The sequence below is a fragment of the Phasianus colchicus genome, chromosome 34, assembly GCF_987193195.1.
Source record: "Phasianus colchicus chromosome 34, bPhaCol1.hap1.1, whole genome shotgun sequence".
Classification (NCBI taxonomy): Eukaryota; Metazoa; Chordata; class Aves; order Galliformes; family Phasianidae; genus Phasianus; species Phasianus colchicus.
The window spans coordinates 172,948-304,226 of record NC_143469.1 but is presented as its reverse complement, the minus strand read 5'-3'; the positions used below and the strand labels follow the sequence as shown (position 1 = coordinate 304,226).

The 131,279-nt window shown below is 47.2% G+C and overlaps 5 protein-coding genes, 1 long non-coding RNA gene and 2 pseudogenes across 27 annotated transcripts in view; 5 read left to right on the top strand and 3 right to left on the bottom strand.

The window, feature by feature from the left end:
- The first annotated feature begins 20,263 nt into the window (after nt 1-20,263).
- Nucleotides 20,264-21,848, top strand: LOC149913802 (uncharacterized). The gene has a single exon (XM_090128820.1). It carries the CDS (start codon nt 20,772-20,774, stop codon nt 21,846-21,848), a length of 1,077 nt encoding a protein of 358 aa, XP_089984946.1. The 5' UTR covers nt 20,264-20,771.
- Nucleotides 21,849-42,864: 21,016 nt separating this feature from the next.
- On the bottom strand, nt 42,865-43,695 carry LOC149913801 (uncharacterized; annotated as a pseudogene).
- A 756-nt stretch (nt 43,696-44,451) lies between these two features.
- LOC149913800 (uncharacterized) lies at nt 44,452-49,996 on the top strand. Its single transcript, XR_016460942.1, has 5 exons — nt 44,452-44,833; nt 47,631-48,172; nt 48,655-48,855; nt 48,982-49,087; nt 49,728-49,996. It is a non-coding gene; the product is annotated as an uncharacterized LOC149913800 (long non-coding RNA).
- A 1,782-nt stretch (nt 49,997-51,778) lies between these two features.
- LOC149913799 (uncharacterized) lies at nt 51,779-54,239 on the bottom strand (annotated as a pseudogene).
- Nucleotides 54,240-54,984: 745 nt separating this feature from the next.
- LOC149913798 (ATPase family AAA domain-containing protein 2-like) lies at nt 54,985-67,215 on the bottom strand. Of its 2 annotated transcripts, none has more exons than XM_090128938.1 (6): nt 66,860-67,215; nt 64,695-64,832; nt 64,366-64,556; nt 63,933-64,069; nt 63,732-63,825; nt 54,985-63,452 (listed from the first exon to the last, which is right to left on the bottom strand). In XM_090128938.1, the coding sequence occupies exons 1-3, from the start codon at nt 66,986-66,988 to the stop codon at nt 64,407-64,409; spliced, it is 417 nt and encodes a 138-aa protein (XP_089985064.1). In that variant the 5' UTR covers nt 66,989-67,215; the 3' UTR covers nt 54,985-63,452; nt 63,732-63,825; nt 63,933-64,069; nt 64,366-64,406. The 2 variants fall into 2 exon arrangements, with proteins under 2 accessions (XP_089985064.1, XP_089985063.1); XM_090128937.1 differs by having other exon boundaries at nt 63,933-64,056; nt 66,860-67,213.
- A 957-nt stretch (nt 67,216-68,172) lies between these two features.
- LOC149913797 (uncharacterized) lies at nt 68,173-86,237 on the top strand. Of its 10 annotated transcripts, none has more exons than XR_016460969.1 (15): nt 69,545-69,633; nt 71,575-71,642; nt 72,089-72,190; nt 73,128-73,281; nt 74,022-74,485; nt 75,449-75,621; nt 76,094-76,153; nt 76,379-76,477; nt 77,194-77,253; nt 77,466-77,564; nt 77,911-77,988; nt 78,068-78,178; nt 78,931-79,093; nt 79,425-79,541; nt 83,262-86,237. XR_016460969.1 is itself a non-coding variant. In XM_090128934.1 (14 exons), exons 6-14 carry the CDS (start codon nt 75,493-75,495, stop codon nt 79,475-79,477), a joined length of 852 nt encoding a protein of 283 aa, XP_089985060.1. In that variant the 5' UTR covers nt 69,545-69,633; nt 71,575-71,642; nt 72,089-72,190; nt 73,128-73,281; nt 74,022-74,485; nt 75,449-75,492; the 3' UTR covers nt 79,478-80,437. The 10 variants fall into 10 exon arrangements, 8 of the variants coding, with proteins under 8 accessions (XP_089985056.1, XP_089985055.1, XP_089985060.1 ...); XR_016460970.1 differs by lacking the exon at nt 83,262-86,237 and adding an exon at nt 80,449-82,376; XM_090128934.1 differs by lacking the exon at nt 83,262-86,237 and having other exon boundaries at nt 79,425-80,437.
- A 6,782-nt stretch (nt 86,238-93,019) lies between these two features.
- LOC149913796 (E3 SUMO-protein ligase RanBP2-like) lies at nt 93,020-109,929 on the top strand. 4 transcript variants are annotated; one of them, XM_090128927.1, is made up of 21 exons: nt 93,020-93,129; nt 94,201-94,268; nt 94,753-94,851; nt 95,616-95,768; nt 96,420-96,650; nt 97,465-97,657; nt 98,245-98,335; nt 99,811-99,989; nt 100,079-100,254; nt 100,559-100,601; nt 100,936-101,094; nt 101,802-101,939; nt 102,027-102,164; nt 102,373-102,552; nt 102,639-102,776; nt 103,213-103,351; nt 103,525-103,622; nt 104,141-105,377; nt 107,839-107,973; nt 108,892-109,069; nt 109,317-109,929. In XM_090128927.1, exons 6-20 carry the CDS (start codon nt 97,538-97,540, stop codon nt 109,047-109,049), a joined length of 3,129 nt encoding a protein of 1,042 aa, XP_089985053.1. In that variant the 5' UTR covers nt 93,020-93,129; nt 94,201-94,268; nt 94,753-94,851; nt 95,616-95,768; nt 96,420-96,650; nt 97,465-97,537; the 3' UTR covers nt 109,050-109,069; nt 109,317-109,929. The 4 variants fall into 4 exon arrangements, 1 of the variants encoding a protein (XP_089985053.1); XR_016460968.1 differs by lacking the exons at nt 93,020-93,129; nt 94,201-94,268; nt 94,753-94,851; ... (5 more) ...; nt 100,079-100,254; nt 100,559-100,601 and adding an exon at nt 106,718-107,123 and having other exon boundaries at nt 107,839-108,033; XR_016460966.1 differs by lacking the exons at nt 93,020-93,129; nt 94,201-94,268; nt 94,753-94,851; ... (5 more) ...; nt 100,079-100,254; nt 100,559-100,601 and adding an exon at nt 106,715-107,123 and having other exon boundaries at nt 107,839-108,033.
- Nucleotides 109,930-128,327: 18,398 nt separating this feature from the next.
- Nucleotides 128,328-131,279, top strand: part of LOC149913795 (coiled-coil domain-containing protein 81-like) — a 12,213-nt gene continuing 9,261 nt past the window's right edge. For 5 of the 9 annotated variants that reach the window (XM_090128661.1, XM_090128657.1, XM_090128662.1 and 2 more), the window contains exon 1: nt 128,628-130,814. The gene's annotated coding sequence lies outside the window, so the exon portion shown is untranslated. Of the gene's footprint in view, nt 128,582-128,627; nt 130,815-131,279 lie in introns of those variants that run through there. The other 4 variants (XM_090128659.1, XM_090128658.1, XM_090128655.1 and 1 more) reach the window with 4 other exon arrangements.

The window sequence follows — 131,279 nt, the reverse complement described above, 5'->3', positions numbered from 1 at the left end:
CGTTTACTCCCAGAAATACCAGCTTTCTCACATACATGTGATCTTTTCCCCCCAAAACAAGACATTTTCTCCCAGAAATACCACTACGCTTAGAAATACCTCACGTTTCATCCCAAGAATACTACTTGACGCTCCTCAGGATCACACTTACTCCCAGAAAAATGGCAGTTTCTTCCAGATAAACCAGTTTTCTCCCAAATACATGACATTTTCTCCAAGATAGACCACTTTTCTCCCAAAGACGGGACATATTCCCCCAGAAATACCAGCTTCGTCTTAAAAATACGGCCTTTTTTCCCAAAATACCAGCTTTCTCACAAACACCTGTCATTTTCCAACCAAGGATGCTACTATCTCCCAGAAACAGCAGTTTTCTGAGAAATACCTGACATTTTCTCTCAAAAGTACTACTTGACACTCCTCAAGAGGACATTTTCTCCCATATTTACCGTATTTTCTCCCCAAAGGACCAGTCGTCACACCAAAAATACCACAGTTGCTCTCGAATAGAAGACATTCTCTCCCACCATTTCCGAGTTCTCTCCCTCAAGTATGTCATTTTCTCCCAGAAATACCACATTTCAGTGGTAAATTTCACCTTCTCTTCCAAAAAGAGGATATTTTCTCCCAGAAATACCCCTTCTCTTAGAACTACCACACGTTTTCTCCCAAAAATACTGGATGACAAAACCAAATGGGACACTTGCAACCAAGAAGAGGACTGGCACAACTGCAGAGCGGTGCCATCCTCATTGAAGAGGTGACGAGGAGTGTACAGGGAGGGGGGCTGGGGACAGTCGGGGAACATGTGGGGTCTGCTGTGGGTATGACATGGGGTCGGTGGTGTCACCATTGTTGGTGCTTCCCTTCACTGGATGCCACTGGGAGTCGTTGAGTGTCACTGTCTTCAGGTGACGCCGTGACACAGGGTGACCTCGATGTGGAACAGCCGTGACGCAGTGTCCCCATCCCTGGCTGTCACTGTTGTTACTGTCATCTGGTGTCACCATCACTTGTGTGCCACCATCTATCGGGTGACACCATTCCCTGTACTCTGACCACCGCATGGGGCCAGGCACAGGCAGCTCTGCGTTGTCACCATGCTGTTACTGAGCCTCTCACTGTTTGTCACCCCTCCAGGCCCGCCTAGAGCTGGACCTGGTGACACCTCCCAGCAACCACCCAGCACCAAACCCAGCTCACCTGCTCGGCCTGCTCAGCCTGAGCTGTGCCCAGCTCACGCACACGCCGCAGCGGTGCTTCCGACGGGCTCTCGCAGGGTGATCTCTCAAGGAAAGCTCACAGCTCAGTCTCTGCGTGCAGCACACTCACCAGAGCACCAGCTCTGCTCACCGGCTGTGCCACAAACGCTCCCACCTCGGCGATGACTGTGACCTCAGCGAGTGCCCGCATCACTTCTGTGCTTCCATCATAAGCAAAGGGCGTGCTCACCTCCCAGATCCAAATTTTAGGAAACCAACACCACGGTCTCCCAACGGGTTTATTTAAGTAAAAGAACAGAGAAATTAAGATGACCCTCATGCAGCCAGTTCTTGCTCAGGTGCTGCACAATCGGACCAAGGAGATGTTACCCCCAGGCTGCCTCCAGCTTGGAGGATTTGAGCTCCCAAGCAACCAGCAAGCATTTGGACGTGCCCTCCCCCTGCTTTTTACAAGGACAGATGAGTCCTTCTTGGGATGCCAGCTATTCTGCAAAGGCGGAATAGCTCTGTTCTTGGGCCGCAGCTCCTTGGCCACGCGCTTCTCAAATACTGGGGCTGCATTACCTCCTGGGCATCCACACGTGCTCCGACTCTCCCGCAGAGTTTCTGGCTTCCTGCTGGGGAGCTTCTCATCTTCTGCAATATCATTCCTGCCTCCTCTGGTACCATCCTGGGAGATGCTGCAGAGCTCATGAGCCTGAACTACCTTCCTCCCATCAGCAGCTGCTCTTGCTTTAAAGAAGTGCCAGCACCTACAAATCAGCTTGGAGAAAGTAATTCTGGGGACCCAGAGACACTGCAAGTTTCAATGCAGCTCCCACAAGAACGCTGCTGTTAAATCCATAGAATCATAGAATGGATCAGGTTGGAAAAGACCCGAAAGATCATCGAGTCCAACCACAACCTGACCATACTCCCCTAACTCTAACAACCCACCACTCAATCATGTCCCTGAGCACCACATCCAGAGCTCTTTAAACACGTTCAGGGACAGCCAGGACACATCCCCAATTAGCCAGGACTGCTGAAGGATGATGGAGAGCGGCTTGGCAGCCACGTCTGCCAACCCCCTCAGCACCCCAAGGTTCAATCCATCCGGCCCCATGGCTTTCAAAGCAGGTTTTGTTTCTTTAATTATTGTCTCCCATTCTATCTTTTCTTTTAGAAAGGAATCTAAAAGATGAAAAGTAAGAAAGTACTAAACAAAATGAATCAAAAGAAATGAAAAAAGGAAAGAAAGGGGAAGAGATGAAAAGAGACGGAAAGAAAAGGGGAGAGGGAAAGAAAAGGGGAGAGGGAAAGAAAAGGGGAGAGGGAAAGAAAAGGGGAGAGGGAAAGAAAAGGGGAGAGGGAAAGAAAAGGGGAGAGGGAAAGAAAAGGGGAGAGGGAAAGAAAAGGGGAGAGGGAAAGAAAAGGGGAGAGGGAAAGAAAAGGGGAGAGGGAAAGAAAAGATGGAAAACAGAAAACAAAATGAAAAAAGGAAAAAAAGGAAAGGAAGGGAAGAAAAGAAGAAAAAGGAAAGGAGAAAAAACCATCCTTCCATCACCATTGCTACCACAAGCACTAAACCATATCCTGTAACTCCTAATCCAGATGCCTCTTGAACACTGCCAGGGACGGCGACTCCACCACCTCCCTGGGCAGCCATTCCAGTGCCTGGCTGCTCTCTGAGAGAACAAGTTCTTCCTTATGTCTAACCTAAACCTCCTCTGGTACAACTTATGGCCATTTCCTCGGGTCCTGTTTGTTGCCTGGGAGACGAGGCCAAACCCCTCCTCATCACAGCCTCCATTCAGGAAGTTGTAGATTGCAATGAGGTCTCCTCTGAGCCTCCTCTTCTCCAGACTGAACAACCCCAACTCCTTCAGCCGCTCCTCGTAAGGCCTGTGCTCCAGACCCCATACCAGCTTTGTTGCCCTTCTCTGGACACGTTCCAGGGCCTCAATGTCTTTTTTTGTAGTGAGCGGCCCAAAACTGAACACAGTGCTCAATGTGTGGCCTCACCAGGGCTGAGTACAGGGGGATGATTCCCTCCCTGCTCCTGCTGGCCACGCTATTTCTAATGCAAGATGCTGTTGGCCCTCTTGGCCACCTGGGCACACCTCTGTCCCTGGAAAGGTGATGGAACAGCTTGTGCTGGATGCCATCTCCAGACAACTGGAAGAAAAGGAGGTTATCAGGAGTAATCAGCAAGGGTTCACCAGGGGGAGGGCATGCTTGACCAACCTGGTAGCCTTCTACGATGTTGTCACTGGCTGGGTGGATGTAGTGCATGTAGTCTACCTTGCTTTCAGCAAGGCGTTTGATACCGTCTCCCACAACATCCTTATGACAAAGCTGAGGAAGTGTGGACAGATGAGTGGACAGTGAGGTGGGTTGAGAACTGGCTGACTGGCAGAGCGCAGAGGGTCGTCGTTGGCGGTGCAGAGTCCGGTTGGAGACCTGTAACCAGCGGTGTTCCTCAGGGGTCGGTGCTGGGTCCGGTCTTGTTCAACATCTTCATCAATGTCCTCAATGAGGGAATAGTGCTCACCCTCAGCAAGGGTGATCTGTGAGGCCCCGTGTACTGAAAGGCAGCCACACGGTCTCCCATGAGCCTTCTGTTCTCCGGGCTCAACAAGCCCAAACCTCTCAGTCTCTCTCCAAAGGAGACATTCCCGATGCTTTGAAGCCTTTGAAGTCACGTTCCTGATGTCCAAGTTACGTGCCCATCATGTGTTAATGCTGTTGTGCCAATCGGTGGGCTCAACAGCTGCAACAAAGACACCAACGTCTTTGGGATAGGCTTATTTTACTGCCTATGACAAAATAAAACCAACAGTAATATTGGCAGCGTCTATAGCCAAAAGAGAAGCTTAGCAGTAAAGGGAATAAGCAAGGCAGTGGGCCTACTCATTGCCACGTGAGCACAGTGGTGAAGAAAGATCCACGACCAATTGCCCCAGCACTTTACCATCAGCCAGATCTGCAGTCACTGGGGAGCCCCGTTTGCAGGGAGGATCTGAAGAACCTCTCCCAGCCATGGGGAAGTTGCACAGCAATGCATCCATCCCACGAGTGAGGCGTCCAGAGCCGCTGCAAGCAGCTCCAGCCTTTCTAGCACACAGTAAACCAATGTACGGAGCAGTCCGAGGGAACAGCCGCTGCCCTCTTTCTCCTCTTGGTTTTCGCCCCGAAGCCTGGCCAGGGCTCAAGGGGAACAAAAGGCGTCGTGCCTTTAAGTTATTTTTGATCCTAAATCTGCAAAACTCTACTGTTTGAGGAGTACCATGGAGCAAATGAGGAAAATCACCAATTATTATGATCTTCAAGATAAGAAGTCCCCTCTATGTAAAAACAAATAAGAAAAAAAAAAGAAAAAAAAAAAACATGCTAGAGAGTACAGTAGAAAATAATTAAGCTTTCAAACAGAGCATGTTTTCAAAGAGATCTTCAAATGCTTTCACAGTTCATTTCCCTCACTCTCCATTGTTTTAATACAAGTACTGAGACATGGACCTGTAATATCAGAAAAAGTAAATACCAAGCTATGCTTGCAGATGTTGAACTGTGACTATGCTGGCTGAAGATCAATTACATAGAAATTGTAGAAATATCCAGAATAAAAATATCTAAAGAGAAACAGAGAAAAAGAGGGTTGGATGCTTCGGATAACTCTTAAGTGTTCTATTCACTGTCACAAACAAAGCTACTAAGTTTACAGTGACTGCTGATAATTTTCTCACATCTGTGATTCTTTTTTTCTCCAAAATGAAAAACAATTTTAATTACAATGATTTAATACAGTTGCTACAAATATGAGAACATGATTAGACAAAACATATGCTTCAAAATGTTTCTTCCTATCTATCATTTAATATTTTTATGCAGTTCCATCACTTCTATGGTCATAGAAGTCCATCTTTTCATTAAGACAGTTTAGTGAACATTATTATTATGAGTAATAAAATATTATGAGAGGTTGGCAAAGAACCATTTACATGGATTATGAGACCACATAAGTATCTTCACAATTTAGGTGGAAAAAAAAAGTGTAAAAGAATAAATATGTATTCATATGTTTACATACATATGGACATATAGTTCATTCAGCATAGGGAGTTCCAGTGGCCATCAAGACACTTCATCAGTTTTTTGATCGTGAAGGTTTGTTTGTTTGTGAGCATAGGCTGATGAAACAAAATGTCCAGTATATCTATCTAGTGGCACTGGACAAAAGAAAATTGGTTAGGTTCCACACAAGTTAAATAGTGGCTTTCTTATCTACTTTAAATATTCCCTGTGATATTTTGATGTAATATATAGTTTTGGAGAGAATGGAGTTTCTGTGAAGTACATATGGCAACCATAGGAGAGAGTGATGGAGATATGAATAGTTGGTAGCAATAGCATGACAATGGCAAAGGAAATTACAAGTATCACAGAAATTTTTCTAATGATGAATACAGCTGATGAATGTGGAATTAATAGTGAAGAGGAACAATGGTTTCACTTAAAGTCACTACAGGCAAATAGGATTAACTTGTCAAAATCTGTTCAAGCTCTAATTTTTAGCACTTCAATATTTTCAAAACAGTTATTGTAAATATTCCTTTCAAATACTTATGGCTTAAGCCTTAACAGCATCTCCAAGTCTAATTTTTTTTTCTCTTGTAAATATTCACATGACCAAGATTTTGTTCACTGTACTATCTAAGGAGTAAATAATCTCCATAAAAAAATGTTCATTTCTTCATAAAATGATAAGGTCTGACTTGTTTATTTTTCTTCTTTTCTCTCCTTCCTTAAAAAGAAATCAGTCATACATCAGAATACTCTAACAGTAACATTTGACATAGCAAGATAGAACTAGTCCATGAGCAAAGGTATCAGTGACTCCATTCCACTCATGCCATAAGATTTCAGCACCCAGAAGTCCTCAGAAGATTATCTTAAAAAGTGCTGTCGAAGACTGTTCAATAGGAATGCTACTGTTTTTTTTTTTGTTGTTTGTTTGTTTGTTTGTTTGTTTGTTTTGTATGCATTAATCTGCTGCAGTATTGTGATTGAAGGAACTATTCGTATGGCAATGATTCTGCAGGAGCTTATTATGAACTTCAAAAATCAGTGATAAAATACAATATATATTGTAGTTGTCATAGGCTCCAGATGCCTTGAATTTGCTGATTGTCTAAAAAATTCATAAATGGGAACATGACGAGAGACATCTATCTATCATGTCTCTTTACTCTCTGTCTCAAAAAGAGCTTGAATATAAATATTCCATCAGCTTTGCATTAATGAATTCAGTGGATACTTTGCCTTCTGTAACATTACTTTCTTTCCTATGACTTGCTTTTTGATAAATTTTTCCTATGGCTTGCTTTCTGATAAATTATGTCACTGCAAATGTAAAGATCCTTTCTCCTCTTTTGAGTGTATTAAATATATTATATGTACCTGAAACTCTACAAAGGGGATGGGGGGCAAAATGCCTCCTATACTGTCAGAAAAGAGCAAGTCTGACACTGCCTTATGACACTAAATATGGACAAGTCTCTGGAGCTGGACAACATGTATCTCAGAGTCCTGAACTAACTGACTGATGTGGTTGCCAAGCTACTCTAAATCATTTCTGAATATTCATGGCTGTCAGGTGAAGGTCCTGGCAAGTGGAAAAAGGAATCATCACTCCCATTTTTAATAAAGGGAGAAAGGAAAATCTGGGAGACTATCGACCAGTGAGCCTTACCTGTGCCAGGGAAGATCACAGAGCAGAACCTCCATGAATCTACTCTAAGGCATGTGCAAGAAAGGGGAGGGGGGTGATTCAAGAATGCCAACACAGCTTCATCAAGGATAGGCTATGCCTGACCATAGAAGTGCTCAGGTTGGAAAAGACCTCAGAGACCATCAAGTCCAACCACAACCTAACCAAACTTACCCTAATTCTAACAACCCTCTGCTAAATAATGTCTCTGAGCACAGTAAACAAATGGTTTTTAAACACATTCAGGAAAGGTGACTCAACCCTGCCTCTGGGGAGCCTATTCCAGTGCTTAACAACCCTTTCTGTAAAGAAGCTTTTCCTGATATCCAGCTTAAACTTACTCTGGCACAACTTGAGATCATTTTCCGTCATCCTGTCACCAGTGAGAAGAAACCAACCCTGCACTTGCTGAAAGCACCTGTCAGGTACTGGAAGAGAGTAATAAGGTCTCTCTTCAGACTCCTTTTCCCCAGACTAAACAGCCCAATTCCTTCAGTCGCTCCTCATACGGCATATTTTCCAAGCCCTTCACAAGCCTTGCAGCCCTTCTTTGGACCTGCTCGCACCCCATGTCCTTTCTGTATTGAGGTGCCCAAAACTGAACACAGTACTCGAGGTGAGGCCTCACCAGTGCTGAGTACAGGGGCCAAATTACTTCCCTAGTCCTGCTCACCACACCATTCCTGATCCAAGCCAGGATGCCACTGGCCTTCTTGGCCACCTGGGCACACTGCTGGCTCGTATTCAGCTGACTGTCCATCAATATACCAGGGTCCCTTTCTGACAGGCAACTTTTCAGCCACTCCTTCCCAAGCCTATAGGGTTGCCTGGGGTTGTTGTGACCAAAATGCAGGACCTGACACTTGACGCTATTGAATCTCACACGGTTCACCTTGGCCCATCAATCCAGTCTATCCAGGACCTTCTGTAGCACCTTTCTCCCCTCTGGCAGATCAACACTCCCTCTCAATTTGGTGTCGACTGCAAACTTACTGAGGGTGCACTCAATCCCCTCATCAAGATTGTTAATAAAGATGTTAAATAGAAGTGGCCCCTGTACTGAACCCTGGGGGACACTGCTCATGACCAGCCGCCAACTACATTCAACTCCATTGATCACAATTCTTTGGGCTTGGCCATCCAGCCAGTGTTTCACCCAGCAGAGCATACATCTATTCAAGCTATGGGCAGCCACCTTCTCCATGAGAATGTTGTGAGGGACAGTGTCAAAGTCTTTACTGAAGTCCGGGTAGATCACATCGACAGCCTTACCTTCATCCACTAAATGGCTCACCTTGTCATAGAATGAAATCAGGTTTGCCAAACATGATCTACCATTTGTAAACCCATACTTACTAGGCCTGATCCCTTGGTTGACTTTTAATTGGTCCATTATGTCTCCTGAGATTATCTGTTCCATAATCTTCCCTGGTACTGAGGCGAGACTGATAGACCTGGAGCTACCAGGATCATCTTTCCGTCCTTTTTGAAGATGGGTGTCACATTTGCCAGTCTCCAGTCCACTGTGACATCCCCGGTTAGCCAGGACTGCTGAAGGATGATGAAGAGTGGCTTGGAAACCACATCCACTAACTCCTTCAGCACTCTAGATGCAATCCATCTGACTCCATGGACTTTTGAGCATTCAGCTTCTGGAGCAAGTCCAAAACCATCTCATCATGGATTATGCAGGGCCTATTCTGTTCCCCATCCCTATCTACCAGTGCAGGAGGCTGTGTTCCCAGGGAGTAACAAGTCTTACTATTAAAGACTGAGGCAAAGAAAGCACTTAATACCTCAGCTTTATCCTGATCCTTGGTCACCATGTTGCCCTTGGTGTCCAACAAGTCATGGAGGTTCTCTCTAGCCCTCCTCTTGCTGTTGATATATTTATAGAAATATTTATTGTTGTCTTTTATCTTAATGACCAAGCTCAGTTCTAACTGGGCTTTGGTTTTTCTAATTTTTTCTCTGCACAGCTTCACTACATATCTGTAATCGCCTGGAACAGCTTGAATAGCGGGCTCATGTAAAATCAAATGAGATTCATCAAACCAAAATGTAAGGTATTGCCACTTGGGTTGGAGCAATCTCAGATATGTGAACAGACTGGGAGAAGTACTCAATGAGAGCAGCTCTGTCAAGTAGAACTTGGGGGTCCTAGTGGATAAAGAGCTGGATGTGAGCCAGCATTGTGCACTTGCAATTTGGAAGGCCAACAGTATACTGGACTGCCTCAAAAGAAGGGCAGCCAACTGGGTAACAGGAAGAAGTTGTCCCCCTCAGTTCTGTTTTTGTGAAGTCACACCTGAAATACTGTGCCCAGGTCTTAGGCCCTGAAGACAATGAAGATGTGGAGCTGTTGGAATCAGTCCAGAGGGCAGCCACAAAGATGATCAGAGGGCTGGAGCACCTCTCCCGTGAGGTTCAGGAAGTTGGGCTTGTTTATACTGGAGAGGAGGATTGTTTTTCTGGGGAGACCTCATTGTGACCTTCCAATACTTCAGAGGAGTTTATGAACTGGCAGAAAACCAACTTTTTTCATGGTCTATTAATGAGAACAGGCAAGAATGGTTTTAAATTAAAAGAAAGGAGATTTAGGTTAGATGATAGGAGGAAATTTTTTATTCACTGTGGTAAAGGACTGGAAAAGGTTGCCCAGCGAAGATGCAGATGCTTTTTCCCTAGAGGCATTCAGTGCCAGTCTGGATCAGGCCCTGGGCAACCTGATCTAGTGGTTGATAACTATGTTCATGTGAGGGCATTGGAACCACATGATATTTAAAATCCCTTCCAACATAAGTCATTCTATGATTTTAAAATGAAAGCTACAACTCCCGTTGACTACAGTATATATTTTTTTAATGTTAAATATTTTGTTTGCTTCTCTTCCCACACAGTTAAAATCTTTTCTAAATTTGACATCAGCACTTATTCACAGAGAGAAATGTAAAGAACATTTTCAATCTTACTGTAGAGGGAGCCTTTAATTTATTTATTTATTTATTTATTTATTTTTGTGACTTCCAAGAGATCTATTAGAAAGTAACGTCACAGATCTCATCTGCAGTTTCAAACATAGAAAAATCTCAAAGCAAGAAGGCAAGCAAATAATTAAATGAATAAGAGCACCTTGAAAGGAAATATTTTGTAATTTTACAAACTTCTCTAGGGAATAGATGTCATCTCTAATTCTCTTTTAAAGTTGAACCTTTTTTTTAATTCACATTGCTGTGCAAGGAAGAATGTGGTTTCCATTTCTGACACACAAAAAATAATGTGTATTTTATCAGCATACTCAAGAAAAATAAGAACAAATCAATATGGCAATTAATGACCACGTATTTCAATATGTGGTTTAATGAGAGTTCTTAATACTCTGAGACTAATAACCAGATTGCTGTATTGTGCAATGAAATATTTTTTTAAGCACTAAGTTTATGACTTTCCAATTAAACCTTTACTATGAGAAAATGTGCAAGTTCTACATCTGAAATATGTTCTCAAATATTCTCTAAATAAAAGACTGCATTCAATATAAACCTACAAACTTGAAGAAAAATATATGATTGTAAGGTATTAAGCAACCTTTTGCTTTAGGTACTGTTTCAAAAAGTTTCACAAATTGGATTAGATGCCCATGTTTTAATCAGGCTTAAAAAATTGCTACTTATCTATACAGTCAGTTTCTTCACTGACAGCAGGATTAATCTGCAAATCTCACTGGTTAATGACAATGCTTCAGTATACAATACTAATTATAGGGCTAAAAACTTTGCTCCTGCTGAATTCTGTATCTATGGAACAATGTAACTTTACATAAGTTGCTCCAAATAATGCATTTGAAAACAAGTTTGGAACTCTCAAACATTATTCTGTTTTTCCAAGAAGTCATAAGACAGTGAACTTTTCTTCTCAACTGCGCTGCTGCTGTCTACTGGTTTCAGCATACTGACTCAAGGACAGCCTGATTCCTGCTTCTAAAATCTACACAGTATTTTAGGAGAGGTTTTTTTTGTTTCTTTGTTTTGTTTGTTTTGTTTGTTTGGGAGGAGAAAGAAAAAAAAATTTCCTATAGACATATAAATGTAAAACATTATTATTAATGTCATTAACAAAATACTGAAATAACTTATAATACTAGCAGTTCAATGCTTCTCTTCGAGGAAAACAAAAGGTTAGGTTTCTTACTTCAGTTGTCTGTGAAGACAAATTTTATCAGTATTTTTTTAGTTGATTCATTATTTCCTTGATAGATGTGTTTTATTTTTCTCCAGAAATATGCAGTCTTTCAAGCAGACAACTTTTCATCCAGTGACAGAAATAATTTTGTTAGCCAACTATGCTTTTCCTCACATTTAGTTTCAGACTCCAAATTCATCTTGTAACGTGCTTACAGTGCATAAGATATCAATTTAATTAAAAAAAAAAAAAAAAAGGAAACAAAACAAAAACCTAAAACCTTTTGCTTGTAAATATTTTTGGCTAAAAAAAAAAAACAAAAAAACAAACAAAAAAACCTACAACTTAAAAATATTTTCTTTTTTTTGTTGTTGTTTAAAAAAGTGTTGGATTAAAAAAAAAAAAAAAGTTGGTTTCTGTCTCCATATACTTGTATTTGTATAGTAGATATACTTAAATGTAAAAAAATGTAATCATGATGTGAAATCAACCATGTTATAGTGTTGGCTACACTTAAAACAGCATATAAAATATTTTAGTAGAGTGATGGCAAATTTGGTTCATTAAGAGCCTTGTACACAGTGCTACCTAATACTTCAGATGATCACTACCTTTTTGAACAAGAACCAACTTGTTGTAGGATAACCTACAGTTCCTCAGATAACAAATACAATGTGTTTTCTTACAAACGTATCCAACACCCATGAATTCCCCCAGCACAGCCCTACCAACACCGCAGCAAGTTTGATTTGATTTTTCAGCTAAGTTATTTCAGCTGTTAAAAAATTATCTAAGTTTAATCTAAATTTTAAAATGAGGCTTTAATTCTTTGCATGGAAATAGGAAAAATAATACCAGAATGTGATTCTCAATAGTGTTTAATGAAAGCACATAGCCAAGTCAAAGCAACAGAAATCACAAGATATTTTTGCTAGTTAATTAACATAATTGCTAGTTACCATGACAAAGTGTTTCAATAGGCCTTAAATCACTTGATGTCAATGGAAGAGTCTTCAAGATAGGTGCTTCTTAACTTGTTCTAACATTTTTTTTTTTTTTAAGATAAATCTCAAGTATTTATTTCCCCTAAAACACCTACAAGAATACTGTACTAAATTTGCATAGAAATAGAACATCAGACATTTACAGTTTGCAGGCATGTGGACTTCACGTAAGCACCCACAGGATCAAATTCAAGGAATGGTATTTAGAAACTACACTTGCTTTTCTTAAAACTTGGTCTGTTGTGCTCTTAACCACTTGCACCATTGCTCATCTCGTTTTTTTTTTTTAGAAGAGATTCTAAAGTTATACTCAAATATTAAAGGAAAAATCTCCGAAAAACATGTCATATTTAGACAAGGTGAGCTTCTTCAATTGAATTTTTACTTGTTTTATTTTTATCTTTGTCATCAGGCAATGAATTATGTCTTGTTTCCCTCTCAAGACCCAGCATGAAATGTATCTGAATGCTATCTTTTCCTCAACTGGTCTATTCAAGTCTTCTGCAAAAACAATTTTGAAGATCAAAAGTAGTGATTTCAAAGCACTCTTAGTAATTCTAATGCTGTATTTCCTATAGAAGAGCTAACTAGAAACTCAGAATAAAGGATACAGTAAATATTAAATTAAGCTCCAGTTATTACAATTAGTAATCCTGGAATATCTTCATGCATTTTAGCAAAAAGCACTTGAGATTCAGATTTAATCTGAAATTCAAAGACAGTTTCTATTTAGATTTTTTTTTTTTTTTTAAGGAATATAATGGAAAAACTTACAGTAGGAGCAGCCGTAGACCTCAATTCTTAACCCAATTTGGCCTTCTCCATTCCAATCTAAAGGAACTATACGTACATAGCGAGCAATGACTGGGTGTTGCAAATCATGTCGGACCACACTATCAGAGTTTGTGTTTCCAGGAAATGCCTAAGGGAAAGAATAAGAAAATTATTTTATTATTTCTATCTCATACACTGTAAAGATTCTGTTATGAAGGAAAATTTTAGGTAGTGAAGACCTCCGAGTGACTAGTTAGCACTTAAGTTTGGTTAAAATGTTTTCTTTGATACTGAGCAAATGAACAGTGGTTTTAAAAAGTTTTGTAGTGCTCACAACACAAACACTGTAGCACTGGAACCTCGTGCTTTCTCCACAATAGATACAGTAAATTCAGATAAGAGCTGCTGCTAGATAAGAAAGTATTTTGCATCACTGATCCATTGCTCAGTTACTAAAACATTTATAAAGATGTCCAAAAGGGTTGTTCTGTGACAAGATACCCATCCTCTAACAGATTACAAACAGCAGTCACTGTCTTGTAAACAGAAACACTGATATATCCTATTTCCTACAGCAGACCCTCCAATTTCTCAAATTTCCAGGAATACAAAGATCTTTCTTTATTTTTTATGTACTACCTTCTGGAAAATGAGCACACAGTTTCTCTCCTAACCATAGTTACCTCCCACAGCAAAATCAGCTCTTTTTTGACTTTGGAAGTCAAAAAAGTACAAAACACAGTACTCTGTCATGGTTTTATAATTTTGTTATCGGTATTCCACACCAAACATCATGTAAAGCACGGGTAATTAAAGAGTTAATACTCCAGTTCCGTGGACTGACAACTTTCTGGATGCCTGGTTCTCAGAAGAAAGGAAGAACTACACATCCCAGGGGACTTCATGTTCAGAGAGGAAGATAAGCCATGGGAGGGAGTCATGGGATCTTGCTCTCTTGCTCTCTTGCTCACTGCCTAGCAGTGTGTGGGTCTGCTCCCCAACCGTGTGCCTTCAGTTCAAAGTAGGCCTTTTAGTTTCGGACACTCTCTCTCTCTTATTTGATTTATTAGCCTCAATTTCAATTATATTATATTATATTGTGTTATCTTGCATTCCGATATCATGTTTAGTAAAATTAAGTTTTCCTCCTTAGATTGTTGCTGCTGTTCTGGTTTCTGGGCCCAGCTCCCATCTCCCTTCCCTTCCCCATTTTCCGTCCTGTTTTTGGGCCAGGGGGCCTATGGGCTTGCTGCCCCCTGTCGAGGGCACACGTTGATCTAGATAACTCCGTGACAGACTCTCAAGTAAAATTTAAAAATGACTGAAGTAAATTCAGTGCTTCTTTTGTAATTTTGTACCTCTTGGTAAAAGATTTCATAGTACTCTGCTTAAAAGTAAATGATATCTATCTGTTAACATAACAGATTTTATTGTCTTTTCATCTCATGCACAAACCATTTGTTTTCTAATGGTAAATGTTAAAGATTGCCTTTTAGTTATTTTCAGCATTTTCAGAGAAACATCATAAGTCTTCATGAGTAATTTTCAATAAAACGAGTATCTTGGAGCAGTAAACAAAGAAAGGTGATCTTTGCCACACAAATAAACCCATATAGAATCCTATAATACATTCAAGTACTGGAAATAAAAAGAAATGAAGAAACAACTAGGCTGTAAATATATCTACTGCAAAATATAGTCATCAAAATTTTGTAAAGCCAAAAATTTAGGTTGACACTTTGCATATAGATACAGCACTAGATATTTCAGATGAGTATCCATCTTGTATACTGCACAGTAGATCTAGGTGTAGGTAAAGATTCACAGAACCCTTTCCTTGATGAGCTAAAAAAAATAATGCATGTAATATTTTTTATAAGGTTGGTTGTTTGTACTGCTGCAATTATTGTGCTAAATAATGATGAAGACACTCGTGGCTTCATAGTAAAACTTGTTAGGTACAAAAATTAATGCCTGTGAAGCACTTCCATATTTGAGTGCTAAGCATTTATGAGAAATACAATAGTTCTGTATTCTGAGCTGAATAGCAGACAGACAACAACAAAAAGCACAGGCCGAACAAGAACTAAACAATCTATTGAATAACTGCCTATTTTCTGAGTCCTGTTCAAGGAATCACAGGACATTATGTCATGAATAAAAAAGCTGATCCTTAAACTTGAATTTTATGAATACTATGTCAGAAAGACTTAGAACCAGGAGGTATTTGATAGTTTGAAGGTTCACATTGATCCGTGATCAAATAATATTTGCTGAATGCAGAAACGTCGTCAAGAGAGAATAGAGTACTTTGTCATCAGCTTCCTAGATAATTAAAAAGCATTCCATTTTTTCTCCAGCAGAAAAATATATTTTAAATTCAGCCTTCATTTAGATAGATTTTATAAAGTAATATATGTTCTGTGGATAATATCAGACCAAATTCTATTGTTATAAGGCTGAATAATCAATTTCCAGGAGCTTGTGAACTATGTATTATTACTGTAAAATCTCCTTTTCTGACTGAGAAAGTCAGATTCTCATTAAAAAATGAATTAACAAAATTTGCAAAGCTACATTTGTCAAGGTTAATAAAAAGTTTAACAAGATTTAAAAGATAATAATATATATATTTTTGTTTTTATTCTACACAGAGAGTGATTTCTAAATAAAACAAACAAACAACAACAAATCACAGAAACACACAGTAAGAACCTCTCTTCTTTCCTTCCTCCCTCTACCTTCTTCATGCAAAACTACTTTTCAGGAAAAGCTGGAAATATTTGTGTAAACTAAACAAGACAGCTAGCTTACTGATCTCATTAACTCTTTATTATAATTATTGCCAGAAAGGTTCTTTCTGTGGGTAATGTAGTTTTTCTTTAAGCCAAACTGAGAATAAGACCACGACAGCTCACCTGTTTGTAAAACAGGTACCACTGCCTCATCAGTTCAGTAAACTGCCTTTTTTACAGGCCGCTTCCATTTATATAGTAAGTTCTTTAAGCTGCTTTATGTTTTCATCTCATATTAGAAGAATAACTTTGGGGATGTTGTGAGTCACAATAACTTCTCTCAAATACAGTACTCCATAGGACAGTAATGTATGTAGTAAGAATGAAGGAAGGTAAGAAAATATGCCTGCAATTCCTTTCTAAATACTTGTTTTGAACACATGTTCAGTGGAGTTTTCAAAAGTACTCAGTTCGAGGTTTGTAACTCGCTTTCCAAAGAGTACAATTATGATTAGTGTCATGTATTTTTCAGAAGTTACTAGAGCAGATTTATAGAACAGATAATATGTATTTTAATGGGCCAACTAATTACACCACAAAAATAGGTAAGCTTGCAGCACAGGATCTTTCTTCAGGAAAAGCATCAGCAATTAAAGCTGAATTTAGGTCTTTGAAAGGTCTTTGAAAGTGATTTTGTTTTTACCAATATTCTTCAGCTACATTACTACACATATAAATACTTTAAATATATCCAGTAGAATTTTATTTGCGTTAAGAAAAAAAAAAGAAAGAAAAAAATGAAGTGAGAATTGAAGTTGTTTTAAATTTGGAGACAAAGTTAGGGAAACTTAATATTCAAATTCAGTTTTAAAATCTATATTTATAATATAATGAAATCAACAAAAAACAAATGCAAAACTGAATTATAAATTCAAAACTGAATTTCATTAACATTCAGCTAAAGAATATTAATTAAGTAAAGCTGACAAAAATAGCTTTGGTTTTCTGTAGAATAGATTTGCAATACCATTCTATGAATAAAACAAATAAATCATAAAACCTTATTTTGAGGCTTTGATCATCTTTTACAACAACAAAAAAATAAATAAAAAGAAATTGTCATAATTTCAAAATTATCTTTGAAATAAGAAATTTCAAAACTGAAAAGTAATGTTATTAAGTGAAGAAAAATCCTCTTCAACCAAAATTAATTTATCCAGGTGGATTAGTCTCTGTACAGATTAACAGTTTATTCATGCACAATCGTAAAAATTGTTTTGATGTATGCTTTATCTACGGTGATGTACACCTGGTGCAATGCAGGGAATAGCAGCATGACATTTATTATCCAGTTCAACAAAGAAGGACTGCTTTTTTCATTACTTATCCATTTATGTTTCTTGAATGCTACATTTTGCCAGTGACACTGTAGCAAGGGTAGACACAAGATGGCGATAATTTATGAGTCTAATCTAGGATTCTACCTTTATTTTGATACAGTAATAGTGAAAACACTACAAAGATTCTGTTCCATGGCTTTACAGCTCTATAAATGACTCTTGTTATTTCAAACAGAGCTTGCATGTAAAAACACATGTACATAAAAGTGCATTATTATGAAATATGGAAATGACCATAGACAGAAAATGTCTGTGGAAAACACAATTACATCTTCTTTGAGAATTCCAAGGTGAGTTAAACACAGAACTGACTAGGCCAGATAGAAAGAAGAAAAGTAATTTAATAAGTTAAGAAAAGCTTCTGAGACACTTCTGCTCTCATTGTATCAGCTCAAAAGCATTTAAATCCAAAATGCAAAGAATGATCACTGCATTTACATCAATTTTCTATTTCAATTTCCATCAACAAATAATTATTCTATTTTCTTTTTAAAAATGGTTTATTAGTAACAAGTCTCCTGCACAGTCTTGTGTGGAAAATATGATTGGATATCTTTGTATCTTTCTGCATGTTAGTCTTCTCAACTCTTTGGAGCTTACTGGGCCAATTTCAATTGCATTTGATGAAAAAGGAGATATAAATATTCCATGTTTTCGTAAAGTTTCAAAAAAGAAAAATTCATTATTAGGAAAAAATATGCATCTTACTACATTCTACTAACAGGTTTCTGATATGACTAAATACAGCTCCTTTCTATGCTAAAATATTTCCAAGCATTTTGAAATAGAAACTTGGGTCACATTGTTCTCTATTGATTCCCTGGGGGCTTTCTTTAGGTCCCACATCTGTTTTTGTCTACTTAAAACATACCGTAACCACGTGTACATAATTAGATCTATTTCACCTATTTCATCCACTACATTCAAAAAAATAACGATGAAAGCTGTACTTGTAGCCTTTCACCCTAAAACATTTTAAATCGAAACCATGATTCACCACTGTAACACTTTTTACTTTTAGAACATAATATGCTAACTCTTTATAATGTGTGTTACCTATGCTACACTTCAAAGGACCTTGATCTCATTTGCAGGAGATCAAGTTTTTATTACTTCAATAGTAGTCTCAATAACTTTAAGAGATAAATCTGACTTCTGTTCAAAAATGGCTCTTATATATCTCAGTTCTTCACACTGATGCACGGAAAAAAAAAATCAGTTCGAAGACAGAATTTGAAGAACTGTACAAAATGATATCCTGATATCAGGATTACATGTTCAAACAGTGTTTCAACCTTGTGTATTGATGTTTGTGGTTTTCTTAAGACGCAAAACAAAGAAAAGCAACAATACAAACATGACCACTCTTTCTAGTAAAAACTTAAATTTAACTGAATGCAAGTTGAAAAAAAGCACTTTTTTTTTTTCCTCCTCTAGGAGTATCACAGTCAATTATCTTTGTTAATATAGTTGCAGTAATGAAGCATTAAGTTAACATCCAATCTCCCTCCTTGTACATTTCAAGTCCAAGAATGAATTGCCTTTGTTATCCTTCTGCAAAATTGTTGTTCATACCATTTTATGCACAGAAAAGTTATCAATTTATTTGTACATTTGCTAGGGAAATTAACTACTTCCAGTCAGTTAATCCTTGGCTAAATTTACAAAACAACTATTTGAAGTAGGACATCTGAGAATGCACGTGTGTATAAGCTGTTAATTTGTTCCACCACAAACCTCTCTCTACCCCTAAACTTCATACTCATTAAGTGGACATAGGGATGGATATTTTAGTTTTACTCTAGAGGGTATCACAGTTTCCTAAAGATGGCAGCTCAGAAAAGGTAGCAAAGAACTCATGTTTCTCCAGATTCTGAAATTGAACATAATATTCCATAAATGTTCAAAATATCTCACAAGCAAGTATCCCACTCCTTTCTGGTGTACATACGAAATGTGAAAGATAAGAAACTTTCAATTATTCGCAAAGATAGCAGATACTTTTACAGAACTGAATAATGAATAGATTTCAACCTTTGTGCTGAATCATGCAGATTTTGTCAAGATGACACCAAATTAGGAAAAATGTCAGATTTTTAAAACATAAAATATACACCAAGTATATTAAAATAACATTAGATTGTGAAGTCAACACTGAAAGGTTAGAAATAATGTTTCCTGCAGTCTTTATGAATTCCTAGATAACATTATGGCACTGATTTACTTCCATAAACACACACTGTTTATTCCCTAGAAAGTCATACTATAGCGAAATGATAATTATTTGTCTTAGTATCCTAAACAACTGAGGCTGCAGTACCTTGAGATGCTTTTTGTTTGTTTCTTTGCTTTCCATTTTGAAACACATTCAATAATAAAAATGAATGAGATTGATTTGAAAGCATTTGTTGATGAGAAACTATCCTTGTCTTTTGTAATTTTTTTTAGGATTAAAGAACCAGTATTCACACTAGCACTGAGTTTGTGAAAATACAACCTTTCAGCCTTTGCAGACCTTGAATAAAGTTACTTCTTTGCTGCCATGATAAAACAATAGCATAATTAGTAACATTTTTATTAACATATTTGGGAGTAGTCATTAATGTGCTCTTTAACTAAGCAAATTTTAACTCAGACAATTCAGGTCAGAGGGCAGACCCAGAGATAACTTCGAGCTTCAAAATGAGTAAGACTGATAACATTAAAATAGTTCCTTTATTTGCATGACAATCTGAAACATGCATATTACCCAACCCTGCATGCTGCCAAATGGTAACATATAGGATATGCCATACAGTACAACTACTGAATTCTCTTTGCAACTGCTTCACATCTCCCATTTGATGCTCAACAAATAAGCTGCAAATACATATTTATTGGCATTTAATTTCCTATATCCTATATCTTTGGTACTGTTAGACAGTTTTGACTCAATCTTTCAGTGCCCCAGTTAAACATATGAAATAGGGACTAAGAATCTATTATAGGATTTTATAGGGTTGCAAAAATAAAATTAATTTAAAAAAAAACTTTTTAAGCACTTACTCATGTATTCACATCGGTCAATTAGAAATCTATGCTTTTATAGTCAGTGAAGCAAAGTGGGAGACACTAACTAAACTAAAACACTTTACTTCTTATGCAGCAAAACATCATTTTTTTTTCCAGATTGCAATGTAACTGGGAATTAAAAAAGGGAGAATAAGCTGAGGAGACCAGCTTCAGAGCAGGTAAGACTGCGCTGGGGAAGGGATCTATAGCAAAGAAGCCGACGAAAAAGCTCTTTTTAGGGCTGGTTTTGAAGGCAGCAAAAAGCACGTGGTCGGCGCCGGGAGCTGGCAGCTTGTGGGCGGGCTGCTGAGGTAGCAGGGGTGGAGCTGGCCCAAATCGCGGTATAATTTAAACAGCTGGCCCTTATCTCTTGTACCTGACCTTGACTGCTCATTGGGAATTTAAAAGCAGCTCTTGGGAGGGCAGGAGCCGGCTCCTGCCCACATATCGCTCCAGGTGAGAACGAGGTGTTACCCGCCTTTGACACCGGAGAGGGTGGTCAGAGTGTGAACGCAGCCCACACTGCTCATACATTACTGCAGTAGCTGGTGTGGGAGTTGTGACTTGTGGCAGGACACATCAGTGCTTTGTCCTTGTCTTTGTTCAGGTGATCAGCTCTCCTACTGACAGACCTCGAGACCGCAGGTTCAAACATGGTCTCTACCAGGCGGCGGGCTTCCCCCAAGAGGACTGTGGCGACCCAGACAGAGGGCCTGCCAAGAAATGTAGCAGTTCAGGTCTCTGGCTGTAGGGAGTGCCTGAGCCTGCTGCTGCCAGGGGAGAATGGGAAGGATGCCACTTGTGCAAGGTGCGAGCAGGTGGACGAGCTTCTCAGCCTGGTGGTGGAGCTTAGGGAGGAGGTAGGGAGATTAAGAGCCATCAGAGAGTGCGAGCGGGAGATAGACTGGTGGTGTGACTCTCTGCGTGAAAGACAGAGAGATTGCACCCCCCAAACAGCAGTGGACCCTCTCCCTTGCCACGATCGAAATGAGAGAGCTAATTTGAGGGCAGAGGAGGAATGGCATCAGGTCCCAGCTCGGCGATGCGGGCGACCCCCATCCCGACCTACCTCGGTTCCCCAGGTGCCTCTATGTAATAGGTTTGAAGCCCTGAAACTGGAGGGTGCGGTGGTTGAGGGTGAAGTGGGAGAACTGCCTCCAAGTGTTCCCAAGAAGAGGCATCCAGCTCCACGCTTAATGACTGCCTCCTCCAGAAAAGAAAGGAGGGTAATAGTCATAGGAGACTCCCTTCTAGAAGGAACAGAAGGCCCAATATGTCGGCCTGCCCCCACCCGCAGGGAAGTGTGCTGCCTCCCTGGGGCCCGAGTCAGGGATATTTCCAGGAAACTTCCTAGTTTGATTCGCAACTCCGATTATTATCCCTTATTGATAGTCCAGGCTGGCAGTGATGAGGTCACTGACGGAAGCCTGAGAACTATGAAAAATGACTTCAGGAGACTGGGGAGGTTAGTTGAAGGAACAGGCATACAGGTAGTATTTGCCTGTATTCCTACAGTGGCAGGGAAGGACGCTGAGACGACCAGAAGAACACACCTTATAAACACATGGCTGAAAGGATGGTGCAAAAGTAAGAATTTTGGGTTCTTTGATCATGGGGCGGTCTACTCGGCTCCTGGCCTGGGGTCTGCTGATGGGTCTCACCTGTCTCGAAGGGGGAAACGGATCCTTGCCCAAGAGCTGGCAGGACTTGTAGAGAGGGCTTTAAACTAGATATGAAGGGGGTAGGGGATAAAACCAGGCCTGCTAGAGATGAGCCTGGGGGAGCGGCAATGGGATTAGGGATGAGGCGAGGGGCTCGGCTGAAGTGCATCTACACCAATGCACGCAGCATGGGCAACAAACAAGAAGAGTTGGAAGCCATGGTGCGGCAGGCAAACTATGACCTAGTCGCCATTACGGAAACATGGTGGGACTGCTCCCATGACTGGAGTGCTGCAATGGATGGCTACAAGCTCTTCAGGAAGGATAGGCAAGAAAGAAGGGGTGGTGGTGTGGCTCTGTATGTTAGGGAGTGTTTTGATGTTACTGAGCTTGTGGCTGGGGATGATAAGGTTGAATCCCTATGGGTAAAGATCAGGGGAAGGGCTGACAAGGCAGATGTATTGGTGGGTGTCTGCTATAGACCGCCGAACCAGGATGAGGAGACAGATGAGGTGTTCTATGAGCAGCTGGCAGAAGCTGCGAGGTCACCAGCCCTTGTCCTCATGGGGGACTTCAACTTCCCTGACATATGCTGGGAATTCAACGCAGCGCAGAAGAAGCAGTCTAGGAGGTTTCTGGAGTGTATAGAGGATAACTTTCTGATGCAGCTGGTGAGAGAGCCTACGAGAGGAGCTGCCCCGCTAGACCTGCTGTTCACAAACAGAGAAGGTCTGGTGGAAGATGTGGAGGTTGGGGGCTGTCTTGGACAGAGTGACCATGAGATGGTAGAGTTCTCGATTCTTGGTGGAGCCAGGAGGAAGAACAGCAAAACTGTTACCTTGGACTTCCGGAGGGCGGACTTTGAACTGTTTAGAAGACTAGTAGGGGGAGTCCCCTGGGATTCAGTCTTAGAGGGTAAAGGGGTCCAAGACAACTGGTTGCTCTTCAAGAAGGTAGTCTTACAGGCGCAGGAGCGGGCTGTCCCCCTGAGCTGCAAAATGAGCCGGCGGGGAAGGAGACCGGCGTGGATGAATAAGCAACTATTCTTGAAGCTCCGGGAGAAAAAGAGAATCTACCTCCTGTGGAAGAAGGGACGGGCAACTCAGAAAGAATACAGAGAAGTTGTTAAGATATGCAGGGAGAAAATCAGAAAGGCGAAAGCCCAGCTCGAGCTCGACCTGGCCACTGGAATAAAAAGAAACAAGAAATCCTTTTACAAATATATCAACAGTAAGAGGAGGACTAAGGAGAATCTCCATTCTTTACTGGATGAAGCCGGGAATGTGACTACTGAGGATAAAGAAAAGGCAGAGGTCCTGAATGCCTTCTTTACGTCTGTCTTTAAAGGTCAGACCAGTTATCCTCAGGATATTCCACTTTTCGACCAGGTGGTCTCGGCTGGAGACCAGACTAAACCACCCATGATTCAGAAGGAAACGGTCAGAGACCTTCTACTCCAACTGGACTGTCACAAGTCCATGGGGCCGGATGAGATTCACCCGAGAGTGCTGAGGGAACTGGCGGAGGTGATAGCCGAGCCGCTTTCCATCATCTATCAGCGCTCCTTGTTGACTGGTGAGGTACCAGAAGACTGGAGGCTTGCCAATGTGACTCCCATCTACAAGAAGGGCTGTAAGGAGGACCCGGGGAACTACAGGCCTGTTAGCCTGACCTCGGTGCCAGGGAAGGTTATGGAGCAGATTGTCTTGAGGGAGATCATGCGGCAAGTGCGGGACAACTGGAGCATCAGGTCTAGCCAGCATGGGTTCACGAAGGGTAGGTCCTGCTTGACCAACCTGATCTCCTTCTATGATCTAGTGACCCGCCTGGTGGATGAGGGAAAGGCTGTTGATGTAGTCTACCTAGACTTCAGCAAGGCCTTTGACACTGTCTCCCACAGTATTCTCCTGCAGAAGCTGGCAGCCCGTGGCTTGGACAGGTACACTCTTGGCTGGGTAAGGAACTGGCTGGAGGGTCGAGCCCAGAGAGTGGTGGTCAATGGAGCTAAATCCAGCTGGCGACCGGTCACGAGTGGTGTTCCCCAGGGGTCGGTGCTGGGGCCTGTCCTTTTCAATATTTTTATTGATGACCTGGATGAGGGCATTGAGTGCACCCTCAGTAAGTTTGCAGATGACACCAAGTTGGCTGGAAGTGTCGATCTGCCTGGGGGTAGCAAGGCCCTACAGAGAGATCTGGACAGGCTGGAGAGCTGGGCTGAAGCCAATGGGATGAGGTTTAATAAGACCAAATGCCGGGTCCTACACTTTGGCCACAGCAACCCCAAGCAACGCTACAGGCTTGGGGTGGAATGGCTTGAAGACTGTGTAGAGGAAATGGACCTGGGGGTGTTGGTTGACGCTCGGCTAAACATGAGCCAGCAGTGTGCCCGGGTGGCCAAGAAGGCCAATGGCATTCTGGCTTGTATCAGAAGCAGTGTGACCAGCAGGAGTAGGGAAGTAATTGTTCCCCTGTACTCAGCTCTGGTGAGGCCGCACCTTGAGTACTGTGTCCAGTTCTGGGCCCCTCACTGCAAGAAAGACATTGAGGCCCTGGAGCGTGTTCAAAGAAGGGCAACAAAGCTGGTGAGGGGTCTGGAGCACAGGCCTTATGAGGAGCGGCTGAGGGAGCTGGGATTGTTCAGTCTGGAGAAGAGGAGGCTCAGGGGAGACCTTATTGCTCTCTATAACTACCTGAAGGGAGGTTGTAGCGAGCTGGGGGTCGGCCTCTTCTCTCGTGTAACTGGTGATAGGACTAGAGGGAATGGTTTCAAGCTTCGCCAGGGAAGATTCAGGCTGGATATTAGGAAATACTACTTCTCTGAAAGGGTGGTCAGGCACTGGAATGGGCTGCCCAGGGAGGTGGTGGAGTCACCGACCCTGGAGGTATTCAAAGAACGTTTGGATGTTGTGTTGAGGGATATGGTTTAATGAGAACCATTGGTGACAGGTGGATGGTTGGACTGGATGATCTTATAGGTCTTTTCCAACCTTAGTGATTCTGTGATTCTGTGATTCTGTGATTCTGTGAAAATCACCTTAGTTCTGAGAGTTACCAAATGACTCATCCACATTAAATTAAATAAGAATAAAGAAAGTCTGAAATGGTTACAAGAGAATAAAAACTGTTTGTCTCCCAAGGAGTTGTGCGATTTTATTCGTTAATACACCAAAAATGCTAGATCTCAAATGAAAGAGATGGGAAGAAAACTAGCAATAGCTGAAATCATCACATCAGAAGCTCTCCTCTCACTGCTGCTGGGCTACAGAGCTCAACAGTATCAGGAACTCTAGCCTTGTGAAGGGTAAGCACAGTAAGAGCCATGGTTTCCTTTCCTCTCTGGAACTGATATACTTAGCTATTTTCACTCACTTGCATACTTTTTAAATAACCATTAAAATTTTTTCAGAACAGCATGTATTCTTTGTACACCAGTCTGGTCTCAAAGTCTAGTGTCTTCCAGCTGACTCCACTACTCTATTGGTTTACTCTCATGAAACCCAAGAATTTGATTATGTTACTAGCAAGCACACTAGTGAGAGTTAAATGGAAACTGAGCACTGCCATTCCACATCTCTTCAATTTAGTTTATCTAATTCTCTGATTCTGAGATTATGCAATGGTCAGTAGGGACATAGGAAGTAAAAAAGTGCACACATTTGATATTTTATTTAGGTATATATTAATGTAAAGAATTTTATTTGTCCTTGATAGAAAATCTTCAATTTATAACTATGAATCAAAATTGCAATCCTTGCTCTTTTCATATTCTTTCCTTTCTGATGGGAAAATACTGACGGTAAGCTTTTTAGGATCAATTATCCTCAGTTACGACTGGTTTTCATTTGTATGTGAAATTTCCAAGGACTACAAAAAAACAAAAGGAAATCAAGGCCACACTAGGACAGTTAGAAGGGAAAGGTTTAATAAACCACAGATGTAGAGGAACAAAGAGTGTATTATTCAAGATAAAGTGTAGTTTAGAGAATACATGAGTAGAGAGGATATCTTGTCTTTTGGAAAGATGAAGGAAAAGAGATTGCAAGAACACATGGTTCTGCTGGAGAGAATACAGTGAGCTCTTGAACTCTGAAAGAATACAGAAATTGCTGAAAGGGAGTGTCATGAGAGAGAATGTGTACAAATAATGTATGAGCAAGAAGAATGCTTGCAAAGAGAAAGGGAACAATTAGAAATAGAAAGGTAAAATCTAGAGGGAAAGGATGGAATGAGAGCATTTTGAAAGAGAGCAAGTTCTTATTGAACAGGAACATCAAAAAGAAGCAGAGTGAATTGCTTATGAAAGGAAGGCACTTCATGGACAACAACTTCATTATGAACAGGGAAAGAGGAATGCTTTGAAACATCCACAAAATACATATCAAAGAAGAGATTATCTTTACTGGAATGAACGTAGCTCATTCTGATTCTAGTTCCAGAACATCTAACAGTCTTTAGAAATCTCTCACTTCGCTTCAATGATATAACAGTAAATGATTAAATCATTTTCTTTGTAAGGAAAAGATGTATTTAAATCACTCTATCAAAATCTTGTCATTCTTCTCTATTGCTCTTTTCTTTTTCTGGTTATTAAATGATATTTACATCTTAATCTATTCTGCTAAGATACAGAAGTCCTCCTATTTCAGATGCTAAGATCTATTCAGGGGCATTTGACCTAAAAGACTTTCTGAATTTTGGAGTACTTTGTTTCATATAAACATGAATAGAACTAGAGGGAAATCACAGAGGAATAGTATCTCTTCCAAAGGAACAAAAACCTCCTGAAATAATAAAGCTTCAAAAGAAACAGAAGCATGAAATCAGATTATTTACTTTAAAACAAACAAACAAATAAACCTACCTTCCATTATCTTATGTTCATTATATTGTTTTCTTTCTTTTTCTTAAGCTACTTAAGACCAGGTGTTTAGAACTGTCTTCATTTTCCTAGGAAGGAGAACAGCTTTCATATTCAAGTGGAAGGACATATAAGCATGTTTGAAGACAGTCACAGATTGTAATTCTGCCTCTGAGGATCAATCAGTAGTACTTTTTTGATGCGTATGAAAGGAATATTTGAAATAAATATATTCAAGGCACTCTTTCTGATATGAATTTTCCATCTGCTTGTGGGTTTTAATATAACTTTTTGCATTCAGAGCTCTTTTAATCTCTGAGTTCTAGAAAGGATCCACATGCATTTCATTGATGTTTCCCATTGCTATACTACGTTTAGATCCTTTTGCTCATATCCTGAACCCTACAGTAGAAGATTCCTAACCCATGATCTTCTATTGAGAAGTTCTTAAGGAAGTTATTTTTGGAGCATGGACTTTTCCTAGTACAACTAGGAGTAATGAAAGGCAAATTGACTAGAGGTTTCCTACGTCAAAACCATCATTGGTAACTTCATCAACCTTATGAACTCTTGACTTCAGTGACTCTAAAATAGTTTGGAATAGTTATATTTGTTCTCTTCCCTTGTGACATGTTCAGAGAGTACTGCAGCTACAGCTAGAAAGTTAGGCATTTATTAATATTAAATAGCAACAGTAGTAATTTTCCTTCTTTTTTGCTAAGCTTTACCTGCTAATTCCTGACTTGTTTAATTATATATATTTTTTTCCTTCTCTAAATATCACTACTCAGCACCATAAAAAATAAGTAAATAAAATAAAATAAAATAAAATAAAATAAAATAAAATAAAATAAAATAAAATAAAGAAGAAAAGCAATAGTCAGAAATTTTATATAGATTTTTAGAAACCTTTCCAGAAACATTTCCAAATCTTTCCCAGTCATCAGGGCATTCAGTTGACTGTCATGGCTTTTCTAATATGTTTGATGCTTGGCAACTACATCAGCCAATTCCGTCAGGACTCTGGGATGCATCTCATCAGGACTCATAGTCTTGTGGATGTTCAGATTCCTCAGGTGATCCTGAACCTGATCTTTGTTTACAGTGGGAAGGATGTTTCTTCTCCAATCCCCTCACTGTGAACCAGTATTTTGAGGGCTGTGTGCTGTGCTGTGCACTCATCAGAACAGGCTGAGGTAAAAATTTTTTGAGTACCTCAGCCTTCTCCTTATCTGCTGTTACCATCTTGCCTGTGTCACTCTTTCGGGGGGGTACACCCTCTTGGACTCACCTTTTCTGGTTGAGATACCCGTAGAAGATTCATTTCAAATACATATTTTTATTTTTATTTTATTTTTATTTTTTGTGATTTATTTATTAAATTTATTGCTCCATGGCATTTATTCAGATTTAGCAAGGCCATCCAATGATTTCATGTAAAGCCAAACATTCTGAGAATTGTGCTTTCTTTTCAAATGAAGAAAAACCACTTAGATGTACATGTAAAATTTGAGAGAACTAATCAGCAATACCACTTGTAGGTGAGGAAACAGTCTGATTAAAGCAGGGGAGCACACTGAAGAGATGTGAGACTAGGCACTTTAAAAATTTAGAATACAAATTTTTGCCAAATATTTAGTTAATAAAAAACCTCAGCACTGGGCGTGGAGTCTGGACATCCTCACTTCTAAACTTGTCTTAGCCACAGAACCTCTCTCTTTTGCCACTTCAAGCTTTACATTTTCTTGCTTTGCATTTCAAATGTTAAAATAATCAATATTTAAAATATAGTTTATATGATGGATCTGATCCCTAAAAATTGATTTCAAATAATCAATAAAAGCCAAATAGAACTTTGTCTCAGGCTTTGGAAATACATACAATGATAACATGGCTATCTAGATGCACAGAAACAGAACTGAGGGAAAAAAAGATATTACAAAACAACATTCTCTTTTTTAAAATGTTTTAACTAAAACTAAAATGTTTTAAGTAAACTATTCACTTAATTTGCAGAATTTTTAGACTGGCTTATTTAAAGCACTGCAGGTTATGTGGGGAATATATTCTGTCATAACACTGTAGCTCATAGTTTCCTAAATTTGCAAATTAAGTGAAAACCTGATGGCATAGAGATTACTTACAGATTGTGATCGTGGTCAAAACGGATTTAGCTTGGGGAAAAGTAATTTGTTTCCAAACAAATAACATGAGATGGAGAGAAACAAACACAGAGAGCATAGAGCCTATGTTACTGCCTGCTTTTCAGGCCTATGCCACCCCTCCATTTCTGACCCTTCTAACTGTCTCAGAGCTGATCGTCTCTGCTGACCTTTCCTCCTCACACCTTTCCCTGCTTCAGCACAGGCTCTCCAGAACAGCACAATGAACTCTGCTGGATGCACCTCCTCCCCGAGCTACTTGCAGGGTTGTTTCTCACTCTTTTCCTCTTAATGCCAGGCAGCATTTTGGATTTCCAAGCTTTCTTCATCCCAAGGCACTTGCCCATGGTTGAGGGGCCTGACTGCACCCTGTGGTGGGGTCAATGGAGCCAGCTGAACCAGCTGTGTCTGGCACAAAGCAGCTACACCTCACTTCTCACAGCACTGTGGCAATCTGTGCTTGCTGCTTCCTCAGCACCTGAATTTGGTACACTCACTCAAAAGTATACTTGCTTTTCTAGGGCGTACATTATTCCCTCACCTAAAATCTAAGAAATGACTGTACTATGTTGTTATGTTGTTGCTAGCTTCTCCCCCACTCCAGCTCTCTCTCTCTCTTTTTTAAAAAAAACAAAAACTAATAGATGGAAAACAATTCCTAAAAGATTCAAGTTTATTTATTTGCAACAGAATTTTCCTAAACTTAATTTTACACTGTATTACAAATCTTAAAATATTTAACATTTAGTCAATTGGTAACTAGTTATTTACAAGTCATTTGTTAATTTATGCAGCATGAGGTATCTGATTTATCTGATTCTGGTATGTCTTTCTTCTTATTATTAATTTCGGCAGTCAGGATTTTTTAAAAAAGGAAGTGGTGATATTTTGAGTCTAGCTTTGCTTTGTATCAGGCTGCTAGTTGTATCAATGAGTTGAGATGATAGCCTTTATGGACTGAATAAAGGAAAATTTAGATACCAACAGAGTGCATCTCTGCTATTAATGGTTTCATGTTTTCTTACTGGTGTAGAAGCAGGCAACGGAAATTTTAATATACAAAGTTAAAGGCCCAATGTTTGTTTTACATCACCTACTTGCTAGTTAAAAGGATCTATAACAGCACAGAGGAGTGTGGTTTTCTTGCTATTCAAAGACCCAAATTCCCCAGGAAAGGATTGGTAAAAAATGGTGAATCTTGTGTATATTTTTCCATATATATAAAATGAATATTTCCCTTTTCCAGTAAGAACAGCTATTCTTATTATAACTAGCTTAATATTATAACTAGCTTAGTAATATGATCTTCACTATTAATACATAGCTATTCTTCAGTGAAGTTTATCCATTCTGTTAGAATTAGTGTAAGAAAAACTAAAATAGAGCTTGAGAGTACTTTGAAACCATGTTTACAAATGTTCAGAATACCTGCAGGAAACATCTTTACAGCGGTTTGATAAAACTTTGCAAATACATGTAATGCAATGGTACAAGCACCGGAGCCAGGAATGGTGGTTGGAAGTTTTCATTTTGTTGCTCGCATACTGTTTGAATTTAGACCTAACAACTCAATGTCTATGAAACTCATTCTGTCTGTAAAAAGGAGATAATATCCATTATACCCTCAGAAGTCTGTTCTCAGTACAAATTTTTGTACTGATCCTTTAAAAATAAAAACAATAGATGCACTGTTTTTACATCTCTCTTAAAATATAAAATATAAATAATTACTATTTATTTATTTATTAAAAGAGAGACTCACTGTCCAAATGAGAGCATTATGATAATCTAGTAAGAAGTTTAGTAGACACAGGACAGACTCCTATGAAACAGTTCAGTTAATGAGTTCTCAGTCAGGGTCATAGTGAAACATTTAGAAGGTTATTCACTCTTAATTTCAAAACTTATAGTAATGGAAGACAGAATTGACAAACACCCTACGGAAGATCATCCAATAGTTAATAATGTTTACTCTTTAAAATAGGCTTTATTTTCACCTAGGCTATATCTGTTTTGATCCTCTAGGAATTGGATCTCATTGTGCCTTTTGCTTTGTATTAAGGAATAGTTCAATGTTATGCATGTCATCTCCTTTGCAAGTTCCTGGCAAATTATGATGAAACGGATACACTTGCAGAACATCAAAGTAATCACGTAATTAAGCCAAACTGGTGGTTTGTCTGGAACAGCTTGCAAAATGACAATGTGATCTAATTTGCAATATCTGTATAGGTTTGGTTTTAAACGTGCTGGCATATTTTTTAATTAGATCTTCTTCCTCTGTCACTGGTGTAAAAAATCAGACTTAAATAACAGCGTGGGTTTCTATTCTGTTTTTGTTTCCAATTATCAGTCTCATTACTTATTATTATCTAGCTGGGATTGTATATTGTACAATAACAGAAAACTTCCTCACAGTCTTTGTACTTCATATAAAATCAGCTGTAACTTAATTCACAATGACATAAACAATGTGATAACACCATAGCTTATGCTTCCATTTAAAATTTATCATTTCTGTTTTTGTAAAATAACATCAGTTCGTATAATCTGTGTACAATTCAGTCTGATTGCTTAGAATAACTTGTTACAAATGTTAAATAGCTGTCATGCTAATACATCATAAGACATGATGAATATGTAGTTTTTAGGAAGAGTGCCACAAGAGCTCAATCCATCTTTGAAGAGACACATTTTTTATAAGGAACCTATTTCATACTCATACATAAAGCACAGTTGTTTAGCTTTGTTTATCTTTGCAGAAGCTTGCTTATGAATAGAAATAACACATTTTATAGAAGAGAGAAAGAAAGGTAGAAAGAAAGTAGCAGTAGCACATCCTTCTTTTCATAAATTCTCTTAGAAAGTTAACTGAGTTTCACTGAAGGGAATGAATCAATGGTCCTTTATAAAGAAAAAATCAATTAGAAAGTCATTACATAAACGTTAGCATTCAAAAAATAAAATTATATATTAAAGCCAATTAGACTGTATGTCAGAACTACGGTGAATTGCACTTGCACTGATGTATGCAAAATCATTAGCAACCTCCATGTCCAAGAAATGTAGAGAGTGAAAAAGAACATGTTTATAGACAACTGAATTTTCTTTTGCAAGCTATCTCAAGCAGCAGATGACTTCTCTGGGCTTTTTAAGAGGTTTACTTTGTCTATCTCAAGTGTTACTGTTGTTACTGAAATTAGAACACTTGAGGCAACACATAAGACAACAGCCACTCCTGTGGCATCCAGGAGGGCTATAGGAAGAACAGGAATCCCAGTAGAGTCTTTCTCCCAATAGCTTGCTGTAGTCCTGGTGTGATTTGTGTTTAATGCCACACTGGAGAGGCAGATGGTGTTAAACATTGAGAAGGAGCACTACTGAGCATCTCACAGAAGAGCTGAAGTCCCCTCCTGTGGATGCAATGGGACAGTCAATCTTATTTATTTCCTTAATGACAGCAAATAGGCTAGCTAACTTTTCGTGTTTGGGTCTGCATCACAGAAGATTAATGTATCTCTCCCTGATGGGTTTGTTCTGAGCAATCAGAAGCAGAAGAAATCTCTCCCTGTAAGTCAGATGCTGTAGCTTGCAAAATTAAACATTCCGATACAGGTTGTCACATCATACAACCACTGCAAGGGATGGGGCATTTCAACTGTATCACAGTTTCAGGATTTTTGTAATTGGTATTTCACATCTTAACATCAAGTAGTGCACTGGGAGTTAAAGAGTTAATGCTCCAGTTCTGTGGATTGTTGATATTTCTAGGTATAGCTGTCTCAGAAGACAACTATATAGCCCAGAGGACTTTACGTTTTTATTTTCTGTTTGGATGGGAAAACAAAACTGTTTGCAAATCATGAGACATCTCCTTTTTCCTTTCCGCTCATCTCTACAGCGTGTGTGCTCCCTAGCCATCTCACCTTCAGCGTTAGAGTAAGGCCTTTGTTTTTTGGACACTTTCATTTTATTTGATTTCTTAGCTTCCATTTCGATTATATTATATTATATTGTGTTATCTTGCATTTCAATATCTCAGTTAGTAAATCAACTTTTCTCCTCAGATCATTGTTGTTTCATTTTTAGGCCCATCTCTCTACCCTTTACCCTCTCTACCCCTTTTCCCCTTCCCCCTTTCCCAAGGTGTGGGTCTGTGGGTCCCCCTGACCCATTAGTCATGGAACCAGGCTGAACTGGCCTGTAAACCATTGACATACTGCATCTACCATTAGAGGTTCAATCCTAAACACAGTAGATAGAGAGAAAAGGAGACACAGAAGTCTGAATTCATTACATATGTTTCTGAACACATATTCAACATAATACACATTTTAGTTAGATATAACTGAAATGCAAATGGCATGCATTTCATTTCAGAAATGAGATGCATTTCTGAGCTGAGGTAAAAACTATGTTTAGTTAGAAAAGCTGAATTAGGGTACTTAGTGCCAGAGATGCTTAAGTAACAAAGACATCCCTATAGCTCTGTAGATGTGAAGGAGGTATGAGATGAGACAACAACTGCTGGACAGACAAAATGCCTGAGTGTGCCTCAGCTGGTGAAAGATACCTGAATTCAGAAACATAATTTGTCCTAGGTTCCTAAAACACTTCAGTATGAGATGTATACTGTCCTAACGCTATCCATTTATCTTCTAGCAATATGTACTTAGATTAGACAAGTTTGTATAAAAGTCTAATCAAATGTTCTGATAATGGTTATTTTTATATTTGAATTCAGGTATAATGGACCATAGGGTCATAAAGAGTAGATGGTGCATATACAAATTCATATCCACTCATAATTTATAACAATTAGTAATTTTGATGACAGAATACTAGTTCTTGGGAACAAACATACCAAAAACTACACCCATTTGGTCTAGAATAGCAAACAATCACCAAAGTCAAATAACACAACTCAAAACACTTAGTACTCCACTAATAATTTCAAAATCTAGCACAAAGGACTTTATTTTAAAGACTTAATCTGGATATATGAACAATAAACAGAAAAATAGAAGAAAAAAAAAAACATGAAAAAAAAATGAAAGCAAATAATAAAGAAAGATTGTTAAAGAAAAAATGGTTATGACTGCTACTGGAGTACTGTGTTCAGGGAATCCAGAACAACCACATATTATATTCTTATTGTCCCTCATTTAATCGTTGCTAGCAAAACCTATGCTTTAAATAAAATGCTTTTATACTAACTTTTCATACATTAAATTTGATTTCTAAATCAAAATATACCCAAGTCAGGTTTCAGTGTAAGATATTTATAAAGTAGCCAGTATTAAATAAATTGTTTGAATATTTATTTTACAACTTGAAAGTCTATTTTGCAACTGTAGCTCATTTTCTTTGGCTCTACTTCAAAAAAAAAAAAAATAAAATCCTTTTGTGTCTCACATGTCTTAAATCATCTTAAGACATCTTAAGTCACTGCATGTGTTTAGGAGCTGGTTGATCACATCTGAGAAGTGCTTGTAAAAGGAAGCAACGTTGTAGTATCTTTTATTCCAACAAGTTAATCAGTAAATCCGCTCTGCTTTCATTGCGCATCATCTGTAAACTGAAAAGCTGAAGGCTGACTTGCATATTTGCTAATGCACTAATGCAGTAAATGATAAGAATATGTAAGTGGTTGATTCTAATCACAGCCTTGTGAAGCTATATTGCAGAAAGCAGAATTAAATCCATAGGGCTACCCTGGACATCTGTTGTGTGGAGCTCTGACTTTGCAATTCCTATTGACAGCTACATCAAACATCCGAGTGCTTGAAATATTTGAGTGAGTGACCAGAACTCTTTAGGCTCAAATGAGATGCTGCATTACTGCATTAATAATCAGAGGAATGTTCATCAGTTCAGACATCTACAAGTTAGACACTATATTTCTATCTAAACTCTGAATTTTAAATAGACATGTTTTCTTAGAATGTAAGAATATTTTACCATTGTGTGCATTGACACAGCTAATCATAGCAGCTAATCATAAATGAGCAGATTTGTAGAAAGATTCAAGCATTAAGCGTTATCTGGAGTATTATGTTCAGGTCTGGGGCCCCCAATACAAGAAGGAAAGGGAGTTGTTAAGGTCCAGAGGAGAGCCACAGAGATGATAGAGGGATGGAGCACCTCCCCTACAAAGACAGGCTAAGGGACATGGACTTGTTCAGCCTGGTTAAAAGAAGGCTACGGGTGACCTCTTGGCAGCATGTGACATGGAGTATGGAGAGATCAACTTTTCACAGTCTCAGCAAAGATATATTATGCTTCAAATTATGATAGATTCAAAGAAAAACAGAGATTATGCATGGAAAAGGGATGACAATCTGTTAAGCTTATTACTAAAATGCTATCAATACTGAAGGCTTTTGTGGGGTTAAGAATGTAAACTGGGAAATAATATGTAAGAGCCATTTAAAGTTCAATAAATATGCAGTAGAACCACATGACTCAGGAAGTTTTTGAGCCAAAACTAATTCAAAAGTAGAAGAACACTGTCTGGAAGCAACATACCTATTTTTATTTTTTTTTATATATATACACTTCTTACCAGATCCCAAAGAGATGGCCTTTTCTTACATTTATATATGTATAGAAAAAATAAAAATATGGCCTTTTCCCTCTCAAGCATCTGTTTTCTCACCAATACCTGGCATTTTCTCCCAGAAATACCAGCTTTCTCACGGATACATGACCTTCTCCCCCCCACATCAGACATTTTCTCCCAGAAATATGTCATTTGAGCACAGAGATCAAGTCTCCCCGAAAAAGCACTTTTCTGAGAAATACCTGACATTTTCTCTGCAAAATACTACTTGACACTCCTCCAGTGGACATTTTCTCCCGTGTTTACCATATTTTCTCCCCGAGACCACTTGGCACACCAAAAATACCGCAGTTGCTCTCCTCTACAAGACAGTCTTTCCCACCGTTTCCCACTTTTCTCCCTCATTTATCTCATTTGCTCCCTGAAGTTCCAGCTTTCTCCTCCTTCGATGACATTTTCTCCCAGAAATTCCCGTTTTTCACCCAGAGGATGGCATCTTCTTCCAAAAAGAACACCTTAGCTCCCAGAAATACCAGCTTTCTCCAATCCAATGAGATTAGCTCCCAGAAATACTGCTTTTTGCCCAAACACATGATCTATTCCACCACAACTATCATGTTTTAATCCTCAAGAATACATTCTCTACCAGACCTATGCCATTTCCCCCCACAAATACCACCCTTCTCCCAAATACGTGGCATTTCCTCCCACAAGTACTACTCGGCCATCCAAAAGAGGACATTTCCTCCCCAAAGAAGGAGACTTGCTCCCTGAAAAAACAGCCTTCTCCCCAAACAGATGAAGTTTTCTACCAGAAAAACAGCTTTTCTTAGATATGCTTCACGCTTCATCCACAAAATACTATATGACAATGCCAAAGGTGACTTTTTCCAACAAAAATACGATCTTGTCTCCCACAAATATCACCATTCTCCCAAACAGATGACATTTTCTACCACAAGTACTACTTCACACTCCACAGGATGAGACTTACCATCATACTTTTCTAGACTTCATATCACAGTTTCCTCCCAAATTAGATTTCCTTCCAGACATACCAGCATTCCCCGAAACAGAGGACATTTTCCCCCGGAAATACCATCATACCATCTTTTCTCCCAGAAATACCAGCTTTCTTACAAATACTTCACATTTCCTCCCATTTACACTACTTCACACTCCTAACAATCCTACGGCCGTTTCATCTCCCAAATGTGTTTCTGCCAGAAATACCAGTTGTCTCTTAAATATATGAAGCTTTCTTCTTATACAATCCTCAAGATGACATTTTCTCCAAACAGAGGACATTTTCTCTCAGAAATACCAGGACTCGTATGAATATTTCAATTTCCTCCCGAATATACAACATTACACTCCTCAAGAGGACAGTTTCTTCCAGAAATGTGGCATTTTATCACACCTAGACCATTTTTATCCCCAATAGAACTCATTTTCCCCCACAAATACCACTACTCCAAGAAATAGCTCCCATTCTCTACCAAAAATGCTGCTTTACTCTCCTCAAGATCACACTTACCCCCATCAAGATGGCAGTGTCACGGAAATACCAGCTTCTGCCCCCCAAAATAGGACATTTTCTCCCCAAAACCAAAAAGAATATACCACTTCTCTTAGAAATACCTCCCATTTCATCCCAGGAATACTACTTGACACTCCTCAAGATCACACTTACTCCCATCACAATGGCCTTTTCTCCCACATACACCAGGTTTCTCCAAAATACACCACATTTACTCCTACATAGACCAGGTTTCTCCCAAAGATGGCATACATTCACCCAGAAATTCCTGCCTATTCTTCAAAATACGGCCTTTTCCCAAAAAAAAACAGCTTTCTGACAAACACATGTCATTTTCCAACCAAGTCTGCTACTATCTCCCAGAAACAGCCGGTTTCCGAGAAATACCTGACGTTTGCTCTCCCAAATACTACTTGACACTCCTCCAGAGGACATTGTCTCCCCTATTTACCACGTTTTCTCCTCAAGAGACCACTTGGCACACCAAAAAGACCACCGTTGCTCTCCAATACAAGATATTCTTTCCCACCGGTTCCCACTTTTCTCCCTCAACGATGTCATTTCCTCCCAGAAATGCCACTTTTCCCTTGGAAATTTCACCTTCTCTTCCAAAAAGAGGAGATTTGCTCCCAGAAATACCCCTTCTCTTACAACTGCCACACGCTTTCTCCCCAAAAAGCCTCCAGGACAATGCCAAATGGGACACTTGCAGCCAAGAAGAGGACACCTTCTCTCAGAAAGACCACTTTTCTCCCCAAGAGAGGAGATTTTCTCCCAATTGGATGACATTTGCTGTAAGAAAGACCTGTTTTCTTCCCTCAAGAGGACATTGTCTTTCCCACTCAGGACATTTTCTCCCAGAAGTACCGCTACTCTTAGAAACACCTCCATTTCCTCCCAAATCTACTCCATGACACGCCTCAGGATGACACTTACTCCCCGATTTGGGGCATTTTCTCCCAGAAATACCACTTCTCTCCCAAAGGGATGGCCTTTTCCCTCTTTAGCATCTGTTTCCTCACCAATACCTGGCATTTTCTCCAAGAAACACCAGCTTTCTCACACATACGTGACCTTCTCCCCCCCACATCAGATGTTCTCTCCCAGAAATATGGCATTTGATCACAGATATACTCTTTCCAGGGAATACCAGGTTTCATAAAAATACCTCATAATTTCTCCATGAAGTTGGTTAGCAAGATGACACTTTCACCCTAAATAGGAGATTTTCGCTCAGAAATGCATGCTTCCCCCTCACTGAACGGCATCTTCTCCCCAAATTAGGACATTATCTCCCCGAAATACCACATTTCTCCAATCCAATGACATTATCTCTACGGAGAGTTTGCAGTTGCTGCCCGTTAAATCGCTTTTCTCCCCGAATACCACTTTCAGACTTCAACAGCGATCTCGTCTTTCTCGGATGCCGAGAAAGACAGACATCAGCCGGATGCTTTTCTTGGACGAGCGGCTTCTTCTGCGCACATCGCAAAGGAGCGGTTCTGACTTCTTGTGTCCATGCATTCTGCACTACGCTTTTCTCCATCATTCTTATGTCTGTCCCTTGATTCCTAGCAACATTTCGTTTTTCTCGGTTTTTCCGATGCTACACTTCAGCATTCTGTGACGAACAGAGTAGAAGGGAAAAGCCCCTCTAATAAGGCAGCTAGAAGTTCCAGGAGAGACACACGTGGTGCTTTCAGGGAGGACGTTACAGAAAGTTGAGAGATGTGGATTCTTTCCTACGGAGAAAAAAACCCCGGTTTTCAGGAAATGCAGTATTCTGAAATCGCACGTTCTCTGCATAGCAATTTCGATATTTCGCTCTCCTGGGTCGAAAGCAGCACTGTCGCTGAACCACTACGGAGAGTTTGCAGTTGCTGGCCAAGAAATCGCGGTTCTCCCCGAATGCCGCTTTCTGTCTTCAGCAGCGGTCTCGTCTCTCTCGCATGCCGAGAAAGGGCGACTTCAGCCGGATGCTTTTCATCAAGAAGCGGCTTCTTCTGCGCACATCGCAAAGGAGCGGTTCTGACTTCTCCTTGTGTCCATGCATTCTGCACTACGCTTCTCCCTCATTCTTATGCCTTTCCTTTTATTCCCAGCGACACTTTGTTTCTGTGTATTTATCCGATGCTACACTTCAGCATGGATTGATGGCAGCTTTCAACTCCTCCTTTGGAGTGTCTGAATGTGAAGCCTCCAACGGGGGAATTTCCACTCCCCTCTCTCTCCCCGGCAGCCCGCAGTTTCCCTTCGGGGACCCAGCAGGCAACATCTGCCTCTAGCGGCCCTTCCAGCGTTCCCTTCTGTGCGCTTAGCGCCGGGCTGACGGCTCACCTGGGGTCGTGCAAACCCCTCCCGAGGCTTTTCTTCAGGCTGTCCCGGCAGCTGCAGGTGCCTTTAGCGCACACCAGCTCCGGCACTGGGCTGTGTAATAGACGCTGAAAAGCCGACAGCCTGCGGGCTGACTGGAGCACACGTTGTGAACGCGGCCGAGCAGCACGTCAGTAAAGCGCAGCCCGGGCTGCCCGGTGCAAAGGGCGCACGCTGCTGAGAACGCCCCCTGGAAGTGAGCGCAGGGTGCGTGCTGAGCTGGATGGGGAGCAGCGCCCCCTGGTGGGGGACGAGGGAAATGCAGCCGCCGAGGCATTCTTGGTGCAACGAGGGACCGGGGCTTGTTCAGCTTGGAGAAGAGAAGGCTCCGGGAGACCTCCCAGGACTTGAAGGAAACGTTTAAACTGGAGGGGGAACAGATGTTTACGAGGGTGAATAATGACAGGATAATGGGGAATGGTTTTAAATTGAGACAGGGGAGATTTAGTTTAGATATCAGGGGGACGTTTTGCATTCAGACGGTGGTGAGGCATTTTAAAAGGTAGCCCATAGAGGACGTGGATGCCCCATCCTTTGGGGCATTCGAGGCCAGGCTGGACGTGGCTCAGGGCAGCCTGGTCTGGTGGACGGTGTCCCTGCACATGGCAGGGGGTTGAAACTAGATGGTCATTGTGGTCCTTTTCAACCCAGGCTATGCTATGATTCTGTGATTACCTTTAGATCTTCGATGTAACGCATGACCTTAGAGAAGCTCATGGATTTCCAAACTAACCTTGCATCTCTTACAGAAGATCTGTGTCAGCAAGGTGTCTTGACGTCCAGCTAAGAAGGAAGCTGTGTGCCCAGTGTCATTCAGGCAGTGTGGTTTCTCCCTGGGAAGGGACACAAAGGGGAGCTGTTGAACAGGCACTGTGTCAGAACCTCTGCTTTCCCCCCCATCCCCCACACTCTGCCCCTAGACTTCCTTTACTATAGAAGCTCCCCACAACTCCCCAGTTTCCCCATTCCACCTCTCCCTCCATCACCAGATCCTCTTTACACCCCACAGCAGTCCCACTCACTCACACCTTCCCCCCCTAGATTCCACACAACCCCCCTTTCCAGCCCAAAAAAGCCACACTGACCCCTTTCTCTCCTCACCCACACCCTCCTTTATCCCCTCTTACCCCCCCCCTTGGAATCATGCAGAAGGATCTGCATGAGACATCCTAGAGAGGTTTGGGGGCTCCAGGGGGCTCTTCTGGACTCAACCAGAAGAGTCTGGAGATATCCCAGCGGGACCTTGGGGTGTCCAGGGAGTCCCCGGGTTGGTCCTGTGGCACCATGGAAGGATCTGGAAGTTCCCACTATGGGCCCAAGAGCTCTGAGGAGTCCCTGGGCTGATTGGGAAATGGCCCAGCAGGGTCTGGTAGGGTCCAGGAAGTTCTCATGTGGGTCTGAGTGGTCCTGGAGTCATCCAGAAGGGTCTGGGGATGTCCCAGAGGAGTCCTGGGGTGTCCAGTGGGTGCTCATGTGAATCTGGGGGGTCTGGCCATCCGTCTCATCATCTGCTGTAACGTGACCACAGCACTTTCATCAGTGGTTTGGACTCACAGCGACAAGATGCACTTTGTCAACTGTGTCACCAAGGAATCATAAGAATTGGAATCGTTGGGACTGGTTAATATGGACTGCTGTTTGTACTCTAAAGAACCCATCCTTGTTCAGTGTATTAATTTTAGTTTAGCTACTTTTAGGATTGTTTTTGAACCGTGCTTCTTTTTCTCTTAATAGAAAAGGGGGAGATGTGGGATAAAGAAAGTCATTATCTTGCTAATGAGTAAAGAAGCTTAGCAGTAACTTGAGCCAGATGTAAACACACACGAGGCTCCTGCTTCCTACATGTAAGTTGCTGTTGCACGGGTATAAAAGGTTGTAAGCATCTTCAGTAAAGGTCCTTCATCGTTCCTTCTGCACCAGCAAGGGAGTCTGAGCCTCTCCGCACCAGCAAGGGAGCTCGGAGCCCTCTTGCCAACAAAGAGGAGAGGAGAGAAGGAGAGGAGAGAAAAGATTGAGCAGAACAAAGGAAAAAGGGAAGAGAGGAGCTTGTAAGGGGGAAGAACAGTGATTAATGAGAGGGGAGAAGAAAGAGGGCAGAACAGAAGAGAGGATACAGGTAAGAAGAGCAGATCTAAAAAGATCCTTTTTCGGAGCAGGACACCATCACTCTGATCAGAGTGCTGTCATCTGTTCCCAAGCCTTAGAAAGGAAAGCAGCCCCGTGCAGCTAACACAGAACCTGCTGGAGAATCACCCACAGACACAAAGGTCTCAGTGCCCAGTCTTGTGCAGGAGCTGCTCTTAATTACAGCAATTTTGCATTAATGGAGCGATCTATTAGCAGCTAGTGTGGAGAAGAGGAGGCTCAGGGCAGACCTTATTGCTCTCTATAACTACCTGAAGTGAGGTTGTAGTGAGCTGGGGGTTAGCCTCTTCTCTCATGTAACTGGTGACAGAACTAGAGGGAATGGCTTCAAGCTGCACCAGGGGAGATTTATGCTGGACATTAGGAAATACTACTTCTCTCAAAGAGTGGTCAGGCAGTGGAATGGGCTGCCCACGGAGGTGGTGGAGTCACCGACCCTGGAGGTATTCAAGGAACTTTTGGATTTCGTGTTGAGGGATATGGTTTAGTGAGAACTATTGGTAATAGGTGGACGGTTGGACTGGATGATCTTACAGGTCTTCTCTAACCTTGGTGTTTCTGTGATCTTCCCAGTCCCCAGTCCTGCCCTGTGCTGGTGCTCTGCAACAAACAGCAGTCCAACACACTGTGTCCCTGCAGAATCACAGAATCGCTCACGTTGGAAAAGACCTTCAAGAGCATCGCGTCCAACCACGACCTGACCAAAGTACCCCAACTCTAACAACCCTCCTCTAAATCATGTCCTGGAGCACCACATCCAAACTTCCTCTTCCCAGCCCCGCTCAGCTCCTCGCAGGCTGCAGACGCTGCTGAGGCTCTCGCACTCCACGGCCGTCATCTTCTTCTCGTGCTGCCGGACCGCTCTCTGCAGGGCTGCACTGAGTTCCTGCCGCTGCAGCCAGAACTGCTGCTCCTGTGCTGACGGATGGAGGAGCTTCATGCCGGCACCCACAGCACGTGGTCCCCGGGCTGCTGGTGGCACGGCAGGATGCTCCCCTCCCTGCCTCCCATCGCCCCTCGGCTCTGGCATCCTCCTATAATCTGCCTAAGGATTCCAAGACCCTGCAGAGGGCTCCGGTCAGGCCGATTGACGGCTGATGCCAACGGCACGAGGTTCAACACCACCACACGCCGGGTCCCGCACGTTGGTCACAACGACCCCAGGCATCGCTGCGGGCTTGGGGCAGAGCGGCCGGAAGGCCGCGTGGAGGAAAAGGATCCGGAGCTGCGGGCCGACGCTCGGCTGAACGCGAGCCAGCAGCGCGCCTTGCGCAGGCGGCCGAGAAGCCGGCCGAACAGCAGCAGCAGCAGCAGCAGCTGATCGCCCCGCGCTCAGCCCCGCCCCGCACAGCGCCGGCCTCGGGCCGGCACCGCTTGCCCCGGGCGGGAGCGCGGCCGTCGGCGCCCAGCGAGGAGCCCGAGAAGGCGATCCGCGTGGGGCTGAACTAACCGAACTGCCGCGACCGCCGCCTGCAGCGGGACGCCAAGGTGACCCGGAGCCGCCCGTATCCAGCGGGTTCCCCACGCCATCGCCGGGCCCCGCCGCCCGCCCGGACGCCCCGCTCCCCCCCCTGCGCCCGGGCAGCCGCCAGCCCGCGCTTGCCGCTCTCCAGCAAGGCCCGCACGGAGCGGGGCAGGGCGTGGCGGCGCGGGCGCGGGCTCGCTGCGGTCCCCCACGTCCCCGCCCTCCTCCTCCCGCAACCGCAGCCGGGGCCCGGCCGCCCCGGAGCCCTGGAAGCGGAGCGGCGCCGCGGGCAGCTGAGCCGGGGCCGGGCGGGACGCGCGCGAGGATGACGCAATGACGGCGCGACGGCGCGACGGAAAGGACCCCGCGCGGAGCGCCCGCCCCATCCGGCGGACTGACCAATGGGAGAGCGAAGGAGGCGGGGCCGAGCGCTGGCTCTCCGCCAATGGCGGCCGCGGCCGCGGGGCTCCGTGCGGGGAACGTGGCGGTGCCTCCGCGCCGCCTTCCCCCGACCGCCCGCTCCACCGCCCCGGGTCCCCGCCGCCCCGGGTCCCCGCCGCCGCCTGCCCCGTGCCTCGGGGACGCCGGGCGGTCGGGGGAAGGCGGCGCGGGGCACCGCCGCCGGCCCCATCCGTCCCCCGTCGGAACCGAGCCGTCCGCCGTCGTTGCGCCGCCGGGCTGCGAGAAGCGGCGGCTGACCGCGAGCGGCGGGACCCGCCGGCGTCCGGGAGCGGCTCCTGGCTGAGCCGGGCAGCCCCGAAAGAGAGGGAGAGATCGCGCGGATCGAGGCGCGTTCGAGCCCGGCACGGAGTCAGCGAGAGCCTTCGGCTGCTGCCCCGCAGCTGCAGTCCCCAGGTGCCGTTTTCCATCTGCCCGTCTGTCTGTCCCCGCGCGCAGCTCCCGGAGCTGCGTGAAGCCGACGTGGAGCCGCTTCGAGTTGGCCCCGAGGAGGGAAGCCGCGAGGGGGGATGATTGTCAGGGTGGGAGCTGGTTGGGAACGCGGTCATTCCTCTGTTTACTGCTCTGTGTGTTCAACGATTAAATGTTTAGCGTTCGTTTTTCAGCGCTTCTGTGTGCAGTCGTATCTGCAGCTCCAAAGACCCCCCCATCCCTGTGCCCACCGCTGGGTGAGGACAGGGCAGCTCAAATGGCCGTGTCGTAGGACTGCACCCACCAGCGCCTTTCCTTCCCCCGCATCCCCTCCCCTCCTCAGCACCGCGTGGGAAATGGCTGGGGTGGGATTCTGGCAGAGCTGGGGCGGCTCAGCCTGCAGAAGAGGAGGCTCGGGGGATCCCGGGCACGGCCATCAGTCCCCGCAGGGAGGTGTGGAGAGGACGGAGCCAGGCTGTGCCCGGCGGTGCCCAGCAGCAGTGCCGGAGGCTCACGCTGCAGCACAGCAGGTTTCCCTGCGTGCCAGCTCTGAGCCCCCAGCTCTGGTCAGTGCCGTTGGACATTTTTGCCAATGATCACGATGCAGGAGATGAGCGCATCCTCGCGAAATGCACCAGGCACCGAAAATGCACCCCATCCTAAGGCACGAGGTGCTGCTGGCACTCCTGAGGTTTGTAAGGGGCAGCGGGGGCTGTGGTCGGGGTGTCTCGAAGGGACTTTGAGGTGCTGTGGGTTCAGAATTGTATTTTTTCCTCGTTTCACACAGACGGTGGCAGTTCGGCTCAGTACCTCAAGGTGGCAGCAGGACCCCCAACAACAACGGAAACGTCGGCTCCCCAAAGCCCCGTGTATGGCTGTGAGAATGATGGAGGGCATAAGAAACGTAGAACATGCACGGGGCTTATGACGTACCGTGACACGGGGATGACATACTCATGTGTCCTTTCCATATCCTTTCAGCAGTTGGGTTAAAGCCTCCTGAGATCATACGAATGGTAAATCCCGCTTGACAAACGTGATGTCATTCTCTGACAAGGTGACCCGCTTAGTGGATGAAGGTGAGGCTGTTGATTTGGTCTACCTGGACTTCAGTAAATCCTTTGACACTGTCCCCCACAACATCCTCGTGGAGAAGCTGGGTGCCCATGGTTTGGATGGGCGTACGCTCTGCTGGGTGAAACACTGTCTGGATGGCCGGGCCCAAAGAGTTGTGGTCAATGGAGCTGAACTCAGCTGGCGGCCAGTCACGAGTGGTGTCCCCCATGGCTCAGTGCTGGGACCACTTGTATTTAACGTCTTTATCAATAATCTTGATGAGGGGATTGAGTTCATCCTCAGTAAGTTTGCAGATGACACCAAGCTGGGAGGGAGTGTTGATCTGCTGGAGGGGAGAAAGGCACTGCAGAGGGACCTGGACAGATTGGTCAGTGGGCTGAGGCAAACTATGAGATTCAATAGGGCTGAGTGTCGGGTCCTGGGGGCTGGTCTCTTCTCACCAGTGACAGGACGAGGGGAATGGCCTCAAGTTGTGCCAGGTTGGGTATCAGGAAAAACGTCTATACAGAGAGGGGGTGGTTAAGCACTGCAACTTAGAGAGAGGGAAGTGGTGTGGGACCACAGCAAGGGCCTTGCACAAGTCCAGGGAGATGACATCAATTGCCCTCCTGTTGTCCATCAGTGCCGACACTGCATCACAGAAGGCACCAGGTGGATCAGGCACAATCTGCCCTTGGTGCAGCCATGCTGGCTGTCCTGGATCACTTCTTCATCTCTCAGCTGCCTTAACACATCATCTGGGAAGATCTGCTCCATGATCTCAAATACCTACGAGGTCGCTATGACTTGTGCACTGCGCAGGTGTAGTGTGGAAACTTCTTGCTCTGAAGAGAAGCCAGTGTAAATGTATTCTGGGAGAATTAAGCAGAATGTGGCACAGCCAGCAGAGTTAAGAAATAGCTCTTTTGTTCACTATTGCACGAGCAATCTGGAAAGCCTCAGCTGGCGGCAGCAGTGGTTGTCCAGGTGTGGGATGTGGTCCCCGCACCCTACGCCAGGGGGACGGCTGCCATCTGCTGGAGGATGGGAGCAGGGATGGTCACAGTGCCCAGCGGGGCTTGGGGCGACTCGATCTCTTCTGCGTGGCCAGGGGGATGTAGGCTGGGCTGGGGGGCCACAGGGGCTGCGCTGGGGACAGCGGAGCTGGGGTGCTCTCTGGTCTGAGGGGGAGGATGTGCTGGGGCTCCACAGCACCTAGGCTGGATGTCTTAACACATGTGGAGGCCGCTGGGGCCGAGCCCACCTGTTCTCTGCTTTGTCTGGGGCCGGCTCGTTGTCCAGATGCCATGAACCCTTGCGGGCAGCACACTGGGCTTTGGCAGATTCCATGAGGTGCCTGCAGAGAGAGGAACTGCTGAGGGCACGGGAGAACCTCCCACTCTCCTTCCTCCCAGCACCACACAGAGTGGTGCTGGAATAAAGAGCGTGGTGGGATGGAGGTGGTGGAGCAGCTCACTGGTGTTTCTGCCTCTGCTGCTGGATACAAATGCAGTACAGAATCCTTACAAGGAGCACAGCAACAAACAAAGCAAACAAAGCAGAGTGCCTTTGGAGGAGAACATGGAGACATCTTCCACAGGGACGCTGTGCGCTTCTGCATGTTACAGAATCACAGAATCACAGAATGACCTGGGTTGGAGGGGACCTCAAGGATCATGTAGTTCCAACCCCCCTGCCTAGCAGGGCCACCGAACATACACCTTTACTAGATCAGGTTGCCCAGAGCCTCGTCCAACCTGGTCTTGAACACCTCCAAGGACGGGGCATCCACAACATCCCTGGGCAGCCTGTTCCAGGACCTAACCACCCTCCTAGTAAAAAACTTCCCCCTAACATCCAACCTAAATCTTCCCTCTTTTAACTTAAAACCATTTCCCCGTGTCCTGCTATTATCAGCCCTTATGAAGAGTTTACTCCCCTCCTGGGAGTAAGTTCCCTTCAGATATTGAAAGGCTGCAATGAGGTCGCCCCGCAACCTTCTCTTCTCCAGGCTGAACAAACCCAACTCCCTCAGCCTGTCCTCATAGGGGAGGTGCTCCAGCCCCCTGATCATCTTCGTGGCCCTCCTCTGGACCCTTTCCAAAATCTCCATGTCTCCATGTCCATGTTCTTCATGAGCTGCGTGTTCTTCAGCACCCGCAACCTGAAGGAACAATGGTGGTCACTGCTGCGCCTTGTGCCTGACTGGCAATCTCATCAGAGCTCTGACACTGCCATGAAATGTTGTGTTTCATTTCTGTGGCCTCCTGGAACAACGCTTCCCTGGGATGCAGGGACTGTGGGAGGAAGATTGCTGCTGCTTCTTGCTGTCTGCTGAGTGTGGTTCAGGCGGCTTTGTTCCCAAAGGACAAAGTTCCTAAGTCCCTGGGAAGCCGGTGGGAGGGGAGCAACCTCTAACCGCCAGCCACAGAACTCTGTGCATGGCCTTTACCTTGAAGTGGAGCACCAGCCACTTGAACGTCCTCTGTGTCCTCATGGGAGAAGAGCAGCATGCAGCTGCTGTCCTCCTGACACACTCAGGCTCATCCACAGGCTCTCAGTTGATCTCTTTAGAAAGAAGGAAGCAGAGTGGGACTGTAAATATCTGCTCTCATCAGGAAGATGTTATCTTCAGGAGGCACTACTTCTCAGAAGACATCAGTGTTTTCCACATGTGTAGAATGTTGGTTTCCGAGCCCTCTGGTAAACAGACAGAAATATACCCACCAGGAGCTGCATTCTCCATCGTGACTGTCTGTAGAATGTGAGAAAACCTCTGAAAATATCTTTGTCTTACCAACTTCCCTCTCTGTCCCACAGGACCTGAACAGGATGAGCCAGCTACTGAACATAGCACTCTGTTTGGTGAAGTCCACCCAGACAGACTACCCACCCCTGGGATACCAGCGGGAGTCCGGCACAGGAAGCAGCTCTGCTCTGGAGGCACTTCTGCAAGCAAAGAACCATGAGAGCTTTCCATCATACACCACAGTCTGTGTCACTGCGTGATGGCACAGTGCCATCTGAGGAACAGATGGTACCAGGGATGGTGCAGGGACAGGGCACGCACGTGCAGCTCTGTGCTCTCACTCCTGCAGGTGTGGCTGGCTCACATTAGGGCTGTGAGGTGAAAGCTCGCAAAGGAAGTAAAAAGCCATGACATACCCATGCCATCTGCTAGAGCTTCCGTCCGGGGAGCCGGCTGGGATTCTGCATCCCATTCATCTCCACTCGCATCTGTAAACAAACAGGACAGAGCAGCTCGTGTCAGACACATCCATATCCATCTCCAGATGGGAACAACGAGGGATCGCTCCACGGCACCCTCCTCTCCCTTCCACACAGCAGCGTCTCACCCATAGGTGCTGGTCCTGCAGTGGCACTGTGCTGATACACAGCAATCTGTGTGTGGAACTGTCTGGGGACGGGGAGGGGAAGAGAACTGAAAGGAGACGGAGAGGGGAGGAAAAGAGAACGGTAGGGGGAGCCTGAAAGGTTCTGTCCTGGCAGTGATTTACCTCTGCGTTCCACCTCAGGAACAAAAGCTGTGTCTGACCAGAACACTGGCTTAAAAGAACCGGTGTAGTCATCTAGAATCACAAACAGATAAGAGAAGCTCCCGTTAAATGCTGTGATCTCTTTTTCCATCAGAGACGAGTTGGGTCAGGTAATGAGGTGGGAGAAAGATCGAGGTTGTCAGTTCCACAGCTACAGAGTGGGCAGGAAGACGCAGGGGCAGGTTGCAAAATACTCACCAGGCCATGTGCAGCACCATCATGGACTGCACGGACCAACATTTGGCCACTCAGGCCTTACTTACTTACTTACTTACTTACCATTGCAGATCAGTGGTGGGCACAAAGGAAGGTGACAGTAAAGCACAAGAGGAAACCATGCAGCCAGAAGTTTGCTCTCATGAAGTTGAGAGTCCTGCTCCACTTTTTGCCAGGCCTGCATTCTTCAAGATCACAAACTCCACCAAGGCATGTCAGCACAGCCCAGGCTGCCTCCAGTCTTAGCCTCTCTAACACTCTCCTCTGCATTGGTGAGCACCAGGTCTGGTAAGGCTTCACCTCGGGTTGGTCCATCTATTTCCTGGACCAGGAGGTTATCCTTGACAGACTCCAGGAATCTCCTGGATTGTCTGCCACCCGCTGTGCCGCTCTCCCAGCAGGTATCTGGGTGGCTGAAATCCCCCATCAGGACAAGAGCCTGTAAGCACAACACCTCCTGCAGCTGAAGCAAGAAAGTCTCGTCAACAGCCTCCTCCTGATCAGGTGGGCTGTAGCAGACCCCAACCACTCGGTGCCCTTTACCGGACCGATCCTTGATTTGACCCACAAGCTCTCGACCTGATCGTGGCTGTTCCTCAGACACAGCTCTTGGCATTCAGTCTGCTTCCTAGCGCAGAGGGCAATTCCCCTCCCAGCTAACACTGCGTGGGATGTTTTGACACTGGATCTGATGTCAGCCAGCCTCTTGGGCTGGGGTTTGTGGCTTCGGGACTGGGGTTGTGGCTGGTCCGAGCCTTTCCAGCTGTGGCTTTAGGCCTCGGGGACAATGCCAGCCTCTCTGCCTTTCAAGCTGTGGCTTTAAGCCCTAGGCTGGTGCTGGCCTCTCGGGCTGTAGCTTTAGGCCCTGGGCTGGTGTAAGCCTCTCAGGCTGTGACTTTAGGCCCTAGAGCTTGAGCCAGCCTATAGCGACGTGCATTTTAAAATGGCTCATGGAAGTAAATGAAAGCAAGAGAATACGGGGCTGTGCTGGGTATTTCTAGAATTGGAATAGAGACAGGAGAGCGTGCTCAGCCTTGTGTGGTTGGTTGTACCCATCAGTACCAACCACAGCTGAAATTGTCTTTACATCTTTGTTAGGCACTCTTCTGTCTGCCACTTTAAGTCTCTGTTTTTTGGAATGCAGGGATCGTCGTTGCCAGCTGAACAGCACCACCTGCGATGACCCATCAGACTGAAGATCCACACCTGACACCGGCACGTGGCTGGATCTACGAGTGCTTTGCTGTCTGTCCCTCTTTCCCCATTTTCTGCCTTTTCTCTTTGCCATCTCTTATTTGACTCTTTGTTTACCTCTACCGCTTATTCATTGCAATTAGCCCATTGGCCAGTGTTACCTCCAATTGGTTGTTGCTGGCTGTTAAGAAAGCTCTCAATAAATGGATGTGTATTATTCCTCTGAGTTTGGATGACTCCATTGCAGTAGTGACCCTTTGCTGACCAGGGGAGGCGCGACTCAGGAGGTGGACAGAGATTCACCCCCTCAAGACACACTGAGTGGGACGAGACGTGGCTAGGAGGAGAAATGGGATGAGCAGTGTCCCTCTGCGCACAGATGTCTGCTGCTGCGTCTGCACAGATCTCTTGTGCTCAGTGGAGTTTGTCCATGAAGGCTGCAGCAAAGAAAAAGTGTCTCTGCTAGGGAGTCCTGGAGAGGCATAGAGATGCAAAACAGGAGAAATGAAAACTAAAAGCAGAAGCCCAAGGCCAAATGCTGCCAAGCAGCATAACCCCAAGAACAAAAGGCTGCACCCCTTTAGCAAATGCCTGAACCCAAGGCCCGAAGATTTAACTCCTTTAACAGAAAATTGCACCCCAACACCAAATGGCGCACCCCTTTCACAAAATCCTAACCGCAGGACTGGTGGCTTTAGACCCCTGCCAACAATTTATGGGGAGAGCAGCTTCAGGGAAGGGAAGACTGCAGTGCACAAGGGATGTGAAGTGCCAAGGGTGAAAAAAAAGCTCTCAGGTTCTCTGCTCTCTGACCTGGAAGTCTCGGATGGGGAGCGGAATAATGCCCCCCACAATTCAGGAGGAAACAGAGTCCTACTGTTCCACCTGGACTGCCACAAGTCCGTGGGGCCAGATGAGATTCATCCAAGAGTGCTGGGAGAGCTGGTGGAGGTGAAAAGCCAAGCTGCTTTCCATCATCTGTCAGCCTTCCTGGTCAACTGGAGATGCACTTTGGCCACAACAACCCCAGGCACCGCCATGGGTGTGGGGCAGAGCAGCTGGAAGTCAGTGTAGAGGAAACGGACCTGGGGTTATTGGTTGACACTCTGCTGAACACGAGCCAGCAGTGTGCCCAGGTGGACAAGAAGACCAACGGCATCCTGGCCTGTATCAGAAATGGTGCTGCCAGCAGTGCAGGGAAGTGATTGTCCCTCTGCACTCAGCTCTGGTGAGGCTGCAGCTCGAGTGCTGTGCTCAGTTCTGGGCCCCTCACTGCAAGAAGGGTCTCAGGGAGACTTCACTGCCCTCCGTAACTCCTGAGGGAGGCTGTGGTGAGCTGGGGGTTGGTCTCTTCTCTCCTGTAACAGTGATAGGATGAGAGGGAATGGCCTCAAGTTGCACCATGGGAGATTCAGGCTGGATGTTAGGAAATATTACTGCTCCAACAGAGTGGTTGGGCACTGCAATGGGCTGCTCTGGCAGTGGTGGAGTCACCGACCCTGGAGGTGTTCAAGGAACATTGAGACGTTGTGTTGAGGGACATGGATTAGTGAGAGCTATTGGTGATTTCAACCTCAGTGACTGTGTGATTCTGTGATTCTGGATGGGGGATTGAGAGGGGACGTTGGGGGGGGATGAGGATCAGAAAGGCGGAATAGGAGGGGTGGGACGGGGGAAGGGAAGGAGGAAAGGGACCCTGGGGGTCAGAATGGGGATGAGGGGGGAACTGAGGGGGGCAGTGAGGTGGGGGGTGGAGGAGGACTGCAGGGATCAGAATGGGGAACTGTAGGGAGGAGGGGGCTCCAATAGTCAGATGGGAGGGGGACCACAGAGGAGGGTGTGACCCTGGGGTCACAAAGAGGGACTGGGGAGGTTGTGTCTGAACCACTGGGGGGGGACACAGCACCTCCTGCCACCAAGCAGAGGTTCTGAGCGACACAGAAGCCCCACGGGGCCAAAGCAGAGCTGCATGCGGCCCCCGGCTCCCTTAAGCCCAGTCCGCTCCTCGGTGCCCCCCCCAAACACCCACCTGTAGAAGCTGAGGCGGCGCATACTCCCCATCTGGAGTACTGCCTCCAGGTCTAGGGCCCTCAGTACAAGGAAGGCAGAGAGCTGTTGGAGAGGGTCCAGAGGAGACCCTCAAAGATCATCAGAGGGCTGGAGCACCTCCCCTACAAAGACAGGCTGAGGGAGCTGGGTTTGTTCAGTTTGGAGAAAAGAAGGCTGCGGGATGAGCTCATCGCAGCCTTTCAGGACCTAAAGGGAGCCTAGAAACAGGAGGGGAGACAGCTCTTTGAAAGGGTAGATAACAGCAGCACAAGGGGAAATGGTTTGAAGTTGAGGCAGGGAAGATTGAGGTTGGATGTCAGGGGGAAGTTGTTTGCTGTGAGAGTGGTGAGGTGCTGGAACAGCTGCCCAGAGAGGCTGTGGATGCCCTGTCCATCCCTGCAGCTGTTCAAGGCCAGGCTGGATGGGGCCCTGGGCAGCCTGAGCTGGTATTAAATGTGGAGGTGGAGGCCCTGCCTGTGGTGGGAAGGTGACAGAGATGATCCTTGAGATCCATTTCAACCTGGGTCATTCTGTGTGATTCTGTCCTGGTTCTATCAGTGCTCCATGCCATCCTGCAGGCTGTTGTGCAGAGCGCAGTGCTGTGGAGCTGTGCTTCCAAGCTCTGTGCTCTCCAGCACTCTCATGTGAGTTCCGCCTCTCCCAGGAATCTCCTGTTCCAAGGAACCTCCATTGCTCCCTTGCTCTGTGTGCGCATATGTGTGCAGAACCACACACCGACATGCAAAGACTTCCCCGTGCATTCACACACCTGCAAGCACATCCTTACACAGCCCTGTGTGCACGCTCCATCCATGTGCGTGCAAATGTGAGCAGAACCACACAGCCACGTGCAAAGACCTTGATGCACACACCCACGTTCATGTACACACATGTGCAAACCCACCCCATTGCACACCCACATGCATGAAGACACGAGCGCAGCTCCAGCCTTGCACACAGACACGTGCTGTGCACACTCTGATGTTCAACACCATCTCTGCACACCCCGTATGCACACATACCTGCACTCACAGCTCTATGACCAAATGCCGATTGCATGGCACAGCCAACATGCAGACGGTGGGAAATGTCAGAAGGAAAGATGTCCTGTTATGCTAATTCAATCTCCTCTCTTTAATGAGGGCACTGGGGCACAGCTGTAGCCTCATCTTGAGATGTGGGTTGCTACAGGATTCCTCGTTTGGACGCAGCGGGGTTAACCAGGAGCCACAGTCTGAGGGACACTCCTCATGTGCTCTGGAGATGGAAGTTATGCCAGGAGCAAAGAAAAGACTTTCACAGACAGCACAGGGGAGGAGTTCCTGGGCCAGGCAGTGACATGCAGAGCAGTGTCCACTGCCCTGGGATCTGCGTGTGTCCCGTTCCGCAGCAATGCAGAAGGGCTCAGGGTGCTGCACTGTGGCACAGCTCACTGAGGACACTGGGTTCAGCAACACCAGGTGGGCTATTGGGGTCCTGGACTTGTGATGGAAGTCCTGCCAGGGACTGTGGGGGTCTGCGAGATCCAAGGGATGACCCAAGGGGGTTAGGGAGGTCCGAAGGAGGAAATAGGGGGGATCTAGGGGAGCCCAGAGCAGGGATAAGGGGTGCTGCTGGGGACTATGGGGCTCTGTGAGGTCCCAGGCTGGCTGTGGGGGAGGTGCACCAGGTCTGAGGAGCTCCTGGAGGAGTTATGGGGCTCTGTGGTGGGGTGTGGGGGATATACGCCCATGGGATGGATATGACAACAGAGCCTGCAGGAGCACAGTGCAGTCCAGGAGAAGGCAGGATGTGCGCTGCATGTGGGACACTGGGATAGGGGGACACAGAAGGAAGGTGGGGATGTGAGGAGTGGTTTGAGGTAAAAAGGGGGTTGTGGGGCAGTGTTGGAGTGGATTTACTTCTTCCTGAGAGGGGACTGGGGGTCCCTGTGGCCCAAAGGTGGGGCCATGAGCCATTACCCCACACGAGCCATAACCCAAAATGACTACATAACCCTGTACGTGCGTGACCCCATGGCTGCACCTGACCCACGGCCCTGTGTGAACCATAGCCCCACACCACCCTGTGACTCCCTGACCCTGCCTGCCCCCATCACGCTGCGACCCGCTGCCATGTGGCCCCAGAACTCTGGGATCCCTGCCCCCACCTCACCCCCACCATCTAACTCCATGTGACCCGTAACTCCATGACACCCCATCTAACCCTACCATCCCATCTGGCCCCATCACTGTGAGCCGGAACCCCATCTGACCCAACGTCACCCCACAACTCTGTGACCCTGCAGGACCCCCACGTGACCCACTACCCCGTGTCCTCACCCCATGTGGCCATAGAACCAGCTGTGTGTGGGGAAAAGGCATCTCCGCCTCGGGGTGGCGCTGCCCCAGAGCTGCCCCAAAGAAGACATGGGCTGGGCTGCAGCCCTACGTCTCGGTTTGGAGAGCTGGGAACTGGCCGAAGGGGCCAGAAGAAGGACGTGAATGCTTCTGTAGGGAAATGCCTGTTGCAAGGTTTGGTGGGCAGGAAGCTTCTGTTTCTCTAAGTGGACGGGAACAGAACAAACCGATCCCACTGCGACTGGGGAAGGGACTGGAGCCAGGCTGATGGCAAGGAGGGATGCTTGAACCAGGAATGGAGCTGGGATGGACTGAAGCAGATCAACTCCTGAATGGGGACATGGGAGAAGAAGTCCAAGTCAGCTGCAGAATGAACACAGAATTCCTTACAAAAAGGCGTCCCAGATTGGGTCAGTTGGAGCAGTAGGGACAGTGGTAAAGAAATTTGGAACAGTTGCTGCAACGACCCCGAGAAATGGACAAAGAACTCTGACAGCAGCGCAGCACGGGGAGGAAGGATTGCATGGTGGTGCAGAAGAAGGATGGAGAACATCAGCGGTGGAATTCCCCTTTTCCGTAGCGGTCACCCGCTGCTACGGGACTCTGCAAGAAGAAGCTGCAGCCTGCCGTGGTCAGCATGGCTGTGTGTGGCAGCTGTGTGCTGCTGGAAATCATCTGACCTCTTACGGTTTCAAGAGTGGCAGAGAAAGTATTCTAACGTCTGCAGGGATAGCACAAGGTAGGATCAGAGTGACAGAGTGCTGTTGCTCAGCAGACAGATGCTGAGCAGAGCACAGCAGGGCCAGGACATTCTGACCAGGGTCAGGTGAAGACTGCACACGAGATAAGGCACAGGTGCAGGACGGAGCCTGAGACACAGCAAATGCAACAGCTGTAAGAAATCCTGCCTGCCTGTCTGCATAGAAAAGCACACAATAACCCAAAAGGAACAGGTTGGCCGTAGACCTCATCTGGAAAAACAGCAGAGCAGATGCGTGGCGTAGACTGTGAGCCTGCAGTCCCCAGCCAAGAGGGAACAGGCAAGCAGGGACTGCCACGGGAGGAGAGCTGCAGGAGCAGAAGGAACTCACGCAGCAGCTGCGCCTTTTGTCCCTCACCACGAGGAGGGAGAGTGCAGTAATGCCATAGCAATAACGGACGAGCTTTGCTGCTGCACCGAGAGCTGTGCCTGACGGAACGGCAGTGATGAGAGCGTTTCTCGCACACCCCGCAGGCACCGGGGGGATCTGCTGGGATGTGGGGAAGCCCTGCAAAGTTGTGGGACGGCTAAAGAACACCTATGGGAGGACCCCAAAGGGGCACTTTGGGGCAGCTACGGGGCAGAGCCACACCAAGGAGCTGCCTTTACCCAACACACAGCTGGTGGTGGAACTGCTGCTGGCCACGGGCTGTGGGCAGCGATGGGGCTGTTCTGGGGTGCTCTAGGATGGCTCTGGGGCTGCTACGGGGCAGCTATGGGACACACCCACAGCTCAGTGGGGCTGACGTAGCCCCACACGGAGCTGGCGGTGAATCTGCTCCAATCATGAAACCTCTCCCAGAGCCCCCCACTGCCCTTTTGAACCCCATCTTGCCCAGCAAGACGTGGGCAAGGTGAGGGTCAGGGGACGTTACAGGCAGCTGATCCACAGCAGCCCCAGAGCCACCCTATAGTACCCCCTGAACAACCCAAGAACAGACCCATCACTGTCCACAGCCTCATCTGCGGTTATGGTGCTCACAGGGTTATAGGTCATGTGGAGCCTTGGGGTCACGCCAAGTGATAAGGGGTTATGGGGGGTTATGGATCAGGGCTCCACCTTTGGGCCACAGGGAACCCCAACCCCCTCTCAGGAAGAAATCAAGAAATGCACTCCAACACCGCCCCTCATCCCCCATTCTCACCCCAAACCCCTCCCCACGTGCCCCCAGCCCCCCTACGTCCCCATGCCACCCCACGTCCCCACAGCCACAAGTCCCACCTTTACCTCACGCGTTACCTTCTCCTGCGCAGCATTCCGCTCCTGCAGCCTGTGGCCCATATTACCACACCCCCCATGTCCTCCCAAGTTCTTGTGCCTCCATATCCCCAATGCCCCCCACATCACTTTCACCTACATCTGTGCCCTACACCTGCTTCAGCTCCGCAGCAGTCACCCCAGCCCCAGCACCATATGGTTGTATGGGACCTGGAAGGAAAAGGGGGTGAGGAGTGGCCCCAGGTGGGCTACTGGGGTCCTGGACTTGTGATGGAGGTCCGGCCAGGGACTGTGGGGGTCTGTGAGATCCAAGGGATGACCCAAGGGGGTTAGGGAGGTCAGAAGAAGGAAATAGGGGGGATCTAGGGGAGCCCAGAGCAGGGATAAGGGGTGCTGCTGGGGACTATGGGGCTCTGTGAGGTCCCAGGCTGGCTGTGGGGGAGGTGCACCAGGTCTGAGGAGCTCCTGGAGCAGTTATGGGGCTCTGTGGCGGGGTGTGGGGGATATACGCCCATGGGATGGATATGACAACAGAGCCTGCAGGAGCACAGTGCTGTCCAGGAGAAGGCAGGATGTGCGCTGCAGGTGGGACACTGGGATAGGGGGACACAGAAGGAAGGTGGGGATGTGAGGAGTGGTTTGAGGTAAAAAGGGGGTTGTGGGGCAGTGTTGGAGTGGATTTACTTCTTCCTGAGAGGGGACTGGGGGTCCCTGTGGCCCAAAGGTGGGGCCATGAGCCATTACCCCACACGAGCCATAACCCAAAATGACTACATAACCCTGTACGTGCGTGACCCCATGGCTGCACCTGACCCACGGCCCTGTGTGAACCATAGCCCCACACCACCCTGTGACTCCCTGACCCTGCCTGCCCCCATCACGCTGCGACCCGCTGCCATGTGGCCCCAGAACTCTGGGATCCCTGCCCCCACCTCACCCCCACCATCTAACTCCATGTGACCCGTAACTCCATGACACCCCATCTAACCCTACCATCCCATCTGGCCCCATCACTGTGAGCCGGAACCCCATCTGACCCAACGTCACCCCACAACTCTGTGACCCTGCAGGACCCCCACGTGACCCACTACCCCGTGTCCTCACCCCATGTGGCCATAGAACCAGCTGTGTGTGGGGAAAAGGCATCTCCGCCTCGGGGTGGCGCTGCCCCAGAGCTGCCCCAAAGAAGACATGGGCTGGGCTGCAGCCCTACGTCTCGGTTTGGAGAGCTGGGAACTGGCCGAAGGGGCCAGAAGAAGGACGTGAATGCTTCTGTAGGGAAATGCCTGTTGCAAGGTTTGGTGGGCAGGAAGCTTCTGTTTCTCTAAGTGGACGGGAACAGAACAAACCGATCCCACTGCGACTGGGGAAGGGACTGGAGCCAGGCTGATGGCAAGGAGGGATGCTTGAACCAGGAATGGAGCTGGGATGGACTGAAGCAGATCAACTCCTGAATGGGGACATGGGAGAAGAAGTCCAAGTCAGCTGCAGAATGAACACAGAATTCCTTACAAAAAGGCGTCCCAGATTGGGTCAGTTGGAGCAGTAGGGACAGTGGTAAAGAAATTTGGAACAGTTGCTGCAACGACCCCGAGAAATGGACAAAGAACTCTGACAGCAGCGCAGCACGGGGAGGAAGGATTGCATGGTGGTGCAGAAGAAGGATGGAGAACATCAGCGGTGGAATTCCCCTTTTCCGTAGCGGTCACCCGCTGCTACGGGACTCTGCAAGAAGAAGCTGCAGCCTGCCGTGGTCAGCATGGCTGTGTGTGGCAGCTGTGTGCTGCTGGAAATCATCTGACCTCTTACGGTTTCAAGAGTGGCAGAGAAAGTATTCTAACGTCTGCAGGGATAGCACAAGGTAGGATCAGAGTGACAGAGTGCTGTTGCTCAGCAGACAGATGCTGAGCAGAGCACAGCAGGGCCAGGACATTCTGACCAGGGTCAGGTGAAGACTGCACACGAGATAAGGCACAGGTGCAGGACGGAGCCTGAGACACAGCAAATGCAACAGCTGTAAGAAATCCTGCCTGCCTGTCTGCATAGAAAAGCACACAATAACCCAAAAGGAACAGGTTGGCCGTAGACCTCATCTGGAAAAACAGCAGAGCAGATGCGTGGCGTAGACTGTGAGCCTGCAGTCCCCAGCCAAGAGGGAACAGGCAAGCAGGGACTGCCACGGGAGGAGAGCTGCAGGAGCAGAAGGAACTCACGCAGCAGCTGCGCCTTTTGTCCCTCACCACGAGGAGGGAGAGTGCAGTAATGCCATAGCAATAACGGACGAGCTTTGCTGCTGCACCGAGAGCTGTGCCTGACGGAACGGCAGTGATGAGAGCGTTTCTCGCACACCCCGCAGGCACCGGGGGGATCTGCTGGGATGTGGGGAAGCCCTGCAAAGTTGTGGGACGGCTAAAGAACACCTATGGGAGGACCCCAAAGGGGCACTTTGGGGCAGCTACGGGGCAGAGCCACACCAAGGAGCTGCCTTTACCCAACACACAGCTGGTGGTGGAACTGCTGCTGGCCACGGGCTGTGGGCAGCGATGGGGCTGTTCTGGGGTGCTCTAGGATGGCTCTGGGGCTGCTACGGGGCAGCTATGGGACACACCCACAGCTCAGTGGGGCTGACGTAGCCCCACACGGAGCTGGCGGTGAATCTGCTCCAATCATGAAACCTCTCCCAGAGCCCCCCACTGCCCTTTTGAACCCCATCTTGCCCAGCAAGACGTGGGCAAGGTGAGGGTCAGGGGACGTTACAGGCAGCTGATCCACAGCAGCCCCAGAGCCACCCTATAGTACCCCCTGAACAACCCAAGAACAGACCCATCACTGTCCACAGCCTCATCTGCGGTTATGGTGCTCACAGGGTTATAGGTCATGTGGAGCCTTGGGGTCACGCCAAGTGATAAGGGGTTATGGGGGGTTATGGATCAGGGCTCCACCTTTGGGCCACAGGGAACCCCAACCCCCTCTCAGGAAGAAATCAAGAAATGCACTCCAACACCGCCCCTCATCCCCCATTCTCACCCCAAACCCCTCCCCACGTGCCCCCAGCCCCCCTACGTCCCCATGCCACCCCACGTCCCCACAGCCACAAGTCCCACCTTTACCTCACGCGTTACCTTCTCCTGCGCAGCATTCCGCTCCTGCAGCCTGTGGCCCATATTACCACACCCCCCATGTCCTCCCAAGTTCTTGTGCCTCCATATCCCCAATGCCCCCCACATCACTTTCACCTACATCTGTGCCCTACACCTGCTTCAGCTCCGCAGCAGTCACCCCAGCCCCAGCACCATATGGTTGTATGGGACCTGGAAGGAAAAGGGGGTGAGGAGTGGCCCCAGGTGGGCTACTGGGGTCCTGGACTTGTGATGGAGGTCCGGCCAGGGACTGTGGGGGTCTGTGAGATCCAAGGGATGACCCAAGGGGGTTAGGGAGGTCAGAAGAAGGAAATAGGGGGGATCTAGGGGAGCCCAGAGCAGGGATAAGGGGTGCTGCTGGGGACTATGGGGCTCTGTGAGGTCCCAGGCTGGCTGTGGGGGAGGTGCACCAGGTCTGAGGAGCTCCTGGAGCAGTTATGGGGCTCTGTGGCGGGGTGTGGGGGATATACGCCCATGGGATGGATATGACAACAGAGCCTGCAGGAGCACAGTGCTGTCCAGGAGAAGGCAGGATGTGCGCTGCAGGTGGGACACTGGGATAGGGGGACACAGAAGGAAGGTGGGGATGTGAGGAGTGGTTTGAGGTAAAAAGGGGGTTGTGGGGCAGTGTTGGAGTGGATTTACTTCTTCCTGAGAGGGGACTGGGGGTCCCTGTGGCCCAAAGGTGGGGCCATGAGCCATTACCCCACACGAGCCATAACCCAAAATGACTACATAACCCTGTACGTGCGTGACCCCATGGCTGCACCTGACCCACGGCCCTGTGTGAACCATAGCCCCACACCACCCTGTGACTCCCTGACCCTGCCTGCCCCCATCACGCTGCGACCCGCTGCCATGTGGCCCCAGAACTCTGGGATCCCTGCCCCCACCTCACCCCCACCATCTAACTCCATGTGACCCGTAACTCCATGACACCCCATCTAACCCTACCATCCCATCTGGCCCCATCACTGTGAGCCGGAACCCCATCTGACCCAACGTCACCCCACAACTCTGTGACCCTGCAGGACCCCCACGTGACCCACTACCCCGTGTCCTCACCCCATGTGGCCATAGAACCAGCTGTGTGTGGGGAAAAGGCATCTCCGCCTCGGGGTGGCGCTGCCCCAGAGCTGCCCCAAAGAAGACATGGGCTGGGCTGCAGCCCTACGTCTCGGTTTGGAGAGCTGGGAACTGGCCGAAGGGGCCAGAAGAAGGACGTGAATGCTTCTGTAGGGAAATGCCTGTTGCAAGGTTTGGTGGGCAGGAAGCTTCTGTTTCTCTAAGTGGACGGGAACAGAACAAACCGATCCCACTGCGACTGGGGAAGGGACTGGAGCCAGGCTGATGGCAAGGAGGGATGCTTGAACCAGGAATGGAGCTGGGATGGACTGAAGCAGATCAACTCCTGAATGGGGACATGGGAGAAGAAGTCCAAGTCAGCTGCAGAATGAACACAGAATTCCTTACAAAAAGGCGTCCCAGATTGGGTCAGTTGGAGCAGTAGGGACAGTGGTAAAGAAATTTGGAACAGTTGCTGCAACGACCCCGAGAAATGGACAAAGAACTCTGACAGCAGCGCAGCACGGGGAGGAAGGATTGCATGGTGGTGCAGAAGAAGGATGGAGAACATCAGCGGTGGAATTCCCCTTTTCCGTAGCGGTCACCCGCTGCTACGGGACTCTGCAAGAAGAAGCTGCAGCCTGCCGTGGTCAGCATGGCTGTGTGTGGCAGCTGTGTGCTGCTGGAAATCATCTGACCTCTTACGGTTTCAAGAGTGGCAGAGAAAGTATTCTAACGTCTGCAGGGATAGCACAAGGTAGGATCAGAGTGACAGAGTGCTGTTGCTCAGCAGACAGATGCTGAGCAGAGCACAGCAGGGCCAGGACATTCTGACCAGGGTCAGGTGAAGACTGCACACGAGATAAGGCACAGGTGCAGGACGGAGCCTGAGACACAGCAAATGCAACAGCTGTAAGAAATCCTGCCTGCCTGTCTGCATAGAAAAGCACACAATAACCCAAAAGGAACAGGTTGGCCGTAGACCTCATCTGGAAAAACAGCAGAGCAGATGCGTGGCGTAGACTGTGAGCCTGCAGTCCCCAGCCAAGAGGGAACAGGCAAGCAGGGACTGCCACGGGAGGAGAGCTGCAGGAGCAGAAGGAACTCACGCAGCAGCTGCGCCTTTTGTCCCTCACCACGAGGAGGGAGAGTGCAGTAATGCCATAGCAATAACGGACGAGCTTTGCTGCTGCACCGAGAGCTGTGCCTGACGGAACGGCAGTGATGAGAGCGTTTCTCGCACACCCCGCAGGCACCGGGGGGATCTGCTGGGATGTGGGGAAGCCCTGCAAAGTTGTGGGACGGCTAAAGAACACCTATGGGAGGACCCCAAAGGGGCACTTTGGGGCAGCTACGGGGCAGAGCCACACCAAGGAGCTGCCTTTACCCAACACACAGCTGGTGGTGGAACTGCTGCTGGCCACGGGCTGTGGGCAGCGATGGGGCTGTTCTGGGGTGCTCTAGGATGGCTCTGGGGCTGCTACGGGGCAGCTATGGGACACACCCACAGCTCAGTGGGGCTGACGTAGCCCCACACGGAGCTGGCGGTGAATCTGCTCCAATCATGAAACCTCTCCCAGAGCCCCCCACTGCCCTTTTGAACCCCATCTTGCCCAGCAAGACGTGGGCAAGGTGAGGGTCAGGGGACGTTACAGGCAGCTGATCCACAGCAGCCCCAGAGCCACCCTATAGTACCCCCTGAACAACCCAAGAACAGACCCATCACTGTCCACAGCCTCATCTGCGGTTATGGTGCTCACAGGGTTATAGGTCATGTGGAGCCTTGGGGTCACGCCAAGTGATAAGGGGTTATGGGGGGTTATGGATCAGGGCTCCACCTTTGGGCCACAGGGAACCCCAACCCCCTCTCAGGAAGAAATCAAGAAATGCACTCCAACACCGCCCCTCATCCCCCATTCTCACCCCAAACCCCTCCCCACGTGCCCCCAGCCCCCCTACGTCCCCATGCCACCCCACGTCCCCACAGCCACAAGTCCCACCTTTACCTCACGCGTTACCTTCTCCTGCGCAGCATTCCGCTCCTGCAGCCTGTGGCCCATATCCCCACATCCCCTCATGTCCTCCCATGTTCCTGTGCCTCCATATCCTCAATGCCCCCCACATCACTTTCACCCACATCTGTGCCCTACACCTGCTTCAGCTCCGCAGCAGTCACCCCAGCCCCAGCACCGTATGGTTGTATGGGACCTGAAAGGAAAAGGGGGTGAGGAGCGACCCCAGGTGGGCTACTGGGGTCCTGGACTTGTGACGGAGGTCCTGCCAGGGACTGTGGGGGTCTGTGAGATCCAAGGGATGACCCGAGGGGGTTAGGGAGGTCCGAAGGAGGAAATAGGGGGGATCTAGGGGAGCCCAGAGCAGGGATAAGGGGTGCTGCTGGGGACTATGGGGCTCTGTGAGGTCCCAGGCTGGCTGTGGGGGAGGTGCACCAGGTCTGAGGAGCTCCTGGAGCAGTTATGGGGCTCTGTGGCGGGGTGTGGGGGATATACGCCCATGGGATGGATATGACAACAGAGCCTGCAGGTGCAGGGGGAGAGGAGGGGCCTGGTATTGGTGTCAAGGGTGCTGTCAGGGAGTGTGGTTTTCTGTGAGTTCGGTAAAGAGCCCTGGAGGTGTTAAGGGAGGTCTGAGGGAGGAAATAAGGGGGTTCAGTGGTAGTTCAGTGGGCGATATGGGGTGCTGCTGGGGACTATGGAGGTTTGTGAGGTTTTTGGCCAGCAATGAGGGAGGAGTACCAGGTCTGAGGAGGTCAGTAAGGGGCTCTGGGCTCTCTGGGGGGTTGTGGGGTGCCTACGGGGTCTTGCTGGGGAAATACTGAGGGAGCTATTGGGGCTCTGAGGAAATTGCGGGTGGTCTGTTATGGGAAGGTAAAGGATTAGCTTGGGGGAAGCAAGGAGCAGCCTGGGGGATGGAAGGGACACCTACGAGAATGCAAGAGGAATCCGGGCTGAGGCAAGGGGACAGGTAGGGGAAGAACAGGGGAACGTCCCAGTAACTGAGTTCTTCTGTTAAATCCACGTCTTCTGCTTCCTGACGTAGCTGCAAAGCTGCCAGAGGAGCTGCAGTCCTGCTGCCCATCTCCTGCCTGTGTCAGAAAAAGCTGCATGTTAGTGGGGTGCAACTGCCATTAAAATGCTGACTCCATAATTGCAGTCACAAAACCATCACCTTCACTATCTGTTACAGGCAGACAACCATGGCTTTGTACAGGAACCACTTGTACAGACCAAGGGAACACCTTCACTGCCTTAGGACGTGAGTTACAGAGGAAGAGCCCCAAAGCCATCCTAAGGCTATCAAGCCACTGACTTTGGAAGCTAAACACACCCTCTACTTCAAGAATTAGCTAGACAAATCAGTGCACCTTGCTGCTGGAGAGGGCTGTGCTGCATCTTCTGCTGCCATCCTTGAGCTGTCATCGCGCTGCCCATCCACAGTGCACTTTGAGGGGCAGCAACCTTGCAAGAAAGAACAGAGAGCAGAGAGTTCTGCCTTGCATTTCCTGCTGGAACACAGAGATGAGCCATACAGCCCTCGCTCTCTGAACGCACACCTCTTCTCTTACCAGCTTTCCATTCCTGCACAACACTGTTCAAACCCTTCCTCTATCTCTCCCTTCAAAACACAATGCACAGCCTCTCCCCAGCAACGAGCTCCAGGCTGTTTAATGCCTGTGCCATCATCGGGACCTGCAGAACAAACCTTGGGGTTAAAAGGTTTGATTAGACAAGCACTCTGTCTGGCAGAATTCACCATCTTAAACACTTCAAAGAAGCGACTTCTTGAAAGCCCTGAATCTGTGTGACACATCAGGAGATGCTGAACTAAATCCGCAGCCTTCTCAAAAATGGAAGGGCTCTTCAGAACCAGCTGGAGGGGGAACACAGAGGTCTGACATCTTTGAACAAAACCAGGGCCACAGACACTGAGACATACAAACACAGGGAAATCCTGCATGCACGCAGATCAAATGGCATTACAGATCAACACTGCTTTACCTCGTCCGCACCAACAGGCTCTGCAGTGCCCCAAACGTCTGTCAGTGGCAGTCTGTGAGGAACGGCCCTGCAGAACACGCAGAGTCACGCGGGGTCTCCTCCTCCTGCTCCTCCAGACGCCGCATTCCTTCCTCTGCCACACAGAGCTCAGCTGCTGCTGCTGCAGGCAGTGCTTCCCGTGTCTGCCCAGCCTAAAGCTATCAGACAGCGTTAGCGGATGCCTGGTGCTCACATACAAGCACAAGTGCTGGTGGAAAATCACCGCAAAGCACAGATGGAGTGGCTGGTACCCTGCAGTGAGCAAAGGCTGAGATGCACAATGTCCTCACCTGCTTGCTTCTTGGAAGTGGAGGATCAACAGCAGCTCCTCTTGTGATTAAGTCCTCCAAAAACCTTCTTCTTTCTTCCTGATCAGGAGACTGGATAGTGAAACCTTCTCCAAAGTCATTATTAAACAATTTCCGTACCTGAAGCCCAAGGAGAAAACATGTTTCAGATTTAAGGCCACAAAACAACCCTACTCTATTCCAATACAACTCCAATTCTGATTTAAGTTTCATGACTGGCATTTCAGCCACCCTGTTATGGATAGGTTAAAGCCAAGGGGAAGGGGGAGGGGGGCAGGGGAGCCTTCTAGCCCAACATCCCCTTATAGCCCACCCTATCACCTTATGGCCCCACACAGCCCAAGATCAGCTCTATAGCCCCTCCATAGCCTCTCACAGTCCCCTATATCCCCACCACAGCTCCCTCTGTCCCATATCCCCCTATACCCCCAACATAGCTCACATACAAGCAGAAGTGCTGATGGAAAATCACCGCAAAGCACAGACTGAATGGCTGGTACCTTGCAGTGAGCAAAGGCTGAGATGCACCTCACTGCTTGCTTGTTGGAAGTGGACGTTCAGCAGCAACTCTACTCATAATTAAGTCCTCCAAAAACCTTCTTGATCAGGAGACTGGATAGCGAAACCTTCTTCAAAGTCATTATTAAACAATATCTGTACCTGAAGCCCAAGGAGAAAACACGTTTCAGATTTAAGACCACAAAACAATCCTACTCTATTCCAATACAACTCCAATTCTGATTTAAGTTTCATGACTGGCATTTCAGCCACCCTGTTATGGATAGGTTAAAGCCAAGGGGAAGGGAGGGAGAGGGGGGGCAGGGGAGCCTTCTAGCCCAACATCCCCTTATAGCCCACCCTATAGCCCTCCATCACCCTAGGGTCCCACACAGTCACTTCTGGAACCACGTCTTCCATTCACCCCCTATAGGCCCACATCTCCCTATATTCCCCCATTGCCCCTCTCAGCCCCTCTACGTCCCCCCCACAACCCCTTATTGTATAACAACCCTCACTATAGACCCTCCCCAGACCACTATTATCCTACAGACCCTCCCACAGCCCACCACAACCCCCTATAGTTCCATTAACCCTTTAAAGGGAGGGGGGAGCCTTCTAGCCCCACAACCCTTATAGCCCACCCTATAGCCCCCTATCACCCTATGACCCCACACAGCCCCTTATAGAACCATATCCCCCATGCACCCCCTAGAGCGACATATCACCCTATAGTCCTCCTAAAGCCCATCCACTGCCCCTTATAGTCCCATATCCCACTAGAACTCTCCTACAGCCTTCCCACTACCCCTTATAGGCTCCCCACAGAACTGTATAACTTCCCCAATAGCTCCATATAGCCCCCCAACATCGGAACTATATCCCCCCTCCAGAGTCCCCCAGTCTTCTATATCCCCCCATATCCCCTTATAATCCATCTATAGTCCCCCCATTTTCCTATAGCCCCATATCTCCCTATAGCCACAATAAAGCCCCCTATACTCCCATATCCCCCTATAACACTTTTATAGCCCATCCAGAGCCCCTTATGATCTCCCCGCAGAACTGTGTAGCTCCCCAAATAGCCCTCTACAGTCCCATGTCCCCCCAGCTCCCTATAGCCTCATAGCACCCTATATCCCCCTAGAGCCCCAAAACCCTCCCTAAAGCCCCCCAGTGCCTTATAGCCCCATATCCCCTTATATCCCTCGCATAGTCCCCTCTTCTCCCGTATATCCCCTATACCTCTTCTATAGTCCCCACAGCTTTCTATAGCCCCAAATTTCCCCTGTAGCCACAATAAAGCACCCTATAGCCCCACATACCCCTATATCCACCCCCGAAGGCCCCCCAGAGCCCTATAGCCCCATACCCTCCTATAACCCACGCAGCCCTATATCCCTCTCCAGCCCCCCTAAAGCCCCCTAGAGCACCCAATAGCCCCCCCAACCCCATATTCCCCAACATTCCCCTCACAGCTACCTACACCCCACATCCCCCGATATCTCCCCACATCCCCCTACACCCCACATTACCCTATACCCCCCTCCCATACCCATATTACCCCACAGCCCCTCTGCAGCCCCCACAGCCCCTAAACTCCCACATCCCCCCGTATCTCCCCCACCGCCCCCGTACCCACAGCCCACCTCAGCCCCGGGGGGCACCGGGAGCAGCGCTGGAGGGCTCGGAGGCATTAGGGTCGTGCTGCCGGATGCGGGCAGCAGCGCTAAGGCGGTTGGGGCCCCGAGTCCTTCAGCCGTCCCAAATCCCCGCATCCCACGGCAGAGGGAAGGGCGGGGCGGCTGGGGCCGCGCGCGGTTCCTCTCCTCTCCCCGGCCCGGAGCCGTTCTCCCGCACACCTCCGGCGCCGCTTTCCTCAGCACCGCTCCCGTCGTGCCGCGGTTCCGTCTCGGTGCTGCCCGGACAGCTCCGGCGCGCTGCGGCTGCGGATGCGGCTGCGGGGCCGTCGGTGTCTGAGAGGAAAGGCGGTCGGCTCCGAGCCGGAAGCAACGGCCGCTCCCGCGCTCTGTGCCTCAGCCAATCGGAGCTGGCGGCGCTGCCGCCGACCAATCAGACAGAGATCAGAGGCGGGCCGGAACTGCCGCTGACCAATGAGAGGCCGGGCGCGGGGCGGATCGGCTGTTGGTGGGGGCTCGGGGTGGTCTCTATTGCCATCGGGGGTGGGATTGGGATCGGAATTGGGATTGGGGACGAGGGACTGCGACTGGGATGAGGGATTGAGATGGACAGGTGGGTGATGGGCTTGGGAGGAGGGACTGGAAATGAGATTTGGAATTGGGATGTGGGATATAGGATGTGGGATTGGCACGTGGGGTAGGATGTTGAATGTGGGATTGGAATGTGAGATTTGGGATTGGGATGTGGGGATATGGATATGGGATGGATATGGGATGGGATATTGGGAAATGGGATATGGATGGGATGGGCTCTGGATATGGGATGGACTTGGAATGGATATGGGATCACAGAACCATAGAATTGCTCAGGTTGGAAAGAGCTTCAAGATCATAAAATCCAACCACAGCCCAACTGTGAAATCTGTTCAGCCGTGCTTTGGTCTCTGTGACGTCTATAAAGGTTGAGGTAAAATGCCCAAAGTAAAAGGAGGGCTACAATCAGTGATTTCCGGGAACTCTGTAGAACTGAAGAACTTCTGAAACAAACTGACATTTCTGTTCAGCAGAGGGAAATTAGTCATTTCAAGATAAAACCTGCTGTCCAGAAAGTCTGCAGATGTATGGTGGAACATCCTCTCTAGGCACTAAGAGCAAGTTTTTTTTTCCCTTTCCCTTTCCCTTTCCCTTTCCCTTTCCCTTTCCCTTTCCCTTTCCCTTTCCCTTTCCCTTTCCCTTTCCCTTTCCCTTTCCCTTTCCCTTTCCCTTTCCCTTTCCCTTCCCCTTCCCCTTCCCCTTCCCCTTCCCCTTCCCCTTCCCCTTCCCCTTCCCCTTCCCCTTCCCCTTCCCTTTCCCTTTCCCTTTCCCTTTCCCTTTCCCTTTCCTTTTCCCTTTCCCCTTCCCTTTCCCTTTCCTTTTCCCTTTCCCTTTTCTTTCTCATGTTGTGCAGACTTTCTCATTGAGTGTCTGAAATGTAAGGGAGATACTCCAATGTAGTTCACCTTACCTTTTTTGTAAATAGTCAATATGGAAAATCCCAAACTGCCGTTCTGAATGGCACCACCCCAAAATACATGATATGGGTTTTTTGTTTGTTTGTTTCTTTGTTGTTTGTTTGTTTGTGGAGATATTTCGTGTTGATGACTTTTATTGGTGGATAGGAGCCTTAGAGAACTCCAGGGTAAGGACTCGAGAACTTTGATCTCATTTGCAAATTCCCTTGCATCCCTCTGGGCATGCTTTTAAGATGTTGGTCTTCCTCCAGAGAGATTTTTATTATTTTTTCCCCTCACTCCCCTTCACTCTGTTCCCTCCCTGTCCCTCTTCCCTCCCCTTCCCCTTTTCCTTAACTTCCCTTGCCCGACCTTACCTTCACTTGCGTTTTATTTTTTACCTTTTTTTTGACTACTGACTGGGTCAACAGGAAGGACGTAGACACCAAGGAAAGCATAAGCTTATTTTATTGCCTATTTCAAAGCAATACGAAAAGAAAGCAGTGCCCTGTAGTGAAAAGATAAGCTTAGCAGGAAAGGAAATAAGCAGTGCAGTGGGTCTAATCGTTACCGCGTCATAATATAACGACATGTAGCGCAGTGATAGTGATTAAGAAAGATGCATCACCAGTTGCCCTGCTCCTTTATCATCATCCAGATTCACAGTTGCTGGGGAGCCCCGGTTGCAGGAAGGATCTGGAGAACCCGTCCCAGCAGTTGGGAACTCATACGGCGATGTGTCCACCCCGGAGGTGAGGTCTGCAGAGCCACTGCAAGCACGTCCAGCCTTGATGCCCTTGAATAATCTGGGGTAGGCAGCAGTCAGGTGGAACGTCCGGTTTCCTCTTTCTCGTTCTGGTTTTCTCCCTGAAAACCCTGTCCGGGGTTCAAGGAGGAGCAGAAAGAGCTGTGCCATCTGTTTTGGTGTAGCACGGGCCTCTTTGGCAAGACTGAGTGCCCAGACCCCCGGCAACAGGCTTAGTCGGGTGACAGACATTGCAGCCGAGTTCCCTTGTGAGCAAGGCTCCCCACCTGACTGTGAGGTCACGCGGCGCAGTGCTCAGAACCCACAGAGCACTCGGCAGAGGTGTTTGGCCGAGTGCTGAGCAGGAACGTGCACGACGCGCGACTGCTGGCTTCCCGCCGCTTCCTCTTTCCCGTGGCGAGGCCAGCGCTCTACCGACGACAAGTGCTGGCCGGAGGGCCGGGTTCGGTGCCATGGCACGGCGCACGAAGCCCGAGGTGGAGCGGTACGTTGCCTTTGTGCGGTCCGCCGCCTCTTCTCCTAGAGAGGTGAGTGCCGTGGGCCCGGCCGGGACCGCCAGTGGAGCTCCTGCGGCCTCCCCCGGGTCACGATGGGGGCTGCTCCCTGCCCATCCCGCCCCCTTGCTCCTCCCGCGGGTGCCGGGCCTGAGGGGTGGCCGTGGCCTGGCCCGGTGCGTGGGAGGCCAGATGGCAGGGGGAGTGGAAGCTGAGGGAAGCGGCTGTGTGGGAGGGCACGGAGCTGACTTGCTGGGAAGATGGTTTGCCAGGGCTGTGCGCTCTTGAAACCGGTGAGCCCTCGGCAGATTTACGAGGAGCCCAGCGCTGTGAGTCCGTACGGATCCCTCCGGTTTTGTGGAACTGAAGAGCCCAAATAGGGGACAGGTGTTCCTAACTTCTGGTTTTCTTTCACGTGCTGCGTGGTTGATATTCCTGTCTGTGTGGTTGATGTTCCTGTCTGTGTGGCAGCGCTGTGGAAGGTCAGGAAAAAGAGAGGGAGAGCTGGGCCAGTAGAGTTTTGCTGCTATCCCTGGCAGCCAGATGATTCCCTGCGATCTGGAAACGGTGCACAGATCGTAGAGAGCCAACCAATGCAGTTAGTGGGAGCTATTTAATCCCCAAAGGTGCTGCCCTGCTGCTGTGAGTGGGTTTTATTGCAGAGGCAGCAGATTTGGCAGTGTGTTGCAGAGCGTGAATGCACGCGGGCTGCCGTTCTGCAGCAGGGTCTTAGTGCGAGGCAGCGTGCATCTTCATGTTGAGCTTTTCCAACAGCAACAAAGTTCTCCTGTGGCTTTGTTGAGCTGACTTGGGTGCTGTTTAGACTATGCAGTGTGGAGCGTACCGCTGCCAAATTCAGAGATGCTCTTTAACCGTTCTGAGATTCCTGTTGGGCTCAACAAAAACCATCGCCTCTCTTCTTGTTGTGCTCGAGGTCAAGTTCTGCGGTTTGGTTTCATCCTTGCAGTGATGCTTACAACTCATGTCTAGCACAGTCAGTGGTGGAAATAGTTACTGGTTTTCTTGTGTTGATTTTGGAAGGGAGAGCCTTTCAAGGCTGCCAACATGCCTGATGAAGTTTCTTTTTAACCCTGTTTACAAGGAGATGTCAAGCATGGTCATGCATCAAGCATGATATGCTCTGGCGTATGTCAGAGTGTCCTTGTTTTACTTCAGAATACAGACTGAAGCTTAGGAGACTTGCGTGAATAACTTCCCCCCCCCCCCCTCCCTATTTGGGGGTGGGAAGAGGGTTGGAGATGAAATTCAGGTGTATCTAGACTACAGAGACTTGTTTCACGTTACTTAGTTTACGTCTGACGTGAAGTTTTTGCTTGTGACTTACTAGTTCTCTAGCTCCTTCATGCAGGTAGAATCTGCTTTTTGGATGCAGTAGTCTATTTCTGATGTTTTCAGCCCCTTCACAACACACACTGCGTGAGTGAAAGGTGAAACGTAAGTCTCCAAAGGTATCTATGGAGGGGTAGAAGGAGGAAACAAAAGTGAAAGTACAAAAAGCAAAGCAGATGGCAGAGCCGGCAGGAGGGGAAGATGGCAGAAGCATGAGCAGGAGGAGCTGGGGTAACATCTTCACTCAGTTTGTAGGATTTGTTTTCTCCTGCAACACTGTTACGTTGCAACAGCAGCAATAACAAAAAGCTCAACTGTAGCGGACCCATTCTCCTAATTTCTTTGGTCAGAAGTGTTTGTGAAATGTACCAAGTATAAAGATCGGTCGCTTGCTTTGCTAGTCGCCTCAGTTTTCCTTCGGTAGCCTCTGCCCGTGATTGGAAACAAGATTCCTTTCTTAATCCCGTCTCTTTCAGAAACAGAGGCTTGAATACAAGAAGTAATGGTAATTAACTGTTAGCAGTGTTATGCGTTGCTAAGAAGAGTGCTCTCCCTGTTCGGTTACTTTAAAAGTAGTGTACGTCTGAAATGTGCCTGTCATGTTTGTTTTCTTTTTCCATTCAGAAATCATTGAAAGGATTCATCTGTGCTAAGCTGTATTTTGAAATAAAAGAATATGAACTTGCTAAAAGGTAATACGTGTTGATGTATGTGGTTGATCTGTTCTCGAAAGTGTAATAGAAAAGCTAGTTGAAGTAGAGAAATCAAGATCACGATCATGCCATTTCTTAAGGTAGCAGTAAATGGAAGGATTGGGTGCCACCGAAATCCTTCTAAAAGAGCAACTGCATTAGTTATGTGGCACCAAAGAATTCATGGCTTTTATTTCATCATATGATGCATCTCGTTCTGTGAGCTGCTGCTTTTTTAATGAACGTCAGTACTTGCTGGCAAATAAGTAGCACTGGTACGTGTAAAAATAATGTTTCTCACATTAGGGTCTAGGTCAAGTATCTAGAAAGAAATGTAGCCCTGCTCTCCATTTGACAGATTAAATTCCCTTTAGCTTTAGCTACACGGTGTGGGGGGACTTGTATTATTGAGAGTATTGATCTTTCTGGGTTTTCTTGCTCTGTAGATATATATCTACTTATCTCAGTGTCCAAGAGAGAGATCCCAGAGCACACAGGTTTCTTGGACAAATCAGGACGAGACAGAAAAAGCTGTTGGGTGTTACAAGGTAAGTGCTCCAGTGACCCCCAGTCACGTCCAGCTTTCTTCCTTTGTAAATGGACTTTTAAAATGCATCTGTGCTGTGCATTCCTTAAGCTCAGAGAGAAAATGTGTTGTTTGTGGACAAATTAAATTGTATGATGTACATTTTTTATTGCCACATCTGTCTATGACGTACTTAAGAAAGGATTCTTTTTTTGGTAGAATTGGCATCAGTTTTTAATTTATTTTTTTTTCCAGTTGATTTTTTCTTTTGTGTCCTGACTTGATCCTTGTGGTAGCTGCTGTGATAGTCTTACTGTTGCCCTTTGGACTAAGGGTCTGTGCCTGCAGTGGAATTGCCTCGCAGGGATGATGGTAATCTAGTTGCAACTGGAAGACTCGACCGAGGGTGTTTTTCAGTGGCACTGTTTGTTTGTTGCTGGTGGTGGTTTTGTTTCAGAGGTAGAGAGGTGCAGGGCAAATAAAGTGCTGATTAGGCAAGTGCATACATATGAACGTCTCGATCAAAATTCCTTTGTTCAGGCTTTGGGCAGGGGGAGGGTGTGCTGGAAAGTCCTGTTGCCAACAGAGTGAAGCGCTCTTGCCCTTGATGATGTACTTCTTCTTTTTTTCCATAAGTCACAATATTGAGTTAGACGAGAAGTCATAGTCCAGCTGCCTACATACAGCAGTAAGCAGCTGTAGAGGAAGAGGATCTGGTTTTGGCATTCTTCCTCAGTCTCTTCTGAATTCCAGCAGTTATCTGAGTGCTATAATCTAGTGGTGGCCTTTTCAGAGTGAATTCAGAAAGTATTTACTGAGAGTTGTAGTTGGAATATTTGGGTCCGTAGAATGGCCATCATTTTCTTTCCTATTTTCTTTTCCCATTTTCGTTCTATACGGATTGCAAGATCAAGGTCCCAGTAACCTTTTTTGTCTTGCTTGTGCATGGGGAAAACTAGCGTTCTCTGGAGCTGAACCCAATATACAGAAAGATCTGGTGCTGAAATTGCGGAGCTATTCTGTAATAAAGACATCAGTGATGGAAGAGCAAAATACTGGGTGGAGAAAGCTGCCAGGCTGCTCCTTGGGAATGCTGCTGCTCTCAGATTGAAGGTAAATTCCAGCTTCTCATCTCTGCTCTGTGCCTTGAAGAAACTTTCCGTATCTGACTGGGTGCTTCTGGCATGTCATCTGGTCATCTCTCAGCGTATTTCCTTGGCTAAATTAGTTTAGCATCAGGAATCTTAAATCTATTACATGTTAATTTCTTTGCTGTCTGATGTTTTGGTTTAGCTTGCATGAAAATTGCAGCTCTGGGCTTTCCCACGCGTTTGAAGGTTGACGCGTTCAAAAATATGGGGAAACTGTGTCAGCAATAATATCCAAGAAGTTGAGTTTAGATAGGCAGTACTTGATGTGTCTGTTGCGACTAAGCTGCTTTTTGTTTTTTTGAGTTTAAAAATGCAGAATGTAGGAAGTGCTGTTATTCTCAACGACTGTGTAAATGCTTTCAGTTATGCAGTGTCACTTTGGCACTTAGTTTTATGTAGCACAGCTGCAGGGACACGGAGGTTCTTAGAGGCTTCTGTTGGTTTTCTGTTGTCCTATTTGGAGCAGCTATTCTGTAACAAGGTGTGCTGTCTCTGTCTCAAACAGCCTGACAGTCTTAACTTAGCATCTACAAGAGGCACACTCTGAAGTTTTTTCCCCTGTTATCTCGTTTCTAAGATGTTGGAGTAATTCCAGCAAGTCTGTAGTCTGTGTAGTGGAGGTGAGCAAACTGTCAGGTAATGTGGATGTTGAAAAGACTGATGCAGGAAAAAAATTAATTGTGTTGCCTTCATGTTTAATAGGAGAAGTTACAAGAATATAAAGTTGAAGATGGCTGGAATGAGCTCTTTTATGTGACTCAAGCTGAACTCTGTGCAAGACCTGATGACGTCTAACTTAACATCAGACTTGTTGCACTGTACCGCTCATGCAATAAATTGCAAGATGCTGTGCTCCATGTTCAGGAGGCAGAGAAGAAAATACCTCTGGAGACAAGCTTGGAATGGTGCTCCTGTGTGGTAAAGACACTTGAGGTTTAAAAGCAAGAGCGTAGGGATCATTCCTTAGGTTTTCTTCAAATACCTATGGAATACCTTTATGTTCTCTTAATTGAAACACTGTCTTTAACAAAATGAAATTCAGGAAATTAAATGTAATAACTCCAGTGTGAGTGTGTCATCTCATCGATGGCCTGCTAAAAGCCGTGGAACAGATGGTTCTGATGGTTCTCAGCGAGCACAAAATCTTCAGGAAGCTCCCTTAACAGGTAAGTTGTTATTCCAGAGAAAGCAACTGCAAAGAACTGTGTTTTGTGCCAAAGCCCAAATCCAGCTCCATGGGAAACATGTGGCCCCCCATTAACTGAATGTGCTGCAAGTTTCAAAGCCAGCCTTAATACTGCACAAGAGAATTTTGGATCTGGCTTTGCTACAATGGAAGGTCAGTGGGACTGGAATGGTGAGAAACGAACCCACTGCCTCCTAGCGTGTTGCCTGCCAGAATCCAAGCAAAGCTAATACAAAAGCATCTCTTCAACAATTTTCCTTTAAACTTGAACAAGTAGATGCTCCAAAGACCACTCAGAATTACTTGAAAACTGCTTTTTCTATAGCTGTTCTGTATGCCTAGTCCAAAATAAAGCAAGTGATGAAAACTCTTGTTCCAGTAAGAATCCTAACTTGCAAAGTCAACCTAAAGTCAGCCTACTATCCGTCGTTCAGGTGGATTATTATATACCCTGTAAATATATTAATATATATGATATTTATATTATATATCTGTCTGTTACATTTCAAAGACTGAGCAGTGTTCTGGTTGTCTCAGGAGCATGGAACTAAAAGATGACTTCTTGAACAGTGAAAGTTTCAGTAGCAGCTACCCTGGTAATAGGTTGAGATTAGTTAGTAAAAAGCACAGATTTCCCATGAGTAATTTGAAACAAGTCCTCTTTAGTTGCTGTTTATTACTGTCTTCTGGAATTTCAAACACTCGAAGTTATTCAGTAGTCCAAGTTGATTTTTGTGTTGCTTTTTTTTGCGGGGAAACCAAGCCTTACAGATTTGCAGTTCCCATGCCACTCTTAAATAATGGTGCTATTTGAAAAGTTCTAGCCTTACTTTAAGATGTTCTGGATATCATTAGGAAAATTTACAATGTAGGTGCCAAAAATTGTCTCCATATTAAGCTACCTCATCATCTGTTTTCCACAAATTTTTGTTCTTTGCGGTAGGTGTCACAGGCGGGACTGAATTGGAAAGTGAAAGTGCTACTGCTATGGAACCTCAACCAACTCCTGGTGAGAAAAATACAGGACAACTTCTGCAGGATCTTTCTGCATCTCCCCAGGGCACTGGCAGCAGTGCTGAAGGCACTCAGACAGAAGTTAAAATTCAAAACATGAAAGTAAGAATGAAGTCTTTACAAAAGTTTTTGTCACTAAATGCAGAGAATTATTCTCAAACCTCTACTACATGACTATTTTCACTTTGTAACAAATAAAACATGCAGGGGGAAACACCATCTGACTCCTTTCACTGTGCCTCAGGTCTTTTCTAACACTGGAAGTGAGGCACAGATCTTAGGTTTCTCAGGGAGAGTAAGGAGTTACAGCTGTATCCAAACCTGGAAACAGGTTTGGCTAGTAAAATTCCTCCTACCATGTAGGTAAGGATTAATAGATTTCAGGGAGAGATTTTAAAGAGAAACGGTTTGTTTTATGGAATGATACTACTTCAAGGGAATAGCAGTCACTTTAGTCACCCATAGTGTAACACCATAAATGAAAGCAAAACCCCATCTGCAGGACAAAATCGGGATTAAGTGAAAATCAAACAGCTTTGGGAGCCATTTCAACTTTTTCCCTTGATTTTTCCAGCTCCTGGAAAGAGAAGCAGCTCTAAGGGAGCGAGAAGCCTGCCTGGATAAACTAAAAGAGGTGTGGTAGTTTAAGGATGCTTATTGCCTTACGTGCCATTTCGCTTGGTGTTTGCTATCTGAAGCCATGATGAGCTTGACAGCCTTAATGCTTCTCTCTTTAAAGTACTTGAAACGTGGAAATGGAAATTCATTGGAAGTTATTTGAATACTGAAATGCCACTTAGCTTGTAGTTGTTTCTAGAATACTCCGGTTAATCATGTTTGAAATGTGATATTTCCACAGCAGAAGGATGCAGAAGTGCAAGCGCTAGAAACGTCACTGAGGGAGATCTCCAAATGTCGGGATGATCTCAGAGAAGCAAATGAATCCTTGAGAAAACAGGCAAGAGGAATTATTTCCTACCATCAGTAACTGTATCAGTCTGAGTAAACAGTGTTAATTGTCTGAATAGGATGTTTGCAAAATTGATGGTTTTCCAAGACAGGAATTGCATGAATGCATGAAATTACTTTCTGACCCTTTTTTGGGTGCATCTGCTCCCATGGTTACTCAGTAGCTTCAGTTGTTTTCAGGACTGCTGATGAAAGCAGTACTGTCTCTGTTCTTAATGTCAAGCTGAGGCAGCAGTTCACATTAACACAGAGTTAAAACTTTCCACTCACTCGACTGCTGAAGCTGACCTAAATGCTGACAGGGAAATGGATCTTTACCAGGGATTCTTCGCACTAACTGAAGAAACCAAATAGCAATCTAGAGTTCAGGGCATCAGATTCTGTTTCTCCTGGCAGGTATTTGCATTAACCAGTAGTTCTGGAAGTAAATGCTGACTTTTAAAGGTCTTTTGTTTCTACATGAACAGCCAGTTGGAGTTGCTTCCTGTGTTTCAGAATGCCAGGCAGTGCTGCCACAAGTCAAAGTCATTTGTGTTAGTGTGAGAGGGAGCTGAGCATAGATGGCCATTAGCACATTTCCAACTAGTCAGCTGTTGTGTAAAGTCATAAATAAAAACGAAACCCCATATGCAGGCAAAGTCAGGATGAAGTGAAAATGGAATAGGTTTTGGAGCTACTTCATCTTTTTTCCTTTGATTTTTCCAGCTCCAAGAACGAGAAGATGTTCTAAGGGAGCGAGAGGCCTGCCTGGATAAACTAAAAGAGGTGCGGTAATTTAAGGATGCTTATTGCCTTACGTGCCATTTCGCTTGGTGTTTGCTATTTGAAGCCACTATGTGTTTGCCAGCTTTTATGCTTCTCTCTTTAAAGTACTTGAGATGTGGAAATGGAAGTTTGTTGGATTGTTTTAATACTAAAATTGTAGTTGTTTCTAGAATACTCTGGTTAATCATGTTTGAAATGTGATATTTCCACAGCAGAAGGATGCAGGAGTGAAAACACTAGAAACGTCACTGAGGGAGATCTCCAAATGTCGGGACGACCTCAAAGAAGCAAATGAATCCTTGAGAAAACAGGCAAGAGGAATTATTTCCTACCATCAGTAACTTTCCAAGTTTGAGTTAGCGCCGCTACTTGTCTGAACAGGATGTTTTCAAAATTGATGATTTGGTTTGTCCGAGACAGGAATGGTGTGATTGCATAAAATTATTCTCACCCTCTCTGTTTCTGAATTCTTTAGGCATTTTTTGGAGTGTGTTCTTTTATGTTTCTTCTTTATGAAAAGAAGAGAAAGAATAGAACTGTTGTTTATTAAATCACTTTGCTGCTCAGGAGCTCTGTCAAAGGATTTCAGAGTGTTGTTTACAAAAAAAAAAAGTGTTTTCCATTCACTGATGTTTGAGTCTTTTTCAATTCTTTCAGTTAAATGATGAGATTGTTCAGAAGAAGTACTTGAATGAACAAATAAGGACAGGAGAAGCTCATTTCAGCTATCTGGAAGTAAGGTTTTTTCTTATCTGTGCATGCTTCCTTCGTAGGTAAGAAGTAAAATAGAATTCATGGTTCTTTTTTGTTGTAGTGGAAACATCAGTTTATAATGGCAGAGATGTATATGGATACCCGTGAAGTGGCACAACAGACGACACCTTTTGTGCAGGAAGAAGTGAGGGCAGCATCAAAAGGGGATAAGGTAAGAACTGGGAAGGTGAAAAATTCACTCAAAAGCCTTTTGGCATTGGAACATGCTCTGTATACCTGTTGAAATACGAAAACGTAGCTGCTACTTTTTTACATTCTAATAGGTATTAGGTTACAGAAAGAATAGAGTCTATTTGGGGGAAGCAGGCAGTAAATGGAAAGAGTAAAGCTTGCTGCTAAAATTGTCTTCTGAATTTTATGTTGTGTATGTATCTACTTTTTATTTGTTTGCTGTGTTTTCCTCTCACCTTCTCTCTCATCTGTCAAAATCAGATTCTGCTCATCCTCCTCCTTTGTGGTCATCCAAGCTGCGGTCTAGTTTGCTTACAAGAGAAGATCTCTACTAACTAAACAAGTTCACATGAGAACTCCCTGCTGGCCCTTGACACAAAGACAAGTCCGTGCAGGTGATGGCGTGGTCACCTGTACCAAGTGGGAGCTGTCTGCAGACTCCTTTTTAACAAGGAGCTGCCCGTATTTCTCCCGCAGCCAGCGGGGACTTCTCAAGCCCTAGATACAAGGCCCAACAGAGCAGGCACGGCCTGTTCCAGATTACTGCTTCCTCAGAGATAATGTCTTCCACGGGCTGCCGGTAACTTCTGTCCTGAGCTTTGTCTCCTTTTCCGTTAAATGATGCATAATTTGTCAGAACTAACGCTGGCAGGCATGTCCGTCTGCTACTGTTTGGTTTAGAAGGTCGTCAAGTTGAAAGCTGAAATAGCTGATGATGTGAATGTGTTACAGCTACCACCGAACTCTGAAGTTTATGGGCTCCTGACTGTTCTTATGGATTGGATCTCAGATGAGCACCTTAGCAAACTCCAGAGACAAGAAAGAAAGGACGGTCAGAAACCTCAGTCTAGCGAAAGAACCTCTCTGGAGATAACAAGGCTTGGAAATCAATGTGGTATTCTGGAGTTCTGCTTTTACTGCTTTCCTTTGTTCTGTGAAGGGTTTGTAGCACTGGTATTGGCCTTGATAGTTGAGCTCACACGCCATATCTCTGCTTTGCATGCAAACCTGTGTAATTTAAAATCTGTCTAAGGAGGGAATTCTTTACCTCTACAGGCCGTGACCAGTGAGTGCTTGCACGTGCAATCTGACAGACTCCGGGAGTAATTTGAGGTTTTGGTTTGGTTTGCTGGGGTTTGGTTTTTGGAGGCTTGCTGTCACTTGTAGCCTGCTCACACGCTAAGCTGACATTCTGCATGTAAGTTTGCCTTTGTGTGTTTTTACAGCTGCTGCCTATGGCTGCGGAGCAGCTGCAGTGGATGCCGTTTGTGAATCCTAAACTACACATGCCCCTGATTAGGCTGATATACTGGTGTGTAAGACAGCTAGAGAATGATATTAAGGTAAATTCTCTGCAGATATTCGGGTATTTTTAATACACATAGAAAGTGGATATTTTCAGGGTGTATGTATGACAGAAACCTGGCTGTCTTTGCTAAACATCAATTTGTAACAGAGAAATGGAAAAGTACAGCAAAAAAAACCCACTTCTCATAAACTGAACTTTTTGAGATCATTTTATTGATTTTTGTACTGTGTATCAAAACATATTTTACATACATATTTTACATACATACAGGCGATTGCTGTTGCAATAGTGTCCAAGCATCTCAGGAAATACATTTTTATAAATGTGCTTAGCAGACTTGGGCGTTAGGAAAGGAAATACATTTTTGTTTACTTTCTGTGCTAGATTGACTGAAATTGATGACAAAATGCGGCAAAGCAGCATGGGGACTTTGGCTTTGTTCTCTGCTGAATGTCCCTCTGAACTCCCTGTTGTTTCTCTTGACAAGGAGAAGCTGTTTTAAATGATCACACTGGAAAGTTTGATTCTGAAATAATATTTCTGCACAGATTACGATGACAATTTGAATTACTGTGCCTTACCCGAATGGAGTTCTTAACGTTCACGTTTAGATCTGTGAATGCTCTTGCAGCTTGTGACTTCAGGCACCTGCACAGGACAGCACAGGTAGCACTGATTGAACCGGGGTTTCCTCTGCAACCAGAGGCAGCTCAAATAACATCAGCATATCATGGGCCCTCTCTCCTCGGTCTCTTTGTGCAGTTGGTGTTGATAAGGCCCTGTGCTAATGGCGTTCTGTTGATTTTGTAATGCAAGCAGGTTCTGTTGTGATACACGATCGAACCATTTGCTATTTCACACGTAATCCCTAGGGGAACAGAGTAGATGGGAGCTTCATGTGTTTTCATGTTTACACTCAACGTGCACACTGTTTGATACAGGACACAACAGTGGCAGAAATGATGTCGGGACTTGCTGAAGATCTTTGAAGATATATGTGAGCCCCCACGTCCTTTTAGCAGCTGGGCCGGCAGGGAGCTGTGCTGGTGTTTAGCTGTGAGGTTTGCAGGAAGAGGCTGTAGGAGTGGGAAAGGCTGCAGTCACCTGGCCAGGTGCATCCAGTGCAGCTGGAGCTGGTCCATGGGGCTGGTCACGACCGACTCAGCGTTGGAACGTGATCATGATGCCAGTGCCACCCCAGTTGTCGGAATGGAGCAAGGAGAAACCCGTCTGGGTGATGATACGGGAGAGCTGTGGTTGGTGGCCAAGAGGAGCTCGCTCCCTCCTGCATGGGTTTGTGACCCAGCGAACTTGAGGTGCAATCAATTTGTTCAAATCAAAAATTGGGCGCAAGTGCAGTCAGTTTGCAACTGAACATGAAGTGAACATGTATTCAGAGAAACCATTCACAGCATAATTCCACACCCAGATCACACATGCGAAAGTGATAGGTATACAGGAGACTGGAGAATTAAATGGGAAAAGGGGGGAAAAGCTTACTTTGGTGAACTGGTAACTTAACTTGGTTGCATTTTGGAATATGCATCCTTGGGGTTTGCACTTTTCCATTGCCAGCCCTAGGAATGCAGTACAGGATGGAACCAGCTGAGAGCGATCTGTGCTGCAAAGCCTCCCTTTGGGCTCCAGCACGAAGTCAGGTCTCTCTGGGCTCTGCAAGTACTGTCTGTACATTATGCCATTGCCTAGAAGTTCCATACCATAGGTGAAATGAGCAACAGCCAAGCAAGCATACTTGCTCCAGTTCTAGAATAAGCTACAGTGTATGGTGGTTGCCAGAGTAAGAACAAAGGAGTTGCTTAATGCACAAAGAGTAGCTTTTCAGAGTGACATCTCCACATGCATTTGCAAGAAAACAGGGCCTTCAGGGATGCGACGAGGAAGGCTAAAGCCCGCCTGGAACTGAACCTGGCAAAGGTGATAAAGGATAATAAGAAAGGCTTTTTTAAGTACGTTAACAGTAAAAGGAAGACTAGGGAGAATGTGGCTCCCCTGATTAGTGATGGGGGTGTTCTGGTAACGGGGGATGCTGAGAAGGCGGAGGTACTGAATGCCTTCTTTGCTTCTGTCTTCAGTGAAAAAGCTCCCCCTCGGGAATCCGAGACCCTGGAGGTTAGTGAAAGGGTCTGGGTAATGGAAGACTTCCCTTTAGTCAGGGAAGAGGTGGTCCGAGAGCGCCTGGGCAACACCAATGTTCACAAATCCATGGGACCCGATGGGATGCATCCACGGGTGCTGAGGGAGCTGCCAGAGGTGATTGCTGAACCGCTCTCTGTCATCTTTGAGAGGTCTTGGAGAACGGGGGAGGTGCCTGAGGACTGGAGGATAGCCAACGTCACTCCGGTCTTCAAAAAGGGCAAGAAGGAAGATCCAGGCAATTATAGGCCAGTCAGCCTCACCTCTGTCCCTGGAAAGGTGATGGAGCAGCTTGTGCTGGATGCCATTCCAGACAACTGGAAGAAAAGGAGGTTATCAGGAGTAGTCAGCATGGGTTCACCAGGGCGAGGTCGTGCTTGACCAACCTGGTAGCCTTCTATGATGTTGTCTCTGGCTGGGTGGATGGGGGAGAGCAGTGGATGTGGTCTACCTTGATTTCAGCAAGGCATTTGATACTGTCTCCCATGACATACTTATAACAAAGCTGAGGAAGTGTGGATAGATGAGTGGACAGTGAGGTGGGTTGAGAACTGGCTGACTGGCAGAGCACAGAGGGTCGTCGTTGGCGGTGCAGAGTCTGGTTGGAGGCCTGTAACCAGCGGTGTTCCCCGGGGGTCGGTGCTGGGTCCAGTCTTGTTCAACATCTTCATCAATGACCTTGATGAGGGGGTAGTGGCCACCCTCAGCAAGTTTGCTGATGATACGGAGTTGGGAGGATTGGCTGACACACCTGAAGGCTGTGCTGCCATTCAGCGAGAACTGGACAGGCTGGAGAGCTGGGCAGAAAGAAACCGGATGAGGTTTAACAAAAGCAAGTGTAGAGTCTTGCATCTGGGGAGGAATAATTGCATGCACCGGTACAGGTTGGGGGATGAGCTGCTGGAGAGGAGCTCTGCGGAGAGGGACCTGGGTGTCCTGGTGGACAACAGGTTGGCCATGAGCCAGCAGTGTGCCCTTGTGGCCAAAAAGGCCAATGGCATTCTGGGGTGCATTAAAAAGAGCGTGGCCAGCAGGTCGAGGGAGGTGATCCTCCCCCTCTACTCTGCCCTGGTAAGGCCTCATCTGGAGTACTGTGTCCAGTTCTGGGCTCCCCAGTACAAAAAAGACAGGGATCTCTTGGAAAGAGTCCATCAGAGGGCCACAAAGATGGTGAAGGGCCTGGAGCGTCTCTCCTATGAGGAAAGGCTGAGTGAGCTGGGCCTGTTTAGCCTTGAGAAGAGAAGACTGAGAGGGGACCTGATCCAGGTCTATAAATATCTAAGGTGTGGGGGGCAGAGTGGCGAGGCCGGACTCTTTTCAGCAGTATGTGGAGACAGGACAAGGGGAAACGGCCGAAAACTGGAGCATAGGAAGTTCCGCACCAATGTGCGCAAGAACTTCTTTATGGTGAGGTGACGGAGCACTGGAACAGGCTGCCCAGGGAGGTGGTGGAGTCTCCTTCTCTGGAGATATTCAAGACCCGCCTGGACGCCTACCTGTGCGACCTGGTGTAGGGATCCTGCTTTGGCAGGGGGGTTGGACTCGATGATCTCTGGAGGTCCCTTCCAACCCCTATGATTCTGTGATTCTGTATTTGCAGGGGTCTGATAACTAATGGGAAAGTGTATCACAGCCCAATGGAGGCAGCAGTGTATACGTATCCTTCCAGGAGGTGTGTATGTAAGTATGGAAAAGTGACCCCTCAAAAGGAGGGTTTGAAACTGGGGAACTGAAACTCTTCAAGAGCTGATGCAAATGAGGCAGTCCTCTTCAGGCTTCTCTGCTGGAGACTTCATGTGAGATCCCTTGTCCCAGGGTCCCAAAGAACTAACAACAAGCAAAGGCACTGAAATCACTACAGCGGGTGAGGGCAAACAAGTCAGAGGGCCATCTGAATATCAGCGCTTCTGAGCTGTTTTCAGAGCACTGGTTTTTAGTTCAACGTTACGTGCTGCAATTCCCACCCCACTTTAAGCCCCCATCGATCTCTCCTGACTCAGCTTCCTCTACCCCTGTGGTCCTACCTGTGGTGTCAGTAAGGCTTCTCCAGCAGAAATATAGAATGACATGAGAATGTATTGCTTTACTACTGTGTGGAAGGAAAATTGATTGCTCATCCACTGCTAATTAGCTATGGCTATGTGGAAAGCGGCCCTTTCCTGCAGTAGTGAAATAGAGATGCAGTTGAGTTTGATAGAGAGGGGGAGAGACTTATGAGCAAAAACATAGACATAAAACACAGGCAAAAGTGCAGAAATTACAGCTGTTAATGGCATGTACAAAATGATTGAAGAACCTGTTGCTTACCCAGCCCATTGAGTCTTGCAGTAATTGTTCTCTAATTGACATCAATGACAAAATCATCACTGTTTTCCCAGGGACTGGACATGAGCCACAGGTTTGAATTGAATCTTAAACATCTCTCAAAAAGGAGGAGATTGGAATCCTGGGGATCCCTGGGGATCCTGTTTACACCAGAACAATCAGAATTGCGCAGAGCAATGCTGATTTCCATCTTCTGCCCTATGCAGAGAGCTTACTAGCTTGTGTTTCTTCTATGCTTTGGTGGTCTCCAGACTGGGAGATGTTTCTATGAACAACGTCTTTATGCAGTGATGGGGTGGCCGAGGGCTCTCAGTCAATTTGATCCAGTCCAAGTTAATCTGCCTGTAAGGAAAAGCTTATGTCAAGCAAGCAATCTGCGGATTAACTCTGCATTGCCTGCACAATTAACATGCACAGCTGATGGTTCATTCATAAAATTTCAGAGGCTTGAGTGCTTTGTTTTAAAAAATCTGTCGTGGCCACAGCTTTCTTTCAGTGCTGCTTTGTTCAGATTTTGTGTTTTTGTCGCTGGTGGGATTTGTGGCCGCAACAACGCAGTGGCAAGGTGCTGGCAAGCATTCCCAGCACAGTGTGAAAACAAACTCCCTGTGGATCGTTGAAGTCCTGCAGCATTTGTCTTCTGGCCCTTTTTTCTCTCTCGGTGAGCTGACTTGACTTTTTAAGGAGAATAGATTTCACCAAGGCAAATTGATATTTTGTCCTGCAATCTAAAGCAGATTTATGATGGGTCACTTTATTTCCATACAACTTCCGTACAACAAGCAAGTCAAAATGTCAATTCATATTGCCATTCCTTCAAACCTGAACTACTGGGGACCCTTTGAGCCGCTGTTAAAGCCACAGAGCAAAAGCCATCCGGGTGCAATCCCCAGCTGCCTGCTGCAAGAGCAGGAGGACGGGCTCCCAGCACATCCATACCGTGTGCTTCTGGGGGTGCTCCTCTATGGAGAGACTTCTTTGTTGTGTCCAAAGCTTCTTAATCAAAAGCCCTCTGCTAAGTGTCAGCAATGGATGCAGTATTTCCTCCTCTTAGAGATTTGATGTAGGGCCAGAAGCTGCCACTGAGCTGCTCTTAATTTCTGAGCTGTTGAGAGTAAGCCATGTGTGCCGTGGCCCCTCCTGGCAGGACGTGACTCCAAGCTGAGGACCTCACAGCTGGACTCCATCAGCACTTCCTCACTGAGCTACCCCAAGCGCCACGTAAGAGGCAGCTGTCTCTTCTGGCCTGAATTGCATTATACATTGCATTGTATTCAAAAAATAAAGAAAGGAAAAAGCAGTGCAAGAAGAGAGCATTCACCTCTCATGTGGCTGGATTCCAGCGGAAAAAAAGGGAAAATTCAGGAGCAGCTTTCCCTGGCTGCCTGCAGACAAGAAGCCCTGCTGGCCTGCTCCTGGGCTTTCAGCAGAAGCTCTGCCATGGACTTGGCAGCACTGTGCCCAAATGCTGCCCGCTTTGTGCTGCACTTCCCGCTGGGCTGGGAACACAGGCTGGAGGAGCTCTGCATGGCAAAGCAGCTGAGTGTGAGCCGCCTGCTGAGCACCTCGAGGCTGCCTTTGGTCCTCGATGGAGGTTGCCTTAGCATAAGCCTTAGCATAAGGCAATCTGGCTTTCACTGCCTCTGGCTCTGATGCCTCTGAGTTTGCCACCTTTATGAGGATGAGCGATGACAATGCCAACGCTGAACTTCAGGACTTTTTCAATGCTATGTAAAATGAAGACTTAGTAGAACAGCTTAGCAACAGCCCAAAAGGATGGAGGTGGTCAAGTAAGCATTTCCTTCCTGCACATAAATTCAGCTTTGCTCTAAGCAAATTCCTTGGTCGCCTTGAAGCAGCCCAATATCTCATCCTGGACACCTTGATGACCAAACTTGAAATAATGGTGATTTTGGCAGCTGCTTTTTGACACTGAGGATTCATCTGGAGATACGCTGAGCCAATGCACCTATTGAGGTCCAGAGGTGCACTCTTTGTCCTCTAGCACAACGGGAAACTCTCCTCTATGACACTGCTACAGACGAATGATTGGGCAAGTGGTGCTATCCAGCATGTTGTGCCATAGGGGTGATGTGCACCAATAATGCTGTGTTGTTAATTTTCTCCACGGTGCCGTAAGTAGAGCTTGCCTCATCTGTAGAAATGAGGCAGGTGAACTGGAGTGTCTATTATTTGTAGACACATTCTGTGCTGTATAAATGAATTTTTCATAGGAAAACTTTTTCCAAAAAAAAAAAAAAAAAAAGGCATTGGAGACTGCTTCATAAATAATAGTAACTGGGAACTTCAAATATAATTTGGGGAATGGGTGAATATCCTTTCAGTCCTTTCCCCTTAAAGTTATCCAGATGGAACCCTGCATGCACTGAAAACAATGGTGCTTTGACCCTGGGGAGAAATCTCAGCTGTTATGGACAGCAGCAGGATTGTAAAACACTGAACCACAGCTTGTGTTGACTTCAGTTGTCTTGCAAAATTCAGCTGCCTTTGATCAAATACGATGTGCTGGTATGTTGATGTGTTTGGGATGCATCTCTTGAAAAGTGACATATTGAGACTAGACTGAAGTACAGTCCAACTTGTGAGGGAGAAGGAACACTTCTGTGTCAAGCAGGTGACCTCTGTATTGTCTTTGCTGCACTCTATTCAATGCCAGTTGGGAAGAGGCTCGGGGAAGACATGAAATATGGCAGGAAGTGCTTGAGCAGCAAGGAGCCCGCAGGCATGAGAGGAGCACAGAGACCCACCATCAAGATAACAAACACGGAAGGGTTGAGGAGGGAGAGAAGGATAAGTGAGAGGTCTGGCTGAGCAGACATTGTGTGTGGATGCTGCATTAGACTCTGGTGCAAAGAAACACCTACACACCTGCCTTTCTGTACTAAGACAAGGAAAAATATTGCTGCATCTTATATGGAGGTGAGGAGCAGGGAGACCCAGGAGAGAGCTGTGGGATGTGGGTGAGGCCCTTGGAAAGGCAGGGTGCCCGAGGGGTCAGTAAATGCAGGGGCACTAAAGGTGCCTAAATTGGAGAGGACCTCACAGCCCCACGCCGGGTCTTCTTAAGGTGAGAGCACTTCAATGTTTTTGTTATGAGTGAGACACAAACCGCACTGAAAATCAAGCATGGCCTAAAAGGCTTTCCTGAGCTGAGCCCTTAGTTCCAGAAAATACGGTTATGAATTTATTCGGTTATGAATTTATACGGTTATTGTATTTTCTACCTATTATTTCTGAAATTTCACGTGTATAGCCTAATTTTTAAAACAGCCTAAGAGGCTGGACTCATTCAGGTTCCCATAACACACTTCATGTTCTAGGGGAATTTTTCTTCCCCCCCCCAAGCAATAACTGCTTATTTAATACTGCGGCCTTTAATACAGTTATTTAATAACTGCTTAAAATTAGGCTATACACGTGAAATTTCAAAAATAATAGGTAGAAAATACAATACTGTCTAAAGGCAGCATCCTGCGTGAGTGCTCACCGGCAAAGCACTGGGGCAGGAGCGAGGGAAAGCCGTGCTTTGTCCCTCAACAGCTGCCTGACACAGAGGCAATTAGCTGGGCACTAATTGGGTTAGGGCTCAAGGGTGTTCTGTGGGCATGAAGGAGCGAGGTGCCCGCCTGCCCCCAGAGCTGAGAACAGCGTGGGCAGCAGTGAGCTCTGCCCTCCCACCACACCTTTGTGCACGTGCTGAAGTTTCCCCATCCCGTTCTTTGCCTACCACCCTGCTGCTTTTCTGGGGAATAGAGAAGCTGGCTGCTCTCAGAGAAATACGGGGCTGGACAGGCACATGTATTGAAATGTATTGCCCAATTAGCGCTTCTGTTTTTATTAATTCGTCTTGGAAATCGTTTATGGCCTCTTTCTAATTCATCTTCTCAGGGGAAATAAGACTTCGGGAAAAAATTGAATCCCACAAACAATTAGTAAAAGCGACAGCTGTGCCATAAGGGGGATGTATTTAGGGAGGGAGGCGGGGGGAGAGAGATGTTCCAGGCAGGAACGTGCGAGTCTGGGGGACGGCAAGGTCCTAAAAGCGCAGGAGCGGTGCTCGACACGCACCCACCAGTCGCCGGCTGTCACCGTTGCTCAGTGTCACATCGCACCGCGAGCGCTGGGGGGCCGGGAGGGCAGCGGTGCCGGGCAGATCCCCGCAGCGCTCCGCTCCCAGCGAGATGCGCTGCGCGGGCCCTCCCGCCGCGCCGGGCTCTCAGCGCGCCGCAGCCCCGCGGCGCTCCGCCGCTTTCCGCTATGACTTCGGGGCCTCGCACCGCGTGAGGCGACGTCGGTGCCTTTGCGCCGCCCTCACCCCCAGGAGGCGCCCCTCCAGCACTCGGAGGCGTCCGTGCGGGGAAAGTTTGCTCTCGGCACGCAGCCACGCGCGCCCCACACGCCCGCCCCCGACGAGCCGCTTCCTGCCAGCACGGCGGACGCACGCGCGGTCCCACGCGGACTTTCCGAAGCCGGCGCGGCCCCTTCTGCTGTGCTTTTTCCCTCCCCCTCTCAGCAGAGGTAGGACGGGGGGGTGGGCCCACCTCCCGCCGCTCCTCCGGCCGACGCCGCTGGAGCTCGGCGCTGCGCTCCGCTCCCTGCGGCCGCCCCATTGGGCCGCGCGGCGGCAGCGCGATGCGGCGGGTGGGTGCGCGGCTGGGCGGGCCGGGAAGTTGGAGCGGGAGCCGCGGTGGCGCGAGGGGAGGGCGGCTCCGGAGCTGCGGGGAGCCGCGAGGAAGTTGCGGGGTGCCGCGGTGCGGAGATTTGGCGGCGTTCGGGAGAGCGACGGCGCGCCGTGCCTGTCGCCGGGCGCCTCTCGGGGCTTTACGTAACGGCGGCGGAGCCGGGAGCGGCGGAGCGGCTCAGCCCGTCCCGCGCTGCGCGCCGCGCTTCTTCCCGTCCCCGGCAGCGGCAGACGAAGAGCCGCTCCGCTCCGCCGTCCCCCCGGGTTCCCTTCCCCACTGCGCCGAGCGGGGCAGCCCCGGCGGGAGGGGTGCTGCGCGCCCCTGCCCCGGTCGCCCCTTTCCCCATCGCTCCCTGCGTTCTCCCCTTTCTCCCGCTTCTCTCCTTTCCCAGGGCTTTCGCATCCCGCAGCCGATCCGCTCTTCGCGTATGTTGGCAGTGTGCCGTTTTGTTTCTCCCCTCTCCTCGTAGCGAGGATCCCGCTCCGCACGACGTGTGCGGGGTTGACTTTGTGCCCCCGCTCGTCTTCGGTCGGTGCCGGGGATGGCAGCGCTCCCCCCCGCCGCGCCCCGCTTGCACTTCTCCGGCCCGTCCGCCGCGATGTCTGCCCACTGTGTAATATTAGGCTGAGCTCTGGGAGCCTCCGCGAAGGCACGGAAAGCGCGGAGCTGCAGCCCCGGTCCTCGCTGCCGCCGCGCTGCTCTCTCCCTGCGAGGGGCTGTGTCTGACGCTGGGCTCCGGCTGTCCCTGGGTGTCCCGGGAGAGCGGCCCCGGCACCGACACTCCCGTCCTGGTCCCAGCCTCCGGAGGTGCCCGGTGAGTGCTGTGATTCGTTTTCTTTTTATAAAGGGATGGGTGGATGCATGTATGGATGCTGGCGCTGGGAGCTCCGCTGGTCCTCAACGCGAAACAGTAATAAGGATGTGAAATAATACCTATGATTTAGCAGCTGGCCCAGGGCAAAAGCCCTTGCCCTGTCCCCCAGCGGGATCAAAGCTCTCCTGTGGCTTTGGAGGGATATTGGAATTGCTCTTTTTGGAGTTAAACAGATTGGACTCGCTGCGGTTTGCTTCAGTCGCACGAAGGAAGCACACCCACCGGGCAGGGAGCAGGGAGCAGGGAGCAGGTGGCGGCCCAGCTTCGAGACACCGTGGCCGTGCCGTGGCAGCAGCTGTAGGTGGCAGCAGCTCTCGGAGCCGTGGTTACTCGGCTCACTGCAGGGGTGCGGGGCTGCAGCTCCTCGGAGCTGGGCGGTGTCTCTGGGCACCGGGCACATGCCGAGCTCCTGAAGCCTCGGAGCAGCTGCGGGGTTTGAAGACTTGTCCTGCTGCAGGAACAGGGTACAGAGCTGGGGTAGCTGTGTGTTTGTGGGTGTGTAGGAATGGAATGTTGTTTCTGCATTAGATGTGAAAAAGGGGGAATTGATCTGAAGAAGTAGAGCACAATGTATTTGTATTTTGCAACTTGTCCTTAGAAATAGCTGATGTAAAAAAGTAGAAATACCGTATTGTTAGTAACATGCTTTGGAAATATAATTGCTGAATTGTGTGATTAATTTTTGCTTGCAAAACTGCAATAGTTTTTAAATGTTCCAAATAGTATAGATATAGTATTATGGACTAGAAAGCATATTGTAGGGCTGTTCTGTTTGGATAAGAGACCCTCAGCAAAAGAAAAACAAACTTAACAAACATCAAAGCAGGCAGGGCCTCCACACAAGACTGGCTTGCCTTGCTCTGTGGGTAGGTTGGGATGCAACAGGCAGGCATCAAGATACTCCCCCCTGTCCTCCTTCCAAGCTTATCTCTATGCAAGGACGAGCAGATGTGCAGAAACAGTGACCAAGTGTTGAGTGAGCAAGTGTGAGAAGTTAACTAATTAGCGATATATGCTTAGCTAGCAGCAATTTATGTTTATCCAGTATCCATATGTTTAGTTGAGCATTAGGAAAATTGTGAACCTGAAGTACTCAGCCAATGAGGAACGAGGGGAGAAAGAGATAAGCATTGAATAATAGGGCATAAAGGATGTAACGCTGTTTTTCTGGGCACTCTCCTGCTTGCAAGAAGCCCGCCATTGCAATTGCAAATAAAATCTGCTTTATCAGAGATACTGTCCTGATAAATTATTCGTATATTTCCAACAAGGGCAAGGAGAGGGATAGCCTTGGGGTGGTTGGTGGCAGAAGGATGTGCGAAGGGCCAAGTTAATTGAAAAGCTGGCTCAATAGGGTTGTCCTGACCTGGAGACATGCAGAGGTGAGCAGTGTTTAGTCCTGGAGTCTCTTCTATTGGGTGCTGGAGCACACAGAGGTAGAGGTCAGCATGCAAGGCATTCTGAGGGCTGGGGACTGAGGGGCAAGATCCACAGTGTGTCTGAGGATGCATTTTGGTGTCACAGACGGTGGTGACTGCACAGCTCTGGGGTTAGGAGAGGAAGAGCGGTTGCAATCCAGGGTTTTGGGAGTCTGCACCATCAGGGCAGTGTCAGATCTCAGCTCGGGTGACCCCAGGGAGCTGAGAGCATTGATGTAGGTGACAGCTGCTGAGCTGCAGCCTGACGTCACTCTGTGAGCTTTACACGGGTAGCCCTGAACACGGCCGTGTGCACTGAGGTCTTTGCATGCGGCCGCGTGGTACTGCTCACATTTACACGCACACAGGGATGCGTGCGAGTGCACGGGCCTCGGGGAGCTGCGCTCACCGGGCGGCACCGCGGTACCAGGCGGGCCCCGGCTCCAACCCGGCATCGCGGCCCGCACACCCCACCCCTCCGGCTCTCCTATTGGCCAGCCCTGCCCCATCCGGCCCTCTCATTGGCTCTCACCGCCGTCTGTTATGTGCACGGTCACGTTACGATAAAGTCTGTGCTGGTACTGAGGAGTGGAACGGCTTGTGTCTGCCGGTAACTGCCAGCAGCGCTGCGGCGATTCGGGCAGTGATGCACAGCAGCTGTCGCGCTGACACGTGCTGCACTGACCCGCGTCTGCAGGGCGGCACGAGTGACGTCCGTACGGATGGAAGAACCGGGTCCGTGTTCTTCTGTTGTGCTCGGATCGGTTCGTGGAGTTGAAGCAATTCGAACATCTCCTTATTGCTCCTGAACAAGATTTTGCATAAAATAACTGACGCTTGTGTAGGAATGGAATGTTGTTTCTGCATTTGACATTACAAAGAGCAACTGGTTTGAAGAAGTAGAACATCATGCATTTGTATTCTGTAACTTATCCTTAGAAATAGTGATCTAAGAAGTAAAATTCTGTATATGTTAGCGGTATGTTTTAAAACATTATTACTGAATTATGTGATTAATTCTTTCTTGCAAAACTGGAATAGTTGTTAAATGGTCCAAACAATGCGAGTATAGTGTGTTAGGGATTAGAAAACATACTGTAGAGTTGTTCTGTTAGATAAGAAACTGCCAGCAAGAGAAAAACAGATGTAGCAAACATCAGAGAAGCCAGGGCCTCTACACAAGGCTGGACTGTCTCACTCCGTGAGGAGTTGGGACGTGACAGGCAGGCACCAAGATAGCACAGAAACATAAGCTCTTAGTTGTTTAATTACCCCTAGCATTTGTGCCCTTCACACTGGTCACTGTTCTGGTCATCCCTCTGTCCTCGCACAGAGATAAGCTGGGAAGGAGGACAGAGGGGAGTGTCTTGGAGCCCGCCTGCGGCACCCTGAGGTTCCCACAGAGTGGGACAGCTCTGCTTCGTGCAAAGGCCCTGGATCCTTGAAAGCGTGTTCAATGTGTTTCACTTCTGCTGGCCTAACGAACCACCTCACAGCGGGTTTCCCGGTTCAGAACACTACACCCACATCGCTTAGGACATCTAGAGCCTACCGCAGCTTTGTGAGAAAGGATTTCTCACGTAACTCGGTAACTGCGTTTCTAAAACACGTTACTAATGTGCGCACGGAACTTCTACTTTTCACATCAGCTGTTTCTAAGGATGCGCCACAGCGCGCTTCTTCAGATCAACCGCCCTTTCCAATACCCGACGCAGAAGCGACGCTTCCGCTCTCCGCGGCGCGTCGCTACGGGTGAGCAGAGCGGCTCGGTACGCCTCACCGCGCCGAGCTCCGTAAGACGCGCGAGGGCAGGCCGGCCGAGGACGGGACCGGCGGCGCGCGCAGCCCCTCGCGGCGCCCGGCAGCCCGCGCCGAGCGGCCCGACGTCCCGCGGCTCAAAGCGCCGCCGCGCGAAGCGCGAACCGGCCGCTCGGCGCCGCGCATGCGCCGCCCCGCCCCGCGACGTCGCGCGTCGCCGCGGTCGGCAGGGAGGGCGTTCCGCCGCGTGCGGCGGGGAGCTCCCTTAGCGGCGCGCGAGCGCCGGCCTTCCGCCGCTCCCTCCCTCTCCCGGCCATGGCACGGCGCACGAAGCCCGAGGTGGAGCGGTACGTCGCCTCCGTGCAGGCCGCCGCCTCCTCTCCCAGAGCGGTGAGTGCTGCGGCCCGGCCGGCGCCGCCGGCGGCGCTCCCTCGGCCTTCCCCGGGCCGCGGTGGGGGCCGCTCCCCGCCCGCCCCGTCCCTCCGCCCCTCCCGCGGGTGCCGGGCCCGAGGGCGGGCTCCTCCGGCGGGGAGTCGAAGCCGAGGGAGGCTGCCGGCGGGCGGGCGCGGAGTCGCCTCCTCGGAAACGCGGTTCGCCGCAGCTGCGCGCCTCGGAAAGCCGCTGAGCCCTCGGCGGCTTCGGAAGGAGCCCGGCGGCGGGGCGGAGTTCGGCTCCCTCCCGTTCCGTGCGCACGGTCCCCGGGCTTCCGGCCTTCCCTCTCTCGAGGAGCCGGAATAGGGAACGCGTGCCGTTCGGCTTTGGGCTCGTTTGGCCGCTGTGCGGCTGCTGTTGCCGTGGGTGCGACGGCGTTGTGAAACGCCGGCAGGAAGAGAGGGAGAGGCGGGGGGAAATAGCTCTGCTGCCTGCGTTGGTGGCTGGGCAGCCGGGTGATCCCCTGCTCTCTGGAACGACTGGCTGTGGAGCGCGGTCGGTGATGGAAGTAGCTGCTGGTCTTCCTGTTGCGTTGATTTTGGAGAGGAGGGTTGTGCGAGGCTTCCGGCGTTTCTTTTGAAGTTCCTTTCCAGCCCCGTTTACGAGGAGGCGGGGCAGGCGAGAGAGGAAGGTGACAGAAGCATGGACAGGAGGAGCTTGATTTGTGGCATTTGTTTTCTTCTGCAACGTAGATAGGTTGCAAGAGAAACAGCTTGTATGTAGCTGACCCCATTCTCCTCTCTTTAGTCGGAAGTGTGCTTGTGAAAAGTAACAAGTGTGAGGACTTGCTTTGCTACTAACCTCAGTTTCGCTTTGGTAGCCTTTGCCAGTTACTGGGAAGAAATGTTATTTTCTTACTCCTGTGTCTTTCAAAAACAAAGCCCAGAGTACAAGGAGTGAACTGGAACTGATAACTGTGAAGACACTTTAGGAAGTATTATGCACCCCTGGAAAGAAGGGTCTCCCTACTCAATTACTTCAAAAGTACTGTATATTTAAAATGTACCTTTTGGTTTTTTTTTTCTCCAGAGATCGTTAAAAGGATTCTTTTTTGCTAAGCTGTACTTTGAGATAAAAGAATACGAACTTGCTAAGAGGTAATAAACGTTACGTATGTTGTTCTGTTCTTTAAAGTGTGATGGGAAAGCTAAATGAAGTAGAGTGGAGAAATGAAGACCGTTGTCATGCTGTTTTAAGGTAGCAGCAAATGGCAGAATGTGGTGCCATTTAAATCTTCCTAAAACAGCAACTTAAAGCATGGGTAGTTACGTGGTGCTGTAAAAACCCATCCGGTAGAAATGTCTTTTATGCCATCGTGTTACGTCCTTCCTACAGTTTCTGTGAGCTACTGCTTTATTTAATGAAGGCCAGTGCTTGCAGGCAAATATGCAACATCTGTACGTGTAGCAATAATGTTGTGCCTTACTTGAAGATCTAGATCAAGCCCCTTGAACTAAATACGGCTAACTGTCCTGTATGACAGATTAAAGTCCCACGTTAGCTGCAAGGTGTGGGGGGACTTGTAATACTGAGGAATACTGATCCTTCTGGTTTTTCTTTCTTTATTTATTTACTCTGTAGATATACATCTATTTATCTCAGTGTCTGAGAGAGAGATCCCAAAGCTCACAGATCTATGAGGCTCAGGATAACACGGAAAAAGCTTTTGGGTGTTACAAGGTAAGCACCTCACTCACCTCCCTGATGTCCTGCTTTATTCCTTTGTAAATGGACTTGATCTTTGTGCTTCCTGCTCTGATAGTCTTCTTCCTGCTGCCCTTTGGACTAAGAATATGTGAGCCCTGTAGAATTCTGCAGTAGGGATTATGGTGACAGCAGTAATCCACCTGCTACTGAAAGACTGGACTGAGAGTGTTTTTCAGTTGCATTGTTTGTTTTCTTGTTAGCGGTGGGCTTTTTGTTTGTTTGTTTCCTCAGAGGTAGAGGGAACGGGGCAAATACAGTTCCGATTAGGTAAGCATATAAATGTGAACTTCACAGTCTGTGTTTCATTATTCAGGCACCGGGGAGGGAGAGGATACACACAAAAGTCTTGTTGCCAGCACAGTGACTGAGTGCCATCAGCCTTTGTGACTTAATTCTGTTTTCCGGAAGCCTCCGTATTAGGTTAGGCTGGAGATACCCCTGGTCTGGCTGTCTGAGTAGAGCAGCAGCGGGTGGTAGAGGAGCTGTTTTTGACATTGTTTCTCTTACGGTGTTCTGAATTCCAGCAGTTGTCTGTGTGTTACAAACCAATGGTGGCCTTTCAAAAGGGAGGCTTTTCTTAAAGCAGTGAGAAAGTATTTATTGATAGTTCTAATTTGACTTGCTGGGTCTGTTTAATGGGGGACATGTTTGACATGTTTTCTTTCTTGTTCTATGTTGACTGCAAGATCAAGTTACTAGTAACGTTTTTTCTTATGTGTATGCATGGGGAAAACCAGCGTTCTGTGGAGCTGAATCCAATGCAGAAAGATCTTGTACTGAAGATTGCAGAGTTACTATGCAGTAACGACATCGCTGATGGAAGAGCAGAGTACTGGGTTGAGAAAGCTGCCAGGCTCTTCCCTGGGAATCCTGCTGCTTACAGATTGAAGGTAAATTCCAGCTTCTGATCTCTGTTCTGTGCCTAGAAGAAACCTTAGTTGCGTCAAGCGATGGGAAAACCATGGTAGTAATATTATCCAAGAGGTCAAGATTAGATAGGTTAAGTATTGTCTCTATTACATGACTACACTGCTTTCTAGTTTTTTTTAATTTGAGTTGAAAACTGTCAAGTGTAGGAGATGCTGTTATTCCCTAATACTGTATAAATGCTTTCAGTCATACAATCTCACTTTTGTACAGGTGTTAGTTTTCTGGAGCGCAACTGCAATGAAATTGAAGTCTTGAGAGGCTTGTGCTTTGGGATTTTTTGTGTGGTTATGTTATTTTATTTTATTTTTTTAGACAAGCTGTTCTGTATTGACATGTGGCATCTTTGAACCAGATGGTTTGACAGTCTTAACTTAGCATCTAACTTAGCATCTACAAGATGCAAACTCTAAAGCTATGGGTTTTGGTTTTTTTTTTTTTTTTTCCCTCACTTCTAAAATGTTTGTCAAACTCTCTGTAGCATCTACCAGCTTTCCAGAGCAGTTTGAGTAATGTAGCCTGTAATGGCGATGAGAAAACAGTCAGGTAACATAGTTGCTGAAGAGGCTCTCGTAGAGAATGAAATTTTAACGTGTTGCCTTCGTATGTGGTAGGAGCAGTTACTGGAGCGTAAAGGCGAAGATGGCTGGAATCAGCTCTTTGATATGACTCAAACCGAGCTCTATGCGAGACCAGACGATCCCTACCTTAACGTCAGACTGGTTGCTCTCTACCGTTCAAATAATAGATTAAGAGATGCTGTGCTTCATTGTCAGGAGGCGGAGAAGAAAATACCTGTAGACTCCAGCTTGGAGTGGTGTTTGTGCGTCGTAAAGACATTTGAGGTATTTAATCATGTTTTGATCCTGTCATAATCTCCCATGTCCTTGAAACCGGTGTTATTCTCTTAGTATAGTTACGATGGCAGCTAATTCTCAAGTGGCTTAACTCCTTTAAATGTAATGTCTGCGGAAACAATGATTTATTTAGGATTTTCTTAAGCCTTAAAGAGTTGTTTAGTTTCTAGCTGAGGTACTAAGTTAGATACAGCAGCTCCATCAGGGAGGGAATTGCTGAGGCAAATAGTTCCTGGAATTTTGCTGCTGAAGAATACGTTAACATCTCACCTGGGAAACTGGATTATGTAGCAAGATGTTCTGGAGAAACTCTTGCCTTCATAGAAGGATGGCGGTTCCTCATTCTGTGATGAACTTTATTCTTTAGGAATATCTTGAATCAGTACAAGACTTGGAGGCTGATAAAAATAATTGGAGAGCTGTCAAGAAGGATCATCTGCTGGCCTATTCTAGCTTGGTTAAAATGACGCTTGCTTCTAGAGATGTTTGAGAAAGCAGAGGGGCCCTTGAAAGGTACTCTTTTAACTGTTCTGCTTATTTAAAAAAAGAAAAAAAAAAAAGAAAAAAATTGAATATTTTTTCTGGGTCACCGAACTTCTAGCAAGCGTCATTTTCAGTGAGTAGCTGCTTTATGGATGGAAGAGGAGTTCCTCTGTACTAACTGCAAAGGGCAAATGTTGCTAGGCTTGATCCGCAAGCTGTGTCTGAGCTAAAGGCCTCAGAGAAGACTCAGCGATAGGGGTCTAGTATAAATCCTGGGAGACCAGGACTTGGTTGAAAATGAATCTTTTCTATGTTCCAGTTTTGATCGTGTGCTTCACTCTGTGAAGCCGTGTGCGAATGGACCTGATGAGCTGTCTCGTACCTTCCTTGAAATGAAAGGACACTTCTACATGCACGCTGGAACTTTCCTGCTGAAAACGGCCCAGAACAACGAGGCACAATGGAGAGATGCATGTGAACTCGCAGCATTGTGTTATCTGAAAAGTTTCCACGTAAGTCACTCTTCAGTTTGTGCCTGTAATTGTTGCAGTTCTTGAATGCTCTCACTGTACGCGCACTGAACGCCTGCATTCCAAAAACTAACTACTGTTTTTGAGGCTGTCTCCTGGCCAAATCTTACCCTTCCATACTTGTTTAAAAGATTTCAAGTAGTGTGAAGAAAATCTCATCTGTTTCATTTGTCAGAAGTAAAGTGACTAAGGGCTAATGAGTGTGTTTCCTATAGGCTATTCCCTTCTCTGTAGTGCAGCTAAAATAACTAATATTAAGGTTAGTGGTATGGGGGGGAGGGGAATGACCTGAGTAGCTCTCACATACTAATTGCGTAAGCAGCAGAGCTTGATCAAGCTTAATTCTTTGCTTTATGGAATAAAATCAGTTTTCCCTTTTGCACAAGTGCTTGCATTCAAAACATCGCTTTCTCTTGTGCACTCTTACAGCTATTTGCAATTGTTCAGTTACTCACCTTGTGTCCTTTTCAGGAAAGAAACAAGCTTGTTTCCTAACTTTCAAGACTAAATGAGGGTGAGTTGTTTTTTGTTGAGAAGAAGCTGTAGCAGTTCTTTTCTTTCTTTGCCAGATTCCTAAACCAAAGTCAAAACTAATAAGAGGAGATCGTGCTGGGCAAGATGCGCTGGAAATGTTGGCCTGTGACCGAAAAAGCCAGTCTGGTAATAAAAACTAAGAATTATAAATGTTCCGTAGTTCCATTTTATGAGCAGTTAATGTCAGAGTTAATGGCTTGTTAAAGAGCACACTTGGCGTCTTGGAACATGCTATCAAACGTTCTGTATTTTGGCTACATATGAAATACAAAAGAGCGGTTTGATCCTGACACGTAATGGGCTTTTTCTTTTTATTTCCAGGACATTAAGATAGAATTTAACTTTCAGTGTCTCCTAGTCTGCTGGTTTCTGCCTACTAATATACTATTTGTAAGCATTGCTAGTCCCAAGTATAAAAGAAAATATTGCTCCTTTCCTGTCACTTTTGTTCCCTTCTTTGTTCCAACAGGTTTGGTTTGGTGCATTTTTTAAAAAATTTTTTTGGTGAAGCCGAGGTAGTTGTTTTCAGTCTTCACTATCCTGTGGGCTCTAGATGAAAACAAAGAAAACACCTGGCATCAGGCTGAATTGTTCCTGAATAGATGAGACTGACAGCTACTTATTTTGAAGACAATTGCAGTGTCATTATAATAAAAATACACAGTAATTCTGGAGAACTGGATTTGAAAATGCCTTGGGACTGCTGTCAGCCCATATGCTAAAAGGGTGACTTAATTATAGGGAGAGTGTAAGTTAGAAATTTGTATTTGTAAATTTGATTTGTAAATATCATAAGGGGAAATCTAGATTCCCAGCCTAAAGCAGCAGGAACAGCCCACTGCATTAAATATTGTTGTCCTTGTTTAAGTTGAGTGTTCTTATGTGACATTACGTTTTTCTAGGTCATATGTTGCTGAACTTAAGCCACGGCAAGGAAGACTTCTTGAGAGATTGTGGAACCTTTTGCAAACAGAAGTGGTTTATTTACATTGTTTGAAAGCCTGTTTGGGAGTGGAGCTTCTAAAGAGAGGTCTTTTCTCAGCACAGATGATATGGGAGATGTCAGTCCCCAAGCACCAGAGCAGGGAGAACTGAGTAAATACGATATTGATAAGAGATGCTACTTAAACTCAACGTAAGCATGACTCTGTATTAGAGGTTCTTCTACAAGTGCTTCATCTGCAACAAAAGACAAGTATCTGTAATAGCTGCTCGTGGTTGCCCTACTCAGAGGGTGCTTTGCAAGAAGTTTCACTTTCAGCTGTAGCTGAGGGGCAGTATCATCATGCCAGGTTCTGAAGAATTTCTCACATACTTCCTGCTTCCACACTGTTGTCTTCTGGTCTGCTCTGACTCATTTCCAATTGAAGCTGGAAAGTGCTTGTACGCTGGTGAGTGCTGATAGGAAGGCCCACATTATTTATGTGTAATCTATGAACACAGGTGACAGGCATAAAAATGAAATAATTCCAGGATGAATTGTGAACTAATGATATCTTCCCATTTTTTAGGCTTTGAATTTGAGCATAACAGGAATAGAATGATACCTTTCCTAACTAGGATGCAGATCCTAGCTTCTTACAACCCTTGTTTTTGCATAGGTGCTGTTTGGATGCACAGTGGTAGTCTCCAGCACCTTGCATGGCTTGGCTTGCAGTGGAATTCCATGTCAGTGTTATTCCCACTGCGCAGATCATTACAACAACTCTTTCACTTGCCCCAAGAGACATCAAGACTGGAAACAGATGCTCCTGAGTCTATTTGCCTGTTGGACCTTGAAGTAAGCAAGCTTCCTAAGTTCTTAAATGCATTTAAATGCCTGTTTTTTGTTACCTAATACCTTCTGTTTGTTTATTTTCACCAAAACAGGTTTTTTTACTCGGGATGGTGTTCACTAGCAACTTAGAACTGCAAGAGAAGTTTAATACTCAGCGTGGCACACATCAACCTCTGTTCTTACCGTTGCTGCTGTGCAAACAGTTCTGTACTGAGAAGCAAAGATCCTGGTGGGATGCTGTTTGTGCTCTTATGCAGAAAAAAACAATGTAAGGCTTCTTCAGTTTGGAAATATTGGAACCAACCTTCTGGATGGCTTCTGAATTGATTCCCATAGGTTGCGTAAAACTAGTTCCTTTTGTTTGACGTCCTTTAAATGTTAAATGTTTTTTGCTGTAGGGGTGTGAGATGCTGAAGAACTTTATAAAAATGGGCTTTACATTTCTGACAGTGCATTTGTAAAGAAGAGCTAGCTTAGGACTGAAGCTGCTTGTTATGTTCATCAAACAAATGACGTGTGAACAGATGAAAAAGAGGGAATACTAATTGAGGAATATTTCTTTTGATATTCAGACCAGACTCGGCAACCAAACTGAAGCTTCTTGTACAGCACGGAGTAAGTACTGTGTGAGCCCTGGAGAAACACGGCCTTCAGCCTGCCTTAATTATACGTTGGGCAAGAAGTCTGCAGAAAACAGTACGTTAAGATTATCTGTAAATAAGTATCATCTGTTTTTCTCTAATTTTGCAAACTTAATAGACTAAATAAAATCAGATGAGAATGTAGTATTGAGAACTGCTGCTACTAATTTTGATGGGATGTCATGCAAGGCAGTTGCTCTAGTCAAATACTCTTACCTCACTACTCTCAACTGCATCAGAGAAGAATAAGTATGAATAACACTCTACTTAAATATTCTGCGATAGTTTGAATTTCTCTTCTTCAACAGGGCGTTAGCCTTAACTCCCACGACCAGAAAGAATATACTGGAAGAAGCGTCTACTACTGGAAGACAACTTTGCTTAGCTTGAGAACTATCAAAAAGCACAGAAGTATTCCCGAACCTGCGTATCCTCTCTTCAGACATTTCCATAGTGTGGACATCCAGGTACTGATGGATTATTCAAAGATGAGAGTAAGAGGGGTTGTATGTCAGAGGCTTACATATGAATTGTTAGCTGGTTGGTTTGTTTTTTGTTTCAGTTGGCTTTGTGTGTTGATGGGTTGTGGTTGGTTTTTTTTTGTTTGTTTGTTTTTGTCATTGTACTGCTACTACTGAGATTTGGTAGTATCTTTCTGTTGAACTTCTGAGTTTTAAAACTCTGATTGGAAGATACTGAACTGCCTTAGTACCTCCTCCTATTTGACTACTGTATGGGAACTGCTGAGTCACGGCCTGAACCTCTGATTAATCACCTGAGGTGAGCAATGAGTCAGCCCTGGGAGCACAGGTGAAAGCAATTCAGCTGTGCTGCAGGAAGGGGTGGAGCCTGGCTCCACCTCTCCTAGACCCATTTAAGAGCTGACTACCAGGGGGGAAGGATCTCTCTCTCTCTCTTCGGAAGATCCACTCCACTGGAGTTTCCTGAGTGAGCCCACGATTTGGGTAAGCCTCCTATTTATTCTCTTTGTCTCGCTGTGTCTAACTCTCTTGCTTATTTCATTGTTATAACATCTTAATATTATTTGATTATATAATATTCCTTTATATAATTTTTATTGATTATACAACTACTTACTAGATGCTTACAGTCACTGACTGTTCCAAGTGTCCACACTGTGTCATGTGTGACGTGTCTTTTGCTTTGGTTGTAGGTCTTCCAGGTTGCAGCCTATGAAGAAGAGGCACGTGTAGTTTTTGCAATGCTGGATGCAGCTGAAGGCAAAATGGATGATGCTTTACTAGCGTTTGAAGCTATTAAGAATGTGGTTTCGTACTGGAATCTTGCCTTTGTAAGTTTGTAAATTGCATTACCTCAAAATGCTTTTCTATTACTTACATTCTGACTGATTATTCCTAATCCATATGCTGTTACTTAGCTTTATCAAAGAAAGGCAGAAGAGGTTGAGAGTGATGATACGTTACCAGAAGAACGCAAAGCCTATCTTGTTAAAAGAAAGCATTACCTGATGAAGATCATTGATGAAAGCTCCTCTGACCCGTCAGTAGCTGACAAAGTAAGTAAAAGAATTAATGCTTGTGTGAGTTGTCGTCTTACGTTAATGTTAACAGATGTAGGGCTTTCCTGGGGGAACAAAAACAACAAAAAACACCCAGAATTTCTGTGCAGAAAGCCTTGCAAACTGTTCAGCTGTAGATCAGAGCACAGCCTCTTGCTCTGAGGAAGAATTGCGATCATGACTTGCATTTCAAATACATTTCTAGCTGCCGGTATCTGTTAAAGCTGTAATGGAAATGCTGAATGCAGTGATCCAGGAGCTTGGAGAGAATGGTGAAGAGGGAAGTCTTGCCTCCGGAAATATCTCACCAGCTGCACATGTGGAAGTAAAATATTCAATTCCATCACCCAAGAAGTTATCTTTCTTGCCAACAAATACCTACCAGGTACATTAGCCGGTTACTCTTCTAGGGAAGTGTTACGTTTGTATAAAAAAATCCAAGTTCAATTAGTTTTTTTCTTTTCTTTCCAGTTTTCTCCTAAGACTGACTCTCAGTGGGCAGAAGATCACAAGTCCTTACTTCAAAAGCTGTGTCAGCAAGTGGAAGCTTTAACGGTAAGCAACTTGAGTCACTATATTCGATGCAGAACAGTTGATCTTTTTGTTCTGGTAAGTACTTTGTGACCCAAGCATTGAACTTCCCTTACCAGGCTACCTCTTAAAACTCAGTGAAGAGAACTGCTATAAACATCTGCTTAAAGTGAGTTCAAGAGTAAAACTTTGTTGCCTACAAACTCTGATTTGGTACTCAGGTATGGGAAGTAATCCGGAGGATTGTGTGTGCAGAAAGTTGTGCTTTCTTCAGCTTAGCTACTGTCATCTTTGTTCTGGGTTTATTTCTAGCTTCAGGGAACAGTCTCAGTTTCGTAAAGCATAGGAAGATCATAGGTTATTGCAGCACTTAACTCATCTTTTTTGTGTGTGTGTCTCAGACCTTGAACATGCTTTTAAATAGCAGAGGAGCGTAGGGATCGTTCCTTAGGTTTCCTCCAAATACCGATGTAATACGTTTACATGCTCTTAATTGAAACACTGTCTTTAATAGAATGAAATACGGGAAATGAAACGTAATAGTTCCAGTGTAAATGTATCATCTCACTGCTGGCCTGCTGGAAGCTATGAAACAGATACAGTGTCAGATGGTTATCAGAGAGCACAAAATCTTCATGAAGCTCCTTTAAGGGGTAAGTTGATGCTGAATTTTTAATTGAACACTTAGCTAAACGGAGTAAGACTTCTTAAAATGTTTCTGCAGTGTTCGGAGATGAATGAGTAAAACTGGTCCGCTGGGAAAGTTCACTCAAGTCAGTAATCACAAAAACTGGATATAAACTCTTTTCTTGGTGTTCCTTTTCAGTTGCTACCTCTGGCCCATCTGTTCACTGTAGCCAGTCACCTGCTTGTAACTCACAGTCTCTTCAAAGAACTGCTGCAACCAGTGTAACACCAACAAAGGTGAGGGCGTATGAATCCGCTCAAGCCATTTCTACTGAGGTGTTGAACTGGTTTTGATTCTGTGTGTAGCAGGATATAACTGCGGTTCCCTAGAGAGCGTTTACTAAACTTGAGGTCTGCTGGAGACAGGCAGAAAGTTCCGTAATCAGCTAAGCTTTGGGATATTGGGTTTGGGATAAACAGCCAGCAAAGCATGTTTTTAACCTGCTAACATATGTCCTCTGCTCGTTGTCTGCAATGTTCTTTTCCCCAAAATAGTATGGGGGCTTGATTTTTTTTTTTTTTTTTTTTTTTTTTAATACTAAAGAAAAATGAATCTATTCAGCTTACGCTTCTCCCCAGTCTGTGTTTTCAGATACCACTCAAGTTTTGAACGTATGATTTTAGTTTAAACTGATTAGAGTTGAAATGTAATTTTACGGTACGCCTTGCTATTAAGAGTACATGTTGCGTGGGCTTTAGCACCCTAATCCCTTTTCCTCCTTTTCCACAAGGAAGTAACGGCGCTTTTTCTTTAGGCACCTGTCTGTGGCATGCACGGACTTGCACCTCAGCAGCGTAGATACGCTCATCAACAAGCAATCCGCACGCCACCTCTGCGAAACACTTGTGCTGCCGTGTTTCCTCAAGACACGTATGGTGCACCTTTGCATTTTGATGCTCCATCTGCTGGAATCATTTCACCTCGTGGTGGTGATGATCGCTACAACTACAGCCTTCCACAGGCAACCACAAATCCACCACTGCCTGAACCAGGCTATTTCACAAAACGTGTGGTTTTAAAACCTCTAGAATCCAGTGTTAGTGCCGCACAGGACAAATTGGGATCTGCCTTTGCTAAAAAGGGAGGCCAGTGGAACTGTGACATCTGTTTAGTAAGAAATGAACCCACTGCCCCAAAATGTGTTACTTGCCAGAATACAAGCAAAACTAATTCAGAAGTATCTCTACAAGAATTTTCCTTGAAATTTGAAGGGAAAACATCAGCATGTACCTCTCAGAATCTTGCAGATGGTGAAGCAAAGCCTGCAGAGGAAGGATGTAATTTTTCAATGTGGATGCCTCTCGGTGGATTTAAATTTGGTATACAGGAGTCCAGTAAAAATACCACTAAGAAAGATGATCCATCCAAAGAGTGTACAACTGACTTGACAAACATGGATGAAAAAGACAAAAATGAACTGCCTTCAAGTAGTGGAGTTACACTCCAGTCTGAAGAAACAGCAGACAGGGACAAGAGTGAGCACACCCGTGAGAAAGGCACGTTGGTAACATCTCATGTTTCTCGTACGAATGCAGCCAAAGCATCTCCTTGTGGTAACAACGCTGTGGCTGTGCTGGAGGAAGCTACCAGGGAGAGAAGCGACCTCTGCCATGGTGGTGATGCTTCTGATGCCACCGTAGAAGCTTTAGAGGTATCAAGCACCTCTGAAATGCCAGCAAAAATGGAGGTTTCTGCTCCAAAGTTTGTATTTAGATCTGAATCTGTCAGGAGCGTTTTCAGTAACAAAGGGACATTCCCATTTGGGAATACTTCAGCCCCCGGCTCCCTCTTTGGATTCAGCTTGAATCGTCCAAGAAAGAGCGATGAAGGAACTTCAGCATCTCGGAAAGCAGAGCAGGAAAAAGCGGGAGTAGCTGAACCCCCCAAAAGCTGTAGTGCTGCTCAGAAACCTTGGGAGAGCGAGGCATCCCAGCCGGCTCCTTCGGCACAGGGTGGGCCCTCCAACTTCTCGTTTAAAATCCTGGAGAAAGGTGAGTGTTAATTGAACCAGTAATTTATTCAAGTGTGCAGCTCATTAGTCAGTCACTTGTTAATGCTGGTCATTGTGTATTACTTCTTCTGTCTTAATAGTATGTTGTTTCTTTCAGTTCTAATGCACGTCTATGAATCTTCAAATCCTAGACTTTCAACTTGAGTAAATATGAAGTTGTAGTTCTTTGCACGTAAGAACAGAAGCGTGCCTTATGCAGGACTCAGTGCAACTCTGTAGTGAGAAAGGGAGTTGCAGGTAGGATTTTTGAATCTGTCCAAGGCGTCAGAGTTGATCTTAGTGTTGCTTTTTTTTGTAGGGAAGGAGTTTGGTACTGCTAGAACCAGGAGATGCTAATATTGTTTAAACAATGAGGCGTTGTTTAAAATGTCAGGGTGAAGTGCTGACAGTGCATTTTTTGTGTTGAGCTGGCAGTTATTGTGTTCAAGGCCTCGCTCTGACTGGTAACCTACTAGAACAGCAGTTGTGCTTAAGCTTCAACTCGAATTATCCCTTCAACTAGGAGGCATCCTCCTTGTCTGCTTCCATTCCTTTCCAGTAACTTCACATCTGTCGCTTGAGCCTTTGTTTGTCGTGGATTTTCTTCTTGTACTTCCCAGAAGTGTTGTGAAATAAGCTCTATTCAGTCTCTGGTTAATATCATCTGGAGTTCCAAATGCTCAAAGTTCATCGGTAGCACACGCTGCTGCTGACTGCTTTCTGTTTCTTACTTTCTTTTTCAGTCCTTGGTTTTGCTTTTCCTCTGTAGATGATACCCATATGGCTCTTCTCTGTAGCTGTATTTTGTTTGGCGTATGGCCATCAATAATTCTTGTAACAATATGAAAATGCTGACCTGTTCTTGGTCTGAGACTTGAATTTCAAAAGGAAAGTGTATAGTGCTACTAGAACAAACAGACAACATTTACAATATGTTTACAATATTTAAATTGAGAAAAACTGTCATCTTCCATTTGGCCAGTCACTCTTTCTGAGGCTGTGAGTGTCTGTGTACTAATAAAAGGTGGCACGTATTGAGCTTCCAGAAATATAAGTAAATGTCAAAGGAAGCTAGTATTTGTAGTGGCAGTTGCAAGATTGAAGTCTTCATTACTGCATGGAGGTTCTTTGATAGCAGCAGAAAACCCAAGTGTGATGGATTTACAGTTCCTTGGTTATCCTGAATGAGTGTCTTTTTACATAATGATGTTATTTCAAAAGCTCTACATTTAAGATGTTCTGAGTATCGTTAGGTTACTTTATAATGTATGTGCCAAAAATGATCACGGTATTTAGCTGTCTTATCAGCTGTTTTCCACTAATTTTTGTGCTTTGCAGCAGGCCCCCTAGTCAAACGTGAATGTGTTACTGCTTGGGAAACTAAATCTTCTGAGCAGAAGGCTAACGGAGAAACTCCACAGGTCCCTTCTACGTCTGTCTGTGGCTTTAGTAGCAGTGCTGTTGCCTATCGTAGGCGTGGCGACCTGGTTCGGGAACGGCACGGCGACCAATCCCAGGCCGCTCGGTCCATCGGCTCGCTGACACCAATGTGGTGGACGGCAAATGGCATTTATTAGCGGGAGAAACAGCCTTATATAACCTGGGCACTGAACGCTATTGGCTATCGGGGGGGGACCCTGTCTTCCCGTACAACGCGATATCTTCCGGGCGCCAGACCCTCACTACCACAGTGTGGAGGATGCCAGTCCAGAAGGCTCTCAGAAAGAAGTAAAAACTCAAAGAAAAAGTATGAGTCAAGTCTTTACGAAAGTTTAGGCAATAAATTTGCAGTATTATTCTTAGACTATTTTCACTTAGTGAGAAATAAAGCGTCCGGCAGATTAGAAACTACTTGACTTGTTTGACTGTGTCTCAAGTCTGTTCTGGCACTGGAACTATGGTACTACTAAGAACTTAAGTTTCTCCGGGAGAGAAAGGAAACAGCTTTGCCTCCTAAAGTAGAAACAGCTTTGGCTAGTAGAATTCCTCCTAGCAGGTATGTAAGAGTTAAGTGATTTCAGAGCAGTTTCCAAGGGAAATGGTGCTTGTTTTGGAATTGTACTGCTTCAAAGGTACTTCAGTCTCTTGTTGAGTCAAAGCTGCGTGTGTTTTAAGTGTGATGAAGAATGTCTGAAAGCTTCCAACAACAATTCTTGTTTGTTTTTTTGTTTTTCCCCAGTTGTTCACTTCCCTTAATCCCTGTTAGTTAGCTGTTCTGAAACATTAGTAGCACTATAGGAAAGTTGGAGACTGAGAACTTACTATCATGTTTTTACTGTACTGCTGTTGTAATTAAATGAAGAAATTTATCAATTTCTGGAAGGGAGGGAGGGGAGAGAGAAAATGTGGCTTTTTTGGAGGGAGTCGTTATTCTTAGTGTCCAGACTTAATGTAGTTTGAAGTTTGTATTTTAGGCTCTTATGGCTTATTTGCTTACTGTTTTATTAATCGTACTGACTTAGTCTCTACAAGTAAGGAAGAATTACATACTCCATCAACCAGTGAAGCAACAGCAACAGTATTTGTGCAGTCAGCTGCCAGCAGCGGAGAAGCAGAATCCACAGAAACTGCTCGCGTGTCAGAGAATTTACCAGGAGGTGGTGATACAGCTTTTTAGGAAGTAGAACAACTTGCTTGAAGAAGCCTGATGTAGCTTTGTAAGGCTTAACTCAGTTGTTCATGTCTGGATTTCGTGTTTAACCTTAGTATGCCTAATAAGAGGAGAAGCTTGCAATGACTGTAGTCTTCTAGTTTGGCTTCCTGTAAAGAATAGAACTTAATTGCAGGTTAGTATAATGACTAAGCAAGACTGATAGAGCACAAAAAAACAGTATGTAGTGTCCTTTAATTGGAACAGTTAATCTGATGAAGTCTGCAAAATGTTGTCTTCCTCTTTCTGCAATATCTTGTCTGCCTTTCCTCATCCATTAATCATATTACGACGTCTGTTGTTTTCTTTCTTGCCTTGCCTGCTCTTTTTCTCCTTCAGAAATGCTTGTCTGTCACATGTTTCTCCAGTTCTTTCAAGCTTTTCTTTAACTGTGGAAGATGTGTTAATTGAAGGATGTTAAAAGGCAGTAATGTGCACATATAAAGTGAGGAGGATACGCAGCTGTGAGGCCTCCATTTATTATTTTCAGTTGATTCTTATTCTGATCAAATGCCAGTATTAAGTTACTTAGCAGCCTTCATAAGGGGAACACCTGGAATGCTAACAGTGCTGGGTTACCACTCAGCACATCATTCAGCAGACCTGAAATTTCACTGGGAAATATGCCGGCACACTTGATAGCTTAAAAATGAATTTCAAAGGCTGAAATCTGTTGGGCTCTCTCCTTTTGAGAAGGCAGGGCTGTTCGGTCACTTCAGTGCATGATGAGTATAGAGCTGTGGGTACAAAGCCACTGAAGAAAGGAAAACATCGAATAATTTTGGATTATGATGTCAGAATTGTAACAGTGTTGTTGGTGACAACAACTTCTGGGGGAATCACACATTACTGTGCTGTGTTTTAGGTGGAGGTAGTCTGGAGAAGAAGATGAAGGAATTCCCTTCAAAGAGAGGGCGAAATTTTACAGTTGGGCCAGAGATGCTGCTCAGTGGAAGGAGCGCGGTGTTGGAGAGCTCAGGGTCCTCTTCCATACACAGAAGAAGTGTTACAGGATCCTTATGAGAAGGGACCAAGTTCTTGAGGTGTGTGCAAAGCATGTCATCGCCAAAGAAATGAACTTAGTGCCCTCTGAAACATCAAACAGTGTTTTAATTTGGACAGCTACAGGTGATGCTGGTTAGTCGGTTGAGTGGTTTTTACAGTTCTTTTCAGTATCTTCTGTAGTTTGTTTGGCTTTGTTTTACCCTGGAGATTATACAGAACAAAAGCTGCTGATCTCTGGCTGCAGTGACTAGAGCTAAGGAAATCTCTTCTTGGATTTGTCTTCAGATGGTGAAGTGAAAGTAGAGCAATTTGGGGTCAGAGCTAAAGTTCAAGAACTGGCTAATTCTTTTGAGAGGAGATTTGAAGAATGCCAGCAAAGCTTGTCAGAGCTGCAGAAGGGCCACCTCTCTCTGGCAGCGGAGCTGTCAAAGGACACCAACCCTGTTGTTGTGTGTTTTGTTTCTGCCAGTGACGAACCTGTAGGACACACAACCACGGAGCTGCTTTCAAATATTGTCCCTCGAACAGCTGAAAATTTCAGGGCCCTGTGCACAGGGGAGAAAGGCTTGTGGGTTCAAGAATACCACATTTCACAGAATAGTTAGTGACTTCGATGTCAGGTAAGCTTAATGTGAAGGCTTTTCATTGAGAGAAAAAACCCATCTGGGCTGCAGCACTCCATGAATCCTGCCTGAAAGTGGGCTTTTCCAGTTCTTGAATGTGGTGAGAGTAGCCGAAATCAGCAGGGCTGCAGTCAGCAGCGATGCCTCAAGCTTTCCTGACACTTCTAGAGACCATCGCATTTTATTCTTGGAAAGCTATGACTTCAGGGGAATGCCACAGACTTGCATGTTAGACTTTGTTTCGTTCATACCTGTTATCTGCCTGATCACTTCTCTTTGGCAGCTGTTGGATCTGTAGGCTCTTCAGAGCCGGGTGTCAGCCTTTGGCAGCAGCAGGAGGCGGAGCTCCCGACGTATTGCAGGCAGCGTTTGCGCTGCTCAGGGCCTTGGCTGCAGCGTGCGTGCAGAGAACAGCGTGAGTGTTTGGCATGGCTGTGCAGCAGAGAATATGAAATGGTAGTTTTCTTACTTCCTCAGTGCCTCCCAGCACAGGACTCTGTGGTAGATCAGAAATTGCTGTGCGTGTTGGATTTGCTGTTTAGCAAGTGCATTCTCCTGCTGTATCTTTGTGTGTCTTTGTATTCTGCTGTACTTTGACTGCAGGAGTTTTCTTGCAGGAGGGTCAGGGCCATCCAAACTCAGTTCTGTTGTGCTTTGAGTATGGAGCTCTTTCAAGCCTTGATTCTAGGCCTAGTGGAGTAGAAGCCAACACTGTGTGAACAACAGTTGAAAAGTGTCCTTTTCTAGAAGAGGAGCAAGGCAAAAATGGTGATGTAATTCTAGCGATTCAGTTGCAGGCTTCTTTTAACTTTGTGTAGCATGGCATTTTACATCCTGTTACTATGTTTCCTACAGGTGAGTTCATTATTGGTTGCATTACTAAAGCTGTGAACAACCACTGGAAGTGCTTCTGTGATATCTGCCAACAAGTATTGGCAGGAGTTGGATTTGTCAAGAATAACGGCAGGTGGGTCTTCACCCTTCCTTCTATCACTGATAATGATGAAAATGGAATGACAGTTGGGAGGGATGTAGAGGTTATGGTTCCTAAGGCTTTCCTGCTGAGATGGAGTAACCAAAGTGTCTTTTATGAGAAAAAGGTCTAAGAATGCATCACAAAACTGAGAGTGGATATCTTAAAATGTGTGCATAAAATATTAACTACTTGTCTACTTCGACACCGGATTTCCTGTCAAGTGTGTTTTGTACCTGGTGATGTTTCAAGATCAGTAGGATACACTGTGGCAGACACTTAAAAACAAATCAGATGCAGAAGTTTTGTCATTTTTAAATAGGTTTTTGTTTTCCCAACAGGGGTTCCCCAATTTGAGTCCAGTTTATCACCTTTTTCACTAATAAATGCGCTCATTTCAGTGGGATCCTTCATGTTTTTTTTTTTTTTAGTAAACTGTGTAGCCATTGATTTCATGCTTTTAATGCAGTACATGTGGTTATGTAGAGAGTTAGGGCCCGTTTTGCCATCCAGCTTCCAATCTAAATTTCTGAAGAGTCTGAGGGTAAAGCATGGGAGTGGGGCGGGATGAAAGACTGCAATTTGCAGCACAGGGTGGTACCATAGGGAATAGGAAATCTGGGTGCAAACTTGCTTATAGCAGCAAAATGATTGACATTATTTTTCTAATACAAAGGGCAGAAAATTGGTTGTCTTCGGCTGCTTCAGTCATTATCTTGCCTATGTTCTTTGCTTTTAGTTGAGTTGCACAAAGTGTGTTTTTCTTTTCAGATTTCCTTCATCTCGTTTCATCAGCTTCTGCAGCTGCAGAATACATAGCTGCATGTTTTTACATCCCCCAGTGATGCATGGATGAGGGGGCATTGTAGGATACAACACACGTTACTAGTTGTTTGCTTTTTAGTACAAAGGAAGCTATTATTTCATTATCATGGCAGAGGCCGATTTGAAGAACAACCTGTAGTGTTGTGTCAGCGGTATTGTCAGCTTATATTTTTCTTTCTCTGATGTTTGATATCACGGGGAAAATGCAGAGGAGTGCATTTTTCTTTCCTTCAATTACATTTAAGTAAATCTAAAAGAAACCTGTGCTAAGAGAGCCAGAATGTAAGCCAGGCATGACTACAGCTTTCTAACCTGTTTGAGACAAGCTCCGTAGCTATTTTCATAGAGATTTGATGCATCCTACTTAGCAGGCTTTTCTCAGAATCAATCAAGCTTGTTTAAAAAAATAATCATATTGAACTGTCGTATTTGATGCTGCTAAAGACATTATTATAGTATAAATCCTGTTACTGAAGCAAGTGCTAAAAATTAAATGATCTCTACGGAAGCTCTGAAGTTGAAATTGTTCTATTCATGCTCTCAATTAATGAATTTTTGAACAGGAAGGAACTCACTGCTGATGCTCACAAACCAAAGAGAGAATAATTATATGGTTTACCTGCCGTAACGAAATGGGCGTCCCCATCTGTGGAGCACACAGAAGACCAGTTGAAGGACGTGTGGTGAACGCTATGGGCAAACAGTGGCACGTGGAGGTAAGCATCAGCTGACACGTTGTCTTTCGCAAGTGTAAAGGTTAACGTACTTACCTGGAATATTGCTGATCAGCTTCCAAGAAAGGGTTAGAAAAGTGTGCAGCAGTGATCAGCAAATGCATCTCCTAATCCCATTTTCAACCTTGATGTGCCTGATCTTCCACTGAGAAAAGACCTCTGCCTGCGGAGCTAAAATCAGGAGATGTCCCAGGAAGCATTGCGAGGTCCTTGCAGAAGAAAATGTCACCAAGTGAGAAGCAGGATATATGGAAAGGCAGTAAAGTTCTGTGACAAACGTAGTGCTAGTGGGCATTATAACATTTCTATGGCTTCCAGTTACTTGCCACGTAAGTATCTCTAAAGCAGTTTAGGTGACAGTTCATATTTCAAGTCTCTGTACAAGATTTACTTCTTTATCTTCCATTTAAGTTATAAAGATAAGCAGTCTAGTCCTTTTGTTGTGAAAATATCCTGTAGCATGTACTTTCTTCACAAGATGCAGTGGTGCTGAAAATGTAATCTTTGTCATTAATAACGTATCAGAATCACTTCAGTGCTTTTTTTTTGTAACTTTTGGGTTAAAGACAGTAAAAGGAATGTTATTTTAGTGATCTAAAAGTACAAAACAATAGTTGTAATTCTTATTTTCAGGATAGCTGGGCTAATCAGAATCTAGTTGCTCTTCAAGCTTAGTGTTACTTATGTTGAGCTGTTTCAAGCTTTTACAGATGTTTAAATGAGAGCAGCTAATGACACCCAGTTTTCCCCAAGAACATAAAGACGACTTGCCACTCAGGAGTAGTGGTTTAACACACAGCTTTTGAATGGCGTGGTCTTCCTTACAGCTGCAATTCTAAGATGACTGTGTGTTAAGATAAGCTGCATCAAGCAGCTCTTTCATCCGGTTGCTGAAGACTAACAAAGACTAAATTTGTCAGAGGACAGCACCTAGCATTTAAAGAAGAGGTATATGTAGTTGTACCGTTTCCCTCCAGACTCCCTTGACTGTGCAGTCCAGCACCATAATGGATAGACCTTTATTCTTTGGAAGCCAGGTGCAAGGTGTTGTGTACACATCTCTGCTTGGATAAATAAAGGAGGATTACATTTGGGAGTTCTGCAAATTTGCAGGTGGATCCTAAATTTGTCAGCGATGAAGGGCAGGTGATTGAAATATGCTGGCATCCCTGCAGACAATAAATGCCATGACATGATTAGCAACAGTATTGCAGTCAGGATAGAGCAAGAACATACACCAGGCAAGAGTTGTGTGTTGAGTGGATGTACAGATGTTCAGCTGGATGTTTACTAAAAATGGGTATGTGACTCTTCATTGCTGGATTTCAAATGCTCAGATGTTCAGGATTAGGGAAGCAGCAAAACAAAACCATATTTGTAGAGCGTGGAGCAGATGTAAAGAAATATTTTCATTTTTAATATCATGAAGACATTTGTAATTAGATGACGCAAGATTCAATTGGAAACCCAAATCAGACTTGCCATCCTTCTCCTTTTATTTCAGTTTAAATAAAACAGGAAAGCTATTGAGATACATTTGAGAAATTACCGTCAATAAAATCATTGCTTGAAAACTTTGTTGTTTCTCCTTCCTCTTCAGCTGTTTTGTTTCCACTGCAATCATGTGATTGAAGGAGATGGTAAGCAGTTCTCTAGCCGTTTTCTTAGCTTAGTTACGTTTTGATGAAAGTTCTTTCTAAAAGTGGAAGGAAGGTCCTTTGTTGAATCCCTCACTGCTCCCATTAGACCGCAAAGAGGCATTCTCTCTATCAGACATCAGGATAGATGTGATTAGTCAGAGGCCAAATGGGAAGAAGACCTTACAGCAGCTGTTTTGTGATGATGGAAGATCAAACAGGAGCTAAAGAGAAACCTTTTAGTAATAACCAAAGGCCAGGGATGCTGGGAGATGCAGAGGAGGCTTCCTGCCCCACCGGCTTTAAAAAGGGACTCATACCGCTGTGAGGATGACCACATAGGCATCTCCCCAAATGAACTTAGGGATCCATGACCCAGATTTGTAAAATATTTAGATACTGAACAATTTAGGTGGGCTTTGTGAGGGATTATTTTTTATTAAGTGCCTAGCTTCTATTGTTTCAGTTTGGTTCCTGGAGATATTCACCTATCTGTCACAGGCACCTGTCTTTTGAAAACAGAGGCTGGTGATAATTGCACAAAACCAGGAAGGGATTGTACCTGGAAAGATCTGTCCTGCAAAGGCATAAGTGCAAGTGTCTTAATTTTGAGGAGGAGAGATTGTTTGGTGGACTTTTTGGACTATCATCAATGATGAAATGCCCTAAGGCAAATCATTTCACGTGCATCATGCCACATTATTTTGTCCCTAGCTCTACAGCTCCCTCACCTAACACTGTAATACACATCTTAGCCTCACCTAGGCCAAATCCATTCTCAAAGCGGGAGGAAGCCTCTGGTATACAAAAGGAGCCATAAAGTAGCTCATAGTCATGTGGGTCATGTAGTCATATAGGGTGAGACCTACGTTCCAGAAATGCGCTTTCCCCACACTTGGGGACTGGGCTGGACCTCGGCGGCTGCATTTCCCTCGTCCCCCACCAGGGGGCGCTGCTCCCCATCCAGCTCAGCACGCACCCTGCGCTCACTTCCAGGGGGCGTTCTCAGCAGCGTGCGCCCTTTGCACCGGGCAGCCCGGGCTGCGCTTTACTGACGTGCTGCTCGGCCGCGTTCACAACGTGTGCTCCAGTCAGCCCGCAGGCTGTCGGCTTTTCAGCGTCTATTACACAGCCCAGTGCCGGAGCTGGTGTGCGCTAAAGGCACCTGCAGCTGCCGGGACAGCCTGAAGAAAAGCCTCGGGAGGGGTTTGCACGACCCCAGGTGAGCCGTCAGCCCGGCGCTAAGCGCACAGAAGGGAACGCTGGAAGGGCCGCTAGAGGCAGATGTTGCCTGCTGGGTCCCCGAAGGGAAACTGCGGGCTGCCGGGGAGAGAGAGGGGAGTGGAAATTCCCCCGTTGGAGGCTTCACATTCAGACACTCCAAAGGAGGAGTTGAAAGCTGCCATCAATCCATGCGTGCAGAGCTGTGGAGCGGGATCATCTCGTGTCTGCCGTGGCCCAGAGGGAGAAACGCACTCCCGGCTGGGCTGCGTTACACAGAGCCAACCGGGCAGCAGAGCACGCTGAGCTCCTCTGCTCACTTCCTCACTGTCCCAGCTCCAACCCCTTCCTGTGCCTCTCGGAGCCCAAGCCGGGCTGCAACACGCCTGGGAACCGCTGCTCCCCTCGTTGCAGCCCGTCTGGCCCAGCAAACCTGCCGTGCTGGGCAGGAGCTGGAGCCGGGACCGGGCTCCCGCCTGGGCTACAGCAGCGCCGGTTCCGCCCCGCCCGGTGCCGCTCCCCGCTGCCCTCCCACCGCTGCTGGCAGGGGGCAGGAAGCGTGCGCTCCTCTGCACGAGGCACGAAGGGCTCCTACCTTGGGTGCGGAGCAGGCTGCTCCCACCTCTGGTGCAGGCAACCGGGCTCCTGGGAGTCGCTCCTGGGAGAGCAGGGGATGCCGAGTGCCCGCAGCCCGGAGCTGGCCGCAGGACGGCCTTGCTGCACCTCCTGCCGCCGCGGTGCTGCCCGGATGGCTTCCAGCCAGGCTCTGGCCGCTTCGGCACAGCCTCAGGTGCCGGGCAGCAATTCCCACAGCGAGCACGCCCCGAGCCGGCTGCCAGGCCGTGGGCAGTTTCACAGCTCGTTCTCGTGGCACATCTGCAGCCGTGGGAGAGAGGGGAGGATGGGGGCTGTGTTTTGTCACGCTAATGAAGCGTCGCTCTCTGCTCCGTCCCTTTGCTTCCTTTGCTGGGGACATTCGCACATCCTTGCGGTCGCACATCCCCACGTTGCTGTCCTGGCGCTCCTTTAACTCCTCTCACCCGTGAGCAGGTCCCAGAAGAGGCAATCTCCGGCTGCCCTGCTCTCGAGGGCAGCATCTCCCTGCAGCTGGCGCACTTCCTCACTGAGCGCTGCCCATGGCACTCATGGCACGTTTCTCCTCACTGAGCGAGTGACTTCTATTGCTAACAACTTCCTATCCTGCTTTCTCAATTCGGTCTTCTCTGCAAGGCATGAGCATGGTTAAGCTCTCTGTTGTATGAGGGCTGGCTATGCTATAACTCTCGAGGCCCACACATCCACTGTGGGGCAGAGAAAGAGCCCTGGTATGGACCAGGTACATTACAGGTACAGGGACCCGTATGTCTTAAGGAGATGTCCTCCATTTGGGTGAAGGAGCGAGGGTGCTCCCCCAGAGGGTGGATCCACAGCTATAGGCTGTGTGATGCAGATCGGTGTGGGAGCACAACCCTTGAGAGCAGGGTCCCACTTGGGGAGGTATCTCTGAGGTGAAATCTTGCAAGGCACCCTGAGATTGAGGCTATAATGCGCTCGGGAATGTAAGCTTTGTAATACTTTGGAGAAATCATTGCAACAAAAATGCGCTGGGGGGCATTTGCAGTTAGCTGCCAGGAAGGGGCCTGGTAGGATCATGTAACGAGTAAATGTCCAAACTGGTTTTTCATTGTTGTTATCTTTGTGATTGTTAAGTGTTTCTGTTATAAAATTATTGCTTGTGGAATTCCATTTACAATACAAGTGCTCTTGTTGCTGGGAGACATTGGTTATAGCTCGTGCCCAGGGAATTTGGTGTTCCTGTGCCCTGGGGAAGTAGGCAGACTCCATTACCCAGCAACGAGACTTTATAAGCGGCTGCTATCTAGTGTGAATGCTAACCTTTGGATCCAAGGTGTGAGTGGTGTGAACGTGGGAATCGAGTTTAATTGGATATTTGTTTAACCCTGTATTTGTTATCAGAGCCTTGACCTGTAGTACTGCCCAGGAATTACAGTGGAATAGAGGAAACTGGCATTTTGGTTGGCGTTGTGGACTGGGGTTTAAAGAGGAGTATGTATTTGGTCACAGTAACTTACTAGCTATAAGGTGTGGACTTTGGGGAACAATAAAGAATCAATGAAATTTAGTATGGAGGAACACAGGGAAAGGAAGTTCCCAGGCAAATTCCACCTGAGATATTGCTGGAGAGCCTGGGGGCCCCGTGAGCAAGAAAACTTTAATTAAAAATTGTAATCAGTGGTGGTTGGAAGGCGATGACCATTTAGCAGTTAATATTGTTTTTGCGAAGGCAGGAGATGAGATGCTGGGAGCGAATAGCCTTCATCTGCAGAGACCTGGGAAACTTGATATCCCAGTGTTAGCACGGGAAGCCTTAGGAAGGGAGGAGCTGAGAGCAGGGCTCTAGGACCCAGAGATCTCCTCAGGAAGAGCTGAAGGGGGAGAGCTGGAAGGGCCCAAGAGGGTTCTGCCCCCGTTGAACGGGAAAGCAGTTAGTGCAAAAAGAGGCGCTGGATTTGGTAACAGATGCAGTAACAGTCAAGGGTAGAGAAGATTAAGCTGAGGAAGGAATTGCAGCAAAGTGTGGAATTTGTAGTAACTGGAGCATCTAATTGGGTGTTAAATACTCCAGTGAGTGGTGAATTTGTAATTTGTGATTTGAATTTGTAACCGTAAGGGAAGACACTGGCAAAAGTGAGCCTTAACTTAGTGTAGGTAAACAGGTAGGGATACACAAATGTTTGTAGGTGCCAAATTCACCAAAGCCTTTTCTAGGGCAAGATTTATTAGAACAACTGGAATCTTGAAATCAAGTTGAAAGGAAAATTGGAATGTAAGGTACAAGAAGAACAGTTAATGGAGGTGCTTAGTTTAGCATTGATCACTACCCCTGCTGGGACCAGGATCCCAGACAAAGGAAGTGATCAAGTCTATCCTGGGGTGTGGGTAGTAGAGACCCCAGGAAGAGCTAAGAATGCAGCACCACTAGCAATCGGAATAAAGCAGGGAGCTCGGCCGGTTCGGATTAAACTGTACCCCCTCAGATTCGGAGATGGGAAAGGAATCCAGCCAATAATTGACAGTTTTCAGAAATTCGGGTTGTTACTGGAGTGTGAGCACAAGATTTAAGGGCCATCAATAGAATAGTGTAGGATTTATACCCATTGGTAGCATACCCATACACGCTGCTTCCAAAATTATCAGGTGAATTGGCATGGTTTACCGTTCTGGACCTAGAAGATGCCATTTTTTGTCCACCATTGAGTCCAGAGAATCAGCTCATGTTTACCTTTGAGTGGGAGAATCCTGATTCAGGAAGAACAACACAACTTACATGCACAGCACTTTTCCAGAGGTTAAAACAAACAAACAAACAAAAGTCCCACTCTTTTCAGGAGCCAACTTGCCAAAGACTGGAGCAATGGGTACGGCCCCAGGACAAGGAACCCTGTCACAGCACATGGATGACCTTCTGATAGCTACCACAACAAAGGAGATATGCATAGCAAGGACAATTAGTCTACTAAACTTTCTCGGACTTGATGGCTATTGAGTTTCTCCACAGAAAGCCCAGATGGCGTGGCCACAAGTAACCTATTTGGGTTACGAAATTGCTGCTGGATTCCAAACCCTAGAGAACTACAAGGAAGGAAGCGATTTGCCAGACTGTGGAACCTCAAGCAGCAAAGGCGCTCCTGACTTTCCTAGGGATGACAAGGTGGTGTTGCATATGGATATACAACTATGGAATACTGGTAAAAACTCTCTATGCCCTTTTTAAATCCTATCCAGAGGTCCTCATTCAGGTTGAGGAGGGCAAAGCAGATTAAGGTTTACCTGTGGCAATTAGACACAGACTCTGTTGTTCGTGCAGAACAAAAACTTTTATTGTGTACAGTGAACTTGAACAATATGCTCTTGGTCAAGTGTCTTATGAATTGTGACCCTCCTGCTGCATGCGGCAGTGCTGGATCTTCCATCCTGCCCTGAAGGAGATGGCACTAGAGCTGGGCTCGTCCCTCTTGTGCCATCCCGTGGCACACAGGCCACTCACCTCTGTCAGCCACCTCAGGTTTGCCACTGGTCAGCTTGACCTTGATAGCATCTGCTCACTCCCGTGCCAGGTGCACAAGCTGGACGCCTCGTGATCACGTCGAGAGGCTCGGTCTGGCACAGATAGTTACAATCTTTCGGTTTTCTCCCTTCATTCTGCTGAACTTGTTTACATCTCCCAAGGTCTTTTGCTAATCAGAGCAAGAATGTCCTTCTTTTCTCCCGGCGATACACAGAGTAAAGGAAGCAAAATACAGGACCTGGATAAACTAATTGAGGGGGCTTGGAGAGCATTCAGAAACAGAGGACACAGAGGTGCAGGCTTCAAAACAAGATAATAGTTCCCACCTCCCTATTATGGGCCATAATCATGGCTGAGCACAGGAAAACTCACTGGGGAACTGAGACCCTGTATAAATACTTGAGCCAACGGGTTGTGGCTTGGAATTTATACACCACCACTAAGCAGGTAACACAGCAATGTGAGATCTGTTTACAGAGTAATCCTAGAACAGGCCCCAGGGTGCCCTGGGACAAATAGGGAAGGGAATTTATCCTGGGCAACAATGGTGAATTGATTTCCCTGAACTCCCAAGAAAAGGGGGGTATAGGTATATGCTGGTATTAACAGACACCTCTTCAGGTTGGCCAGAGGCTTTTCCCTTGCAGGACCAACAGGGTGCAGGGAGTAACTAAAGTACTGTTACAAGAGATAATTCCAGGATTTGGGGTTCCAGAACATATCATATCATATCATATCATATACAGCGATCAATGTGAAAGAGCAAGCTTGTAGAGCTACACGTGAGTTAAGAAGACATCTCAACCCCAGTGGAATATTAAGAAGACTGGACCATTGGAGCTAAGGATTAAGAGACAGTAAGTTTAGAATGTGTTTATAGATTGCACTTGCTTTAGCCTGGCGTGAAATCACCTATTCAAATATCACTAGTGGTTAGCCTAAAGCTCACTGATTGTTGGATATGTACAGCCTTACCAAGAGATGGAGGAATGGAAATCCTTCAGTGTGGGATTCCCTCCACCAATTGGACACTATGGGTGGCGCAGGAAGTAGGCGTAGGTGTGCAAATAAAATCACGACAATAGGAAAAAGGACCTAAATTCAGTATACAACTATAGACAGGCCTCAATGTGAGACCCTTCCTGAGAACTAGAAAGGACATTATGAGGAGGATACTTAGTGCTTCAATGGAACAGCGCCTCCTCCAGGGATACTGAGAACCTCTTGGAAAAGGGTGAAGCAGGTAATAACCCCCATATAGACAGGCCCTCTGGGTTCCGTAGTTTTATTGGATGGTTTATTCCTAGACTAGGAGTAAGTGAATCAGAAAAGGCAATTATCAGTATAGCAGCAACATTAGGGAAATCAAGAACTCAACTATGGATGCTATTCTTGGATTGCAGACAGAGGCATCCTCTCTTAGTCAAGTAGTATTGCAGAAAGGAATGGCTCTTGATCTCCTGACGGCCAAAGAAGGAGGGGTGTACGCTATAATCAATCAAAACTGACGAAACTCAAAGAAAAGAAACAGATGTGCACACTAAACTATGGGAATAAATTCAGGTGATCCACCTTTTTTGGATAACACCTCATTTGGATTTACAGAACTGTGGAGCAGATTAACCAGTTGGTTACCAGGCTTTGCCTGGCTAAAGCAACTCTTCAAGGCTTGTGTAATCTTACTCTTTCTTGGAATATTCGTATGTGTTGTTACATTGTTTCTTGAGTATGTTTAATGGAAACAGCATAAGATACACTAAAAGATGGAAAGCGGGGTGTTCTTCATAAATCCTGAGGTGAGAATGGTGTCATCTAGCGACGTGACAATTGCTAGATTGTAGAAAAGGGGGGAATTGATGTGGGACTATTTCTTTAGAATTGTTTCGGAATTATGTACTAGGTAAGGAGGTGTAGAGCAGAAAAAGGTGACGCAGACGCTTTGGGGGGGACGTCAGAGGGGGGTTGACTCACCCTTCCTAGCAGCAGCCTGGAGAAGGGGGAGGTGAGCCGAGGAATGCATCTCTCGCACCGCTCCAGGCACTCGTGCTCACTTACTGGTTCCTTGCTGTGCCACTACAGCAAGGAATAAGAGCTGCAAGCCACAGTAACTCAGCAGTTGGGGTGGAGAATATTATAACTTCTTGGAACCAGTGAATATCTCCTCCTATACTAAGGGTAATATCAGAATAATCTACTCCTCCTTCCTTAGAATCAATCGTAATATCCTCTCCTATTCTTGCATATGTGTAACTTGTCTCTATAAATATCCTTAAACTGTCCTTTTACGGTATGCATGTTAGGAGAGGCTACTCCCTCAGTACCCAGCATGTGTGTGCAGTGCTGTAACTCAAAATATACCTGCTTTATAACCACTTTGTGGTTATGGAGTTTGATTTTCCACAAGTCATCCTGTTCAGGCCATGATCTGTGTTCTTCCACGCATATGGAAGTTCTGTTTAGCCTTGAGTGAGAAAGAAGTGAGAACACTTGGAAGAATCTGGTGAACCATGTCCCAGACTAGACTAGGGTGGGCTTCTTTGTTAGCTTCCTTGTTTGTTTTCTTTTTCTTTTTCTTTTTCCTTCTCAAGAGCAGAGTCAGAAGAGGATGTGTTAACCTCCTCTACCATAGGGATACTGGACCTTTTGTTACAAAACCATTGCTTTCTAGAAGACTTTGATGTGAGCGGAGGAAATAATTTTGCTCATGTGTGCAGCTGGGTTACCAGCACAAAGGAAAGAGATGCGGCTGTGATCATGGCAAAGTTCAGAGGAACATCCCCTGCAGAAAGATGTGTAGAGTTTAAACATTGCCAAGTGAAACTTGGAGCCCACTTTTGCCCCACAGAAAATGCAATAGAAAAGGAAGCAGTCTTCTCCGGACACAAACCCCCGGTTACCCCGAGGGCGGTTCCTTCTGGATGATCTTAAAGTCAGTAGATCTACATAAGTGAACAGCAGAGCTGGCCCTCGTAAAGTAGAGAGCTTAACCATGCTCATGCCTTGCAGAGAAGACCGAATTGAGAAAGCAGGATAGGAAGTTGTTAGCAATAGAAGTCACTCGCTCAGTGAGGAGAAACGTGCCATGAGTGCCATGGGCAGCGCTCAGTGAGGAAGTGCGCCAGCTGCAGGGAGATGCTGCCCTCGAGAGCAGGGCAGCCGGAGATTGCCTCTTCTGGGACCTGCTCACGGGTGAGAGGAGTTAAAGGAGCGCCAGGACAGCAACGTGGGGATGTGCGACCGCAAGGATGTGCGAATGTCCCCAGCAAAGGAAGCAAAGGGACGGAGCAGAGAGCGACGCTTCATTAGCGTGACAAAACACAGCCCCCATCCTCCCCTCTCTCCCACGGCTGCAGATGTGCCACGAGAACGAGCTGTGAAACTGCCCACGGCCTGGCAGCCGGCTCGGGGCGTGCTCGCTGTGGGAATTGCTGCCCGGCACCTGAGGCTGTGCCGAAGCGGCCAGAGCCTGGCTGGAAGCCATCCGGGCAGCACCGCGGCGGCAGGAGGTGCAGCAAGGCCGTCCTGCGGCCAGCTCCGGGCTGCGGGCACTCGGCATCCCCTGCTCTCCCAGGAGCGACTCCCAGGAGCCCGGTTGCCTGCGCCAGAGGTGGGAGCAGCCTGCTCCGCACCCAAGGTAGGAGCCCTTCGTGCCTCGTGCAGAGGAGCGCACGCTTCCTGCCCCCTGCCAGCAGCGGTGGGAGGGCAGCGGGGAGCGGCACCGGGCGGGGCGGAACCGGCGCTGCTGTAGCCCAGGCGGGAGCCCGGTCCCGGCTCCAGCTCCTGCCCAGCACGGCAGGTTTGCTGGGCCAGACGGGCTGCAACGAGGGGAGCAGCGGTTCCCAGGCGTGTTGCAGCCCGGCTTGGGCTCCGAGAGGCACAGGAAGGGGTTGGAGCTGGGACAGTGAGGAAGTGAGCAGAGGAGCTCAGCGTGCTCTGCTGCCCGGTTGGCTCTGTGTAACGCAGCCCAGCCGGGAGTGCGTTTCTCCCTCTGGGCCACGGCAGACACGAGATGATCCCGCTCCACAGCTCTGCACGCATGGATTGATGGCAGCTTTCAACTCCTCCTTTGGAGTGTCTGAATGTGAAGCCTCCAACGGGGGAATTTCCACTCCCCTCTCTCTCCCCGGCAGCCCGCAGTTTCCCTTCGGGGACCCAGCAGGCAACATCTGCCTCTAGCGGCCCTTCCAGCGTTCCCTTCTGTGCGCTTAGCGCCGGGCTGACGGCTCACCTGGGGTCGTGCAAACCCCTCCCGAGGCTTTTCTTCAGGCTGTCCCGGCAGCTGCAGGTGCCTTTAGCGCACACCAGCTCCGGCACTGGGCTGTGTAATAGACGCTGAAAAGCCGACAGCCTGCGGGCTGACTGGAGCACACGTTGTGAACGCGGCCGAGCTGCACGTCAGTAAAGCGCAGCCCGGGCTGCCCGGTGCAAAGGGCGCACGCTGCTGAGAACGCCCCCTGGAAGTGAGCGCAGGGTGCGTGCTGAGCTGGATGGGGAGCAGCGCCCCCTGGTGGGGGACGAGGGAAATGCAGCCGCCGAGGCATTCTTGGTGCAACGAGGGACCGGGGCTTGTTCAGCTTGGAGAAGAGAAGGCTCCGGGAGACCTCCCAGGACTTGAAGGAAACGTTTAAACTGGAGGGGGAACAGATGTTTACGAGGGTGAATAATGACAGGATAATGGGGAATGGTTTTAAATTGAGACAGGGGAGATTTAGTTTAGATATCAGGGGGACGTTTTGCATTCAGACGGTGGTGAGGCATTTTAAAAGGTAGCCCATAGAGGACGTGGATGCCCCATCCTTTGGGACATTCGAGGCCAGGCTGGACGTGGCTCAGGGCAGCCTGGTCTGGTGGACGGTGTCCCTGCACATGGCAGGGGGTTGAAACTAGATGGTCATTGTGGTCCTTTTCAACCCAGGCTATGCTATGATTCTGTGATTACCTTTAGATCTTCGATGTAACGCATGACCTTAGAGAAGCTCATGGATTTCCAAACTAACCTTGCGTCTCTTACAGAAGATCTGTGTCAGCAAGGTGTCTTGACGTCCAGCTAAGAAGGAAGCTGTGTGCCCAGTGTCATTCAGGCAGTGTGGATTCTCCCTGGGAAGGGACACAAAGGGGAGCTGTTGAACAGGCACTGTGTCAGAACCTCTGCTTTCCCCCCCATCCCCCACACTCTGCCCCTAGACTTCCTTTACTATAGAAGCTCCCCACAACTCCCCAGTTTCCCCATTCCACCTCTCCCTCCATCACCAGATCCTCTTTACACCCCACAGCAGTTCCACTCGCTCACACCTTCCCCCCCTAGATTCCACACAACCCCCCTTTCCAGCACAAAAAAGCCACACTGACCCCTTTCTCTCCTCACCCACACCCTCCTTTATCCCCTCTTACCCCCCCCCCCCTTGGAATCATGCAGAAGGATCTGCATGAGACATCCTAGAGAGGTTTGGGGGCTCCAGGGGGCTCTTCTGGACTCAACCAGAAGAGTCTGGAGATATCCCAGCGGGACCTTGGGGTGTCCAGGGAGTCCCCGGGTTGGTCCTGTGGCACCATGGAAGGATCTGGAAGTTCCCACTATGGGCCCAAGAGCTCTGAGGAGTCCCTGGGCTGATTGGGAAATGGCCCAGCAGGGTCTGGTAGGGTCCAGGGAGTTCTCATGTGGGTCTGAGTGGTCCTGGAGTCATCCAGAAGGGTCTGGGGATGTCCCAGAGGAGTCCTGGGGTGTCCAGTGGGTGCTCATGCGAATCTGGGGGGTCTGGCCATCCGTCTCATCATCTGCTGTAACATGACCACAGCACTTTCATCAGTGGTTTGGACTCACAGCGACAAGACGCACTTTGTCAACTGTGTCACCAAGGAATCATAAGAATTGGAATCGTTGGGACTGGTTAATATGGACTGCTGTTTGTACTCTACAGAACCCATCCTTGTTCAGTGTATTAATTTTAGTTTAGCTACTTTTAGGATTGTTTTTGAACCGTGCTTCTTTTTCTCTTAATAGAAAAGGGGGAGATGTGGGATAAAGTCATTATCTTGCTAATTGTTGCTGCGCAACATCGACCTCTGGCGAGGGGACAGTCGGACGGACCGAACGACCAGCGTTCCTATGCCGAAAGCCAATTTATTGCTGCGTAACAAGCACTTATATACCGTGACACGCGACCGCCCAGGAAACCCACGAACCCACCCAGGAAACCCATGAACCAATCCCCACTCTCCTTGTACCACCCCTTGTTCCACCCTCAACCCCACCTATTACCCTACGCTAATGAGTAAAAAAGCTTAGCAGTAACTTGAGCCAGACGTAAACACACACGAGGCTCCTGCTTCCTACATGTAAGTTGCTGTTTCACGGGTATAAAAGGTTGTAAGCATCTTCAGTAAAAGTCCTTCATCCTTCCTTCTGCACCAGCAAGGGAGTCTGAGCCTCTCTCTCTGCACCAGCAAGGGAGCTCGAAGCCCTCTTGCCAACAAAGAGGAGAGGAGAGGAGAGAAGGAGAGGAGAGAAAAGATTGAGCAGAACAAAGGAAAAAGGGAAGAGAGGAGCTTGTAAGGGGGAGAAGAGTGATGAACAAGAGGGGAGAAGAAAGAGGGCAGAACAGAAGAGAGGATACAGGTAAGAAGAGCAGATCTAAAAAGATCCTTTTTCGGAGCAGGACACCATCACTCTGATCAGAGTGCTGTTGGCTGTTCCCAGGCCCTAGAAAGCAAAGCAGCCACGTGCACAGAACGTGCTGGAGAATCACTGACAGACACAAAGGTCTCAGTGCCCAGTCTTGTGCAGGAGCATTTACCTGCTCTTAATTACAGCAATTTTGCATTAATGGAGCGATCCATTAGCAGCTAGTGTGGAGAAGAGGAGGCCCAGGGCAGACCTTATTGCTCTCTATAACTACCTGAAGTGAGGTTGTAGTGAGCTGGGGGTTAGCCTCTTCTCTCATGTAACTGGTGACAGAACTAGAGGGAATGGCTTCAAGCTGCAGCAGGGGAGATTTACGCTGGACGTTAGGAAATACTACTTCTCTCAAAGAGTGGTCAGGCAGTGGAATGGGCTGCCTACGGAGGTGGTGGAGTCACCAACCCTGGAGGTGTTCAAGGAACGTTTGGATTTCATGTTGAGGGATATGGTTTAATGAGAACTACTGGTGATAGGTGGACGGTTGGACTGGATGATCTTACAGGTCTTCTCTAACCTTGGTGTTTCTGTGATCTTCTGTGATCTTCCCAGTCCCCAGTCCTGCCCTGTGCTGGTGCTCTGCAACAAACAGCAGTCCAACACACTGTGTCCCTGCAGAATCACAGAATCGCTCACGTTGGAAAAGAACTTCAAGAGCATCGAGTCCAACCACGACCTGACCAAAGTACCCCAACTCTAACAACCCTCCTCTAAATCATGTACTGGAGCACCACATCCAAACAGTTTTTAAACATGTTCGGTGATGGTGACTCAACCACCTCCCCAGGGAGCCCATTCCAGTGCTCAACAACCCTTACTGTATAGAAGTTTGTCCTTATATCCAACCTAAACTTACCCCATGCCTGTGCGTTCTGTGCAACCCCACAGATGTGACAGTGGGGTCTGGCTTCTGCACTGGCTTCTCAAAGGAAACGGTGTCAGGAGGAAGCAGCTGATCCTGCCACTCACGCTGCTATTCTGGGAGTCCCTCCCCAGGACTCCCACAGCTTCCTCTTCCCAGCCCCGCTCAGCTCCTTGCGGGCTGCAGACGCTGCTGAGGCTCTCGCACTCCACGGCCGTCATCTTCTTCTCGTGCTGCCGGACCGCTCTCTGCAGGGCTGCGCTGAGTTCCTGCCGCTGCAGCCAGAACCGCAGCTCCCGTGCTGACGGATGGAGGAGCTTCATGCCGGCACCCACAGCACGTGGTCCCCGGGCTGCCGGTGGCACGGCAGGATGCTCCCCTCCCTGTCTCCCATCGCCCCTCAGCTACGGCATCCGCCTATAATCTGCCTAAAGACCCTGCAGGGGGCTCCGGTCAGGCCGATCGACGGCTGATGCCAACGGCACGAGGTTCGACACCACCACACGCCGGGTCCCGCACTTTGGTCACAACGACCCCAGGCATCGCTGCGGGCTTGGGGCAGAGCGGCCGGAAGGCCGCGTGAAGGAAAAGGCTCTGGAGCTACGGGCCGACGCTCGGCTGAACGCGAGCCAGCAGCGCCTTGCGCAGGCGGCCGAGAAGCCGGCCGAGCTGCAGCAGCAGCTGATCGCCCCGCGCTCAGCCCCACCCCGCACAGCGCCGGCCTCGGGCCGGCACCGCGACCGCCTGGAGCGGAACGTCAAGGTGCCCGCGGAGCCGCTCGTCTCCAGCGGGTTCCCCAGCGCCACCGCCGGGCCGCGCCGCCCGCCCGGACGCCCCGCTCCCCCACCTGCCGGCGGCCGCCAGCCCGCGCTCGCCGCTCTCCAGCAAGGCCCGCACGGAGCGGAGCGGGGCGGGGCGGTGCGGGCCCGGCCTCGCTGAGGCCCCCCACGTCCCCGCCCTCCTCCCGCAGCCGCAGCCGGGGCCCCGGAAGCGGAGCGGGCGCACAACGGCAGGCATCGCCGAGGGCAGCCGGGCCGGGGCCATGGGAACGCGCGCGGTGATGTCGCAATGACGGCGCGCCCGCGGACAGAAAGGACCCCGCGCGGAGCGCCCGCCCCGTTCGGCGCACCGACCAATGGCAGAGCGGAGGAGGCGGGGCCGAGCGCGGGCTCTCCGCCACTGGCGGCTGCGGACGCGGGGCCGCCGCCATGGTGATGCCGATGGCGCCGGCGGGATGGAGGAGCCGCGGGGCTCCGTGCGGGGAAAGCGGCGCTCCGCCGCCCCGCCGCCGCCCTCGGGGACGCCGCGCGGTCGGGGGAAGGCGGCGCGGGGGCACCGCCGCCGGCCCCGTCCGTCCCCCGTCAGAATCCGGCTGTCCTCGGAGGGGGAACCGAGCCGTCCTCCGTCGTTGCGGCGAGGCGCTGCCGGGCTGCGAGAAGCGGCGGCTGACCGCGAGAGGCGGGACCCGCCCGGTGTCCGGGAGCGGCTCCTGGCTGAGCCGGGCAGCCCCGGAAGAGAGGGAGCGATCGCGCGGATCGAGGCGCGTTCGAGCCCGGCACGGAGTCCGGCCCAGCGGAGTCCGCTTCTCGCTCGGCTCCAGTCATCGGCAGCGCTGTGCTGAGCTGCTGCCCCGCAGCTGCAGTCTCCAAGCGCCGTTTTCCATCTGATGCCGTAGCGACGGCGCGCCCTCCCTCATTGCAGCGCGTGAAGCTGCCCCCCCGGCGACAGCGCATGCGTGATGTCGTCGCCATGGCGACAGCGCCTCAGCGCCCCTGCGCCGCTCCGTCGCTGTGGCGCCGCGCCGTCCCCCCTGGGTGACGTCACCAGCCCCGCGACCCGAGGAGGAGGCGGCCGTGCGGAAGTGGGGCGGCGCACCCCGGGGCTCAGAACGCCCCCTCAGCTTCTACAGGTGGGTGTTCGGGGGGGGCACCGGGGCGGGGCCGGGGTTAAGGGGGCTGGGGGCCGCGTGCCGCTCTGCGTTGGCCCCGCGGGGTCTCTGTGGCGCTCGGGGCTTCCGCTCGGCGGGGGCAGCTGCCCTGTGTCTCCCCGCCTCCCCCGCCCCGTGTATTTCACTGCCCTCCTCCCCTCCCCCCGCCACTGGTCGCCCACAACCTCCCCCGTCGCTCTGTGTGACCCCCGGGGTTGCGCCTCCCCTCCCCCTTTTCCCCCTTCCAGTTCCCCCATTCTGATCACTGTAGTCCTCTTCATCATCATCAAATCATTAAATCACCAAGGTTGGAAAAGACCTTCAAGATCATCCAGTCCAACCATCCACCTACCACCAATATTTCCCCACTAAACCATGTCCCTCAGTATGACATCTAAATGTTTTCTGAACACCTCCTGGGAAGGTGACTCCACCATCTCTTTGGGCAGCCCATTTCAGCATCTAACCACACCTTTGAAGAAGAAATTTTTCCTAATGTCCAATCTGAATCTTCCTGGCACAAGTTGAGGCCATAAACACACAACCTGCTGTTAATACTTTTCCTAATGCCCTGACAATACTGAATGAGAAACACATCAACCTCCTGCTAGATATCTCCGAATCAAGTCAGTAGAACAACAAAGAAAGTAGGAGATGCTAACATCTGAGAAAAAATACTGAGAAGGGGAAGTAAAACAAGAAGAAGGCAATGAAGTGGCAGGTGGGTTGTCCCTCCATACCTCTGCTGGTCCTTCACTAAAATTCTTTTCTGAGGGCAGGGCTTTCTTCTCACTGCAATTTCTTGCTTCCTGCAGCCCTTCCCTAAGGCAACAGACACATTCCTGCCAGCTGCATTAATAACTTCCACCTTGTGACACTGAAAACACTGGGGAACTGTTTAAAAGCGTCCTGTCTTGTACAGATACATACAGAAGCAGGAATTACAGTAACAAGAGGAATAATAACGACAAGAAAAAGCACAAGGTGGAAAAAGTCTATGAAGAAAGTGTGGGTGAAAGCATTTTTTCAGGTTCCTTGCACGAAATATTCCCAAGCAACAGACACTGTGAAGTGGGAGAAATCCAGAACTTCTACAGCATTTTGTCTGAATGCCCTCAAAAAGAGAAAGGAGTGGGCTTCAAGACAGGTATCAGGATTTGGCCAATTATAAAACATACCTTTAGTTTTAAATGTGTTCCTTAACCCATTGTGTTACTTTGGCTCTATCTGAAGGGTTGAAAACTAAGTGCTTTTTTATCTGCTTGTAATCCATTTCCTGTGGGTTGTTACCACCTATCTGTCTGGCAGGAACTACCCAGTTACCCCGTTGATCAAACCTTACCTTTGGATGTCATCCAAAATTACTTAACAGAAAAGAATCCAACTGGCATATCTACTATGAGGAGAATGAGCAACATTTCCTTGAAGAATTTACTCAAAGTAGGCGTGCGTATTATGTGCCAAGAAAAGAAGGAAATTTGATGCTAGCATCAGTTGATGAACATTAGCATATATTCTTTATATGGTACATGCTGAAGGCAATGCTGGAAAAAAAAATATTAAGAAAAATCATTGTTTTAAGGTCTTCCTGCCTCAATTTAGGGAAAGAAAATGGCAAGTTCTTCAATGGAAGGCTTTTTTGTTGTTGTTTTGTTTGTTTGTTTGTTTTCCATGAAGAATGGAAGTACTTCAAGAGATGGGGGTTTTGTTGTCAATGTCTAAACAAAACATTTGCATTGAATTCAAAATCTGTATGTTTCAGCGTGTCCAACACAGCCAAAATATTTTGCTTAGAGAAGGCAGGCATGTGTTACTATTTTCAATGCGTTTCATGTTTAAAAAAAAAAAAAAAAAAAGTCAATAATGAAGCATTCACTCTGTTGATCCAGTTCTCACTGAGTCATTAAGGGCAGGGAACAGAAGAGACAGAAGGATATGAGACATCTTTGAACGCAGCGTATACAGCGGACTACTGAGAAATTCAAACCCAAACGTCTAGACTAAGTGGAAAAACTTGAAGGAAAAGAAAATAAAAACAACACACAAAAACACAACTTGGAACGAAGTCAAAAAAACAGGATGAAATGAAACAAACCCCCAGGCTGTGTTGGAGATGTTTTGATGCAGTTTGGCAGACCAGCTATATGCTCACTTCCTGCTCCCAGGCCAGCTGTGAAGATTGCTCTCTGAATTATGGACTCACAGAATCGTTAAGGTAGGAAAAGGCCATTAATATCATCTGGTTCAACCGTAGACCTCTAGAAGGTTTCCTCCCAAACCACCACCCTCTTCCTTCAGGGGACAGGTGCCATGGTTTATTTTAGTGGGCAGCACCTCCTCAACTTAAGTTCCCTTGCCTTCAGTTCTCTTGCTCCTCTGCAAACACAGCAGCATGCCCCTAAAAATAAATAAATAAATAAATAAATAAATAAATAATCCTGTGGTTTTGACACCTGTCTTCAAATTCCATGTCTGCTTTGACAGAATTACATTTTTTTAGAGGAGTACTTGGCCTGTGATTTTCAGTTAGTTCTGTCAAGCAGTGCACAGACCTTGGTCTCTGTAAAATGGGGCTCTCAGATAGGGTGAGCAAAGCTCACATGAGGGGAAATCACTAAGGGCAGGCTTGTCAGCAGGTTTGAATCTATCCCCTGAACAAAAAGAAGTGAAAAAACAAATT

Excerpts from the sequence above, each read along its gene's own strand:
- LOC149913797 (XM_090128930.1), top strand. The coding sequence starts at position 75,493 with ATGGAACCTCAACCAACTCCTGGTGAGAAAAATACAGGACAACTTCTG. Across the intron at positions 76,154-76,378 it reads GCCTGGATAAACTAAAAGAG|CAGAAGGATGCAGAAGTGCA; the intron begins GTGTGGTAGTTT and ends ATATTTCCACAG. Across the intron at positions 77,989-78,067 it reads CTCATTTCAGCTATCTGGAA|TGGAAACATCAGTTTATAAT; the intron begins GTAAGGTTTTTT and ends TTTTTGTTGTAG.
- LOC149913802 (XM_090128820.1), top strand. The coding sequence starts at position 20,772 with ATGGTCTCTACCAGGCGGCGGGCTTCCCCCAAGAGGACTGTGGCGACC.
- LOC149913798 (XM_090128938.1), bottom strand. The coding sequence starts at position 66,988 with ATGCGGGGATTTGGGACGGCTGAAGGACTCGGGGCCCCAACCGCCTTA. Across the intron at positions 64,833-66,859 it reads CGGTGCCCCCCGGGGCTGAG|GTACGGAAATTGTTTAATAA; the intron begins GTGGGCTGTGGG and ends CTTGGGCTTCAG. Across the intron at positions 64,557-64,694 it reads CACTTCCAAGAAGCAAGCAG|GCTGGGCAGACACGGGAAGC; the intron begins GTGAGGACATTG and ends TGATAGCTTTAG.
- LOC149913796 (XM_090128927.1), top strand. The coding sequence starts at position 97,538 with ATGAAAGGACACTTCTACATGCACGCTGGAACTTTCCTGCTGAAAACG. Across the intron at positions 99,990-100,078 it reads TTTGCCTGTTGGACCTTGAA|GTTTTTTTACTCGGGATGGT; the intron begins GTAAGCAAGCTT and ends TCACCAAAACAG. Across the intron at positions 102,777-103,212 it reads CAGTTGATCTTTTTGTTCTG|AATGAAATACGGGAAATGAA; the intron begins GTAAGTACTTTG and ends TGTCTTTAATAG.